The sequence below is a fragment of the Microcaecilia unicolor genome, chromosome 7, assembly GCF_901765095.1.
Source record: "Microcaecilia unicolor chromosome 7, aMicUni1.1, whole genome shotgun sequence".
NCBI lineage: Eukaryota > Metazoa > Chordata > Amphibia > Gymnophiona > Siphonopidae > Microcaecilia > Microcaecilia unicolor.
In genome coordinates, this window is record NC_044037.1 from 101,535,879 (window position 1) to 101,680,057 (window position 144,179).

Here is a 144,179-nt window from a genome sequence, read left to right on the forward strand (position 1 = left end):
CTCTGTCTCTTTCTTGTCACCCTGACAACCAGCATCTCTTCTGTATCTCACTGTTTCTATTTCTCTCCCTGCTATGCAGCAGCTGTCTCTCCCCAAAGTAATCCAGCATCTTCTCTCTGTCTCTTCCCCTGCCATCGTGCATCTCCTCTCTGCCTCTCTCCCTCTTTCATCCAGCATCTCCTCTCTCTCTCCCCCAGCCATCCAGCACCTCCTGTCTCTTTTACCCTCTCCCCTGCCAATCAGTATCTCATCTCTCTCCCCCTAAACTTTCTTTATCTTTCCCTTTGCCACACAGCATCTTCTGTTCCTCCTTCCAGCCTTCCCTCCCATTGCCATCTCTGCTGAGCCCACTGCAGCAAAAAAAAACCCCAAACAAACCAGCAAAGATGCACGGGAACACTGCTCAGTGCATTCTACTGATAGCTCTACTGTTCTTGCCCCCCTAAACAAGGAATTTACATTACAGGGGGCAGAACTAGCAGAGCTAGCTACAGCACCTGAAAGCAGTGGTCCTGAGCATCTTTACGTTTTTTTTTTCGCCATTACTGACCTGGGAATGTAGCGGGATCACTTGGTAGCCAATGAGTAAGACAGCAGGCAGGGAAGGTAAAGGTTAGTGAAACTGTGGAGCCAGGGGAGGTGGCAAGCAAGGGCAGGAGCAACAGAAGATTGGCTGCATTAAGGAACAGAGTGCTGGTACCTCTCTGACGCTCCCTCATTGGTGCACTTCAATAGTTGGGACCCTTTATGGACCTCTGTCATCTCCCCTTCTCAGTGCAGGTCAAGACACAACCACTGAAATGCCCCCCCCCCCCCTCTCTGTTAATACACATTTGGAAAAGGAATCTCTTCCCACTTTTCCTTCCTGCTTTCTGTGTCTTTCCACAGTGCTTCTCAACCCAGATCCTTAATTCCCACCTCTCAGACTGACTCTTTTTGCTCCTGAGAACCTGTCAGCCACTGGAGGCATGTAGGAGTGCTCAGATTTTTTCCCTCCAGAGATCAGGATCAGTGCACTAACACTGAGGCTCTGATCAGCGAAGGGGCTCAAAGAGTGTGAGAGTGAGAGAATCTTCAAATGAGTGTGACACACTCCTAATGAGTGTGACTTGGTATCTCCGAGTATGCCTGCTAAGGGTGAAAGTTGATTCACCATTAAGCTTTGAAGGTCAGGAATTTTATTCCCTAGAATATGAGCTTAAAAAGTTTGTATCCCAGCAGTGCTATGGTTGTGCAATACAAAGCTTGAATAGATTCCAGCATATGATCCGCAAAAGGTTTTAGGCTGATGTCCAGGGAACCTCCCTTGCCACTTTTTCTCAGTGCTAAACAAACATATTCATGATCAGTCATAAAGCAATGTTCCCTGTAAATGCTTTTCACTTCTCTTCTGCTTTCCTACTCTTTCCAGTGCCTTATCTGCTCATGCAGCTTCTATTACACAAGTTTATTTGCAGAGTTGACAATTCCAGGGAACTTCCTGCTTGACTGAAGAAAGAGAAGCCACCTCTAGTCTTTCCTGCTTGCTTTCGACTAGAAGCCGTTACTCACGCAGACCTGCTTCCCAAGAGATTCAGACATCCCATCACTGACTGTGGTAAGTTGGTTTCCAGGGACTTTCTCCCACCTGTTCAACAGTTGAATGCTTCTCTGCTATCTTGACTTTGGCAATGTCTGGGGAAGATTAGGATCCTGACAGTCTGCTGGACTGAGATACACTGATATGGTTTTTCATATGTAGGTGTCAATACAAGAATAGCAAAGAGTGCTGCAAGGTAGAAATTATGTATACTACAAGCTATGTGTTTTTGAACGTGAGTGCACAAAAACAGCAGAGTAGAGAAAGCCAAGAATAAGCTGCTTTGACAAAACTGAATGTATGGTTCTCCAGATTGGAACACAGGTGTCTGGAATTGAGTTGCATATTGATTCATACTTTTATCTCCCCCCCTTTCTCCACCTTGAAGTCCTGATTCCATACCCTCTTCCCCTCCAGTTTGTTGAAGCAGTTTATGTGCCATATCCTGTCAGTCCCTTAAAGGTGTAGGGGTTAGAGATCACAGCCGTGTCATGATCTCTTACCAGTCTAAGGGTCCTAATATCCAGTAAATGCCTGTCAAAATACATATGCTTTTAACTGTCAAGGTCCTGAGCATCTTACTGTTTTTAGGCCATCACTGACCCGGGAATGTAGCGGGACCAGCAGAGGTGGCAGCCAGTGAGTGAGCGAGCAGGTGGGGAAGGTCAAAGTTAGGGATTGGGAGGCTTACCCTCTTCAAGCCTTTTATATGAGGCACTTATGTGGACAGGGCTTGATTTGCAGAGAAAAGGGAAGTGGAACTGTGGAGCCAGGGGAGGTGGAAGGCAAGAGCAGGAGCTACAGAAAATGGGCTGCATTAAGGAACAGAGTGTCGGTTCTATTCCCTGTATCAGTCCTCCCCCCCCCCCCCCACACCCCCTCCCCTGCAGGCTACTTGGAAGGGAAGGGCTGGGATACCTCACTTCTGCTGTTCTGATTCTGGAGTCTGAAAAGAAGTGGCAGAACTGGATTCCAGACCATTCCCCTGAAATTAAATTCTCATCTTAGAAGATCATCAATGGGAAGGCAAAGCAGTTGACCAAACTCTGATTGCTCCTACTGTTAGATGTGCTCTGGATCTCTTCAGCTGGTGGGGAAGAAGGATCACTGTCAGCCATGATACTCCTCCTATGGGTATCTCCTGGTGCTCTGTGGGTAGGCTAGGGGCATTGAAGATATCTGAGCCAAAAGTGGAGAGGCATTAAGATTTTGTCATTTTTGTTTGTTTTTCTTCGATAAAGCACCCACTCCTGATTGGCAGGGGCAGTGCAGCATGAGTTCATCTAAGGGGTGATGGTGACTTGCTTCCTAGACCACTGGTTCTCAAACTGTGGATTGTGACTCTCATTTGGGATCATGACTTTAGTAGCAAGAACCCCCCCCCCCCCCCTTCCCCAGACAGTGGCATTCATCAGTCCAAGCAGGTTGACAGGGTGCTATAATTGGTTCAATGGAAGGTGGGGCTGTAGCAGAACTGTCAGCTGAGGCAACAAGTTGGCATGGGGGTTCAAGACTGATTTCAACTGGGAAATTAGATTACAGAACAAAGCAGTTTGGTAAGACAAAAGGGAACATTTCACTTCATGTACCAGGTTGGGCTTCCCAGTGACTTGCATTTATTTGAGGTAACACAATGGTTAATGGAGCAAATATTTAAAAAAAGAGACAAACAGATTTTTTTACAGTCAATTTCCTTAATCTTTTAAATAGATAAGAACTACAGTCTATAATTTCCTCTTACGCTAAGCCATGTTTATATTTCAATAAGTTTTATTGGTTTTATATAACAAAATTACAAAGTGTAAATAGCCAGTGGTGACAACTTAACAAGTTATATCATGTACTCAGCTAGGCAAGAAACAGTGATGAAAGTAACTCGAGAATAGCAAATAAGATACAACAAAGGAAAATGGAGTTACTAATATTATCCACAGCAAGCTTGATAATGTTCGAAAAGATAAATCTATATAAATAAAATCCCCCCTCAAATGTTCTGAAGCTCACTCCGTGGCAGTGAAGTACTGAACTCCTGTACTCTGTGTAGGCTAGGCTATGTGGACCACTCACCCTCACTCATAGACCCGCCCTCAGCCACGCCCCATCTGCACATAAAAAGCAACCTCAACGTTCTAAACTTTGTGGCTTCAGGGTTCGTAAGTTCGAAGCTCTGTAACCGCTTTTACAAACCATCTAACTCTGCCCCGCCCTCACGTCAAAACGTTATGACGTCGGGGGCGGGTCATAATGACCACAACTACACTAAGCTAGGAAGCCCATTGCTTGATCTGTCTTTTCACTCCCCAACGCAGCCGTCATTCCCATACACTGTAAACGAAGCACGCGTCACCCCCCCCCAAAATCCAAACCCCCCTCTCTCACAGATGCCCGTGCACATCACCCCCCTCCAAAAACGCCAAACCACTCCCATGCCTCCACCCGCCCAACGCCCCTCTGCTCCCCAACATATGCTCCGCCCATCCCTAGTACATGCACGTCGGCCCCCCCTCCAAAATCGCCAACCCCCCTCTACTACCCTCCCCTCCTCTTACTGGAGTCCCAGCCGCAGAACTGAAGGGCAACGTACTTCGGAGATTCTGCTGCCTTCTGTTCTGTTCGCTATGAGCTCTGTGCCCTGATTGGCTGGTCCCGCCCTCATTTCCTGTTTCTGCAAGGGCAGGATCAGCCAATCAGGGCACACAGCTCATAGCGAACAGAACGGATTAAGGAACCAGAATCTCCGAAGTACCTTGCCCTTCACTTCTGCGGCTGGGACTCCGGTAAGAGGAGGGGAGGGTAGTAGAGGGGGGTTGCCGATTTTGGAGGGGGGAGCCAATGTGCCCGTACCGGGGATGGGCGGGGCCTATGTCGGGGGGGGGGGGAGCGGAGGACCTTGCTAGCGCCCGTTTCATTTGTGCCAGAAACCGGCCTTCATTACTAGTGTATACATAAGAGTATAGCTATAGCACCCAACATCATAATACTGTTAGTGTTGAGAAACATAAGTTTGTATTGGAGACCATACTTTCTTAAAAGAAACAGTAGACCCACAGCTTTCGGCAGCTGCATGTTCATATTTGACACTTAGACACACTGTATTCCACCATCTGTCATATGTGTGAAGTCTTTCCAGCTATGGCAAATCATCTTGACTGCTATGTGTAATAATATGCGGAGTAATTTAGCTTCATATGACTTCATAGAAGACCTCAAACCAGACTCTCCAGTTATAATGATAGTGTATGATAAGGTGTCCTTAATATCCAGAATATTGGAGATAGATTTCCAAATTTGAGACCAATATTCTTCCAGCAATGGGCAGAAGTACAGAAGGTGGTCCAAAAGTGCCTATAGAGGAGTTACACGACCAGCAACGATTTGATGAACTTTTGTCAATTTTAGATAGTTTATTCAGTATCCATAAGGCTCTATGAAGCACAAAAAAAGACAATTGGGTATATGCTGCTGATTTAGAGGACTTGTATAGTGAAGACCAAGCTTTTTCCCATTGATCAGAAGTTAATGAAGTATTCTCCGAGGACAAGCAGGCTGCTTGTTCTCACTGATGGGTGACGTCCACGGCAGCCCCTCCAATCGGAAACTTCACTAGCAAAGGCTTTTGCTAGTCCTCGCGCGCCCATGCGCACCGCGCATACGCGGCCATCTTCCCACCCGAACCGGCTCGTGTTCGTCAGTCTTCTTTTGTCCGCGCTCCGTACAGTCGTGTTTGCGCCATTCGCGCCCCTTAAGTTGACCCTCGCGCGTCTTTTGACTTTTCGATTTAAAAAAAAAAAAAAGGGGATTTCGGAGAAGGGCCTTTCGGTCTTTTTCCCCTTCCCGTATTTCCAGTTTTTGGCCCCGTGAAGTTTTCTTTCGTTTTCGGGGTAGGCCCTTTTGAGGCCTCGGGTCAAGTTTTTTTTCTCCCTCTCTTTTTGGTGCCTTACCGCAATTACGAGTTTTGATTTCACCGGCGTGATTTTTCCGCCCATGTCATCGAAGTCTCCCAGCGGCTTCAAGAAGTGTACCCAGTGCGCCCGGGTAATCTCGCTCACTGATAGGCACGTGTCGTGTCTTCAGTGTCTGGAGGCTGGGCACCGCCCGCAGGCCTGTAGTCTTTGCGCCCTTTTACAGAAAAGGACTCAGGTAGCGAGATTGGCCCAGTGGAACGTTTTGTTCTCGGGCTCTTCGTCGGCATCGGCACCGGGAGTATCGAGTGCGTCGACGTCGACTGCGTCAAGACCTCCGTCCTCGGCCGCGACTGTATCGGTTGCATCGAGACATCGACCTTCTGCATCGTCGGGGCCGAGACATCGGAAGGCTGCGTCGGCGTCGGTGGTACCGGGACCTCCACTAGTGCTGATGTCGTCGGACGGTGGTGCTTCGACTGGAGTGCAGGTGAGGGCTGTCCATTCCCCTGCTGGTGGCGGTGAGCCTTCGGGTGGGTCTCCCCCTACCCTGAGGGCTCCTGCGGTACAGCCCCCCCGAGACCGACCTTCTTCGGCCTCGGCCCCGAGGAAGCGACGGTTGGAATCTACGTCCTCCTCATCGGTACCGGGAAGCTCCGGTGACGTGCTTCGTTTGAAAAAGTCAAAGAAGCATCGACACCGGTCTCCTTCCCGCGTCGGTACCGACAGCTCTGGGTCGCCGAGGGAGTCGGCACCCAGTAGGCATCGGCACCGGGAGGACCGCTCACCCTCTGTTCAGGAGGTGTCGATGCGCTCCACCTTGGACAGCCCGGAACAGCCTCCACGCCCGGAACAGACTCTGACTTCGACACCTGCATCGGCTTCCATGTCTTTCTCCACAGTCGCCCTGCACGAGAGTCTCCGGGCCGTTCTCCCAGAGATCCTGGGAGCGCTGTTGCGCCCTTCCGCTCCGGTACCGGGGGTGCTTGCGCCACCGGTACCGTCGAGTGAGGCGCAGGCTGGCCCCTTGCCCGGGGTGAGGTCTCCGACATCGGTGCCGCTTGCGGTACCGACTGCGGTCGCCTCCCAGGAAGGCTCCCCGACAACGTCGGCGGAGGGAGCTTCGCCGGTGCGGGCGAGGGAGTCTACCTCTTGACGCTCACACCGTGGCCGTGGTTCCACGGAGTCGAGCCGGGCACGGCTTCAGACACAGGTTCATGAACTTGTGTCTGATACCGATGGTGAGGCCTCATGGGAGGAGGAGGAGGACATCAAGTATTTCTCTGATGAGGAGTCTGATGGCCTTCCTTCTGATCCCACTCCCTCCCCTGAAAGGCAGCTTTCTCCTCCCGAGAGTCTGTCTTTTGCGGCCTTTGTCCGGGAGATGTCTACGGCCATCCCCTTCCTGGTGGTTGTGGAGGACGAGCCCAGGGCTGAAATGTTTGAGCTCCTGGACTATCCTTCTCCACCTAAGGAAGCATCCACAGTACCCATGCATCATGTCCTAAAAAAGACATTGCTGGCGAACTGGACCAAGCCTTTAAGTAATCCCCACATTCCCAAGAAGATCGAGTCCCAGTACCGGATCCATGGGGACCCAGAGCTGATGCGCACTCAGTTGCCTCACGACTCTGGAGTTGTGGATTTGGCCCTAAAGAAGGCTAAGAGTTCTAGGGAGCATGCTTCGGCGCCCCCGAGCAAGGACTCTAGAACCTTAGACTCCTTTGGGAGGAAGGCCTACCATTCTTCTATGCTCGTGGCCAAAATCCAGTCTTACCAGCTCTACACGAGCATACACATGCGGAATAATGTGCGGCAGTTGGCGGGCTTGGTGGACAAGCTCCCTCCTGAGCAAGCCAAGCCATTTCAGGAGGTGGTCAGGCAGCTGAAGGCATGCAGAAAATTCCTGGCCAGAGGGGTGTATGACACCTTTGATGTTGCGTCCAGGGCCGCTGCTCAAGGTGTGGTGATGTGCAGACTCTCATGGCTGCGTGCCTCCGACCTGGAGAATAGGATCCAGCAGCGGATTGCGGACTCGCCTTGCCGTGCGGACAATATTTTTTGAGAGAAGGTCGAACAGGTGGTAGAGCAGCTCTACCAGCGGGATACCGCTTTCGACAAGTTCTCCCGCCGGCAGCCTTCAGCTTCTACCTCCACAGGTAGACGTTTTTATGGGGGAAGGAAGACTGTTCCCTACTCTTCTGGTAAGCGTAGGTACAATCCTCCTTCTCGACAGCCTGCGGCCCAGGCTAAGCCCCAGCGCGCTCGCTCTCGTCAGCAGCGTGCGCCTCAGCAAGGCCCCTCGGCTCCCCAGCAAAAGCAAGGGACGAGCTTTTGACTGGCTCCAGCAGAGCATAGCCGACATCAATGTGTCAGTGCCGGGCGATCTGCCGGTCGGGGGGAGGTTGAAAGTTTTTCACCAAAGGTGGCCTCTCATAACCTCCGACCAGTGGGTTCTCCAAATAGTCCGGCAAGGATACACCCTCAATTTGGTTTCCAAACCTCCAAATTGCCCACCGGGAGCTCAATCCTACAGCTTCCAGCACAAGCAGGTACTTGCAGAGGAACTCTCCACCCTTCTCAGCGCCAATGCGGTCGAGCCCATGCCATCCGGGCAAGAAGGGCTGGGATTCTATTCCAGGTACTTCCTTGTGGAAAAGAAAACAGGGGGGATGCGTCCCATCCTAGACCTAAGGGCCCTGAACAAATATCTGGTCAAAGAAAAGTTCAGGATGCTTTCCCTGGGCACCCTTCTTCCCATGATTCAGGAAAACGACTGGCTATGCTCTCTGGACTTGAAGGACGCCTACACGCACATCCCGATACTGCCAGCTCACAGACAGTATCTGCGATTTCAGTTGGGCACACGTCACTTCCAGTACTGTGTGCTACCCTTTGGGCTCGCCTCTGCGCCCAGAGTGTTCACGAAGTGCTTGGCTGTAGTAGCAGCGGCGCTTCGCAGGCTAGGAGTGCACGTGTTCCCCTATCTCGATGATTGGCTGGTGAAGAACACATCCGAGGCAGGAGCTCTACAGTCCATGCAGATGACTATTCGCCTCCTGGAGCTACTGGGGTTTGTGATAAATTATCCCAAGTCCCATCTTCTCCCAGTGCAGAGACTCGAATTCATAGGAGCTCTGCTGGATTCTCGGACGGCTCGTGCCTATCTCCCAGAGGCGAGAGCCAACAACTTGTTGTCCCTCGTCTCGCGGGTGCGAGCGTCCCAGCAGATCACAGCTCAGCAGATGTTGAGATTGTTGGGCCACATGGCCTCCACAGTTCATGTGACTCCCATGGCCCGCCTTCACATGCGATCTGCTCAATGGACCCTAGCTTCCCAGTGGTTTCAAGCTGCTGGGGATCTAGAAGACGTGATCCACCTGTCCACGAGTTTTCTCAAATCCCTGTATTGGTGGACGATTTGGTCCAATTTGACCCTGGGACGTCCTTTCCAAATTCCTCAGCCACAAAAGGTGCTGACTACGGATGCGTCTCTCCTGGGGTGGGGAGCTCATGTCGATGGGCTTCACACCCAAGGAAGCTGGTCCCTCCAGGAACGCGATCTGCAGATCAATCTCCTGGAGTTACGAGCAGTCTGGAATGCTCTGAAGGCTTTCAGAGATCGGTTATCCCACCAAATTATCCAAATTCAGACAGACAACCAGGTTGCCATGTATTACATCAACAAGCAGGGGGGCACCAGATCTCGCCCCCTGTGTCAGGAAGCCATCAGCATGTGGCTTTGGGCTCGCCGTCAGGGCATGGTGCTCCAAGCCACATACCTGGCAGGCGTAAACAACAGTCTGGCCGACAGACTGAGCAGGATTATGCAACCTCACGAGTGGTCGCTCAACTCCCGAGTAGTGCGACAGATCTTCCAGGTGTGGGGCACCCCCTTGGTAGATCTCTTTGCTTCTCGAGCCAACCACAAGGTCCCTCAGTTCTGTTCCAGGCTTCAGGCCCACGGCAGACTGGCACCGGATGCCTTCCTCCTGGACTGGGGGGAAGGTCTGCTGTATGCTTATCCTCCCATACCTCTGGTGGGGAAGACTTTGTTGAAACTCAAGCAAGACCGAGGCACCATGATTCTGATTGCTCCGTTTTGGCCGCGTCAGATCTGGTTCCCTCTTCTTCTGGAGTTGTCCTCCGAAGAACCGTGGAGATTGGAGTGTTTTCCGACCCTCATCACACAGGACGAAGGGGCACTTCTGCATCCCAACCTCCAGTCTCTGGTTCTCACGGCCTGGATGTTGAGAGCGTAGACTTTGACTCTTTGGGTCTGTCAGAGGGTGTCTCCCGCATCTTGCTTGCTTCCAGAAAAGATTCCACTAAGAGGAGTTACTTCCTTTTATGGAGGAGGTTTGCCATCTGGTGTGACAGCAAGGCTCTAGATCCTCGCTCTTGTCCTACACAGACCCTGCTTGAATACCTTCTGCACTTGTCTGAGTCTGGTCTCAAGACCAACTCTGTAAGGGTTCACCTTAGTGCAATCAGTGCATACCATTACCGTGTGGAAGGTAAACCAATCTCAGGGCAGCCTTTAGTTGTTCGCTTCATGAGAGGTTTGCTTTTGTCAAAGCCCCCCGTCAAACCTCCTACAGTGTCATGGAATCTCAATGTCGTTCTCACCCAGCTGATGAAACCTCCTTTTGAGCCACTGAACTCCTGCCATCTGAAGTACTTGACCTGGAAGGTCATTTTCTTGGTGGCAGTTACTTCAGCTCGTAGAGTCAGTGAGCTGCAGGCCCTGGTAGCCCAGGCCCCTTACACTAAATTTCATCATAACAGAATAGTCCTCCGCACTCACCCTAACTTCTTGCCAAAGGTTGTGTCGGAGTTCCATCTGAACCAGTCAATTGTCTTGCCAACATTCTTTCCCCGTCCTCATTCCTGCCCTGCTGAACGTCAGCTGCACACATTGGACTGCAAGAGAGCATTGGCCTTCTATCTGGAGCGGACACAGCCCAACAGACAGTCCGCCCAATTGTTTGTTTCTTTTGATCCCAATAGGAGGGGAGTGGCCGTGGGGAAACGCACCATATCCAATTGGCTAGCAGATTGCATTTCCTTCACTTATGCCCAGGCTGGGCTGGCTCTTGAGGGTCATGTCAATGCTCATAATGTTAGAGCCATGGCAGCGTCGGTAGCCCACTTGAAGTCAGCCACTATTGAAGAGCAAAGCTGCAACGTGGTCATCTGTCCACACATTCACATCTCATTACTGCCTGCAGCAGGATACCCAACGCGACAGTCGGTTCGGGCAGTCAGTACTTCAGAATCTGTTCGGGGTTTAGAATCCAACTCCACCCCCCTAGGCCCATGTTTATTCTGTTCCAGGCTACACTCTCTGTTAGTTGGATAAATTGTTAGGTCAATCTCAGTTATGTCCTCGCCGTTGCGAGGCCCAATTGACCATGTTTGTTGTTTTGAGTGAGCCTGGGGGCTAGGGATACCCCATCAGTGAGAACAAGCAGCCTGCTTGTCCTCGGAGAAATCGAATGCTACATACCTGTAGAAGGTATTCTCCGAGGACAGCAGGCTGATTGTTCTCACAAACCCGCCCGCCTCCCCTTTGGAGCTGTGTCTTCCCTTGTTTGTCTTGCTACATATGGGACTGACGAACACGAGCCGGTTCGGGCGGGAAGACGGCCGCGCATGCACGGTGCGCATGAGCGAGCGAGGACTAGCAAAGGCCTTTGCTAGTAAAGTTTCTGATTGGAGGGGCTGCCGTGGTCGTCACCCATCAGTGAGAACAATCAGCCTGCTGTCCTCGGAGAATACCTTCTACAGGTATGTAGCATTCGCTTTAAGTTCCTTATTCCATATGCTTTCTAAAGCGGACGGTGCAGGAAAAGACCAGTCTTGTAGCAGCTTATACCAGTTAGAAGCTATTTTCTTTCCATTGGAGAATAGATCCCAGCAACTTGGTGTAGCGTTTGTTAACTTGTCAAGATCAGTGCTAGCAGATATGCAATGTTTTAATTGCAGCCGTTGAAAGTAGCATTGGTGGTTCCGTTTATATGTTAATTGTAATGTTGTAAACGGAATCCACTTACTTCGATCAAGAAGTTGGTGTATGTACCAGACGCCTGCCTCTATCCATTTAGGCCATGAGACACATTTGTCGTTAATCTTGAAGTTTGGATTGTTCCATATGTGCGAGTTAATAGTTGAATAAAAGGATACTGAACGCAAGAATTCAGAGATTTGAAGGCTGTTTGGGAAGCAGATTTAGGCACATATGACCAAGCTAATAAATGCAAAGGCACTGATTTGTATTTCTCTGACTCCCATTGTAACCATAGTGGTTTATTGGCGGTTACAGTGGAAGTTATCTATTTAGAGCTCTGTCTCAGCATAAAAGCCAGGTGGTAATCCAAGAAACTGGGGAAATTAACCCCTCCATGTTGTTTGGAGCATTTGAGTTTCTTTAAGGCAATGCACGGAGGTTTATTTGCCAATAGAAATTTGACCAATAATTGTTCCATACAGTATTGGGAGCATACTGAGAATATAATTCACTTTGGGTGTAATCATCATTTTAATGGTGTCCAACCTCCTCCACCATGATAATTTAAGTGGAGATCATTTGTTAGTCAGTTCAGTAATACACTTCAACAGATACTCAGAATTTTGTTTAACAGACTCTGACAAAATGGTACCAAATAACACACCTAGGTATTTCAGACCTGTAGGAGCCCATTTAAAGGGGGATTGAGTGAAGTCATATTGGAGGCTGGCTGTATTTAAAGGAAACATTTCTGTTTTGGTTGGGTTTAGCTTGTAACCAGAGGCTTTAGAGTAGCTATTAATTACCTCCAGAATGTGTGGGATGGATGAGGGTGTTGTGTTCAATAAGATATCATCAGCATATGCTGATAGTTTAGCCGAAATATTACCTAATTCTACACCTTTAATCTGATCTGAGCGCAGTATTAATAATAGGGGTTCGAGTGCTATATTAAATAAAAGTGGTGAAAGAGGACAGCCTTGTCTAGTTCCTCTTGTTGGGGAAAACGAGGGTGAGAAAAGGCCATTTATAAATATTTTAGTGGATGGGTGGGAGAATAGGACTTGGATCATCCTAATGACAGCAGGTGCAAAACCAAACCACTTGAGTACTTGAAACATATAAGGCCATTCCACACGATCGAAGGCCTTTTCCGCGTCTAGCCCAATAGCTACAAGCAGAGTAGTTAAGATCTGTGCTTGTAGAATTACATTTGAAAACAGTCTAGTATTGTCATAGGAATATCTGCCATGCATAAAGCCCGTTTGGTTGATGTTTATAATTTTGGGCAAAACCACTTGTAGTCTCTCTGCAATTATCTTGGCATATATCTTAGCATCCAAATTAATGAGTGGCAATGGTCGATAGTTCTGTATATATTGGGGGTCTTTGCCAGACTTCGGCAGAACTATAATTGTTGCCTCAGTGAAACTCCCCCTAACCTCACCAGATATAATTAAGTGATTAAAGAATGAACTTAATAGGGGAGCAAGTGTTGCCGGAAAGGCTAAATAAAACCCCAATGAAAGACCATCTGGACCAGGGGCCTTTTTTAGCCATAGACTTTATGGCAGATAGTACATCCTGCTCAGTTATGGGAGCCATCAATGCTAAATTATCATTATCATCAAGAGTATGATGTTCAAGGTCTTTAAGAAAAGCCAGAGTTTTAGCATCTAGGCTAGATTCCGACTTGTAGAGAGACGCATAAAAGTGCTGAAAAGCCTTTAATATATTTTGTTGATCTGTAGTTATTGCATTGTCTTCTCCTCTGATAACACAATATAACTTAAGGTTAATACTCAAAAATTGGTTGTATTCATTTAAGCATCCTAAAACACAACAACCGCTTTAAATACATAATCCATATATCTTTATTTAATTCTTTTATACAAATATGCAATAAAATTATTTCTTAACTCACTGTTGTATGCTGTAATAATTCACTTACACACTCATTTGCTCACATTCATACTCCCCATACAATACAATATAAACTCAATACAATATAACAGGACTTGTTTCTGAATTACTTCCCTTACTAATCTGTATAATCATCAACATATGTATCATCACGATGCCACTTTATTGGTCCTCAATCAATTATGTTCTCAGTTCTATTTTCAATCATCACATAGTTCATAATCTCTGGTGTGAATTCCAGATCAGAAACCTCTTCAACTGCTCCACATATGATTCACAGTTCCTTAATGGTGCCAATATGTTTTCTACAGCACCCGTTATAGTACTCGTTCCAATGTTCAAATTTCAGATCAAATCAACTGTTAGATTGTACTAGATGAATCCCCTCTCAAGGCATTATTATCAAGGCAATCGAACCACCACACTGGGACCCGACATGATCATGTTTCGCTATACATCAGCGTCTTCAAGGGTCTTGTGCTCTAAACAAAACAACAATGTGTTTATATTCTCTTAAAATCCTACCCCATACATCCACAAACTCCCAAATTCATTGACAATATTATTAAACAATAACTGTTAAACAAATACTTGCCAGCTTTCCAAGGTGATCAGGTATTCGACTACCAGCGATGCGCCGGTGAAAACATCCAACAGGACGCTCACTCATGCGCATGGCTGACATCGAGACCTCAGTGTTTCAATACCGCTCTAAATATTCAGCCAATCTACTTCCTTATTTAACCCATCTGGCATCACCGTGTTCCAATTGAATATTAAACGCTGTTCCTTTCTTAATAACATTAAAGGAACATTCCCACCCCTGTGAGACTTAATCTGATCCAATACTACAAAGCGCAAATCTTGCACTTCATGCTGCAGCTCTAGCCAATGGGACACCAGGGGAGCTTCCAGACGGGCGGTACGAAGATTACTCAAATGTTGAGCCATTCTAATCTTAACCTTCCGTGTGGTCAAACCAATATATCAAAAACCACATGGACATACCACCCATAAACACAGTTCATGATATTGCAATCGGTTCTACCCTGCAAACGGTAGGATTTAGCTGAATGAAGAATATTAATTTCATTAACCTCCATACTAAATTGACAGTACACACAATGTTTACATCTGCGATGGCCACATTCCAATTCCTGATCCACAGCTTTTTTACCCAATGTAAAATGTTCTCCTAAGTTTCTGCCACGAGAGAACACAAAACGCAGCATATTTCTAACTGCGGCATGAATACCCAATAAAGGCCAGTGACGGCGTATAATATGAATGATGTCATTAGAGGATCGAATATAAGACAACACGCATGTCAAAGGTGCTTCATTTCTTTCCAAACTTTTTTGCTGTTTCCATTCAGTATGGTAATTAAATGCTCTTTTCACTGCTCTTTTCAATATTCTGTGAGGATAACCCCTCTTTTGAAACCTCAAAATCATTTTATCTGCTTGAAGGCAGAATTCTGTTCTTGAACTACACAATCTCCGAACATGGAGCAGCTGACCGGCTGGAATACTATTTTTCAAAACTGTAGGATGGTGACTACAATAATGTAGTACAGTATTACAGTCAGTGTCCTTACGATACACCCTAGTAGTGAATTTATCTTGCTCCCAAGTAATAGTCATATCTAAGAAATTCACTTCATGAAAGCCAATATGGTGTACAAATTTAATATGTTCACTAACCCCATTTAAATATTCCAAAAATTTCATTAAATCCATTTGGGTTCCTTGCTATATCAGCAGAATATCATCTATGAAACGTAACCACTTAACTACTTTCTCAAAATAAGGAGATGTATACACAAAATCTTTTTCCAATTGATCCATAAAAAGACACGCCACCATAGGCACCCTTTATTTGATGAAAAAAAGTATCTTGAAATTTAAAATAATTATGGAAAATCACCAGCCTAGCCATATTGATTAACAGTTGAATTTTAGACGCAGGTAGGGGCAGAGTTTCCAGCAATCGCTCTATCATCAATAGCGCTTCAGTTTGCGGAATATTAGTGCACAGCGCTGTGACATCCACTGCTTTCTTGTTTGTGCCTGAACAGCACCCGTAGCTGCCTTGTGATTGCTGCAGCTTAGCCTCAGCTGCAGATGGGCTTTATTAATCACCTAGAAACTGCTGTGTTTGCCTTTGCATAGTCTAAGGTCCCTGGTATGTGGGTGTGCTCTGTGCACTTCTGCCTAGTCCAGTTCTAGTCTGAGTTTCTTGCTTGTATCTAGTTAGCGTGTGTGTAGCTTAATTCTAGTTAGTCTGTGTGTAGCTAGTTTTGGTTCTATTGTTTTTTTCCTAGTCTTGCCTCTGGTCTGTATTCCTGTCTTGGGTTTCTGTCTTAGTAGCTGCTTGGCAGCTTTCAGTATTGCTCTGCTCTCTGCCTGTATTTCTCAGCTACTGGAGCTCCAGCCATAGCCCTGCTCCCTGCCTGTATTTCTAGCTACTGGAGCTTCAGCCATAGTCCTGTTCTCTGTCTGTATTTCTAGCTACTGGAGCTCCAGCCATAGCCCTGCTTCCTGCCTGTATTTCTAAGCTACTGGAGTTTCAGCCATAGTCCTGTTCTCTGCTTATATTTCTCAGCTACTGGAGCTCCAGCCATAGCCCTGCACCCCTGTCTTGATTCCAACCCTGTCTGCTTTCTACCTAGTGTGGTATTTGTTTGAGGGTCCCAGTCTAGTATTCTGCCTAGCCTCCCTTGGGTATTCTAGACCCGTGTGTTTCCTGTTGGTATCCAGTTCCTGCCCTGTCCTGAAAGTCCTGCTGGCTGCCTGCACCCAGGGGCTCAACTCCTGGAGAACGGCGGTCAAGCGCAGGTGAAGTCTAGCTGTTTCTGCTCTGTCTGTTCCAGCTTGTTTGCCTCTGCTGCAACTCCAGTCTGGGGTTCCAGTCCTATTTTGCCTTGTCTCTGGTTTGGAGGTGATTTTGCCTGCTGCTGACGCTCCACGGCAGTGGTCTAAGGGCTCACAAAACAAGTGCTTCCGGGAGAAACCTGACAGGTGCACATGTGTAAGACTTGTCTTATTCACCGGCACTCTATGCTGAGAGGTTGCCACATGCATGTGCCAGTAGGTCAATTGACATCTGATGCTCATGCCTATTTCAGAGCTGAGGTCTGCGCATTAGTCCGGGAGCAAAGAGGATTAATAGTAACATAGTAAGTGACGGCAAATAAAGGCCTGAATGGTCCATCCAGTCTGCCCAATAGTCACACTCATTATCAATTCATGATTAAATCAATGAGTGTGATATTATATACTTGATTATGGCCTTTCTTTGGTGTTTTTGGGACATAGACCATAGAAGTCTATCCGGCCCTATCCTTATGCTCCAACTGCTGGAGTCGCTGTTGAAGCCCATTCCAGTCTATTTGTCTTCTCATTTGTGGGACACAGACCATAAAAGTCTGTCCAGCACTTTCCTCATGTTTCAGCCACTAAAGTTGCTGTCTAAGCCCTTTCCAGCCCATCCTAAACCAGATTGCCATATACGAGACACAGACAATACAAGTCAGCCTTGTATCGGCCCTAGTTCATCACAGCCAGAGTCGCCATCTAAGCGTCACTCGACACATCCACACACAAGCAGCCAATTAAGTTTAGGTTTTTTATAACTTCCATTTTCTAATTAGAGATCCTCTATGTTCATCCCATGCCTTTTTGAATTCCGTCTTCATTTGTGTCTCTAGCACCTCCTTAATAGAAGACTTTCCGCATTTGTGCTGTTAAAGCAAGGAGGAGGAGGAGAAGGAGACAGCACTCAAAGAACTTGGTACTCAGTAGATGAGAGGCTGGTGCAGGTGCAGCATACACTTCCATGGGAACCCTGCAGGAATTGTTTCCATCCCCACGGGAATCCCGCAGGAACTGATTCAATCCCCGCGGGAACCCCATAGAACTGCTTCCATCCCCATCCATCCCCCCCATCCTGTCTCTAGACCTGGGTAATAAGTGAGTCCTGGGCCGCCCCACCTCTAAGAACATAAGCTTAGCCATACTGGGTCATATTTCCTCCTGTTCATTTTAATGTCTTTCCCTCCACCTCCGCTCTTGGGTCCCATATCTCTCCTCCCTCCCCAGATGCAATAGCTTTCTCCCAATCCCCCCAGATGCAACACCTCTCCCTCTCATTCTTTATCCCTCCCCTTGATGCACCATCTCTACCCCCCTCTGCAGCTCCATCATCTCTTCCCCTCCCTCCTTTCCTTCCCCTGATCCAACATTTCTCCCCCCCTCCCAATGCCAATATCTCCCTCTCTCTCTTCTCTGTTCCTGGATCTGGCTCTCTCCCATCGTGTGTACCTCAAAAGTTTCTTTCTTCATACAGTGCCCTGGCTGTCTGCCACTAACTGGAACCTTCTTTCTGCCACAGCCCATGCATGAGGAACAGGAAGTTATATCAGAAATGGGCGGGCCATGGCAGAGAGAAGGTACCGGTCAGTATCAAACAGCAGGGGCCCTACACAGAGAAAAAGACTTTTGAGGTTAAAGGAGGGAGGGGGAGATAGGGGGAGTGCTAGACATGGGGACAGAGGGGAGAGAGATGTCAGACATGTGGGGAGGAGGTACTGGGCCCTCAGGTACTGCCTGAATGGTCAGTCCACCTCTGTTTTGTGCGCAAGTTTACAGCCTCAACTCCACAATAAAGAAAGCTAGCAAAAATGTTGTGTGCTCAGTTGCTAGGCATGTGTTCGCATGCACATGCACACATCTTAAAGGGAACACTGTGCCACATATAAACCTATCTACAGACTATGCAGTATGTAAGACATACGTGTAGTTACAGAGTAACTATGCTAATATTCTAAACATTCACATACATAACTGGCATGTAAGGGATACTGCCCACTCTATGGAATTATCCCCCAAGTGTTTGATCATTCTAATTTCAAAGGTTTTCCATTCCTGTGTGCTCCTGAAGGATCCTTTAAGCACCTTTATTGGTAGGGTCATTGACGGAGTGATCTTGCTTTGCGAAATGTTCACCTGCTGAACTGTCATCCTTTTGTTTTTTCTGTAATAGTTGATGTGTGTCCTTGATTTTTCATTATTGAAGTGTAAATATTCAGGAACAGTAGGTATTTTTCTGTCCATAGTGGCCTTATAATTTAAGTTCATACCTGAAGCAATGGAATGTTAAGAGATTTGCCCAAGACACAAGGAGCTACAGTGGGATTTAAACTGTCTCTCCTGATTCTCAGTCTACTGCTCTAACCATTAAGCTATTCCTTTTCGATTGTTGCTACTAGAAGTGGTACATGAGTCAGGAAGCAATTTTTTTTTTTGGAGGGGGGGGGCAGATGATTTTATTTAAAGAATTCTGTTAGAACTTTAAAGTGTTTATTCTTGTCCTGTGGCTCAGAGTAAATGTATTGGTATCTTGTACTACTACTACTATTTGACATTTCTAAAGCGCTACTAGGGTTACGCAGCGCTGTACAATTTAACATAGAAGGACAGTCCCTGCTCAAAGAGCTTACAATCTAATGGACAAATGTACAAACAGTCGTTGGGGTCGTCAGATTGGGGCAGTCTAGATTTCCTGAAAGGTATAAAGGTTAGGTGCCGAAAGCAACATTGAAGAGGTGGGCTTTGAGTAAGGATTTGAAGATGGGTAGGGAGGGGGATTGGCGTAAGGGCTTGTAGCTTAACTGTATGTAATGAATTCTTCTATGTACAGGCATTGGAACAGGGGGAGTCACAGGTGCTATGACACCCCTAAAATCTTCCTTTCCTGCCTCTCTTGCCAAGAGGCATTTATTCCGTACTTTGCTCCCCAGGGAAAACAACTTTATCATCTACATAAAAGGCATTGCACGGCTCGCCAGTGGGAGGCTGGAGGCCTTAAGTATTTGCATATGTTCAAGGCCTCCCAGCTTCCATCCCCTCCTAAACAGAAAGTTCAGAGGAGGTGGGAACTGGCCAGCCTTGAGCATACGCAATGCCTCCTATCATCTTGTCCCCATCTTTATATCTGCACTTGGTACCTCAGCTAGATAGGAAAGCATTAATATCATATCTTAATAGGTGGGATACAAATGCAACAAATTAAATAAATAAATAAATATCTACTAAACTAAACTGCATATTTTTAAAACATACCCCTAGATTCTATATGTGGAGGATATGTGGAACTTTGAACGTAGTTGCATCTGTCAGTAGGTTTCCTGTATACTGAAGTCTATAAGTGACCATTGCAAACAGAGACCTCTTTCTTTGGCTCTTGGATTGGTGTCTAAAAAGTTGACACTTTTCATGGACTAGCCTATATTGAGTTACAGGATGGGATGCCTTGAAGACGTTGTAGAAATGTTTATGGTTCTCTTCTTCTTCAGTCCAAATTATAAAGTTTTCATCTGTATACCGATAATATCTGAAAGTTTTGCTGTAGTAACTATTAGGAATGTTTTCTCCAATTATGGCATAAAAAGGTATGGCCATTCTAATGCCCATAGTGGCATACATATTTTGGAGTTTACAATGCAAACTTCTCTTTCTGCTGCTTAATCTTCTCCCTGTGCGCTTCAGTATTCAGTCATTCCCTTATTCACTGTTGATCAAACAAGAGGTTATCAGAGTGCTGAGTCCTAACAAAAAACACTGAATGAATTTCTACAGATAGGATTATATTTCTTTATGTGCATCACTTTGCATTGGCCCAAATTAAATTTCATCGACTATTTAGATGCCCAGTTTTTCAGTCTGGAAAGATCCTTCTGCAATTCCTCACAGTTTGCTCATGTTTTAATAACTTTGAATAATTTTGTGCCATATGAATATTGCTCCTGTTCCAGATTCCTTATGTAAATGTTGATGATAGGCATTAAATATCCAGTTTCAGTTCTGGCCGCAGCAACTTACTTGGCTAAGTAAATATTCAGTGCTAGCTGGTTAAGGGGTCCTTTTACAAAGGCATGCTGAAAAATGGCTTGCGATAGTGTAGGCACAGGTTTTGGGCACGCACCAATCCATTTTTCAGCACGCCTGTGAAAAAGGCCTTTTTAAATTGTTGCTGAAAATGGACATGCGGCAAAATCAAAATTGCCCCGCATCCATTTTGGGTCTGAGACTTTACCACCAGCCATTGACCTAGCGGTAAAGAATCTGGGCAGTAATGACCTACACACATCAAATGCCACTTGGCACATGCCCGTTACGCGTGTCCAAAAATAAAAACTATTTTTCAGACAAGCGTATCAGACACACACCAAAAATTAAATTACTGCAAGAGCCACACGGTAGTCAGGTGGTAAGTCCATTTTGTCGCACATTGGGTGCGCGTTGGGCACGTGTGGACACTTACGTGGCTTAGTAAAAGGGCCACTAAGTTAATGACGATTAATGATAGGCCTGTAATTTAAGTGGCCTATCTTAATCACTCAACTTAGTCAGTTTAGCGCTGAATATTCACACTTAGACAACTAAGCTATGCGACATAACTGTTCGGGGCTAGCCACTAAGTGCTAATATTCAGCTAAGATAACTGGCTATCTCACACTGAATATTAGAGCTTAGCCAGCTGAATATCGAGCCCTTAGCCTTTACTTTTAATTATTGGTCTCATGGTCTGTGTCATGTCTTCTACTCCATCATTTTAATTCAGTAGTCACATGGCCTGCATAAATACTTGTAATTTCATTAGCTTATCTCTTAGTTCTCTTCATCCTAGTTTCCTCCATGTTGATCCTGCCAGACTCTTTCCTTGCTTTTATCATAGATCTGTGACCACTCACCCTTGGTGCAGAGATGGCTGAGGAGAATTACAATGAAATCCTGAAGTCTGCCCCAGAAGGTGTCTTCAAGCGTTTCCCCCTAACAATGGTACATGGGATTCCACTCATGGAACCTATTGCTGAGAACTGGCAGCAAATAGAGGAATTCCAAGCCCGGACAGATGATTTGCTCATAGCCACTTACCCCAAAGCAGGTGGGAACCTCCAGAGACTGGGGAAAATTTCTGAGTAGAAAGTCAAGGGGACATTTAAAAGTCACACAGACTGGCACATTCATACATCACCCTTATTTTTTAAGTGATATCAACCTACACACATTTTTGTTTAATGTCTTTAGGCACCACATGGATGCAAGAGATCGTGGACCTCATTAATAATGAAGGGGATATAGAAATGGCTCGCCGGGCCCCCACCCACGTTCGGATACCATTCTTGGAAATTTGCAGTCCAAAACCCTTGCCATCAGGTGGCTTACCTTGTGTTATTTGTTCCAAGGCATTTATCATTATCCTATGGTACAATATTACTGAATCATAGACCTCTCATTGCTCTCTTCAGGTGTGGATATCCTTGAGAAGACCCCATCTCCTCGCACTATTAAAACACACCTCCCATTTCAGTTGGTGCCCAAGTCTTTCTGGAAGCTGAACTGTAAGGTAAACCTCTTCCCTCCTCTACCTCTCCTCTCCTCTGGACTTTCATCCTCTAAGTCCCCCTCCCTCACATGAGCTTAATCTATTTATTATTTAATTCTGTTTATTAAATCACCTCTATCCAAGGTCCTGAAGTGATTTACAATTATAAAAGCATAAAATAAAAAACAAAACACTATAAAATCCCGTAACCCATAAAATGTACCCAACACTAGTAGTACCCTCCCCGCCCCCCACACACACACAACTCACCCTAATTTCTACCCCAATTCCACAAAAATTTAGAAGTGGCGAGTACTGAAAATACAAACTTTATCCTAGAACATCCCGCACAACTCAGCTTTGTGTCCTTGCTGCTGCAGCTCTTGTGTTTGACTGGCAAAATCACTTCATTCTTTTTACACTGCATAGTCATGATCCTAGATTACCCTCCTCAGCCTGGGGGTAATTCTGTAATGAGTTTTCTCATATGTAAAAATGATGCCAAGAAGATGTGTGCTTTTACATTATCTGAGCAGGCATATTCAGGGTTGGAGCTGTGATTTACACACATAGAGTCAGATTCTATAAATGACACTCAAATTTGTGCATGGAAAAAATTGGCTCTAAACTCTATTCTATAAAAGTCACACACTCTTTATAGAAAAGCGCTTAGCGCTGATTCCCGCACCCTAACTTTGTGTAGCATACTTACACCTGCCAAAACCTGAGCTAAATGCTGACACCCAGCTTTCTGTAACAATGTGCGCAACTTTTTGGAATGCCCCTGATATGTCTGTGCCCCTCCCATAGCCATAACCCCTTTGGAGATATATGCTATAGGATGTAGGCACTCAGCGTTATAGAATAGCATGCAGCCAGGTGCATACACAAATGCTAATGGGTGCCAATTTACCCTAGCAATTGGTTGTTAGCTCTCAATTGTTGACGGTTCTGAGCTCATAATTCAATTAATTTGTGTGCGCATCTGGGAGCATTCTCAAATTTGGGTAAGCAAATCTGAATGCCACATATAGAATCTAGGGGTAAGTTTTAAAAATATGCAGTCAGTCCAAAAGAGGTGCTGTGAGAACAGTTCCAGAGATGGAGAGATCTTCATTGGTAAGAATTTGCTGAGAAATTGTTTTTAAACTTGGGGAAAGGTAGACTTAGAATTAAATGGTTAACCTCAGTGACCTTATTTTTCAGTTACTCTGCTCACTTAGCAAAGGAGTTTAAGGAATAGTTTTTCTTAGCATATAAACAGCCCTGCTTACAAAGACACACTAGTGTTTTTAGTGTGTGCTAAAAATTAGCATGCGCTAACCGTGTAGATGCCCATAGGAATATTATGGGCATCTACATGGTTAGCATATGCTAATTTTTAGCATGCACTAAAAACACTAGCGCACCTTTGGAAACAGAGCCCAAAGTCTTTGTTACAGTTCCATAGACTAGCACTTAAGGGGCTTTTTTTTTACAGTTACTATAGTATCAGCATAAAGCAGAGCTAATAGACACAGGAAGCCTCAGTTTAGACTTTTAAATTTAGTCATTTTAAATATATCTCTATCAATACAAACAGAAAGGAAGGTAGGCTCATACTTGTGAATATCTAGTCATAATTCTTTCCTAGAGAAAGAAACCTTTACAGAGTATCGTTGCAAGAGTTTTTCTTGTAGGCACCAAGATAATCACTGTGTTCAGTTATCTGTCAATCAAACCCCAATGACTGATTAAAGAAAATAGTTCAGAGGGCCCTAATTGCAGTGTGAATCACAAAGCAAGCACACACACATAAATAGGGTAGAGCAGGGCTGAGTTCTACTCAATCCAGAAGAGGTGCTGTGTGAACAATTCCAGAGAAGGCGATATTTTCATTGGTAAGAATTTGCTGGGAAATTGTTTTTAAACTTGGGGAAAGGTAAACTTAGAATTAAATAGGTAACCTCAGGAACTTTATTTTTTAGTTACTCTGCTCACTTAGCAAAGGAGTTTAAGGAATAGTTTTTCTTAGCATATAAAGTCTCTGCTACTGTTCCATAGGCTAGCATTTAAGGAGACTTTTTTTACATTAACTACAGTATCAGTATAAAACACAGCTAATAGGCACAGGAAGCCTTAGTTTAGAGTTTAATTCCCACTCACCCACCCCCTGGCCTGACCTCTGATTTATTAGCTCTTGAACCAATTAGGAAGCTACAAATTTAATTAGGGCATCTCTATCAGATCCACAGAGGGGGACCTACTAATTACATTAAAACAATAATAATAATAATAAACACTAAATATCAGCATAACATATAACTAGAAATCTTAGGGGACTTTAGTTTATATATTCCCACTCCATTAGCAACTTAATTAAGAAATCACCAATAATAAAATGCAGGTAGCATTCCAGCAGGGAGATGGGGGGGGGGGGGGGGGGGGGGGCTATCCAGTCCTTTGCACTGAGTGTCACATGTTTGATTATCTCCCAGTTGGTGAGAAGTTGTATGTGTGTACTTGGTGCAAAGAGCTCCTAGCACTCAGGGAACAGGTCCAATCTCTGGAGGCTAGAATAGCAGACCTGTAGGAGCTGAGGCAGAGAGATTTATAGAGGAGGCCTACAGGGTCATAGTAGAGAACTCCCATCTCTAATCTGGAAACTTCTGTGCTGTCACAAAGAAGAAAGGTCTCCTGAAGAGAGAGCACCACTGTGGAGAGGCAGGAAGTGATCCTGTAGCCAGGACCTGCCCTCCAGGAGATGCAATATCCTCTCGCACCGAGGATGTGTCTCCAGGGGCTTCTGCCCAGAAAGGAAGGGTTAGGACTGCCATTGTAGTTGGATATTGGATCATTAGGCATGTAGATAGCTGGGTGCTTGGTGGACATGAGGATTGCTTGGTCACTTGCCTGCCTGGTACGAAGGTGGAAGACCTCACGCAGCACCTAGATAAGATTTGGGCAGTGCTAGGGAGGAGCCTGCTGTCTTGGTTCACATGGGTACCAATGACATAGGAAACTGTGGGAAGGAGGTTCTGGAAGCCAATTTGAGGGTTTTAGACAGAAGACTCAAATTCAGAACCTTCAAGATAGAATTTTTAGAAGTGTTCCCTTATCCACTTAAAGGGCCTAACAAGAAGAGCTCCAGAGTCTTAGTGTGTGACTGAGGTAATGGTTCAGAGAAGAGAGTTTTAGATTTGTTAGGAGCTGGACAACATTCTGGGGAAGGGGGAGCCTATTCTGAAATGATGGGCTTCACCTTAACCAGGGTGGAACCAGGTTGTTGGCAACAGCATTTAAAAAAGAGATAGAGCAGTTTTTAAAATAGAAACTGGGGGGGGGGGGGGGGGGGGGGGGGGTAGGTCGACAGTCGCTCAAAAGCACAATGTTCAGAACAAGGTATCTTTCAAAGATATCACTATAACAGGGAAGATAGAGCAGCAGTGGGATTTGAGCTGGCCACCTCTGGATTGCAAGACCAGTGCTCTAACCACTAGGCCACTCTGTCACTCCTCTACGCCACTCCACTCCCTTGAAATTTGGCCATCCCTGTGGTGGGGGGGGGGGGGGGGGGGACAGTATGCAGGTCCCTGGGGGGGGAGGTATGTGTGCGTCAGCAGAGGCATACCGAAGGCATGGATGTCCTTCTTTCAAACATTTTGGATGTCCTCAAGTGCCCCCCACAGGGATGGCCAAATTTCAAGGGAGTGGAATAGAGGAGAGGAGTGGAGTGGAGTAGAGTGGAGTGACAGAGTGGCCTAGTGGTTAGAGCCCTGGTCCTACAATCTAGAGGTGGCTGGTTCAAATCCCACTGCTGCTACTTGTGGTCCAAAATCCAAATAAATAAATAAAGAGGGTATCAGAGGCATAGCAAAGGCATGGATGTCCTTCTCACAGAAACATCCACATTTCCTTCATGCATGCCTGTTCCTTTCCAGATCAGGAAGGGCTTTTTCCATTCAGTTAGTGGGACCAGTGCACTACAAATGCTGGCTCCTCCCACAACCAAATGGCTTGGATTTGGTCATTTCTGAGATGGGCATCCTCACTTTCCATTATCACCAAAAACTGGGGACAACCATCTCTAAGGTCGACCTAAATTTCATGATTTAGGCATCCCTGACCGTGTTATTGAAATGAAAGATGGACGTCCATCTTGTTTCAATAATACAGGCTGCCCTGCACCTTTACAGGGCCGTCCTTAGAGATGGGCGCCCCCGTTCGATTATCCCCCTCCATGTATCTTTAAATACAAAGCAGACTGATTTTCAAGATTGCAAATTATCACTGTCAACTGCTGAGCAAGTTGTAAATAGGTACAACAAACATAGTTTGCAATGGCTATATGCAAATGCCAGAAGACTAAGAAATAAGATGGGAGAGTTAGAATATGTTGCACTAAATGTAAACAGGTATCTCTGAAACCTGGTAGAAGGAGGATAACCAGTGGAATACTGTCATATCAGGGTACAAATTAGATAGGGTGGATTCAATCGGTGGAGGGGTAGCATTATGTGTTAAGGAGGGCCTTGAATCAAATAGACTAAAAATTCTGCAGGATGCAAAACTCATCTTGGAATCTGTCCCAGGCCATTTATATTTCATGTATTAAAAGAGGAGGAAGGAAGGCCAAACAACTGCCGGCATGGTTAAAAAGTGAGGTGAAGGACAGGGCTGGTCTTAGCAAGTGTGGGGCCCTGTGCAGACCAATTTGGTGGGGCCCCATCCTAGCCCCACCCCATCCTAACCCCGCCCTGCCCTAGCCCCGCCTCTGCCCCATTGATAAGATTATTCAATTTTTAGAAAAATTTTTATTTATGAAATTTCAAATAAAGACAAATGAAACTAAACTTGTACAGAAAAACTGATTGAAATAATAAGCACAATGCTATCATGAAACCTCCCCTCCTCAGAAATTATTCAGTTCAAGTCCACTACAATTAGTAGGTCCAATTCTCATAACCCTGGGGAGGGGGGGGGGTGGGTCAGAGATGCGGACACACAATGTCTCCACTGCAAAACACTATACACAAATTTGTGCAAAAACGCACTCATAACCTTACCAAACTATAACCCTTTATCCACATGGCTGTTAGTGAAGCAAGACTTCCCCTTAAAGTTTTTGCTATGAGTTTTTGCCTCTACAGCACGCTGCATTTTATATGTTATGTTATGTTGTAAGGGATTTATAGCCCGCCAACTCCCTCATCTGAAATTCAAGGCAGGATTCAACTAAAAAGATACTGATACAATCTTCAGGAATAACAATAGCAAAATTAACACCCAAGGGACAAAAACTATAACATCATTAACTACAATGAGAGAACAAATGAGTCTTCAAAGCCTTAAGAAAAGTGAAATAACCACTCAAAAGATGAACCCCAACAGAAGGAGTGAGAAAAAATTGCTTTGAATCTAATATACTTAACAGATGGAAAGACCAAAGCAAGAGAATTACATGTCCAAGACTTTGAACTGGTGTTTAAAACCTTGAATTTATATGATAGATCCACAGAACAAGCACCATATACGGATTTAAGTATCAAACTTAATAATTTAAAAGAAAACCTTGCCTGAACCTACAGCTTGTGTAACTCAGACAGCAAGGTAGAGTCATGATCAAACCTAGTCCTACAAAAAAAATTAGTCGAGCTGCAGAGTTCTGAATCAGCGGGATACCTGCAGCCACCCTCCCTCTGAATTTGAAGTTACCTCGTCATCGACGTCGGAGCGGCCGGCAGGTAGTAGCAGCAGCGTGAAAAGCATGCGAGCTGCTGGGCGGCACTTTGGGAGCCTTCCTTTCCCTTCCCTCGTTCAGCTCTGGTCCCAGGGACCAGCTCTGGGCGGTCGAAGCGGGGCGACTTCAGGTGCGCCGCGCGGGGCCCCCCTGAGCGCGAGGCCCTATGCGGTCGCCTCGGTCACCTCGCCCTAAGACTGGCCCTGGTGAAGGAAGTTATTACAGCTAAAGAAAATCCTTCAGCAAACGGAAGAAGGATCTGACTGAAAAATAATAGAAAACAGCATAAGGAAAGGCAGGTCAAATGAAAGAGAGACTTTGAAAAGAAGATTGTGTTGGAGGCAAAAACGCATAGTAAAACTTTTTTAGGTATATTAGAAGCAAGAAACCTGCAAAAGAATTGGTTGGACCACTAGATGACAGAGGGGTAAAAGGGGCACTCAGGGAACGCAAGGCCACAGTGGAGAGTTTAAATGAATTCTTTGCTTCTGTGTTCACCGACGAAGATTTGGGAAAGATACCAATGCCAGAAATGGTATTCACTGCTGACGAGTCAGAGAAATTGAATCAAACCTCTGTAAACCTAGAAGATGTAACGGGGCAGTTTGCGCTTCAAACTTCATTGGCTGCCTGTACAGGAGCGCATTGCCTTTAAGCTCTGCTCCTTAACCCATAAAATCATCTATGGGGTTGCTCCGGATTACATGCGCCCCTTGATCGACCTCCCGCCCAGGAATGCCAATCCCTCTGCCCAATCCTATCTCCAACTGCACTTTCCGAACTGTAAGGGAGTCAAGTACAAGAAGATTTTTGCCTCGTTCTTCCGCTACTGTAGTCCTAAACACTGGAATGCTCTCCCGCAACACCTTAAAACTCAAGCGGATCACACCCTCTTCAAGAAGTTGTTGAAGACCTACTTCTTTGCCAGGACTTACTCCCCACTTGTCACTGCTGATTGATACACCCTCCTGACCCTTGCCCTATTTAGTTTCAAACTGTTAGATCCTGTTGCCCTGTCTCCTCCTTCTATACTTCTCTAAGTTGCCTACTTTGTAATTTTACTTAACTTTCTGTAAGCCACGTTGTGCCTGCATGAGTGGGAAAATGTGGGATATAAGCGTACAATAAATAAATAAATCACCTGGACTGAATTGTATATATCCCAGAGCACTGGTGGAATTGAAAAATGAACTTGCAGAACTATTGTTAGTATATTGTAATTTATCTTTAAAATCAAGCATGGTATCAGAAGATTGGAGGGTGGAGGGTGGCCAATGTAACCCCTCTTTTTAAAAAGTATTCTAGAGGTGATCAGGGGAAATTATAGACCGGTGAGCATGTTGTCAGTGCTGGGCAATATGGTAGAGACTATTATAAAGAACAAAATTACAGAGCATATACATAAGCATGGATTAATGAGACAAAGCCAACAAGGATTTAGTGAAGGGAAATCTTGCCTCACCAATCTACTACATTTCTTTGAAGGGGTGAACAAACATGTGGATAAAGGTGAGCTGTATTGTGTATCTGGATTTTCAAAAGGCACTTGACAAAGTACCTAATGAAAGACTCCTGAAGAAATTAAAGAGTCATGGGATAGGAGGTAATGTCCTATTGTGGATTAAAAAACTGGTTAAAAGATAGAAAACAGGAAGTAGGGTTAAATGGCCAATATTCTCAATAGAGGGGGTAGATAGTGAGGTTCTGCAGGGGTCTGTGCTGGGACCGCTGCTTTTTAACATATTTATAGATGATCTAAAGATGGGAATAACTAGTGAAGTAATTAACTTTGCTGATGATACAAAGATATTCAAAGTTGTTAAATCACAAGAAGATTGTGAAATGGCAAATGGAGAGTGACAGTAAGTGGGCAGTGTTGGGGTGCTATCCAGGGAATTGAGCCTGCCTCCATGAGGTTCTCAGGCTATTGTCCAAACCATTAGGCCAAGCCTCCACTTATAAATTAAGGTGGCAGGAAATGGCTCCTGCACTACAGTGGTCAGCAATATTATCAGGCATCTGTGTCAACATTACAGCACCTGACAAAGGGAAAAAGTATACAGGAGCTGCTATCAGGCTTCCCAGTGTGAGTGGGTATTCATCACTGCAGTCTCCCCTCCCAATTCCCTCTCCCAGTCCATGGCTATAGGGCAGCTACAAGTGGAGTGTTTCCTCACACTGGGCACTGGACCTTAGCTACTCTTACCTGCTTCTGGGGACACCCCAATCACTCGGTGTTCATGAGATGCAAAAGGAGATCTGCAGGCACTGGCTCTGGTGCATGCCCAGAGCTCTCGTGATGGTTCTATGTACACATTCTGAGCCTCTGAGTCCTCAGGGTGCCTCAGGATCAGGTTGTGGAATCAATGTAGCCAGGGGAAGTGCCCCACTCCCAGCTGGACAACAGCCAGTGCACAGGCATTGTTCCTCTGTTAAGGGGGGGGGGGGGGGGAACAGTTTCAGTGACAATGGACAATGCTACAAGCCCTTTCTGTTAATAAATGTACCTACATCAATAAACAAGCAGATCAACAATATTTTAATAAATACTATTTATTAAAACAGTAACCCGACATGGCCATTTTTCACCCTCAGGCTGCGTCAGGGGTAATCTACTATAATAAAACTCACCCTCAACGTTCTGAAGACACTGATGTCACTGCAGCCACTCAGACACCGGTTCATAAGTTCATGGTGGTGAAGCCACAACACTCACCATGTCTCCATGCCCCGCCCTCGCATCAGACGTGATGACGTCGAGGGCGGAACAATTACAAAACAACGAAAATGAACTACTCCTCCCCTTCCAACGAAACGCAGCAGACTGCCTAACAAACAAAAGCGGCTGAGGACATGCCCAACCGAAGCCATCTCTCTCTGCCCATGTCTCCTAGCCCCGCCCTCACGTCAAACGTTATGACGTCAAGGGCGGAGACATGGCCAGAGATAGATGGCTTCAACCGATGAACCCCACAATGACCACCGACTAAAAACGTGCCAGCTACCCTCCAACCACCCCTCCACAAATGGCCCCGCCACAATTGCGGTCGTCGTTCTACAAAGTGGTGAGTTACAGGGGAGTTGGAGAGGAGAGGGAGGACGGCCTCGAACTCGGAGGGGACGAAAGGAGGGCGTGGGACTCAGAGGACAGAGAGGGAGACAGCAACGGAGGGAGGGGGAACCCTTGCTAGCGCCCGTTTCATTTCAGGCATACTAGTAACTAATAAAAGCAAACAATTCAATTAAAATCATATAAAAAAACAAAATCACAAAGCATAATTATAAATAAAACAATTTAATAAAACACATAGTAGAACACCAATACAATGGCAAACAATAAGTGAGATGATAGTGGTTTAGAAATTGCCCAACACATTAAAAGCTGCCTTCCACATGCTTATATACTTGGCTAATGCCAGACAATGTGTAGGTCATTCCAATTGCCTTTAATCATAGCATATAAGAACAGCAAAGCAGTGAAAAAGCAGACAGATGACCTTAAGATGAATATGTATTTACCTAATACAGAATCACACAATTAAACAGCATAGCACAAAAACAAAGGATAAAACAATCATAACTGCTGACTTGATGTAAAGTAAAAAGACAGCCATATATAGAAATGTAACATAGCACTGTTCCAAAGTGGACACATACCTATAGGGGATTAAGATAGCACATTCCCCATATTGTTCAATATGATCCAACTAGCCTACAGAGAAAAGGAATAGGGGTTCTTTACAACAACACTGAAAGTGTCTAAAAAACAGATACTGTGCATCTTAGTTCATTAGCTAAGTGATCTTGTAGGTTTTCTGCATTTTACTGCATTGGCGTCTGCCTCTGTGGTGCATTGTAAGCCACATTGAGCCTGACACTGTTGGGAAACTGTGGGGTATGGAGAAGTGGCCTAGTGGTTAGGGTGGTGAACTTTGGTCCTGAGGAACTGAGTTCAATTTCCACTTCAGGCACAAGCAGCTCCTTGTGACTCTGGGCAAGTCACTTAACCCTCCATTGCCCCATGTAAGCCACATTGAGCCTGCCATGAGTGGGAAAGTGTGGGGTACAAATGAAATTAAAATAATAATAAAACCTCCCACAGCTGGTTGGCTCTTGGTGAGGAAAGGTCCTCCTCCTCTTTGTCCTGTTCTGCCTGTTGCTCCTATGTACGCTCTGGTAAGGGCTGTCTTCTTTGCTGGGCACAGTTGTGCAACATACAGCATGCCATGAAAATTTTGACAACCTTCTCAGGGGTGTAGAGGAGCTCCCACCCCCAAACGCTCGAAGCATCAAACATGATTCTTTAGATGGCCAAAGGTCCTTTCTTTGATGGCATGGATGTTCTTATGGGCTCTATTATAACGCTCTTCTACCTCATTTTGGGGGTGTACAATGAGGGTCATGAGACAGGTTCACTGGAGGTAGCTTCTGTTATGTGGGAGAGCAAAGATCACAGACATGGATGTGTTTGTAGCAAGGTCTGATCCACTTTGGGAGGGTGGGGGGAAAGGTGGGCACCAGGGAGGAAATCCCAGTGCTGCTTACCTAGGAGCCAACCACAAGTGATTCCCCCTTGGTCAAAGCATTGATAACTGTAGAATTTATGCATCGTGGCAGGATCCTGGGTACCGAGCACACACATCACTATCGCCCCCTGGGCATCACACATGACTGCAAGTTCATGGAGTGATAGGATTTCCTATTCCTTCGGTGTCCTCCTGTACCCAGGGTGGGGGGGGGGGGGGGGGGGGGGGTTGAGGGCCACATGTGTGCAGCCAATGGCCCATAGGACCAATGGGAAGCTATATATGGAGTAAAAGTGGGTCATGTTGCTCTGGCAGGCCTGGATAGTGCTGGGGAAGGAGATGTAGTGTGACGTGTGGGTGAGGAAGGCATCAAGGAACTGGGACAGACAGAGATGGCAGGCTGGATAGGGCCTGCAGTAACTGTGAGCACCTACTGAAATGTACCAGTGGCAAGAAAGGTGAGGGAGGCTGTAACCTTAAGGTGCATTGGCACAGGATTATTCCTGCATGTCATGGCCTGGAGCTGGTGCCCTAGCTGCTGACAGAGGTGCTGAATGGCAACCCTATCAAAGCAGTACCTGGTAAAGCACCCCTGGCCACTGAGGTCCAGAAACTGGGTCCGGGGTTTAAACACTCTCTGAAAGGGGTGCCTCCTCCTATCTTTCCCCTCCAGACTCTCAGCCACATCCAGCAAAGCCTCAAGTGCAAGAGCATTCAGCAGATCCATGCTTCTTCTGCAGGTGTCCCACAACCACAGGTGCAACCTCCTAATTCCTCTAACACCACTGTGCACACCTCCACCCACTGCAGAACTCAGCACTACCTAGTGAAACACTGACCCAGCAACAGTACAAAGCACTCACTCACCCTGCACCAGGACACAGCAACACTCACCCAGCACCAGTACACAGTACTCATTCACCCAACAATGGTGTACAGCACATTGACAAAGTGGGAATTGACAAATATAGAGGCACTGCACAGATGCACAAGGAGAGAAAGAGGAGGAGCAGGTGAAGGGGTAGGGAGGGAGGTATGGGTGTTTGGGCGAGGGATAGCGCCAGTGGCATAGCTAGGTAGGGCACAAGGGGAGCGGTTGCCCCCCCCCAAATGAAATTTAGGGGAAACAGCACCTATGTAGTAGAAGGCCACGAACCTGCCTCTCTTCCCTTCCGCCGCTGCTGCTTCAGTGCAATGGTAACAGCAGCAAAACAAAGTAGAGCTATTGTTGCGGAGCCGCACTATGTAGACTCGCAGCTGCCAGTTCCATTCCCTGCCCCGGAACAGGAAATGATGTTGGAGGGGCAGGGACAAGCAGCCACGAATCTGCACAGTGTGGTCCCGCGATTGCATAGTTTTTTTTTTTTTTTTTTTGCTAACTCTCCCCTCTTTTACAGCATCTTCTCTTTCCTCCCTACTGTACAGCACCCTCTTTTTCTATTTCCACTCCTCTGCCCAGTATATTCTCTCTTGTTTTCTTTCACCCCCCCCCCCCCCAGCATCTCTTCCAAACACTCTACTCCATCCAGCTGGATGTAAGGGGGTAGGTCTCTAAAGGGGTTGAGTGAGAGCAATTGCTGACTTGGAAAAGGGAGGGAATATTGGAGGATGCTAGACATTAGGTGAGTAGGAAGATGGGGAGATGCTGGACAAGGGGGAATTTAAAAAAACAGAGGGGGGGTACTGGACATTGCACAGGGATGAGGACCGAGAATGGGTATGCTGCACATGGGAAGAGTAGGGATATAGCGGAGATGCTGACATGGAAAGGAGAGAAGGACATGGAGGAATGCTGCATACAAGGGGGGAGTAGGGTGTCAGGGAGAGATGCTGGATGGAGGAGATAGCAAGGGATGGGTGTGGGTGGGGACTAGCAGGTGTGGTGAGGGTTTAGGAGGTGAGAAACAGGAGAGACAAGGCAGGAAGTGTGGGAGGACAAAGTTTTCAGATGGGCAGGCAAAAACAACAAACAGACCACTCTGCAACTGTCACTCTCCATTAAACCCCGATCAACTCCACCTCCACTCTCCAACTCGGCAAAAGCACAACTGGGTCCAAAAACAGGTTGTGGCTTCACTTGTTCACATTTATAGCAGGTTAAAATTGGGACATTTTCATTTTCAACCCAGGACATCGCCTTGCTATCCGTTTTTGCTAGAAAGCTTCCATCCTGTAACACCACCCGTAACAAGCCCCTTCCCCAAACGTCATTTTCTGTGCAGTTCTCTTGCATGGAAGATTCCTGAGCGTGCCTATCTGGCTCTTTTTAGATGCCTATATGCTTTGACAATGAGTGGCATGGCCACCTACTGTCTTTATAAAATAGGCTGGAAATAAGCACCTACTTAGCCTCCACACAGAGGCAACCTGTTATAAATGGCATTTCCTACCATGGCCTTCTTCCACAGATGTGGCTTTCTTTTAATCCTTTTCCTCCTCTTTTAGACAATTTATGTGGCCAGAAATGCTAAGGATTGTGTGGTCTCATTTTACCACTTTGACAAGATGAACGTGACACAGCCAGAGCCAGGGTCCTGGCATGAATACCTGCAGAAATTTATGGAAGAGAAACGTAAGTTGGGGCTGTCTTTGCTGGGGTGGTTATGTTTGTTTATTATGAGAATTAGATATACCATCTCATCTGGCAGGCAGGTCAAAGTGGTTTACGAAAATTACTGTCAAAGAAAGAGAAAGGAATGCCAATTTTGTAAAAATAGGACAGGAACAGTCAACCATAGTAACAAGAAAGATATAGGGGAGGTTATATAAAGAGGGCTTCATCAGCAGAGCAGCATATGATTAGGGGTGCATCAGAGCATATGCCTAAATATTGACCCAAAATGAGCCTTCAAAGAAGCTTTAAATTTAGAAAAAGACTGTTCTGCACATAGCAGAGGAGGCAAATCATTCCACAACCATGGTGCAAGAAGGAAAAACACAGAATGTCTGGTAGATTCAAGGTGTGCACATCGTGGTGAGGGTAAAACCAAGTGGGGGCATCCAGGGAGAGCAGAGACCAAATAACAGTATAAGGGATAGTATGTGAAGATGGGTAGAAGGGGGTTCCCAAATAGTAGGCCTTATGGGTTACACAAAGAATGTTGAATTTAATCTGGGCATGAACAGGCAATTAGTTGCAGATAGAACACAAAGGAGAGGCGTGATCAAAACGTCTTGCACAACTCAAGAGTTCTGCAGTATTCTGCAAGATTTGCAAGCCTTTAAGATGACAACTGCCCCAATCTTCAAATCTATCCCATACCACTGCCCCATCACCCTGGATACTGCCCCACCACCCTGCAACTGCTCCACCCCAGCATACATAGAATTACAATAACCAATGTGTGATATTAGAAAGGTATGAAACAAAGTGTGGAGGGCAGAGGAATATAGGACACCACAGTCAGAGAGAGCAGATCCAACGCAATGCAGAATACTCAGCTTTCACAGCATTTGTGACTTCTAAGTTCAAAAACAGGGTCAAAAGTGATATCCAAACAACAGAAAGAGTCCACAGTGGGGACTGGTAAATTGAAGAGGCTGGGGAAGCCTGCCTGTAACCCAGTATGCTGTAGTTTCCCCAGGGTTCAGCACCAGCCTGTAATCAGATAGACAATTTGCAACAAGCTGCAAACAGTACTGAATTGGTATCAGGTTAGGTTATAAAGGAGTGATGGAGTAAAATATAAAGAGTGGTGGGGAAGAACTTTGTCAGCAAGGAGAAAAGCTTTAAAACCAGAATCCTGAATAAGCATAGCCAGGGGATTCAGGAAGATGTTAGATAACAGAGAGGACAAGATGGAGCCTTGAAGACCCCACGGATAAAAAGCAAAATGTAGAAGTTGATGAAGGATTCATTACTGAAAAAGATTGAATGGTTTTCATCTTTTCTACAGAATCAAACGCTACACTTGCCAAGCCAATCTCAGCAGTGGTGAGAGGGGACAATGTTTAACAGAAGCTATATATTCAGTGTAGCTGGTGAATGATAACTGCTTTATCTATATAAGAAGATACTAGGTTTGCGCCAGGCTGAGGTCATGGCTGAATAATTATCCATTTCGCAGTGATATTCAACTGCTAACCCTCAACTATCCGCCCACATTAGCTCTATCACTTCACAACTGTCCCACCCTACAAACTACCCCACCACAATTGCAAGACTACCACTCTGTAACCTTCCCAACCTCCCAACCTACCCCAACAATAGCACACATCATTCCACAAACTACCTCACTCCAAATTCTCTTCTTCAACTGCCTCACCCCAAAATACCACATCCTCCCAAAATACCCTCACCACTGTCCCCCATAAACTGCCTAAACCCCTAAAAACTACTCCCAGAAACTGTCCTATCACCTTGAAAACTTCCCCACCCCCCAAAAGTACCAAGCCACAACTGTCCCACCACACTGCAAACTACCCCCAGCCCCAAAAGTACACCCACAACCATCTCCCTCTCTCCGTAAACCTCCCAGGACTGCACCATCACCCTGAAAACTTCCAAGCCCCCAAAACTACCAAGCCACAACTGCCCCACCATACTGCAAACTACTCTAGCCCCAAAAATACTCACAACAACCATCTGCTTCTCTCCCATAAAGTGCCCCAACTCTAAAACCTACTTCCACAGCTGCTCCACCACCCCACAAGTTTGCCCCAACCCAAAAAGCTACTACCTCTGCAATTGTCCCACCATTCTTCAAACTGCTTTAACCCTAAAAAAGTATTGATCCCCCAACTGCCCCAAACCCCACAAACTGTTTTCCAGCCCCAAACACTTTCCCCGCAACTGCCCCAACCCCAAAAAATCTCCTACCACTCCCCCACCACCCTGTAAAAATGCTCCACCCCCAAAAATTAACCCCTCCATCACAATAGCCCTTACCCCCTATAAATTGCCCCACTCCTAGCCTACCTTCCTGACAAATGCCCTACTCCCAAAACCTAGCACCTGGAAAGTACCCCAAACTGTCCCCACCCCAAAATCTTTCAAATGTATCACAGCCCCACGGATTGCTCCATCTGTGAAAACATCCATGAATTACCCCTACTACTGCCAAAATTGTCCCTCTCCAAAAAGAACACCCCCTAGAACTGCCCACTGTCCTGTAATGTTCCAAACCCACAAAAACTACAAACTGCCCAACACACATACACATGCAGAAAGGGTTGGAAAGAACTCTTTAAGCCCATGATCATTTTGCTTTCCTCCTTGTTTTGAATACTGTCCTGTGTGACAAAGGAGTAATTTTATAGAAGGGCCAAAGCTATACCTATTTCATTCACCATCAGGGCACAGGTGTAGCTATGTGCTTGTACTCTATGGCCAGATTCAGTAAATTCAAGTGCTGTTCTATAAAGAACACTCCAGGCTGAGCGCTGTTTATACAATAATGCTTAGCGCAGATTCCCATGCCCAAAGGGCTTACATCAACTGAAACCTGATGCAAATCCTGGCACCACAAGTTGGGCGCACAACCCCCCAAATTTAGGAAGACTGCTTATAAGTTTCTGGAATGCCCCTGACTCACCCAGGCCCCTCCCTTGGCCATGCTATCTTTTGGGTCGCGTATGAGAAGATTTAGGCGCAGTTCTTTACAGACTTGCGCAACTCCAAATTAGTTCCAACTAACATCAATAATTGATTGTTTCTAATGCCTATTCACAAACTGCATGTAAGTATGCAAGCTCTAGTTGGAATTTACGCTTGCATGTGCCTATTCACTCACATGATTTGCTAATAGCCATTTCCCATATGTAAAACATGCTTTGCATGTGGAAAATGCTTTAAAAAGTTACCCCCTTAAAACATCCATTTGAACTGTATGTTGCATAAAACAGGGCTAAGCCACATTGTCAGTTGTGGGGTGGTAATTTTGGGGATTTGGGCAATTTGCACAATGCTGGGTCAGTTGTAGGGGAGTAGTTTTGGGGACTGGGGAAAGTTACAGGAGGTAGGTTTATGGGTGGGGCAGTTTCTTGGGTATAGCTTTTGGGGTGGTAGGGGCAGATACGAGTATTAGTTTTTGCAAATGAGGTAGCTTGTGGAGTGGTGAGTCAATTATGGGGTAGTTTTTGTGTTGCTGCAGTTGCGGGTTGGTAGTTTTTGGGTTTGGGATAGTTTGTGCAGTGTTGTGGCAGTTGCAAGGGGTAGCTCTTGGAATTAGGACAGTTGGGGATGGTATTTTTTGAGGCTTTGTCAGTTTGCGGGGTGGTGAGGCAGTCTGGAGGTAGTTTCATTGTATGGAATATTCTATGCTACAGAACCTGGAACTCCTTCCCCATAGAAATGCATCAGGCCTTTTTTTTTTAGGGGGGGGGGGGGGGGACTTATTTCTCTGGAACCCACAGCTCAGTGTGGCCATATTCCAACCAGGGCCAGACCAAGGGTATCTAACAAACTAGGGGAACCTTCAGTCATGTGCTCTTTCCCCACCAAGAGGTGGATTAAGGCCCTCCCCTGCCATGTCCCAACATTTTCCCTTCACTTCCCTACTCTCCCCTCCAAAATGTATAGCATCTTCTTCCCTTCCTTCCCTCCCCAAGGTGTCCAGCATCTTTCTCCCCCTCCCCCTGAAGAACATTTCCTATTCCTTCCTCCTTCCTCAGGTGTATAGCATCTCCTGTTCCTCATTCCCCCTCCCCCAGGGTGGTCAACATCTCCTGTTCCCTCCTCTTCACACTCCAGATATTCAATGGCTTCCCTTCCCTAACTTTTCTAAGATAGCATTGGCAAGGCAATTAGGCCCCAAGGTACAAAAGTCCCCACACAAAACTCATTGCTTTAAGATCATCAGTAAAAGGGAAAGGGACTGGTACTTGATATACCACCTTTCTGTGTTTTTTTTTGCACCTACATTCAAAGTGGTTTACATATTATATACAGGTACTGATTTGTACCTGGGGCAATGGAGGGTTAAGTGACTTGTCCAGAGTCACAAGAAGCTGCAGTGGGAATCAAACCCAGTTCCCCAGAATCAAAGTCTGCTGCCCTAACCACTAGCTACTCCTCCACCAATAGTAAGTGGTTCCGAAAGACAATTGCATGCAATGAGCTGCATGGACCTTCAGTGAGTAGCACAGTAGGGAAAATGCCAGCTCGTGCATAGGACAACCAATTAGTAAATGTGGCTGCTATATGCATGTCCAGAACAGTATGTGCTATGGACGTACCTCCACAGAGTTTCACTACACATGGCTTTCATACACGCATACTAGCTTATATGTGCGTGTATGAAAGCTACATATAGCTTTTTTTCAAGGCAGGAGGCTGTGCATCACTCGGGATGCACATTTGAAAAGCCAACATGGATTTAGTGAAGGGAAATCTTGCCTCACCAATCTATTACATTTCTTTGAAGGGGTGAACAAACATGTGGATAAAGGCGAGCCGGTCAATTTGTGTATCTGGATTTTCAGAAGGCGTTTAAACAAAGTACCTCATGAAAGACTCCAGAGGAAATTAGAAAGTCATGGGGATAGGAGGTAGTGCCCTATTGTGGATTAAAAACTGATTAAAAGATAGAAAACAGAGAGTAGGGTTAAATGGTCAGTATTCTCAATGGAGAAGGGTAGATAGTGGGGTTCCTCAGGGGTCTGTGCCAGGACCGCTGATTTTTAACATATTATAAATGATTTAGAGATGGGAGTAACTAGTGAGGTATTACATTTGCTGAGGACACAAAGTTATTCAAAAGTTGTTAAAATCGCGAGAGGATTGTTGAAAAAATTACAGAGGACCTTACCAGACTGGGAGACTGGGCATCTAAATGGCAGATGACGTTAATGTGAGCAAGTGCAAAGTGATGCAATTGGGAAAGAGGAACCTGAAGTAAGCTACATAATGCAAAGTTCCCGTAGATGTCACCGACCAAGAAGGGGATCTCTGCGTCATTGTTGATGATACGTTCAAATGCTCTGCTCAGTGTGCTGAGGTGGCTAAGAAAGCAAATAGAATGTTAGGTATTACTAGGAAAGTAATGGAAAACAAAAGTGAGGACATTGTAATGCCTTTGTATCGGTCCATGGTGTGAACGCACCTCAAATATTGTGTTCAATTCTGATAACCGCATCTCAAAAAAGATATAGTGGAATTAGAAAAAGGACAGAGAAGGGCGATGAAAATGATAAAGGGGATGGGATGACTTCCCTATGAGGAAAGGCTCAAGCATCTAGGGCTCTTCAGCTTGGAGAAGAGACGGCTGAGGGGAGATATGATAGAGGTCTATAAAATAATGAGTGGAGTGGAAAGGGTAGACGTGAACCATTTGTTTACTCTTTCCAAAAATACTAGGACTAGGGGGCATGTGATGAAGCTACAAAGTAGTAAATTTAATATGAATCAGAGAAAAGGTTTCTTCACTCAACTTGTAATTAAACTCTGGAATTCGTTGCCAGAGAATGTGGTAAAGGCAGTTAGCTTAGTGGGGTTTAAAAGGGGACTGGACGGCTTCCTAAAGAAAAAGTCCATAGACCATTATTAAATTGATATGGCAAAATCCACTGCTTATTTCTGGGATAAGCATCATAAAATGTATTGAGCTTTTCTGGGATCTTGCCAGATATTTGTGACCTGGAAACAGGATTCTGGGCTTGATGGACCCTTGGTCTGTCCCAGTGTGGAAATACTTGTGTACTTATGTAATTAGCTCATTTTAATAACTGCATATGATTCCCACTGGCTGCTACCGTGAGTGGTAAAGAGCCCGCAGAACCCCTTTGTGCATTTCTCGCTGAAGTCTGTGCTCACTAGACTGGCTAGAACTGGTCAAAAACGCACCTTGCTGGCCCGATGTTTTGTGCATCTGGGACTTACTGTGTGTAAAAAAGTCTCACTTCTGCCATCATAAGGTCTTGAGTATCCACTTATTCTCAAGGTTTGATGGGTCCCATCCCTTCTGAAATAGGAAATTTGGAGAGGGTGGGCCCTAACAGGCCTTGAATATGAACTGAAGCACAAGACCCTGTGCTGGCAGTGATGAATGTTTTGTAGAATTGTTGACTACTCCCTCACCCCCTTCCCCCAAAGTGTGCCATCCTAGGTGGCCACCCAGACTGCCTAGTAGTCAGGCCAGCCCTGATTCCAACTTAACATAGTAACATAGTAGATGACGGCAGAAAAAGACCTGCACGGTCCACCCAGTCTGCCCAACAAGATAAACTCATTTTTTGTGTATACCTTACCTTGATTTGTACCTGTCTTTTTCAGGGCACAGACCGTATAAGTCTGCCCAGCACTATCCCCACCTCCCAACCACCCGCCCCGCCTCCCACCACCGGCTCTGGCACAGACCGTATAAGTCTACCCAGCACTATCCCCGCCTCCCAACCACCAGCCCTGCCTCCCACCGCTGGCTAAGCTTCTGGGGATCCCTTCCTTCTGATTCCAACTTGATATTCTTTTCACCAGTTCTTCTTCTACACCAAGTTTCATCCATTCCATCATATTGTCCGAGTTATTTTGCTCCCAGACAGACATTTTTCAACTCCTTTTCTATAATTATTTCTAGCTTTTGTTGGATTGGAAGGTATCCAAATTTGTCCAGTATTTTCATCTGAAAATTCACCTAAATTAGAAATTTAAAATTTATAGGGCTGATATTCAGCCAGCAGCACCCAGTGTTTGCTGAACACTAATGTGTTATACTTGGAACTCTATGACAGGCCATGTCCGGGCTCTGGCACTGAAGTTCCAGGTTTGCACAACTGGTGAAACCATAGATGTTTAAGTGCGGTATTCAGCATTTAACCATTGCGGGGACAAACCTCTATGCCAGCCTCAAATGCCATACTCAGGTCCATCGCAGCAGTATACAGGTCCCTGGAGCATTGTAGTGGGTGCAGTGTACTTCAGGCAGGCGGAACTGGGGGGGGGGGGGGGGTTGGGGGGGCTCAGGTAAGGGAGCTATGCACCTGGGAGCAATTTGTGAAGTCCACTGCAGTGCCCCCTAGGGTGCCTGGTTGGTGTCCTGGCATGTGAGGGGGACCAATGCACTACAAAATGCTGGCTCCTCCCACAACCAAAGGGCTTGGATTTGGACGTTTTTGAGATGGACATCTTTGGTTTCCATTATCGCCGAAAACCCGAGTCCACCCATCTCTAAGGTCAACCTAAATGTTGAGATTTGGAGGGGCATAATCGACCAGAAACGCCTATCTCCATGGCGTTAATCTCCGAGAAACGGGTCCGTGAAGGGGCGGAGTGGAACCGTATTTTTTAAAACAAATAGACGCCCATGCTTTATTCGCCAAGGTGTGAGCTGGGCGTTTTTGCTTTCACCGATAATGGAAAATGAAATCGCCCAGCTCAAAAAACGAATAAATGCAAGGCATTGTTCGTGGGAGGGGCCAGGATTCATAGTGCACTGGTCCCCCTCACATGCCAGGGACACCAACCGGCACCCTAGGTGGCACTTTTACAAAACAAAAAAAAGGTAAAGAGCTCCCAGGTGCATAGCACCCTTCCCTTGGGTGTTGAGCCCGCCCAAATCCCCCTCAAAACCCACTGCCCACAAGTCTACACCAGTACTATAGCCCTAAGCGGTGAAGGGGGGCACCTACATGTGGGTACAGGGGGTTTGGGGGGGGTTGGACGACTAGTAGCATTAAGCAGCACAATTGTAACAGGTAGGGGGGGGATGGGCCTGGGTCCCCTGCCTGACGTCCACTGCACCCCCTAACAACTGTTCCAGGGACCTGCATACTGCTGCTTGGGAGGAGGGTATGACATTTGAGGGTGAAAGTAAAAAGTTGTGAAACATCATTTGTTGTGGGGAGGGGGTTAGTGACCACTGGGGGAGTCAGGGGAGGTCATCCCCGACTCCCTCTGGGGGTCATCTGGTCATTTAGGGCACTTTTTTGGGGCCTTATTCGTCAAAAAAACAGGGTCCAGGAAAAGTGCCCTAAATTCTAGCTACAAACGCATCCATTATCGGCGAAGGGCGCCCATCTCTGTTCGGGTGATAACCACGCCCCAGTTCCGCCTTCACCACGCCTCCGACACTCCCCCGTCAACTTTGTCCGCATCCGCGACGGGAGTGCAGTTGAAAGCGTCCAAGTTCGGCTTTCGATTATGCCGCATTATTTGTTTTGTGAGAAGAACGCCCATCTCCCGATTTAGGTCGGAACTTTGGGCGTTATTCTCGTTCGATTATAAGCAGGTTGGGCGTTCCCTGACTGTATTATCGAAACGAAAGATGGATGCCCATTTGTTTCAATAATACGGTTTCCCCCACCCCTTCGTGGCGCCGTCCTAGAGATGGGCGCTACTGTTCGATTATGCCCCTCCATATGACACTGAGAGGCAGTTTCAATATGATGCCTAAGTCCAACTTTGGACGGTTTGCTAAAAACGTCCAAGTCCAAAAAATTCAGGTGGGAATATAGCTTTTTTCAAAACAGAAAAACGTCTGTCTTTTTTTTTTTTTTTTTTTCGAAAATGGCTATTTGCTAAATGTGCTCGGTGCATTTATCTTTTTGGTCCATTTTGAAAAAGAAAAAGTCCAATTGAAAAACACACAAAATCAAGCCATTAGGATGTAGGAGCCAAAAGTCTTAGTAACTGGCCGCACAGACATCCCGGGAGAGCAAGGGGGTACCCTTGGGGCAATTGCAGTGGACTGCAAATAAATATTCCCAGGTTCACATCTCACCGTTGCTCCCTAATTTGTCTGCTGTTCCTCCCCAACCCCCCTAAAACCCACTACCACCCCCAACTGTACACCACTACAATAGCCCTTATGGGTGAAGCGGGGCACCTATATGTGGGTACAGTGGGGTTCTGGTGAGTTTGGGAGCGCTCACAGTTTCTAACCACAAGTGTAACAGGTAGGAGGAGATATGGGCTTGGGTCCACCTGTCTACAGTGCACTGTAACCCACCACTAGACTACTCCAGGGGCCTGTATGCTGCTTTAATGAACCTGAGTATGAAACATCTGGAGGCTGGCATAGAGACTGGTATATGTTTTAATACACATTTTTTTGGGTGGGGGAGGGGGTTTACTGACCATTGGGGGAGTATGGGAGGTCATCCTAATTCCCTCCAGTGGTCATCTGATCATTTAGGGTATGTTTTGTGGCTTATTCATTAATAAAACAGGTTCTAGACCAAAACGTCCAACTTATAGCCCTGGATGTTTTGTTTTGTTCCATTATGGCAAAAGAAAACCCCATCCAAGTGCTAGAAATGCCCGATCCCGCCCTTAATATGCCCCCTTGTGATTTGAAAGCACTCTGACAGACTTCGTAGAAAATGTCTAAAAACGTCGAAATGCAGATTTATGCCACTTTTTGCATGTTTTCTCTTTGAAAGTGACCCATTATATCTTAAAGGACTAGATTAATGATATGGGAGTAAAGTATAGACAATTCATGGATATATAATCCAGACCTGGAATAATTCAACTCACTCCCTCTAATCATAGTTACATCATATGGAAATAGATTCAATTGCAGTAAAAATGGGCCATTAGCAATGGATAGTAATTCAGCTGCATAAGTATCAGAATCCGCTTCTGATTTGCTCAGTCAAGTGACAAGCACACCTTACAAAGAACAAACCAGAGTGAGACTATGGAATACCTGTAGCTTAATGTCATTGGAAAGATGATAAGCACATGTCCCACTGAGCACATTATCACAATTCTGAAGAAGGGCCCTCTTACCTTTTCCCCACTCACTCCTGCCACTTCCCCCCATTCTATCTCTTTGCCTTTATAAATTATTTTAGGGTTTAGCTTACACCCTGTTTCCGTAGTAGTTAAAGGCATGTTATATTCACACTAGGAGGCTCATTTTCAAAGCACATAGACTTACAAATTTATATGGGCTATTATGGGGCACATTTTTGAAAGAGAAAAACATCCAAAAAATGTCCTGAGGCATCATTTGGATGGATTTCTTTTCAAAACATCCAAATTGGTATTTTCTAAACTTGTTTTGTAGTCGTCTATCTATGGCAATTTTGTCTGCAGTTGGCCCAAATCACAAGGGGAGATGTTGGGGTGTTTTTGAAGGCGGGATTGAGGCGTGCCTACACTTGGACATTTTACAGTGATAATGGAACAAAACTAAAACATCTAGGATGAAAACTTCAATGTTTTGGTCTAGATCTGTTTTTACAACAAATAAGACACAAAAAGGTGTCCTAAATGACCAAATTACCACTGGAAGGAGTCAGAGATGACCCCCTCCCTTACTCCCCTAGTGGTCACTGACCCCCCCCCCCCCACCCCCCAAAAATTGTGAATAAAAATAATACTCACCAATCTGTATGACAGCCTTCAGATGTTATAGCCAGGTCTATTAGAGCAGTATGCAGGTCCATGAAGTAGTGTAGTGGGTGGGTGCAGTAAACTGTAGACAGGTGGACCCAGGCCAATACTTCCTCCTATCTGTTACCAGGAGTGGACTGAGGGTGGTCTGGGCCCCCCATCCGGTCACTGCCCAACACCCCCTACCGCCACACTGCTGCCTTCTACCACCGCAGGCCGCTGCCCCAGTCCTAAATGAAGGGCCCTGGTGGTCTATTGGTCTCTGCGGGGGGAGGATGGGGATCATGTTCTTTCCCGCCCACTGCGCTGCCGCTATTACCCTACCTGCAGGCACTGCTGTGTTTTCAAAATGGCGGCTGAGACTTCCCTGGTAGTCTCGCTGGTCTTGACAGTCTCACAAGACTTACGCAGGGAGTCTCATCAGCCATTTTTTAAATACTGTGGTGCCGGGCAGGGGAATCGCGGCAGCACACAGACAGAAAATAACATGTTCCCCCCACAGAGGCCACTAGATCACCAGTGGCGTCCTTTAAGGTAGGACCTGGGAGTGGCTGTAGTGTGTGGCGGGGCATCTGGGCAGAGCCTCTGGGCCCCCTAGAGCCTCTGGACCCTCAGGCACTGCCAGTTGCCTGAATAGTCAGTCCACTCTTGCCCCCCCCACCAAACTCACTTTTTCCTACATATAGATGCCCCCTTCACCCATAAGGGTTATGTAGTAGTATACAGTTGAGGGTATTGGGTTTTGGGGGGGTCTTAGCAGACAAGCTAAGGGAGCAACAGTGAGAGGTGCCCCTGGGAGCATTTATATGAAGTCCACAGCAGTGCCCCATAGGGTACCCTATTGCTCTCCTAGGATGTTTGGGGGGGCCAGTCTGCTAAAAATGCTGGCCCTTCCTACTCCCGATGGCTTGATTTTTCTATGTTTTGCACTTGTACTTTTTTTTTTTAATAACTGAAAAGAAAAATGCACAGAGCCACAAAACCTTGTTAGAAATGGTATTCGTGGAGAAAAAAAGATAGATGTTTGTATATTTGGCCATTCAGATTTGGGACATTTAGTGCAAAATGTTCAACTTCTGACGTAGACATCATATCAGAAATGTTCCTTCACATAACTTTGTAACTTCTATGTGCTTTGAAAATGAGCACCCCACGTGTTTTCCTGTCCTCGAGGTCTTAAATCTAATTTTGTATCTGAGGCAATGGGGTCTAAGTGACTTGCTCAAGATCACAAAGTAACAGTAGTAGGATTTGAAGTAGGCTCCCCTGGTTGTCAGCCTACTGCACTAATCACTAGGCTACTCCTCCTCTCCACAGAACATTTTGCACAGAAGAGTATTTAAGGGAATATAATAACTCCCCCCCCCCCCAGCTCCACCTCCATTATACAGACTTGCAGCCACTGATTATTACCTGAATCTTTCCTAGTTCCCCTTACTGAGCAACTTGAATAAGTGGGGAAGTTATCAACATGAGAAGACAGATTATTTTACCACAAGTTGTGCTCATATTAGCACAGGATCCCATTTTCTGCAATGAGACCCTATGCTAAATAGCACAAATTTAGCCCATATTGATATTCATATGACTCTTCATTCCAGCAATGTCCCAAGGTAAAAATGATTAATCTTTGGGTGTGGCCTGTATGTTTGTGTGAAGAGCTGGATGCTACAGGGTAACTGCACACATGGAGAGTATTTTCATAACAGAGCATCTGAGAAGGCTTTTCTCCAAGTTCCTTTTTCCCTTCACCCCAGCCCAGCATTTATCCCCTGCCTCTTTCCTCTCCTCACCCCACTTCAGTGTTCTTCCCTGCATGTCGTTATGTCGGCGGCGAAGTGAAGGCGGGACATGGGCAGGCATGGGCGTGGCTACCAGATGGCCGGCTTTTGTGGATATGGAAAAAAAGTGGCGTTAAATCAGTATTTCTCCGGGTTTACTTGGTCCTTTAATTTCATGACCAAGCCTCAAAAAGGTGGCCCCATTGACCAGATGACCACTGGAGGGAATGGAGGATGACCTCCCCATACTCCCCCAGTGGTCACCAACCCCCTCCCACAGTAAAAAAAATAAAAATAAAACACTTTTTTCCAGCCTCTATGCCAGCCTCAAATGTCATACCCAGCTCCCTGACAGCAGTATGCAGTCCCTGGAGCAGTTTTTAATGGGTGCAGTGCACTTCAGGCAGGCAGACCCAGGTCCACCCCCCCCCTACCTGTTACACTTGTGGTGCTAAGTGTGAGCCCTCCAACCGCTCCCCCCCAAACCCACTGTACCCACATGTAGGTGCCCCCCTTCACCCATAAGGGCTATGGTAATGGTGTAGAGTTGTGGGGAGTGGGTTTGGGAGGCTCAGCACCCAAGGTAAGGGAAGCTATGCACCGGGAGCTATTTGTGTATTTTTTAAACATTTTTAGAAGTTGCCCCCTAGGGTGCCCGGTTGGTGTCCTGGCATGTCAGGGGGACCAGTGCACAACAAAGGCTGGCTCCTCCCATGACCAAATGCCTTGGATTTTGCTGGGTTTGAGATGGCCGCATTTTTTTTCCATTATCGCTGAAAAACAAAACCAGCGATCTCAAACCTGGCGAACTCTGGCATTTGGCCAGGCTAAACCGTATTATCAAAAACAAGATGGCCGGCCATCTTTTCAAAAATACGGTTCCGGCCAGCTGTTGCGCCGCCACCAAAATAGATTGCTGGCGACCTATTTCGCCGGCAACGTTCAATTATGCCCCTTTTTGGTGTTTACAATTTCTATTACAGGTACTTTGCACTGTCCCTAATGAACTCACATCGAAGTTATATTTTGTATATTTCATTCAAGGGCTACAACATGTTTACATCTGCTTCTCTTAGCTCCATTCATACCTGTTTTGTATCCTTCCAAGTCAGCTGGGCTCCTGGTACGATCATGTACGTGGCTACTGGGATGAGAAGGACAAGCACAGGATCCTGTACATGTTCTATGAAGATATAAAGGAGGTGAGATAATGGAGCCCTGAAATACTGGGAGGCGAAGGGGTCCTTTACTAAGGTGCACTGAAAAATGGCCTGCGGTAGTGTAGATGCGTGTTTTGGGCGCACGCAGATCATTTTTCAGCACACTTGCAAAAAATGCCTTTGAAAATTTTTGCCGAAATGGATGTGTGGCAAAATGAAAATTTCCACAGCGTCCATTTTGGGTCGGAGACCTTACCACCAGCCATTGACCTAGCATTAAAGTCTCACACGGTAACCAGGGCTGCAGGGACCTACACACATCAAATGCCACTTGGCGCATGCCCAAGATGCTCATCTGAAAGGTAAAATTATGTATCATACTGATAATTTTCTTTCCATAATCATAGCTGATCAATCCATAGACTGGTGGGTTGTGTCCATCTACCAGCAGGTGTGAGATAGAGAGCAAACTTTGCCTCCCTATATGTGGTCATGTGCTGCCGAAACTCCTCAGTATGTCGATATCAAAGCCATCCGCAGGAACTCAGCACTTAGAGAATTACACCCACGAAGGGACACTCTGCCCAGCTCACCACCGCCGAAACCGGGGGGAGGGGACTTAACCCAGCTCATCCCCACACAAGTGGGGAGGGGAATCCGTCCAGCTCATCCCCGCGGAGCGGGGGAGGGACACCACACCCGCCGATGCGGGGGATCGGGCTTATCCTGCAACCGCGGGAGGAGCTGACTGACCCTAACACCGCCGAAGCGGGAGGGGTACAAGCTGCCCTACAACCGCACGAAGCGGGAGGGAGTGCCGGCAGAATTTAAATCTCAATCCAGCCCCGTAAAACGGAGGGGAGAGGAATGCAGCAGCTCAACTGTAACCAAACTCGTCTCAACTCTTGAGAATCCAAGTGAAAGAAGAACTTGAACACGAAGTCCTCCTGAAGTAACTGAAGGCTAAACTGAACCTAAAATTCAACCAGAATATAAACAGTACAGATATCTGGGAGGGGCTATGGATTGATCAGCTATGATTAATGGAAAGAAAATTATCAGGTATGATACATAATTTTACCTTCATATCATCAAGCTGATTCAATCCATAGACTGGTGGGATGTACCGAAGCAGTACTCACCCAGGGCGGGACATAGAAATCCCTGACCGCAACACTGAAGCTCTAAAACCGGGCCTCCGCCTGAGCAGCCACAGTCAAGCGGTAATGCCTGGCAAAGGTATGGGCCGAAGCCCAAGTTGCCGCCTTGCAAATCTCTTCCAAGGAGACGGACCCTAAGCCGCTGCAATGGCTTCCTTGCCCATCTTGCCACTGTAGGCTTAGAAGCCTGCAGACCCTTACGAGGACCTGTAACAGGACAAACAGATGATCCGATATCCGGAAATCATTGGTCACTTCCAAGTATCTGATGATGACTCGTCTCACATCCAGAAATTGAGAGCAGAGTATTCCTCTGGGTAGACCTCCTACGAAAGGAAGGGAGACAGAGCTGCTGAATCACATGGAAGCGAAAAACATCTTGGCAGGAAGGAAGGCACTGTGCGAATAGTCACTCCTGCCTCAGTGAACTGCAGAAAAAGCTCTCGACATGAGAGCGCCTGGAGCTCGGAAACTCTCTGGCTGAAGTGATAGCCACCAAAAAGACTGCTTTCAACGTCAGGTCTTTCAGAGATGCCCTCGACAAGGGTTCAAAAGGCGGCTTCTGCAATGCTCTTAGCACCAGGTTGAGATTCCACGCAGGCACCACTGAGTGCAGAGGAGGCGCAGGTGATTAACTCCCTTGAGAAAGCGCACCACATCTAGCTGCGAAGCCAGGGAAGCACCCTTCAGGCGGCCCCTGAAGCAAGCCAGAGCCGCTACCTGAACTTTCAGGGAACTGAGCGACAGGCCTTTGTCCAGACCTTCTTGCAGGAACGCCAACACTGAAGAAATTGGAGCAGTGAAGGGAGAAAGTGAGCCTGCTTCACACCACGCTGCAAAGATACGCCAAAACCCTGGCGTAAGCAGTAGAAGTAGAGCGCTTCCTCGCTCTCAGCATATGGGCGATGACCTTGTCTGAGAAGCCCTTCTTTCTCAGACGCTGCCGCTCAATAGCCAGGCCGTAAGACCAAAGGGGGAGGGATCCTCCATCACCACGTGACCCTGATGTAACGGGCCCTGCTCCACTGGCAGCCGCAGAGGATCGCCGACTGAGAGCCTGATCAAGTCCGCATACCAGGGACGTCTGGGCCAATCCGGACCCACCAGGATTACCCTGCCGGGATGCTTTGCCACCCGGTCTAGCACCCTGCCCAACATGGGCCAGGGCGGGAACACATAGAGAAGCTCTTGTGTGGGCCACTGTTGGAGGAGAGCATCTACTCCCAGGGATCGAGGGTCCCGTCCTCTGCTGAAAAAGCGCGGCACTTGGCAATTGGCCGATGACGCCATCAGATCTAGGCTCGGCTGGCCCCAGCGCTTCGTGATGTCCAAGAACGCCTGAGCAGATAGCTGCCACTCTCCGGGCTCCAAGGTATGGCGACTGAGAAAGTCCGCCTTGACATTCATGACTCCGGCAATGTGGGCCGCTGACAGCTGTTCCAGGTTCGCTTCCGCCCACTGGCATAGATTCATGGCCTCCTTGGCTAGAGGGGCGCTCTTGGTACCTCCCTGGCAGTTGACATAGGCCACAGCCGTGGCATTGTCCGACAGGACCCGTACAGGCTTCAACACCAGTACCGGGATGAACTCCAACAACACCAACCGAATGGCTCTGAGTTCCAGGAGGTTGATAGACCACTTGCCTCTGCAGGAGACCAGAGCCCCTGCGCTGTCCTTCCCAAGCAGTGGGCTCCCCAGCCCATCAAAGAGGCGTCTGTCGTGACGACAATCCACTCCGGGGTCACCAGAGGCATTCCTGCAGACAACTTGTCTGTCTGCGTCCACCAGCTCAGCGCCTTGCGCACTGCTGGGTCCAATGGAAGGCGCACAGCATAATCCTCCGACATCGGAGTCCAGCGCAGCAGCAGAGATTGTTGTAGTGGTCTCATATGAGCCCTGGCCCAGGGCACTACTTCCATCGTGGCCGTCATAGAGCCCAACAGCTGCACGTAGTCCCAAGCCCGAATAGGGGTGGCTACTAGGAACTAGTCCACCTGAGCCTGAAGCTTGACAATCCGATTGTCTGGCAGGAACACTCTGCCCACTTGGGTGTCGAATCGAACTCCCAGATACTCCAGGGACTGAGTCGGGCGCAGCTGGCTTTACTCCCAGTTGATGATCCACCCCAGGGAGCTCAAAAGAGCAACCACCCGGTTCACAGCTTTGCCGCACTCTGCATAAGAGGGGGCTTGGATCAACCAGTCGTCCAGATAAGGATGGACTTGAACTCCTTCCTTCCTCAGGAAGGCCGCGATGACCACCATTACTTTGGAGAAGGTCCGCGGAGCAGTAGCCAACCCGAATGGGAGGGCTCTGAACTGGAAGTGTCGGCCCAGTACTGCAAAACGCAGAAAGCGTTGATGAGGAGGCCAGATGGGAATATGCAAGTACGCTTCCTTGATGTCCAAGGATGCCAGGAACTCTCCTGCCTTCACTGCCGCTATAACAGAGCGGAGGGTCTCCATGCGAAAGTACCGAACTTTCAAGGCCCAATTGACCCCTTTGAGGTCGAGGATAGGCCGTACAGAACCTCCTTTCTTTGGTATCACAAAGAAAAAGGAGTAACATCCCTTGCCAAGCTGATTTTCTGGCACCGGAACGACCGCCCCCAGGCGGATCAGATTGTTCAAGGTCTGCTGCACTACCACAGCTTGACCGGAGACTTGCAGGGAGAGAGTACAAACCCGTCTTTTAAGGGTCGGCAGAACTCTAGCTTGTAGCCGTCTCTGATGACTTCCAGCACCCAAGCGTCTGAAGTTATTGTGGTCCACTCGCCCATAAACGAGGACAGCCGTCCTCCAATCTGTACTGGGGCGTGGACCAAGGCCCCGTCATTGGGTACGAGACCCTGGGGGAGGACTGGAGGGGACACCTCCGGGACGGCGGTCTCTGCGAAAGGAATGCTGCTTGGGGGAGAAGTTCCTCTTGAAGGAAGAGGGGGCAGAGGAGCCCGACCTGCCCGGGCGGTACCGACGGGCTTCCTGAAACCGTCCTCTGGAGGTACCAGGGCGAGTACTAGCCCGAGCCCTGACCTCTGGTAACTTCTTGCCCTTAGACGTGCCGAGATCGGTCACGATTTTGTCCAGCTCGACCCCAAAGAGCAGCTTGCCTTTAAAAGGCAATCTAGCCAGGCGGGATTTAGAGGCGTGGTCAGCAGACCAATGTTTCAGCCAAAGCCACCGCCGCGCAGAGATTGTCTGAGCCATGCCTTTCGCTGAGGCCCTCAAGACATCATACAGCAAGTCTGCCAAATAGGCTAAGCCCGATTCCAGGGCCGGCCAATCAGCCCTCAAGGAAAGATCCGAGGAGAAAGCCCGCTGCACCATAGTCAGGCACGCCCTGGCCACATAGGAGCCGCAAATTGAGGCCTGCAAACTTAAAGCAGCTGCCTCAAAGGACGACCTTAAGGCCGCTTCCAATCTTCTGTCTTGGGCGTCCTTTAGGGCCGTGCCACCTTCCACCGGCAACGCCGTTTTCTTAGTCACCGCAGTGATTAAAGAATCCACGGTAGGCCACAGAGAGGCCTCACGTTCACTTTCAGCCAAAGGATAGAGGCGGGACATAGCCCTAGCCACTTTAAGGCTCGCTTCCGGGACATCCCATTGAGCCGCAATTAAGGTGTGCATGGCATCATGCACGTGGAAGGTTCTAGGCGGGCGCTTCGTCCCCAGCATAATGGCAGAGCCAACAGGGGCTGAGGGAGAGACGTCCTCCGGAGAGGAAATCTTCAAAGTGTCCATGGCCTGCACCAACAGGTTGGACAAATCCTCTGAGCTAAAAAGCCGCGCTGCAGAGGGGTCATCCGCTCCATCCGAGCGGGGATCCGTCTCCTCCAAGGAATCCGCAAAGGACCGTTGGGAGACCTCAGATACGCTGCCCTCATCTACATCGGAGGAGACAAAGTCCTCCAAGGCCTGGGAATCAACCTGAAGGCGTTTACCTCTGGGAACCTCAACCTCTTTACCAGACGAGGGAGCAGGGGCAGCGTTTTGCATAAGGAAGGCCTGATGCAGCAGCAAAACAAACTCGGGGGAGAAACCCCCCAGACTGTGTACTTCCGCAGCCTGGGCAACCGCCCTAGACGCACCCTCAACCGGCGCTCGCAAGAGCGGGGGAGAGACATGCTGCGCATCCAAAATGGCGTCCGGCGCGACACTCCGCGAAGGAGCCGCGTGGGAAGAACGGCGCTTAACTTTAGCCGCTTTTGTGCCATCGCCCAAATTAAGGGCGTTCATGGCATTAATGTCTCCAACCTCAAGGGCGGCCCAAGAAGAAGCCGTCCGAGCCGCGTGGCCGGCCAAGATGGCGGAGGCGAGGAGCGGGGGATGGGCGTTTATGGCGGGAAAAACCGCCACGCCGGAGGAAGGACCGGGACATTCATCGGTCACGAAAGTGTCACCCAACAAGGGCGAATCAGGCTTTAAGACCCCCGCATCTCCTCTAGAAGCGCTCAAGCGATCCGGGGAGCGACTCTTTGCGCCCTCGCCCTCCGACGCCATATGCCACGAGGAGAAGAATCGGGGAACCCCCTGCCCGCTATAAAAAGGTAAAAATTACCTGCTTGCCGCTCCGAGCTGTAACGACCTGGTGTCCCAGTGAGTAGCTGCAATAAACGTTTAAATAAACGTCGAAATAAACGCCTTTAAGGACGTTCAAAATTTTTTTTTTTTTTTTTTTTTTAACGGAGCCAGCGGGAGGGGGGAGAAAAGGAGGGACCTGGCACCACCAGGTTTGCACTTGCTCAAAAGAGCCCTCAACCCCAGGCACTCAACAAAACCTAAGAATTAGGCTTGGAGGCCTAGCCAGAGCTGCTGCTGTGTGTGACCACCACCTGCTGAGATAGAGAACATACTGAGGAGTTTCCGGCAGCACATGACCACATATAGGGAGGCAAAAGTTTGCTCTCTATCTCCACCTGCTGGTAGATGGACACAACCCACCAGTCTATGGATTGATCAGCTTGATGATATGGAAATAAAAATTATTATTCAGATGCACGCCAAAAATGTCTGAAAACTGGCATTTAGATGTCCATATTACATGGACAAAATAAAAGTAGAAGGGACTTCTTTTGAAAAAACACAAAGCAAACAACAACAACAACAACAAGAAAAAAGAGAGAGTAACCACAGAAGTTCCAACTCTGGGACATTTATTAACAAATCAACACTATACAAGACTTACCCTAAATATGACTCAACTCTGTCCTGCGTTTCAGTGCAGAAAGCTCCTCCTTTCATGAATCCTACCCATGAATTAAAAGTAGTAACTTTCTTTTGATTGAAATTTTCCCTTTTATCCTCAGAATCCTTTTGTGCTTTTGCCTCCCCTTCTCTAGTTAACTTAAGATTGTTTCTAAACTGCTTAGATATTTATTTTATTTGCGGTATATTAAATAAATGCGAGCTGTGAACTGTGAATAGGCTATATCTTGTTCTAAAATACATGTGAGCTGGATGTCCATTTTTTGATGTTCTGATTTGGACGTCCATATTCTGAGTTAAACATCCTTTCTAAACTGCTGATCCACATTTCCAAATACTTGTGGGCCTGAAAGCCTATTTTCAAAGGAAAACTCCCCATGGAGTTTCTTACATAGTAACATGGTCATGTGGTAGCGAGTGCTTGTTCTGGAATTTTCTGGCCTTTTCTTTTGGGTCTGCTTGTTTCTGTTTGTGTTTCTGTGTGTTTCCACTGATAGTTGCAAGACAGGAATTTCTGGCTGACCACAAACTGACAAGACCATTGCCATGACATCCCAACTAACTGTCTTGTTACAAACAAACTGACAAGACCCCCCCCCCCCTGTTGTCATGACATCCCAACTGTTTGCTACTGAGCAGAGGTGTGGCAAGGACACTAAGGCCCTATCATAGGACTCCTATGTACTTGCAGGATTGCTAATTAGGTGATATATGAGGTGGTCCTTTGTGATGGGAAGGGTATATAAGTAACTGCTCATTTAAAGAGGCTCTGAAATAGTCCAGATGACAAGAGAATTTCATATCCTTGCCACAGCCTATTTTCAGGGGGGTGTCCTTCCTCCCCCCTTGTAAGAACTAATTCTTTACAGCTAAGAATCTTTCTTTCATTCATTCTTTCTTTTCGTTCTATGACCTTTGTATGACAGTGAGGAATAAAACTTTCCTTCCTATTGTTAGATTCTGTTCTGTAAAACTACTAATGCCAAGTGCCAATAGTATTTCTTGTGCTGTTGCTGGTGAGTAATAAAGATACCTTTCTTTCTGACTTTTCCTTTATTTCTAAGCACTGGCGTAGCGAGGGCAGCTGACACCCGGGGTGGGTCGTCGCTGTGCACCCCCCCGGGTGCAGCACGGCGCACCCCCTTGGCGTGCGCACCCCCCCCCCGAGTGCATTATTACCACTGGCGCTCCATCCCGCCGAGTGCACGTCGTCGCTGGGAGCTGCGTCGGCTCCGTTGGTTCGCTGCTCTCTCTGCCCCGGAACAGGAAGTAACCTGTTCCGGGGCAGAGAAAGCAGGTAACCAGCAGCGCCGACACCCCCCAGCGGCGTGCACCCGGGGCGGACCACCCCACCGCCCCCCTTCCTACGCCACTGTTTCTAAGAATAGCATAATAAAAACGAAGCCAGTACATGCTAAAGGGAATCTTTACCTCAGAAATTTGTAGGTGCAAAGTACGTAGGAAAAACAACACAAAACCTGTTGTATCACTGCCTTGCTATGTCCCTTTTACCAGTAAGAAAAGGCATGCACATTGTACACAGCATGTGAATTTTTTCCACAGATAGGGGTGATATAATTTTCAACGTTTTTTTGTGGGTAAATATTGGTTCATCCTTTAAAAATTGCCACTTCAGTTCTGACATTAAATCTAACCTTCCACCAAAAAAAACAAAACAAAACCCTACCACAGGCCTATTTTCCCTTGCTCAGGTATGCTCTGTACTTTCATAGTATTGCTTATCTTCTTCCCTGTGCAGGACCCTGCTCGTGAGATCCGGAAGGTGATGCACTTCCTGGAGAAGGACCAGAGTGAGAAGGTCCTGCAAAAGATAGTCCATCATACATTATTCCAGGTTATGAAGGAGAATCCAATGGCGAACTACAGCTCTTTTCCCACTTCTATCCTCGATCATTCCATCTCTCCCTTTATGAGAAAAGGTATTAGGAGGGGCTCCATACTATACTAATCTTTTCCCTCAGCAAGACCTGATACTTGAGAACCAGAAGGTTATGTTGTTCTTAGAGAGAGACCTGGGAATGAAAGTTCTAGAAAAGATCACCTGTCACATTTCCTTCTACTCAAAGCCAGAAAAAGGGGGATGCTAATAACTAATCTCAAGAATAATATATCAATTCAGTGGTGTAGTGGAATTTATATTGCAACAGATATGGCTCAAACACAAAAATGACACAATAAATCCATTTATAATTTCAGGAAAAGGTCATCAGAAATCATCAGTTTCAAAGAAGAGGCAAACAGACATTATCTAAATCATTTTCATGGATCTTAAGAACCTTGTGAATCACAGTAGTGAAAGCCTTCAAAATGGCTACCCCTGATCCTTTAGATTCTGTTATAGATGTTTTTTTAGCATTTGGTCCTGTGAGATTTTTTCAAGTTTAACGTGACAGGACCTACCTTTCATAATCTTTCACGGAGAAAACAAATAATCCTAAATGAATTATATACTAACACTTCTATAGTTATTAAGGCAGCAGATAAAGGTGGATGTATAGTGGTAATGGATAGTACTGTACATATTATGTAAGAGAAGTTGAAAGGCAACTTGCTGATTCATCTTTTTATGTACAGTTTGACCACAATCCTTTTACTACAAAAGCATTTTTTTGCAGGTGTGCTAAAAAATAATTTTGCATGCCCAAAACACGCGTCTACACTACCGTAGGCCATTTTTCAGCGCACCTTAATAAAAGAACCCCTAAAAATGACAAGTGACAAACTATATGAATTGTTAAATAATTAAGTTTAACAGTTCACTGCAGATGGGTATAAAACAGATAAATGACTTCATAATAAAAACTTACTACATGATAAAAATATATTAATTGAAACCAGGTGACTGAAACAAATTGACTGAGGTAAAAAAATTAAAATTAGATATCACAGGACATGAAAAATTATTTAAAACCAGGTAATTTGGACAAATTAAGGGTTCCTTTTACAAAAGCGCGCTAGCATTTTTAGCACACACTAAAAATAAGCACATGCTAAATATTAGTGATGCCCATATAGTTCTATGGGCGTCTCTAGCATTTAGCATTCACTAAAACCACTAGCGCGCCTTTGTAAAAGGACCCCTAACTGAGATAGATTGACTGAGGTAAAAAGATTAAATTAAATTTGATAACATAGGACATAAACAACACAATATACACTGTAATCCAACTGTAATTGGCCAAAACTATTTATTGCAAATATGATAAATAAGCATACCCATGAGAACAGAAAGGCTGACTGATGGAGGCATAGCTTCACAGAATGTTAAAAACAGTTGAGTACAACTTGTCATACATGCACAGTAGTATAAAATATATATTTTTTAAATGGAACAAAATAAATTAGCCAGTAATACTAATCGGAGCGCAATACCTGAAGTGTATCTGTCACAAACTCAAGGAATTTGAGCCACCGCCTGGCCGTCTGGGCCACCGCCAGACACTGGCTATTGGCTAGTGAATTACTCAGGCTGGGCACGGGACTAGGCAAGAACCAGTAACAAAGCTTGACTCTGGCAGGAACCAGGAACAAAGCTTGGCAGGAACAGGGTACACAGGATCAAGGCTTCAGGAACAAGACTTCAGGAGCAAGACACACAGGAACAAGACTAGCTTGTTGTGAAGGCAATGCATGAAAGTCCCAAGGTTCATTATAAAGTCCCTCACTAATGATGTCACAAGCTCTGGTGCCCTGGAATGAGGCTTGGAATGCACTGCAGAGCACAGAAGGGGCCACCAGAAAGAGGTTAAGATACTGGGACATCAGAATGAGACTTGGATAATCTCTGGAATGAGTCTTGGGAAACAGGCAACAGTGGCATCAATGCAGAAAGAAGGCAGTCTGGAGAAGCCGCAGAGCCTGACCACCAGAAGGAAAGGTGAGTCTGGGCGTGGAGCATGGCCGCAGCTGTGACAGTATCATGCACATTGGTTATGACTCAATAACAAAAGAAAAAAAACATCACAACCCTAAAAAGGTGAGAAACGAATATTGTAACTTCAACTGAAAAAAACAAATCTTAGCCCTTAAATTGTTTTCTATAAATGAACCTAAACAATAATGGTGTATAGCACAGAAATATCCTCCGTTTATAGATCTAAAAACATGCTACCTTCACCAAAAAGAATCAAAAACAAAAACAGCTGATAAAGTTTCTACGGTGATAGCGCTTAACAGACTTCCAGTTTAGTGATGTTTAGCGACAACAGTGCATTTGAGTTTTGACTTCCCTCCTTTTGATGTTTGTTACCTACCAAGAAACATTGTAGGGAATATTTAGTATGTGCTCTCCATTTTTCTCCAGTTGCACGTGATGTTCGGTCTACTGTTTTATGACAATGTGTTTCAAAAAGGCATACCCTGTTGACCCAACTTAAATGCCTCGATCTCACAACACAATGAAACTAAGACTCAAATTGATCACAACTCAGCCCTTCCTCCTTATTCCCTCATGTGTTTATCCTACACAAACTTTATATTGTCACTCTGTATCTGCTATACCGGGACTGGCGATCGCCACCATGGTTATTATATAAGCCACATTGAGCCTGCAAATAGGTGGGAAAATGTGGGATACAAATGCAATAAATAAATAAATAAATAAATAAATAAGAAACACCAATGTTGACATTAGGATGGAGCAAAAAAAAACCTCAGAAATATATTGGTGAGACCCTATTTTCAGGAACGATCATCTGCCCCTGAAGGGAGTGCTGTTCAGATTGGCCAGTATCCCTCTGGCACTTATAGTGTATATGCCCTCAGTCTTGCAGTGGTTTCTGCACAGTATTTCAGGTTCAATCTATCAATCTACATTTTTTCTCTACATGTCAACCAAGATTGTTGTGTATGATATTTGATGTCTCTGCCCCTATTGTATATAGGGAAAACATTATGATCATTAGAAAAACATTTTTAATTCAGCATAGAAGTTGTTTATCATGTCAAGATTGGGGTGCTCTGATGCTGTCTGTGTGCAGAAAGGATGCACTTGCAGATTTGTGCTTTTGTGTCCTAGAATTGATGTTTCCATCCAGCTGCAATGCAGATCTACATGCAATATTATTATATAAGGAACATCACTGGTTTTATCATATGAACTTGGTACTTCCAAATGGCTTAAATAAGGAGACAGAATCTTATAGATCCATTACTGTCCACTCCTCTCTTCCTCTCAGCCTTTGGCTTCCAGAGTTGCCATCCAATGTATGTGTCCCTTCTTCCCTACTGGGGCAAACCTTATAGACTTTTTTTCAGGAACAGTCTCTTTTCTCATTATCCAAAATGATAAAGTCCTTGCACCCAACTTTCTGCCCTCTTGATAAGTTTCCATCAACTTGGTTAGCAATCCCTTAGTTAAACCTATTATCTTGGATCCTCAAAGTGATAAACAATAGTATCTCCTCTGGGATAGTGCCTGTATCCTGGAAATCTGTAACAGTACGTCCCCTCTTAAAGAAACCATCTTTGGATCCGCATGTTCCCATGCATTACCATCCTGTATCCAATCTGTATTTTCTCTCCAAAGTTTTGGAAAATATTGTGGTTGCTCAACTTTCTACCTTTAAGTAGTAAAACCCTTGCCCTCCACCCCAGACAATGTGGATTTAAGCCACACTATAGTACTGAGATAGTTTTAATGGCTGTCTTAAATGAGATTTATTCCCACCTTGGCAAACACAAAGCTGTACTTTCAATATTCCTTGATCTCTCAGCTGCTTTCGATCTGGTTGATCATAATCTTCTACTGGCATACTTATCCTCTTTAGGCATTGGTGGTACTGTCCTGGCATGGATTACTTCTTTTCTTTCTAATTGTTCTTATAGGGTTATTACCTCTTCTTCTATGGCCTTTCCATGCTCTCTAACTTGTGGTGTGCCACAAGGATCGGTCCTGTCACCTCTCCATTTTAACCTATTTCTGAGTCCCCTCGCTTTACTGATCCAAACAACTGGGGTGTCTTTTCATTTCTATGCTGATGATATTCTTCTGCTATATCCCACTAATCCACTTAACCCGACTCTCGGTCTCTCCAAGATTGTCTAACTCTTGTTTCAAATTGGATAACACCCACAAATAGGTTTTAAACAAAAAAAAAAAACTGTTGCTTGTTGGTTCACTGGTGGTCTTTCCACACCTACCATTCCTTTGAATCTCTTTGGGACTCGTATTTGCCCAGTGGAGTCATTTTGCTATTTGGGCCTTATCCTTGATTCAGGTCTTACTTTTTCTGCCCAAATTTCTAGTCTGTGCAAAACTAGTTTCTACATACTCCGCCAATTGCGTTCAATTCGCAGATGTTTCAATCAAAACACATTTCACTCTCTTTTCTGTAACACTGTCTATTTAGGATGCTCTTGTTCAAATCTGAAGAAGCTTCAATCGATACAAAACATAGCTATTAAACTCATCTGTCACACACAAAAGTTTGATCATGTTTCTCTCCTGTTTTGAAAGTTCCATTGTCTTCCAATAGAAAAGCGCATTTCATTCAAACTTCTCTCACTTGTTTTTAAGGCTCATAGAGTAGTTGATCTTCCTGACTATCTCTCTGCTCTCACAATCCCCTATTCCCCAGCAAGCCTTCTCTGCTTGATAAACAACTATCGTCTTGTCCTTCCTCATCCTAAAGCTCAATTAGAATCCACCAACCATCATGCTGCTTTTTTTTTTTTTGCAGTTCCTGCCCAATGAAACTCCTTTCCATTGTTGGTAAGTTCTGAACTTTCCTTTAAGAACTTTAAAAAAGCTTTAAAAACCTGGGTTTTTGAACAGTCTTTCAATTGGGTTCTCATATTGCACTGTTGAATCCTCCCCTTTCCCCAGTGCTTGGTCTGAGTACTGTCTCTCTCCCCTTTTCTCCCTTTTTCTTGTATTTACCCTTCACCTTTGATAGATTGTGCTACTGCTGAGAGATATTGAGGGGCATAATCAAACGCGAACGCCTATGTTTAAGAACGTCCATCTCTGAGAACGGGTCTGTGAAGGGGCGGGCCGAACTGTATTTTTGAAAAAAATGGACGTCCATCTTTTTTTTTGAAAATACATTGGATTAGGGCGTTTTTTGAGCTGGGCGTTTTTGTTTTTTAGCGATAATCGAAACCGAAGCGGCCCAGCTCAAAAACGACTAAATCCAAGGCATTTGGTCGTGGGAGGGGCCAGCATTTGTAGTGCACTGGTCCCCCTGAGATGCCTCTATGCCAGCCTCAAATATCATACCTAGCTCCATGACAGCAGTATGCAGGTCGGGACCCATGCAGAGAGGAAAAATCGGAAGAAAAAAAAACAAGCAAGCAAGTGCAGTCAGGGACGTCCGATAGTAAAAGGGGGAGTCGACCCAGCAACCTTCTGATTACAAGCTCAGTGCTCTAGCCACTGCACCACCTTATTCAGTTGCTTAGACATCCTTCCCTTTCCATTAAGTCCCTCCAAGTTTCTGTCAGCCAATCACAGCTCGTTTAGCTGACATCGGTGTCAGCTAAACAGCTGTGATTGGCTGACAGAAACTTGGAGGGACTTAATGGAAAGGGAAGGACTTCTAAGCTGCAGTGGCTAGAGCACTGAGCTTATAATCAGAAGGTTGCTGGTTCAAATCCCCCTTTTACTATCATGGTAATTTAGATGTCCCTGACTGCACTTGCTTTTTTTTTTTTTTCTTCCAATTTTTTCTCTCTGCATGGGTCCCGCACAGCACCAACTAACCTAAAATTACTTCGGGGCCCTGCATACTGCTGTCATAGAGCTGGGGATGACATTTGAGGCTGGCTTACAAGTTGGAAAAAAAAGTGTTTAACGTTCGGTTTTTTTTGGTGGGAGGGGGTTAGTGACCACTGGGGGAGTCAGGGGAGGTCATCCCCTGTTCCCTCCGGTGGTCATCTTGTCATTTAGGGCACTTTTTTGGGACCTGTTCGTGAAAAAAACGGGCCCAACAAAAGTGACCTAAATTCTCTCTAAAAACACCTTTCTTTTTTCCATTATCGGCCGAGCACGCACATCTCTGCTGAGCCGATAACCACGCCTCAGTCCCGCCTTCACCATGCCTCCGACACGCCCCCATCAACTTTATACGTTCCCGCAATGGAGTGCAGTTGGAAACGCCCAAAATCGGCTTTCGGTTATACCGATTTGGGCACCCGCGTGAGAAAGACGTCCATGTCCCGATTTAGGTCAGAATATAGGCGTTTTTCTCTTTCGATTATAAGCAGGATTGTCTGCCCTATCAAATATTGTAGTTCTTTTCTGATTTTTTCTGTTTTTAACCTGTAAACTTCCCAGATCTGTAAGTTAGCTTAGGTGGTATAGTAAGTGCAAATAAACTATAAACCATTAAAGTGATTGTGGTTATTTTTTTAGGTAATGACATATTTTTTAAATAGCTCATCAATATATCAAAGTCTACAGTGGGCATCTGAGGATATTTTTATGACAGCATTGTTTCAGATAAGTGAATATGTTGAAATTGGTTGTTTTCAATAATACTTGATAATGACTTTAAGAAAAAGTTTTGTTATATGCATTATAATTTTTTTTACATTGTTTGTACATCATTTAAAATTTTAAAAATGGTGGTGTGCACATATAAGAGCAAATGAGTGAAAAACTGAATATGTTGAGTTGAAGTGTTGAGCTGTTTTTGAAAATTGTTTAGAAAGGGTCTGTTTGTCTCTTCTGTGAAATCAATAATTTCTGATGCCCCTTTAGTGAAATTATAAATGGATTTATTTTCCCGTTTTGTGTTTGAGCCACATCTGTTGCAATATAAATTCCATTACACTATTGAATGTACACATTTCTTTCAAGACCATGAAGAAGATACCTTAAGCCAACCATAACAGCATTCCAGTTGATATTCTGATCCCCCACCATTGCTCCTTTATGCAGAAAGGTGAATATAGGTTCCCCCAAATCTAAACCATCCATGGTGTGTTCCTCAAATTCCAAATTTTCAATATGATGAAGGGACAAGGCTTTCAAATTCAATGTCTGTAAGAGTTCCAGCCTCCATTTTCTTAACATGAAGGAATTAAACTTCAGTCTCTAGACATTTGATAAAAAACATTTGAAATAAAGAAGCATGCAAGCCCTCGCTCGATGAGAGTGAAGGATCCCTCAAATGTAGTAGGCAATATAATGGTAGGAGAACTTTCCCCAACTTCAAGCTCTTAGGAGATAGGAAAGGGCCTCAAACCTCCTAGCCCTTGAAGTGAGAGATATGGAAGAGGTTCCCCAAACTCAGAATCTTTGAAGTGAGGGGGGAGGACTCTTAAATCTAAGTGTTCATGTGATGTAGTTGAATGGAATCCCCCTTCTCCTCTGGAGACATAGTTCCCATGCAGAATGCTAGCTGAAACATCACAAGAATGGATTGTGCCTAGCATCTCTTTCTCTCTCACCAGGAGAAGTCGGGAACTGGAAGCACCACTTCACAGTGGCACAGAATGAAGTTTTTGATGCACATTATCAACACAGAATGATGGGAACGACATTGGCATTCCGGACACAGATTTAACCTGATGCTCTAAATGAAAGAGATGAGAAGGCCACCTATAGGAAGCTAAAACTAGACACAGCTTTAAAAGGGGACGAGGACCACAGTTTCCCTTCACCTTTCTCTGTGAAATGTCACCTACAGTCTTGAAAATCCATCCAACAGCTAGAGTCCATTTGTATAAAATATTCACTCTTCATTTGCAACCTAATTTTAAAATAGGTTGTGTAACTTGTGTGGCAGGAATATGTATAAGTTAAACCAATTTTAAAAGGGAAAATAAACACATATTTTCCCATTTTAAATATCCTGATGGTAAATAAAGAGGTAACTTCTGCCTGCTCTGAGGCATGTGCAAACTTGCCATCTTACTTTATGAATCTAAGAGGCCAATATTCAAAAACACGTCTGCAGTCAGTAGCCCAACTATTGAATACAATATTACAAGCCAACTCAATAAATGATCACATATGTATAAATATATATGAAGAGTAATACTCTCAGACTAATCTCTCACCCATATGGGGCCCTTACATTTGGAATCATGGGGTGAGCAATTTGTTATCTTTCATTGGGTAATACTCTTTTGGCACATCATATTTCTCCAATGTGCTTATGCATGTTTATCAAACATGCATGGGATAAACATAAAGGAATCCTGTTCAGAAGGAATGGGTCCTCAGAAGCTTAGCCAAGATTGGGTGGTGGAGCCAGTGGTGGGAGGCAGGGCTGGTGGTTGGGAGGCGGGGCTAGTGCTGGGCAGACTTCTACGGTCTGTGCCCTGAAAATGACAGACACAAATCAAGGTAAGGTATGCACAAAAAGTAGCACATATGAGTTTATCTTGTTGGGCAGACTGGATGGACCATGCAGATCTTTTTCTGCCGTCATCTACTATGTTACTCTGTTACTATGTAAAAGTGCCAAATAGCTATATTCCGATGTCAGCTGTGAGGTGAAGTCTTTTTCCTACAAGTTTAAATTGGGTAATGAGAAAGAGAGGCTCACTTGCTTATTTAAGAGTTAAACTTTAGTTTGTTAGCAAGTACCATTGATATTTTGAATTTATACTTCTGATAAGAAGACTTTTATCTATGCAATTTGTCTACAATGCATCCAAATCACAAGGGGGCATGTTGGGGGCATATCAGGGGCGGGCTTAGAGTATTACTAGCATTTGGAATAATATCAAAACATCTGAGGCTAAAACTTTAATGTTTTGGTCTAGACCTGCTTTCAGAATGAATAAGGCACAAAAGGTGCCCTACATGATCAGATGACCACTGAAGGGAATTAGGAGTGACCCCCAATACACCCCCATTGATCACTGACCCCCCCCTCCCATCCCCCAAATATGTGAATAAAAGTATGACTTACCAGCATCTATGACAGCCTCAGATGTTATAGCCAGGTCTATTAGAGCAGCATGCAGGTCCCTGGAGTAGTGTAGTGGTTGGTGCAGTGTACTATGGAGTGGGTGACTCAGGTCCCTATCTCCCACTACCTGTCACACTTGTGGTGGAAACTGTGACCCCTCCCAAAGTAGCCAAAACCCTACTGTACCCATAAGGGCTATTGTAGTGGTGTACATTGGGGGGCGGTGGGTTTTGGGTGGGGTTGGAGGGCTCAGGGGACAAGATGAGGGAGCAAAGGTGAGATGTGTACCTGGGAGCATTTTTATGAAATTCACAGCACTGCCCCCTAGGGTGTCCCGTTGCTCTCCTGGGGTGTCTGGTGGACCAGTCTACTGAAAATGCGGTCCCCTCCCATATGCCACTGACTTGATTTTCTACGTTTTGCACTTATTCATATTTTTTTCCAAAAATGAACCACAAAAAAAGACATGCAAAGCACAAACCCTTTTTCAAAACAGTATTTTCAAATAAAAGATAGATGTTTTGCTTTTTTCAAAAATGGACTTATTTCTTGTTCGGATTTTGGGCATTTTAAGCAAAACGTTCAAATTCAGACTTAGACGTCATATCAAAAATGTTCATATTAGTGCACATTACCTGAAAAAAGTTAATGTAGCACTTACTAGGTGCTCCTGCCTTAACTCTGCATTATCCAGTTAGAGTGTGATAATGCAAACACACTAGCTGAATAATGCTTCATAAGAACAGCCATACTGGGTCAGACCAGTGATCCATCCAGCCCAGTATCCTGCTTCCAGCAGTGGCCAATCCAGGTCACAAGCACCTGGTAAGATCCCAAAAAAACATTTTGGTAGCATTCTACACTTGTGACTCTTTTTTGACTGGGAAATAACTAATGTGCTTAAACTGTAACTCACCTTGAACTCAGATTTTGAAAAACTGCAATTTACGGAGAACTTCTTTAAAATTTGTCTTTATGTTTGTAGATTTTAAAGTGTAAAACATAGCACGTTTCCTGCTGTGATAGCACAATAACACTTCTGAAGTTGAATGCAGCTGCTTTCTGTAATGATTAGAGATACTAGGATAAAAGACCAAGCTGTGGTTCAGTTCTATCATATGATAATTCACAAGTCTGTATTAAGAAGTTGTGCTAGATCCAAAGCACATCCTTTTTTTTTTTATGTAAGGAAAGGGACGTGGCCAGGGGTCTTTAAACGTATCATTCTTGGAAACTAGATTTAATCAAGATAGCATGGAGAAGCAGTGAAAACTAAGAGGGTCTTTTACTAATTCCCCATCCATGACACACACCTCCCAAAAAGTTCCAAAAAAAATAAAAGGTTGACGCTCTAGATCAATTTTTTGTCAAAAAAGCTAGTTCTCTTCAATCATCATTTCCAGCAAACACAGACAATATTGGCTCTGTCCAGCAGTCATCATCTCGTAGGGGTCCTTTTACTAAGGCATGCTAACAATTAGCATGCGCTAAATGATAAGATGCCCATTATATTCCTAAGGGCGTCTTATCATTTAGTGTGTGCTAAATCTGTTAGCATGCCTTAGTAAAATGACCCCTTAGTTACCAGTGGTCTTCTTTTACTTTACTATACAGTGAGGATATCTCTAAATACCTCTCAGGAGCAAGCATCACTTCTTGTGCCTTAGATCATATTCCATTGTCTGGGATAAAACTACTGGAACTTGGACTTCTGCCGTTGATCCACCAGATTGTCACTCATTGCTTAACTGATGGAGTTGTCCCTGAATTTAAAAAATGCAATAATTCAGCCAAGCCTAAAAAAAATCTTCTGTCCCTGCTTACTATCGGCCAATTTCTAACCTTCCGTTTCTAGAAAAAATTATTGAAAACATTGTCTTCCAGCAGTTGCAATCTCACTTAGAATCAGTAATAGCCTTGCATCCTCATCAGTCTGGTTTCAGAATTGGCTACAGAACAGACACTGCCCTAGTTACAAGTCTGAGTGAGGTTCATAGTAAACTGGACAATGGTTATACTGCTATGGCAGATTCACTTGATTTATCTGTTGCCTTCAATGTGATTAATCACAAACTTCTTTTAAAGTGACTTGTATCTATTGGCATATCAAGTACAGTTTTCAATTGGGTTTCCTCTTTCCTCCAAAATTACACATTTAGAGTAGCCCTGAATAATAATTTATCAGATGTTTATCACCTTTCCTGTGGGGTTCTGCAAGGGTCTAAATTATATCAATCCTTTTCAATCTCTTTCTTAGTCCCTTGGCAGCTTTAATTCAAACACTCAGACTGAGCATGTACTTTCATGCCGATGACATTCTTATTTTCCACTATGAGGATGATTCTATATTTGGCGCCTAAAAAATTGGTGTGGAAATCAGTGCCGACTAAGCTTATACATAAGTACATAAGTATTGCCATACTGGGAAAGATCAAAGGTCCATCACGCCCAGCATCCTGTTTCCAACTGTGGCCAATCCAGGTCACAGATACCCGGCAAGATCCCAAAAATGTACAAAAGATTTTATACTGCTTATCCCAGAAAGAGTGGATTTCCCCCATGTCCATTTAATAACGGTCTATGGACTTTTTCTTTAGGAAGCCGTCCAACCTTTTTTAAACTCCGCTAAGCTAACCACCTTTACCACATTCTCTGGTAACGAATTCCAGAGTTTAATTACACGTTGAGTGAAGAAAACTTTTCTCCAATTTGTTTTAAATGTACTACATTGTAGCTTCATCGCATGCCCCCTAGTCCTAGTATTTTTGGAAAGCGTGAACAGACGCATCACATCTACCCATTCAACTCCACTCATTATTTTATAGACCTCTATCATATCTCCCCTCAGCCACCTATAAGCGGCACCTAGATTTAGGTGCAGTATATAGAATATGCTTAGTTGATATTTCAGTGCCTAAAACTATGTGCATCCATTTACACCAATGAAAATGTGATATAAATCCCAGCACGTAGATTTACGCACACTGGGCCATTATCTATAACTATGCGTGTAAATTTCAGAACACCCACAAAATGCCCATATCCCTGCCCATAATCATGTCCCTTTTTGCCTGCGTGTGTTAGAAGTTTGGCGTACTTCATTACAGAATACACTTAGCGAGTTGTGTTCATAAATTCTAATTATTGCCAATTAGTGCTCATTATTGCTTGATAAGTGCAGTTATCAGTGCTCATTAGTTTCTTAAGCTTGTTAAGTTACGTGCATTGTTATAGAATTTGCTTGGATTTTGGCGCAGATCTCTAGGCACGCTATATAGAAGCTGGGGGTATATCCTTAATAATCTCCCAGATTTAAGTCCCTTATAGTTATATCTGGACAGGGATGCCAGTTGGCTGAATGAACATCACTTAGTATTAAAGCCACAGAAAACAGTTGTGTGCTGGATCACTGGACATGCTTCTGTTCCAGATGTCAAACCAGTACTCTTTGATAAGCCTATCCAGCCAGTTGAGAACTTTAAACATCTTGGAGTAACCTTGGACTCTAAAATTAACTTTCTCAACACAGGTTTCATCAGTACTCATCAGGCTTTATGGTTCTATGGATATTAAGATCAGTTCGTAGTTACTTAGGTCATGTTAGTTTGCATATCCTATTTCACGCTCTCATGAGTTCTCCACTCGACTATTGTGAAGTGGTATAAGCAGGTATCTCTAAATCTGAGCTAAGGAGACTTCAAACACTACAGAATACAACAGCTAGAATGCTTTGTCGTGCCTCTTCACCTCACTGCTTAAGAAGCTACAGTGGTCGCCAGTAGAATACAGAATTTGATTTAAGATTCTTTCATTGACATATAAAGCCCTCCACACTGGAACCCCAAGCTATCTACTCTCCCTGATGAGCCCATATATTCCAGTGTACCAGCTTTGATCATTAAATGACCATCACCTTGTTCTTCCCAGTCCCTCATGTGCTTATTGGGAGTCAACTAGAAAAAGCGCTATTTTCTGGCCACCTCTCTTTGAAATGCCCTGCCCCCTCCTCTCCAATCAGAACCATCTTGTAAAAATGTTAAGGTAGATCTGAACTAAGCCTTCAATGCTCTCTAGAGTTCCCGGTAACTGACAGCAAATGGTATCTGTCTTAGGAACAACATACAGAAAGTGGGCTCCTTTTACAAAGCTGCACTAGCGATTCTGGCACAGCAAATATGATTTGCAGTGCAGGAATGCGTCTTTGTAAAAGGAGCCCAATATTACTTGGTTATTTGAATGTATTCTTGGTATGTTTGAGTTTCTTTCCTTTTATAGTGGAGTTCTTTTTTTATTTTATTGTATCGCCTTGATTTGCTTTGCAAATATGAATAATATAAATAACATAAATTAGCCTTTTTTCACGTATTAAGCATGTGTTAGTGCTTAATGTAGTTTAGTAAAAAGGCCCTTAGTTTTCAAAGGAAGTTCTGAGAAAACAGAAAGCTTATCTTGATAATTGAATATTACTTTGCTGGGAGAGTTGGAGGGGGCATAATCGAATGGTGCCGGCCATCTATATGGCCGGCGCCGTAAAGGAGCAGCGCCAACCATATTATCGAAAAAGATGGCCAGCCATCTTTTCTTTCAATAATACAGTTGGCGCCAGCTAAATCTCAACATTTAGGTCAAATGTTGAGATCGCCGGGTTTAGGGATCACCGGGTTTAGAGATGGCCGGCTTCGGTTTTCGGCCATAATGGAAACCGGGGCCCGGCCATCTCAAACCCGGCGAAATTGCAAGCCTTTTGGTCATGGGAGAGCCAGCATGTGTAGTGCACTGGCCCCCCTAACATGCCAGGACACCAACCCGGGGCACCCTAGGGGGCCTGCAATGGACTTAAAAATTGCTCCCAGGTGCGTACCTCCCTTAGCTGTCATAGCCCTAAGGGGTGAAGGGGGCACATACATATGGGTACAGTGGGTTTTGGGGGGGTTCTGTAGGGATCACATTTACCATCACAAGTGTAAACAGGTAGGGGGGGGATGGGCCTGGGTTCACCTGCCTGAAGTGCACTGCACTCACTAAATACTGCTCCAGGGACCCTACATACTGCTATACGGAGCTGGGTATGACATTAGAGGCTGGCAAACTAATGGGGTTTTTTGTGTTTTTTGGGGGGTTGGAGGAGTTAGTGACCAATTGGGGAGTAAGGGGAGGTGATCCCCAAATCCCTACAGTGGTCATCTGGTCAATTGGGGCAATTTTTGAAACTTGGTCCTAAAAATAAATGGGACCAAGTGAAGCCAGCAAAATGCTTGTCACAGCAGCCATCTTTTTTCCATTATCGGGCGAAGCCGGCCATCTCGTAACCACGCCCCATCCCACCCCTCCCCGCCTTCTGTACCCTGCCGAAATGCTGTAAAAAGATTACTGACCTCTTTGCAGAAGATGTTGGCCTCTATGATGAAAAAAAGGATGCTTTCTCAGGGAGGAGAGAGAGGGACAGAGATATGAGGAAAGCTTGATCAAGCCTAAGATGGAGAATTCAGCTCTGAGGGGGAAGGGTGCAGAAAATAACCCTAAGATTAGGGGCTGAGGAAATGACCACTAGAACAGTGAGCAGCAAGTTTCCCCCCTTCCCATGCATGTTCAATTCAATTGTACATGGGGGATGCTGGTTGAACTGAGCATGCATGCGAGGGGGAGGGGGGACAGTGCCGGTGTCGGCAGCTGTAAATGTGCTAATGACTGCTGTGAGGATGAGGACTACCTGGGGAGGGCTCTAGAGTGATTCTTCAACTGGCAGGGCATGGAGATCCCCGTCAGCCAAGGTATTGCATTTTTACTGCTTCAGGGGCAGGGGTGTGAATAGCAGATAAATGCATGGGTCATGCCCACCCAGTTCACCCCCAAGCCCACTCAAAAATTGAGGTCTGGCTACAATCCTGCAATAGGGTAAGAACATATATTTGGGGGTGATGAAGCAGGTACATGGGCAGGCTCCTTAGTGACAATAGTACATAGGTTCTATGACGTGGTGAGTTATGAAAACAGAAATTACAAATCCAACCAGGAATGTTCATACTAGCTGAATTATGTCATAGAAATATAAATATAATAGATGTGAAGATGCACGCACAGGTGTGGGAGCAGAAACACTATAAAGGAAAATGCTAAATTGGAACTCAACAAAAAATTGACACCATTATCTAGGCCTGACTGAGCCAATGGATTCATGGCACACTACAGGTGGAAATTGGACTTAACTACTCTGAGATCATCCTTTGTTCTCTCTCACCTACCACAGTTTCAATTAGTTGAACTGTGCAGCCATTATCTGTCCCTTCCATGCTCTTCCCTGCACTTTCAATACTTTACCTTTGTATAGGTATTGCCATACTGGGACAGACCGAAGGTCCATGAAGCCCAGCATCCTGTTTAGAACAGTGGCCAATCCAGGTCACAAGTACCTGGTAAGATCTCAAAACAGGTAAATACATTTTATGCTGCTTATTCTAGAAATGTGGAGGGGCATAATCGAACGAAAACGTCTATCTCCATGGGCGTTTATCTCCGAGAACGGGTCCGTGAAGGGGCGGACCGAACTGTATTTTCGAAAAAAATAGACATCCATGTTTTATTCGACAATTTGTGAGCTGGGCGTTTTTGTTTTTCAGTGATAATGGAAAATGAAAGCACCCAGCTCAAAAATGAATAAATCCAAGGCATTTGTTCGTGGGAGGGGCCAGGATTCGTAGTGCACTGGTCCCCTCACATGCCAGGACACCAACCGGGCACCCTAGGGGGCACTTTTACAAAAAGAAAAAAAAAAGTTAAAGAGCTCCCAGATGCATAGCACCTTTCCCTTGTGTGATGGAGCCCCCAAATCCCCCTCAAAACCCACTGCTCCACAAGTCTACACCATTACTATAGCCCTAAGGGGGTGAAGGGGGGCACCTACATGTGGGTAAAGTGGGTTTGGGGGGGGTTGGACGACTAAGCATTAAGCAGCACCAATTGTAACGGTAGGGGGGGATGGGCCTGGGTCCACCTTGCCTGAAGTCCACTGCACCCCCTGCTCCAGGTACCTGCATACTGCTGCCAGGGAGGTGTGTATGACATTTGAGGGTGAAAATAAAAAGTTGTGAAACATCATTTTTTGTGGTGGGAGGGGGTTAGGACCACTGGGGGAGTCAGGGGAGGTCATCCCCAATTCCCTCTGGTGGTAATCTGGTCATTTTAGGGCACTTTTGGGCCTTATTCGTGAAAAAACAGGATCCAGGAAAAGTGCCCTAAATTCTAGCTACAAACGCATACTTTTTTTCCATTATGGCAAAAGGCGCCCATCTTGTTTGGGTGATACCATGCCCCAGTCCCACGTTCACCATGCCTCCGACATGCCCTCGTCAACTTTGTACGCTTCCGCGATGGAGTGCAGTTGAAAACGTCCAAGTTCGGCTTTCGATTATACTGCTTATTCGTTTTTGTGAGATAAACGTCCATCTCCGATTTAGGTCGGAAACTTGGGCGTTTTTCTCATTCGATTATAAGCAGGATAGTCTACTAGTAATGGCGCTGTTCCACTGTATCTCGGTAACATACCTCACACTTATCATGCGAACACAAAAAGTCATGCAGTTAGTAAAAGGTATATTTTAAAGTAGGGAAGTCTCATAAGTTGCTAAGGTTACCATTTCTGTAATACCCATGTTTTGCGACAGTTGTAATCATCGACATACACTACCACCCTCCTTAATTAACTTTTTATTTATATTTTTACTTTTTATCTTAGTTTTGACTTTTTTTTATATAAAAAGATTACCTTAGTATGATTATACTAATACTGCATACTCAAGGGAGCTTTGTTCATGAACGGTTTGTCAATTTGACAAGTAACGCTGTAAATGTATAAATAGCTCAACTTAGCTTTAAATGTGCTGTGCGGGGACTTTCCCCGACAGGTGCCTGTTTTCGCACAAACATGGGCGTAGACTTGGGGGGGGGGGGGCGAGGGGGGGCAATGCCCCCCCAAACGCAGGGCCGGCAACAGGCAGCTCTCCCTTCACCCCACCCTCTCCCCGTTCCTTCTCCTCCACCCTGGCCCCCCCTGTGAGCCGGCTCTCCTCCCTCCCTCCGTAATCCGTCCCTCACCGACTGATCTTCGAATCCTTTGCCTGCCCGCTAGGCGGCTAGCGCTCTCTCCCCTGCTGGTTCGCGCTTTAAAAATGGCCGCCGAGACTTTTCAGAGGCGGCCTCGCGAGAAGTCTCGGCCGGCCATTTTGAAGCGTGAACCGGCAGTGGAGAGTCAGCGCTAGCGGGGCCGGGCAGGTGAAAAATTCGAAGATCGTTGGTGGAGGGACGGATCCGGAGGGAGGAGGAAATGGCTCGCTGGGGGGGGGGGAAGGAACGGGTGAGAGGGCGGAATGAAGGGAGGGGAGAGGAGGGTCACTGCTGGACTGAGTGGATGGAGGGGAGGGGGAAAGGAGGGCCACTGGGCATGGGGGCAGGGGAGAGGAGGGTCACTACTGGACTGAGTGGATGGAGGGCAGGGGAAAGGAGGGCCACTGGGTATGGGGGGCAGGGGAGAGGAGGGGTCACTACTGGACTGAGTGATGGAGGGTAGGGGAAAAGAGGGCCACTAAGAGGGCCACTGGGGTATGGGGGCAGGGGAGAGGAGGGTCACTGCTGGACTGGGTGGATGGAGGGCAGGGGAAAGGAGGGGCCACTGGGTATGGGGGCCAGGGGATGAGGAGGGTCACTGCTGGACTGAGTGGATGGAGGCAGGGGAAAGGAGGGCCACTGGCATGGGGTGCAGGGTGAGGGAGGGTCACTACTGGACTGAGTGGATGGAGGGCAGGGGAAAGGAGGGCCACTGGGTATGGGGACAGGGAAGAGGAGGGTCACTGTTGGACTGGGTGGATGGAGGCAGGGGAGAGAAAAGAAATGCTGGACATGGATGGAGGGGAGGAAAGAGTGAGGAAGGAGATGAGATGAGGGAAAAGGAAGAGAGGAGAAAAACTGCACATGGATGAAGAAATAGGCAGAAGCTGAGGACCAGAAATGAAGAAGAAAGGAAGAAAGAAAGAAATAAATGAAAGGAAGCCCTGGAAATGGAGTTAAGAGGACAGATAGCAGCAGGAATCGGATACTGGGCCAGCATGATCAGAAAACAAAGTCACCAGACAACAAAGGTAGAAAAAATCATTTTATTTCATTATAGTGTTTGCAATATGTTCACTTTGAGAATCAGTGCTCAACATTAAAGTTTATATTTACTTATTTATACCCCCCCACCCCCCAGGCTCTCTCCCCGGCTATAGCCAGCTCTGCAATTTGGTGGGGGGGAGCAGAGGGGGACTGGGGGGAGAGCCTGTGTTAAACATTGCCAGCCACACCACTGCCTGTCGCCAAACCGCTCCTCTCTGATTCAGTGGCTATTCCATGGCAAACCAACACTGGTTATTCCAAAAAAGCCAGCTCTTGCTCCCTTCCTTCCTCCATATTAGCATAATTTGCATATACATATATGCAAATGAATATGCTAATATGCCCCGCCCCTTCCTTTGCCCCCCCCCAAATGAAACAGTCAAACTACGCCTATGCGCACAAATCAGCTTCTCAAGGGTTGTTGCTGCACAAATCAGCAGAGATCTCTGCTGATTTTGTGCGGCAACAACCCCTTGAGAAAGCCGATTTTGGGCGCCTCCAACTGCAGTCTGTCGTGGGAACGAACAAAGTTGACGGGGCGTGTCGGAGGCATGGTGACGGCGGGGACTGGGGCATGTTTATCAGCCAAGGAGAGATGGGTGCCCTGGGCCGATAATGGAAAAAAGAAGGGCGGCACAAGCGAGAATTTGGGCCACTTTTTGGACCCTTTTTTTTTCACGAACAAGTCCCCCAAAAGTGCCCCAACTGCCCAGATGACCACCGGAGGGAATCGGGTATGACCTCCCCTGACTCCCCCAGTGGTCACTAACCCCCTCCCACCAAAAAAAAGAACTTTAAAACCTTTTTTTGCCCGCCTGTATGCCAGGCTGAAATGTCATACCCCGCTCCATGACTGCAGTATGCAGGTCCCTGGAGCAGTTGTTACTGGGTGCATTGGACTTCAGGCAGGTGGACCCAGGCCCCTCCCCCCCCCCCCCCCACCGTTACACTTGTGGTGGTAAATGTGAGCCCTCCAAACCCACCCGAAACCCACTGTACCCACATGTAGTGTGCCCCCCTTCACCCCTAGGGCTATGGTAGTGGTGTACAGTTGTGGGAGTGGGTTTTGGGGGGGGGGTTGGGGGGCTCAGCACCCAAGAGCTATGCACATGGAAGCATTTGTGAAGTTCACTGCAGTGCCCCTAGTGTGCCCGGTTGGTGTCCTGGCATGTGAGGAGGACCAGTGCACTACAAATCCTGGCCCCTCCCATGACCAATGCCTTGGAGTTGTTCATTTTTGAGCTGGGCGGCTTCGGTTTCCATTATCACTGAAAAACCGATACCGCCCATCTCAAATCCGCCCAAATCTGATGCATTTGCCCGGCATCAACCGTATTATCGAAACAAAAGATGGACGCCCATCTTTTTCGAAAATACGGTCTGTCTCGCCCCTTCGCGGACCCGTCCTCGGAGATAGTCGCCCATGGAGATGGGTGTTTGCGTTCGATTATGCCCCTCTATACAAACTACTGAATAAACTAGTAGACACCAAGTCAGTTACCACATCAGACACAGACATTGCACCAGCAGACAAACTTGCCAAATACTTCAAAGAAAAAATTTTCAACCTACGCAACACCATGCCTCAGGAGAACACCAACCTTGATACCTTCCTCGATGAACTAGCCCCACACTCAGGAGAATACCCAACAGACCGAATCTGGTCAAGCTTCAACCAGATCACGGATGACGTGGAGGGGCATAATCGAATGGGGCCGGCCATCTCTAAGGGCGGCCATCTCCAAGGACAGCGCCGCAAAGGGGCGGGGCCAACCATATTTTCGAAATGAGATGGGCGGCCATCTTTCGTTTCAATAATATAGTCGGGGCCGGCCAAATCCCTTAGAGATCGCTGGCGTTAGAGATCGCCGGCATTGGTTTTCTCCGATAATGGAAACTAATGCCGACCATCTCAAACCCGGCCAAATCCAAGCCATTGGGTAGTGGAGGAGCCATCATTCGTAGTGCACTGGTCCCACTAACTGAATGGAAAAAGCCCTTCCCTTACTAATCTGGAAAGGGAACGGGCATGCATGAAGGAAATTGCATGCAAATGAGCTGCTTGCTGTTATCTCATTTGCACACGATTTCCTTCCTAAGGAGGTGTGCAACTGCCCAGATGACCACCGGAGGAATTGGGGAGAACCTATCCTGACTTCCCAGTGGTGATTAACCCCCTCCCACCCCACAAGAAAAACAACTTTTCTTTTTTAGAGTATGTCCTTTGCTATGCCTCTGTCCCTGCAACAGCAGTTTAAGATGTCCTTCCCTGCACCGGCAGTTGAGAATGTCCAAAATGCCTCCAACACCCTCTTCATTTATTTTATTTGGATTGTGGATCATAAGTAGAAGCAGTGGGATTTGGAACCAGCCACCTCTGGGATTGCCAGACCAGTGTGCTAACCACTAGGCCAGTCTGCTACTTCTCCACTTCACTTCCTTGAAATTTGGATGTCCCTGTAGGGGGGCAGTTCAGGATGTCCAAAATGTTTGAAAGAAGGACGTCCATGCTTCGTTATGCCTCTGCTGACACACACATATCCCCCCGCCCAGGGACCCTACATACTGCCCCCCCCCCCCCCCCACAGTGATGACCAAATTTCAAGGAAGTGGAATGGGAGGAGTGACAGACTGGCCTAGTGGTTAGAGCACTGGTCATACAGTTAAAAAAAAACAAACAAACAGGAAGTAACCTGTTCTGGGGCAGAGGGAGCATGGAACGAGCGGCGCCGACAGGCGCATGGCACCCCCCCCAGCGGCGTGCACCCGGGGCGGACCGCACCCACCCCACCCCCAGGAACGCCACTGGTAAGAGGGGAACTACCTCCGAGACCTGCTGTAGAGGAGTTTGCATGATTACAACTAAACAGAAAAGAAAACACTGGAACAGAAGTGTATACAAAAGAGGGCATTGAAATAAAATGGCAGCCAGTAAAATTAAAACTGAAAAGATTAGGGTAAACTTAGCAAACTGGTTGTCCTGAAGTAAAACTGTAGAATTCTTAGCAAGCCTACAAAACTGGTCTGTGACTGGGTGTGGTTTTATTTATTTTTTTTTTTTTTTTGTGATGAGGCAAAAATAGTGCCAGGCCAGGCAGGCTTAACTGCTTCAGGCTAAGAACAGGCAATTGAAGTCTTATCAGTAGGCGGATCTCAAAGCTTTGACAAAGAAGAGACAGAAAGCTACCTATAAAGGGAAGGGTGCTAGCAATGCATTCATCCTAGACAAAAAAAAGATAATTCATCCATACTATCAGAAATATTCCCTCTAAGCAGGGAAAGAAAAAAATGTGTTTAAAAGAAAGGAGGAAGATAAAAAAAAACCTCAGCGTACAACTAAATGAAATATATTCCTTGTTACAGTGCTGTTAGAGCCATAAAGGATGTAAAGAAAGCCTTCTGTGGCCACAGAGGAGGAATTCTCTTTAGCAATCCCGTGAAGCATAATTAAATTGAGCCAATACGTCTCTGCCTAGTAAATTTACGGGCACAGTAGGGCAGACAATAAGAAAACTTATTACTTCTGATCCAGAGAAATGAATTAGAACAAACCCATTTTGGTAACCATACTCATGGAATTTCGAGACATTTTAAGATGGTGCTCTAAATCAGCTAGTGTTTTCTCCATACGTTCAAGACCCTCCGTAAAAGTATCAGTAGGGCCATGCAATGAGGAAGGTTTTAATGAATCTCCTACTGGACCTGCTTTTGTCTGGTACTGGGGTGAGATCGACGATTCCTTTAATTTGGACTGTGGCAGGGGTAGAGGCACGAAATATAGTATGGGATGGGATGGGATCCCTGAACCCTATAAGTTCATGTGGGGAACTATCATCATTTAAAATATCAGTATCAGGCATTTTAAGGTCGGTTTTTAATCCAGCTAATACATACGCCGAGGTTTCTGGTTGAGAATATTCTTAGGGGTTAAGCATCGAGAATCATGAATTTGGGGAACCTCTGGGTCTGCAGCATTAGCTGAGAGTGGCGTAATATCAACCGTGCCTTTAATTTGGACAGTAGTGGGACAGGGTAAAAAATCTGCAGAAGGTTGTAAGTCTTGATTTAAATCAGAATTTTTCAATTCCTGTGGCAAATCAGGATATAATTTTTTATAAACCTATAGCCGTGCCACAAGGTAATAATTTAGCAGCTTCTGTGGTTTCTAAACCTGTGGGTTGCACCGTAAGGTGGGGGATCCACAGGGGCTGTAGGAGGAAGATGAGGAAATTTAATAGAGTCAGGCAGGGATTTTAACTGTGTATCTCCAACTAAAATCCATTTATTTATAGCTTTCATATGCTTAGTGCGAGAAGAACCCTTTTTGTAAGTCTCTTATATTTAATTAGTGTGCGCAAAATATTTGGGTCAAAAGATCCTTGAGGGGGCCAACAAAGATTAATCTGTTTCTTATTCCAATTTATGCCAATTATTACAAAGTTTAGTAAGATTCTTTTTTCTAAGGGAAAGTACTTAACAACTACCTCCAAAAGTGTAAGCATTCTTATATATACAATTGGCCTTATATATTAAAAGAAAATTAATACTTACCACTGTGTATGAAAACCTGCACTGGCGATGTCCAGAGATCCTGTGACCTGAATCTGGCAACAATCACCGAATAGAAGATATGCTTATCCCAGAAATCCCGCAGCTGAATTCGGATAAACTTCTTTCAAAACTAAACATGTGTCAGAAATCCTGCAGCTTGAATTCAGACACAATCTTCTGCTTGTGGAGTCCCTTTGTCCAGCGTCCCGGGCAAACTGGACTCCGCCTTTTCACAGTCAGAGGGCGCCAAATGTTTTAATTAAAATAAGGCTGCTTGTATCACCTCCCAAATTAGTACTTACTAACCCACCACAATTTAGGGAAATGAAAGACTAAGAAAGCCGCATCGTATGCGAGAAGCAATTCTTTATTCTTACCAAGAGAAAGTACATTACAAATGCTAGTTTCTCATGGGGAGCGCAGGGGACCCAAACATGTGGTCTCCCCAACGTAATGCTCTGATACAGCTATTTATATACCTTTTGTGTTAAGCAAGGCCTTAGCACTTATCTTCCTGAGAAATCATTCCTGTCTTCTATTCACACCATCTATCCTACATCACTAAATCTCACATGCTTGCTGTTCATCCATAATTGCACCTTTCCAGGCCCGTTTGCACATAACAATGTCTTATCAGATCATAAGTTCCGGGCCTCATGATTTATATCCTTTGCCCTTTTTGACTCCGCTCTAGGGTGGACAAACTAAGTTTATAGTGTTTACTTACGTGCTAGCGGACCATGAGCTCTGATTCAGTAAAAAGGTCAACTAAGGGACACTTCAGTACTTAGGCCTATCAGCCTATATGTTTCTTTTAAGCCTTTGCTTAATCATGGTTCATAGTTCATAGTTCATAACTAGCACTATAGAAATAATAAGTAGCAGTAATAGTAGTAGTATCCATAATATCAATACTACAAGCTGCGTGTGTATGTGGTTTTTTAATGCACAAGAACAGCAGAGTAGAGAAAGCCAAGAATAAACTGCTTTGGCAAAGCTGAATCTATAGTTCTCCAGACTGGAACACAGGTGTCTGGAATTGAGTTGCATAATCATACTTTTTTATTCCCCCTTTCCCCACCTTGAAGTCTTGATTCCATACCATCTTCCCCTCTAGTTTGGCAAAAGCATTTAATGTGCCATATACTGTCAGTCCCTTAAAGGTGTAAGAGCCAAAATCATCAGATCAAAGCCAAGATGATCTCTTACCATTCTAAGGGTCTTAATAATATCCTGTAAATGCTTGTCAAAATAAATATGCTTTTAACTACTCCAATGTCAAGGTCCTGAGCATCTTTACTGTTTTTTGCCATCATTGACCCAGGAATGTAGCGGACCAGTGGAGGTGGAAGCCAGTGAGTGAGTGAGCAGGTGGGGAAGGTCAAAGTTAGGGATCGGGAGGCTTACCCTCTTCAAGCCTCTTATATGAGGCACTTATGTGGACAGGGCTTGATTTGCAGAGACAAGGGATGTGGAACTGTGGAACCAGAGGAGGTGGCAGGCAAGAGCAGGAGCAACAGAAGATGGGCTGCATTAAGGAACAGAGTGTCGGTTCTCTTCCCTATATCAGTCCCTCTACCCCTTCCCTGTAGGCTACTTGGAAGGGAAAGTCTGGGGTTCCTCACTTCTGCTGATCTTGCTCTGGAGTCTGAAAAGTAGTGGCAGAACTGGATTCCAGACCATTCCCCTGAAATTAAGTCCTCATTGTGGAAGATCATCAATGAGAAGGCAAAGCAATTGGACAAACTCTGATTGCTCCTACTGTTAGTTGTGCTCTGGATCTCTTCAGGTGGTGGGGCAGAAGGATCACTGCCAGCCATGATACTCCTCCTACTGACATCTCCTAGTGCTCTGTGGTTGGGCCAAGGGGCACTGAAGATACCTGAGCCAAAAGTGGATGGGCCTTAAGATTTTACACTTTTATTTTCTTGTATAAAGCACTCCCTCCTGATTGGCAAGAGCAGTGCAAAATGAGTTCTAAGAGGTGATGAAAATTGTGACTTGCACTCTAGATCAGTGGTTCCCAAATTGTGGATTGTGACCCCAAATGGGGTTGCAAAACTCTCATTTGGAATCATGACCACAGCAGCAAGAAAATGGCACCATCAGTCCGAGTAGGCTGATAGGGTGCTATAATTTGGCCTGAGTGGGCTAAATGGGAGGCAGGGCTGCAGCAGAAGTGTTCGCTGAGAGGCTACAAGTTGGCATGCACGGAAGAAAAAGGTTAGGCTGGGTTGCAAGACTGATTTGAGCTGGGAAATTGGATCACAGTCCAAAACAGTTTGGTAAGCACTGCTCTAGACAGAAGGAAACATTTCACCTCATGTACCAGGTTAAGCTCCCCAATGACTTGCATTTATTTAAGGTACCCCAATGGTTAATGGAGCAAATATTTACAGAAGAGGCAAACACATTTTTTTACAATTAATAGTCTTTTAAATAGGTAAGAAATACAGTCTAGATTTTCCTCTTACGCTAAGCCATGTTTTGTTTTCATTGAAGGAAATCCCTTCTCCTTAGAAAAACAGGTAAAGTATTAATCTGATACTGGTGAGATTAGTTTCCCTGGGGTCAACAATATTTGCCTTCAACAAAAGTTTCCATCTGTATTCCATCAATATTGTTAAATCTGTCAGGTGTATAATTTTCAGACCACGATTACAACACATAGGGGCTGTCGCTTTTTCTCCACAAAGGCCTAATTAAGAACTTCAGGGATCCCAGAGTACAAGTGATCATGCTGTTGGATCTTTTAAAAGTAGATAATCAACCTGTCCGTATTAGACAAACCGAATTTGCCATAATAATCAAGGAAAGAGTATACACCGATTGATTGTTTCTTTGATTATTACACCATGAAAAGCACTTGCATAACTTTATGCCTGTTTTTGAGTGGCTACTTTTCCCAAGGAAAAATGACACACATCAAGGGTAATTTCATAAAGACATTTTCATGCACAGATGTCATGGTATATAAAATGCTTTTTATAAAATTACCCTGCACACACAGTGCAAGCAATGACAAGAGCACATATGATTCTGCACAACTTTGGTGTAAAAATATTGTAGAGTTGAACTTGAGGTGTGGGTGGAGTTTTACAAGCTTATTTTTTAAAATATGCATGATTGCATGTATTGTATGTGCATACATTTACATCTGCAACAGGAAGTTGCTTCAGAAAGGGCAGGACGTGGCTGAAGGAAGGCCTCCGGGATTGGTTGAAGCAGCTGCTATTGCTGACACTGCCTAGAAAGTGGAAAGAAAGAGAGAATAGCATTACAGCTTATGCTAGCCCTGGAGAGAGCTAATGCATGAGTTTTGGACCACTTAAGTGTAGGAGTGGAGGAGTATCCTAGTGGTTAACGCAGTGGACTTTGATCATGGGAGCTGAGTTCAATTCCTACTGCCGGGCTTTGTGACTCTGGGCAAATCACTTAACCCTCCATGTGCCCCTGGTACAAAATAAGTACCTGAATATATGTAACTGCTTTGAATGTAGTTGCAAAAACCTCAGAAAGGCAGTATATCAAGTCCCATTTCCTTGCCCTTCCCTTCCCCTTAAGTGTGTGAGTTGGATAAGGTGCCCAAATGTGTGTGTCACACACTGAATGTGTTTGATTTGGTATGTCTGCTTTTCTCCATTCTTTCCAGTTTCTGCAGCCACTGCCCTGCCCTTTCCTATCCCTGAAATGGTCAAAGTTTAGGCTTATCATCTCACGTGACTTGTATTATACAAGTTTATTGATTTTAAATGCAAACTATTCAAGTGCACTTCCTGCTTGGGCTGAGGAATGAGCAAGGCCCTTCCCGTACTTTCTGCTTACTGTTGAGCACCAGCAGTAACTAACACAGACTCTATCCCTGTGACAGATAGGCTGAGGACATCCTAAGACCAATTCTGGTAAGTGAATTTAGGGGACTGCATCATTGATACCAAAGTTGCACAGTATTACATGTGTATCTGATACCACTCACAGAATACAAAATCTATAACACATAAAGGCTCCCTTGGTTGCTCTTTACCTCCAAGCATGTACACCACTGATAGTATTTATGTATGTGTCTGCATCCATTGCTATACTTCAATGTCTCTGTAAAACCAGCTGCATATTCATTACAATTCTTTGAAAAAATAAATAGGAGGAATATTTCTAGTAATCAGTATATAGATGGGTCACTTAAATCTAGGTAAGCCTGCCTTTCACCACAGCTTATTCTACGCCAAGCATGTAGTGTTTCTGTACATACATAAATAGTATTTATTTATTGTTGCATTTGTATCCCACATTTTCCCACCTAATTGCAGGCTCAATGTGGCTTACATAATACCAGAGAGGCATTTGCAGACTCCGATATGAACAAATACAAAGTTTGTTATGGTAGGATAAAGTTCATGTGGCACAGCCACATTAGGGAGTCGTTCAACAGTAGAGTTGTGTATGTCCGCCAAGTAATTTGGTTTTTGTGTGTTGCCGGGATCTGTCATTTAAGTTGGATCAGTAGGGTATGCCTTTTTAAATAGGTTAGTTTTTAGTGATTTCTGGAAGTTTAGGTGGTTGTACGTCGTTTTCAAGGCTTTAGATAAAGCGTTCCACAGTTGTGTGCATATGTAGGAATAACTGGATGCGTAAGTTGATTTGTATTTAACTTCAAGAGTGAAACTTCTCATGCTTGTACTAGCATCCATACATGACAAGCTCCCTGGGATGCTTGCTTTCTACCTCAGTATCAACCCACAAAGACACTTCCCTTATGTGTCCAGTATTTACAGACCACACATAATTAATAACTATCATTTTCTGCTATCGAGAAGGGAAAAAACTCAGATACATACAGGTATAAATTTTACATAACCTGTTCTCATCAACCACTGGCTTAAAATCCTTCCCCATTTTTATTCATACAAAAATTTTTTTTTAAATCAATTCTAGTTACTTAGCTTTTAGCAGGTATCTAGGTCTCTCCAACGTTGGCCACTGTCTCGAGTGCCAAACTGCTGCATCAGGGAGTAACAGACCTTCTTTCAATAGTGTTCTCTAGTACTGAGCAGTATTCTGTAAGGGGCTCTTTTACTAAGTTGTGGTAAAAGGTTGGCCTGCGCTAGTGTGGGCATGTGAGGGGCCATTTTTTACCACAGGGGTAAAAAGGCCTTTTTTAAATGGGGCCGTAATGGCTGTGAGCTAATATTAAAAGTAACACGTGGCTATTTACTGCCTGAGGCCTTACTACCATCTATTTATTTATTTATTTTTATTGCATTTGTATTTGCAGGCTCAATGTGGCTTACATAGTTTTGTTAACATTGTCATTGCAAGGTGACATATACATATACCATCTATTTACTAGGCGGTAAGGGCTCATGTGGTAATCAGTCAGTGCGTGGCAATGGGCCCATGCTGCTGATTACCCCTGGGAACACCCCTGTGGTAGAAAATTATTTTCTACCATGGGAAACAGCACATGCAAATTTTGCAATTATCACTGCCACCGCGCTACCCCAGCGGTAGTGCTGATTTTGCATGTGCTAACCACGTGGTAGCCCTACCGCGGCTTACTAAAAGGCCCCCTAAGTTATATGTGTAAGTGGGAGCCCCACTCATGTAATCACCAAAATCATGACAGAAATAGGATTGAAATAAACCACCAAAATCTTAATAATGGGGGGAAAAGACTATAAACAGCACCTAAAAAACTGACGCCAAAACAAACCATGCCGAATGTTAGGCCCAGTTTATTGAATAGCGCTTAAGCCCAGGGATCATGCCTATATTTAGGTACGGAGCCTCCTTATTCTATAATTATGCACGTAACTAAAAGTCACATCCCCGATCTGCCCATGGCCCTCCCATTTCCACGCCCCCTATTCTGACTAACATGTAAAACTTAGGTGCAAGATTGACATGCATACATGTTAATTGAATCTAATTAGTGCCAATAACTGCTTGTTAAAAAGCCAATAATTGGCACTAATTATCTCATTATCAATTAAAATGTGCTTGCAATTTTAGAGCTTTTTCTAGAATTAGGGGACTATGTACAGTTATTTATTTATTTATTTTAGTGCATTTCTATCCCACATTTTCCCACAAGTGCAGGCACAATGTGGCGTACAGTAGTTCAAGAAAAATTACAATTACAGTTGAAAGGAATATGGTTTTGTGTTGTCAGGGAAAATAATGAGTAAATAAATTGTGGGCATATCTCGTGTCCCACCCATGCACTGCCCCCCTTGCAAATACATGCTATCTAGGATAAGTGGGTATTTGCATAATCGTTCTTAGACACCCTGCTAGCTCTTACGCAGAGGGTACATTTCTTCATGTAAGTGCTAGTATTCTAGACATTTATGTAGACAAGTGGCACAAAAGTGCAGCACCCAAATTATAAGCTACACATTTCCTCTTAAGTCTCCCCCCCCCCGCCCACCCCATCCCCACCCTGCCCCACTCCTAACAGCATTGAATCCTACTTCTGCTGGTGGGGTTGCCCAAGCCCCACCAGCTGAAGAAGTCCACTGCCCGAGGTCCAAGTTCCATGCTACTTGCACAGCAAGAAATCAGTGCTATGCTTCAGCCACCAACACTTGCATTCCCATGCATGCTCTCCTTCTCTCCCCCCCCCCCCCCTTCCATCCAGCGTTTGCCCTCCTTCTCTCTCCATTTTCATCCAACGGCTGCCCTCCTTATCTCTCCCCTTCCATCCAGTGTCTGCCCTCCTTCCCTTCCATCCCTCACTCTCTCACCAGTTTCACCTGCCTCTGCCCTCTCTTTCCCTTCCACCCAGCCTCTGCCCTCCCCTCGCCCTCCCCTTCCATCCAGCCTAAGCCCCCACTCTTTCTCCTCCCAAATCCAGTATCTGCCTTCTCTGTCCCCACTGCCCCCACACACACCCATCACTGCCGATGCCAATGCTGCTTCTGTAGATGAGCAGCAGCAGCAGCGGCAAAACAAGCTGCAGCTATGCGGGACTGGACTCTCCATACATGCAACTGCTGGCCGTGCCCTGGAACAGGAAGTGATGCTTGAGGGGGCAAGATTGTCTACCACGTATATGAAGAGTCCAGCTCCACATGACTGTACCTTGTTTTGCCGCAGCTACTGCTCATCTAGAGAAGCAGCAGCAACAGGGATGGGTGTGCTTGGAGGGACTTAGACATCATATCGAAAATGCCTCTCTTTGTGTAACATTGGAAGAGTAACTGGTCTGAGAGGTGAGACCGCAATGGGGTTCACAACTTTCAAACCTGTGCCAATTCTGGCCCAGATGCTTCAAAGGTTTCCATTAAATACCGCATGAGTCTATATCTGTGGTTGAAACAGCGATCGATGCTCAAGGGAAATCACATGCAAATGAGATGTGTGGAAATTCTGCAAGCGGCTCAGTAGGGAAAGCACCTGGCATGTGCATAGAACAGTCTCATGGTAATCGTTGATGTTATATGCATGCCCAGGGAAAAAAGGCAACAACCACATCATATTTGTGCATCCTCTGATGTGACGTCACATTTTCGTTCCACAACAACTTTTTAACACTACTGTTACGTGTGGAACACACACATATAATAAATGCACATGGCACATTTAACACACATGTGCAATATTATTAATGCTGTGTGCTCCTCTATTCACACTTGAAAATAAAAGATTTATAAAAATGCAAGCAGACTGCTCCACCGAGAACATAGGTTTCCTTACTAGATTCTAGCCTAATACTAATACTATATTAATAAATATATCTCTAAGGTAGAAATTTTTCCACACTAGTACACATACTGGGTGTAATTTTATAACTGTCATTTCTCTGCACATATGTGTATAATGCTCCTTTATAAATTACCTCCCCCCCCCCCCCCCCCCCCAATGTAGAAGTATTTGTAGTAGCAAGATCGGGGCAGAGTTCAGGCAGAGTATGGGTGGAGTTGCAATTTATACACATACCCCCAGATTCTACATATGACAGTTACATTTGTGTGCAAAATTTGGGGCACACTCCCTAGATGTGTGTGCAAATTAATTGGCTAATGATCCAATTAACATCAATAATTGGGTGCTAACAACCAATTTTGAAGTTAATTGGCACTCATCTACCTGTGCTATTCTATAAGGCATAATGCACAACTCTAATAGAATGAAACTGAGAAGAGGTGTGGCTATGGGAGGGGCATAGGCATATAAGGGGCATTCTGAAAAGTTACACGTGTTGTTACAGAGTACTACCTCAGTGCGCCTAACTTGGGCACCAACATTTATACTAGATTTCAGCAGGTGTAAGTCTGGCGCCCAAAGTTAGGTGTGAGAATCAGCACTAATGAGTGTGATTCTATAAAGGGCATGAGTGCTGTTTATATAATCCCCCCATACCTTTTAATATATACACTAGTAAAAAAGGCCCGTTTCGGTATGAAATGAAACGGGCGCTAGCAAGGTTATCCCTCTCTCCCTCCCTCGCTCTCTCCCTCCAAGTCCCACGGCCCCCTTTCTTCCCTTCCGATTTCCAGGCCCTCCCTCCCTCTCTCTCTCTCCTTCCCTCTGTCCCTCCCCCGAGTTCCAGTCCCCCCTCCTCTCTGTCTCACAGACACGTCCTTGCGATGCCTCCACCCACGACCTTCCCCTCCCCGACACTGGCCCCGCCCATCCCCCTATGTGCAAGTCGCCCCTCCTCCAAAATCACCAACCCCCCCTCTGCTACCCTCCCCCCCTCTTACCGGGGTCTCGGCGGCAGCGCCTCGCAAGTCTGCTGCCTTCCCTTCTCTTCGCTCTCAGCTCTGACTCTGGTCCCACCCTCATTTCCTGTTTCCGCAAGGGCGGGACCAGAGTCAGAGCTGACAGCAAAGAGAAGGGAAGGCAGCAGACTCGTGAGGCTCTTCACTGCTGCCGCCGGGACCCCGGTAAGAGGGGGGGAGGGGAGGGTATCAGAGGGGGGTTGGCGATTTTGGAAGGGGGGGGCGACGTGCACTTAGGGACGTCTCTGCCTGCTCCCGCTGTTCTTCAACACGCATCTCTCACTGGGATCGTAACCCCCTGCTGACGTCAGGCAAGCAGGGTTCTACTGCTGGCCAGTGGCGTCAGCAGGTGGTTACGATCCCAGGTAGACACTTTAGAACGTTCTCATAGCAAATTATTATATTAGATGATCATGTTTGTATGAATATACAAGTACATCTGCTCTCAAGCTAGAGGAAATGTACATGAGTTTCTTTTACCCATGATTTCTGCAGGATCTGTGCCAGTATTTTATAAAGACATATTGGTGCCGTGGATCTGTATAAAATAGGCTACATGTAGGCTTCCTCCCCCCCCCCCCCCCCCCCCCCCCCTCAATCCAGGCCACCAGTTATTGCTAGAGTTCCAAGAACTACCTTGGGAGTTGTATAAATATCATACTCCACTGTACCTTAGGATAACATTTGGAGGTTAATACAACTTCAAAACAACATTAGGGAAAGCAATGAAAGTCAAAAAAGGTGACTGATATGGAAAGAGAGCAGTGGCAATTTTTAAGGAGAAGGGAGTAGGGAGCTTAGGGAACGGAAGGTAAGGAACAGGTTCCACCTTACACATTCAGTAGGGTATTTGATTTTGCCCATTTTGAGAAGTACCTGATCCCCTGTTTCATTTCACTTATTAGATAAGAACAATTGCCTCAAAATAAGGGTGATGAATTTGATATACTGCTTTTCTGTGGTACAACCAAAGCCGTATGCATATTATATACAGGTACTTTCTTTCTCCCTAGTGGACTCACAATCTAAGTTTTGTACCTGGGGTGATAGAGAGTTAAGTGTCTTGCCCAGGATCTCAAAGATCTGCCTCAAAATAAGGGTGATGAATTTGATATACTGCTTTTCTGTGGTACAACCAAAGCCGTATGCATATTATATACAGGTACTTTCTTTCTCCCTAGTGGACTCACAATCTAAGTTTTGTACCTGGGGTGATAGAGAGTTAAGTGTCTTGCCCAGGATCTCAAAGATCTGCGGTGGAACCAGAACTCATTTCTGCTGTGTTGCAGCCCACTGTATTAACCAGTAGGCTACTCTTCCACTCCCCACACTAAATTAGTTCATTTTATTACTTTATTTTGTGTCTATTAGATTGTAAGCTCTTTGAGCAGGGACTGTCTTTCTTCTATGTTTGTGCAGCGCTGCGTATGCCTTGTAGCGCTATAGAAATGCTAAATAGTAGTAGTAGTATCCCCCAAATTCCATATAGTGCGACTTGAGATGTGAATGCAAATCTGAGCATATTCTGATTTGTGCGCACAACTTAATTGGTTAACAAGCTAATCAGTGCCAATAATTGGATGTTATCAAGCAATCATTGGCACTAATTGGCACTAATTACAATTTATACACATTACTCGCTAAGTGTATTCTATAAAGTAGCCCGTGTAAATTCTACCATGTCGATCTCAAAAGGGAGAATGGCCATGGGTGGAGCATGGGCAGGTCATGGGTGTTCCTAAACTTTACGGACAGTGTTATAGTATAACCTGTTCCACACCTAAAGTTAGGCATGGGCATTTACAACAGGTTTTCATTGGTGTAAATGACTGTGCCTAAATTGTAGTCACATGGATAGCGCTATGCCTATTCTGTAAACTGTGCCTAAATTTAGACACAATGTGTAGAATATACATAGTCATGTTTTCCATCTACGCCAATTTTTTGGGCACCAAATATAAAATCTGAGCCTATGTGACTACATACTGCCAGATTCTATATATCGCTCCTAGTGTTTCGCACCAAAATCCAAACATATTCTATAATAACGTGCATAACTTAATTGGCTTAATAAGCCATATCTAGCGCTCACCCTCAATCCAATTCTCTGGTCATCCAGTCAAAGAATTCAATCACAATTTACCTTTGGTAATACCATGTTGCCTCAGATCTTGTAACTCAATCCTTTCCTTCAGCAACACTTCCATTACTTTTTCAATAACCAAAGTGAGGCTTACCGGTCTGTAGTTTCCCACTTCTTCTCTGTCGTCACTTTTGTGAAGAGGGACTACATCCGTTCTTCTCCAATCCCACGGAACCTCTCCCATCTCCAAGGATTTATTAAACAAATCTTTAAGAGGACCCACCAGAATCTCTGTAAGCTCCCTCAATATCCTGGGATGGATCCCATCCGGTCCTATGGCTTTGTCCACTTTCAATCTTTCAAGTTGTTCATAAACACTTTCGTCTGTGAATGGTGTGATATCTATTCTTATATGTGCCTTTACCAGCTGATCGTGGTCCTTCTCCAGGATTTTCTTCCGTGAACACAGAAGAAAAGTATTTGTTTACCATGCTCACTTTTTCATCGCTCTCCATAAAGCTGTCCACAGCATCTTTCAACCTCATAGTTTCATTTCCAGCCTTCCTTCTTTCACTAATATACCTTAAAAAAAAAAATTGTCTCCCTTCCTTGCATTTCTAGCCATTTGCTCTTCTGCCTCTGCTTTCGCTAGATGTATCTCTCTCTTGGCTTCTTTCAGTTTCTCCCAGTATACTTTTCTGTGTGGATTTGTCAGGCGCCATATGTAGAATCTGACCCATAAAAAGCTAATAATGCAAAAGTACTTTTAGGATGGTCTCATTAAAAGAGAGCTCATTACTAAAGCAGTTTTTGTTCACTATACTATCTTGGGCAGTTAGCTATGATCTCAGACTCACAAAAAAGACCGAAGATTTTGGATCAGCTCCTTGTGACTCTGGGCAAGTCACTTAACCCTCCATTGCCCCATGTAAGCCGCATTGAGCCTGCCATGAGTGGGAAAGCGCGGGGTACAAATGTAACAAAAAAAAAATCATACATGTTTGGGTCACAATATTTATTTATTTATTTATTTGTGACATTTCTATCCCACATTATCCCAAACAAGTCTGAATTCAATGTGGCTTACAATAAACAGTATAGGATACATAACAAAGAATAATGCATAAGAAAGTAATATCTTGTAAGAATCCAATTTTACAATACAATATTATAAACATACCGGGATAGCTATGGATGTTTAACATTTATAAAATCTATTATGAATGAGAAATTGTACATGAAGTAAGAGAAAGTTAATGGTAAATAGAGTAATGCCGACTGGTTCTGGATTTAGAAGGGTACATAGTGTTGAGACTGTTGATTATTTAAAGAGAAATATGGATAATAAAACATTTTTTGGCTTGTCTCTGTAGATTTAGATCTGTTGATTCACACACTAAAAGATTTAGGAATAACAGGACAGGTTCTTCAATGGTTTATTTCATATTTGAAGGGGAGATCTATGATTGTTCGGAGTGGTTCTCAGGTTTCAGCCTCAGCTGCAGTTGACTGTGGTGTGCCTCAAGGATTGGTATTGTCCGCATTACTGTTTAACTTATTGGCATCATTGGGTTAAGTTTTCTGGGATCTGGATATTTGTTATCACTTTTATGCAGATAATGTCCAATTTTTTTCGCAACAGTTTCATGGGGGGATGTTTTGAATGACCAACTGAACATGTACATGAGAAAAGTAAAACAATGGATGGTTGCTGTGAAGAGTCCAGCAGAACGGGCAAGAAAACCTTTAGGCAAGGGCCTCGGAAGGGCAAACAGTATCCTAAGAACTCAAGGGACTACAAATCCCAGCTTCCCCGAGGAAGGTTGCACGCTTCTGTCTGACAGGGTAGGCCTTTCCATTAGAGAGTTGCACGGGGACAGAAATCTTACCCATCCCCGCCCGTCCCTGCTAGAATCTCATCCATCCCCACCTGTCCCCACTGGAATCTTACCCATCCCCGCAAAAATTTAATCCATCCCATCCCGTCCCCACAAGAATTTAACCCATCCCCACCCATCCCCGCAAGAATTTAATGTTACATAAAAGAAAATTCTGGTCAGCTCCCTCAGTCTGTCTCTGGATTTGAGCCACATCACTGTAGACAAGGAAGGAATGGAAGCTGAAACTTAGAACACTCTGGTGTGCACATGTAAGATTTGTCTCTGATTTCTGGCACTGTGTGCTGAGAGGTCAACACATGCACGCGCCAGTAGGTCAGGTGACATCCGATGCTCTTGCCTGTGTCAGAGCTGAGGTCTGTGCCTCAGCCTGGGAGCAAAGAGGATTAATTGTACATAGTAAGTGACAGCAAATAAAGACCTGAACGGTCCATCCAGTCTGCCCAATAGTCACACTCATTATCAATTCATGATTAAATCAATGAGTGTGATATTATATACTTTCTTTCGTGTTTCTGGAACATAGACCATAGAAGTCTATCTGGCCCTATACTTATGTTCTAGCTGCTGGAGTTCTCGCTGAAGCCCACTCCAGTCTATTCATCTTCTCATTTGTGGGATACAGACCGTAAAAATCTGTCCAGCACTGTCCTTATGTTCCAGCCACTGAAGTTGCTGTCTAAGCCCTTTCTAGCCCATCCTAAACCAGACTGCCATATATTAGACACAGACCATACAAGTCTGCCTGGTATCAGCCCTAGTTAATCACAGCCAGAGTCGCCATCTAAGCGTCACTTCACACATCCACACACATGCAGCCATTTAAGGTTAGGATTTTTATAACTTCCATTTTCTAATTAGAGATCCTCTGTGTTCATCCCACGCCTTTTTGAATTCCATCATCATTTGTGTCTCTACCACCTCCTTATTGGAAGACTTTCCACATTTGTGCTGTTAAAGCAAGGAGGAAGAGGAGGAGGAAGAGGAGGAGGAGGAGGAGACAGATGAGAGGCTGATGCAGTGCAGCTTACACTTCCACAGAACCCCGCAGAACTGCTTCCATCCCTGCGGGAACCCCGCAGGACCTGCTTCTGTCCCTGCGGGAATCCCACAGGTTCTGCGGGATTCCCGTGAACCCCGTTCCCGTGCAGCTGTCTACTTTCCATTCCAATGAGAACCAAGAGGACTACAACTCCCAGCTGCCCCGGGATAGAACACCTGACCCCGCTAAGGAGGGCAGTATGCGCTACCATTCCCAAGCTCCTAGAGAGGGGGGAGTCATGACCTGCTCAGGGGGCCAGGTCCGTAGGATTTGAAGCAGCTGGGGGAGATACAAGGGGAGGAACCAATGGAATGGCAGCCTTTAGAGGGAGTTCCTGAGGTCTCCCAGGAGAAGCTGCTGAGCCGGAGCCTATGGATGTTTCAGCCCTGGCCAAGGTAAAGGGGGATAAGCTGAAAGGATTTATAACAACCTTGCTCTCTAACCTGGTACAGATGTGGAAGTAGATTCTCAGAAAAGAGCCCTTGAGTTTGAAGTGTTTAAACCGGCTCAGGGCTCACTGCAAAGACTGAAATTTGTTTCAGGAAGGGTAAGGGAAGCTGGATAAAGTGCTCAAGACTGACCCAAGTGGGTGGATACCAGGTGTTTGTTGCTGGTATGGTAAAGGGAGGGGGTCCCTTCAATCTCTAAACATACAAAGAGGTGAAGGAACAAAGGGCTTGAGCCGAAAACAGAAACTGTCATATATAAATGAGCTTTATTCCAGCATGAACTTTATTCTAGTAGATAAATGAACTTTGTTCCAGTATGAACTTTATTTCAGTATGTGAATGAACTTTGGGTCAATATAGGAGCACACTTTGTCCTTGTGAAGGAATTCTCTGCAAAAGACTGCATTAACCATTGGGGAGGGAGCGTAAGCACAAGATATACAGGTTCAAGAACAGATAAGGCAAGAAGGCTATACCGAACACCTTCTGCTGGGAGGTCCCCTAGGTAGGGACCTATATGAATTTAAAAGAAAAGTGCTCGGGGCCCTGAAAAGACTGATCCTGGAAGTAAGTGTCAGAGTTTTGTGTTGTTCATGGACATGATTTCAAGATATTAAAGAAAGATCACACAGAAAATGCGGAGTAGAGTCATTTCTCAGGATTATCATGGGCTGACTGACACCCCGGCTACACCCGCGGAGGGAGATGTTGTGATATTGCACATAGACCTTCTTTGAATGTGGCAAAAAACAGAAGTTATTTTGTCTTTTGAATAATGTGAATATTATCTTGTAAACCACTTAGTTATAGGTAGTATGAAATTTAAAAAAAAAAAAATAAATAAATTGATTGATTGATTGATTGAAAAATGGCTAGAATTTTTTTTAGAACTTTTTATGCAGAACTGCCAGTCCTGGATTCCTGAAAAAACCCTTCTTGATACACAATAGACCCCAGGGCCGCTGAGAGACAGAGCCAGGTCCAGGGCAAGGTCACCGCCCCCGCTCCCTTAACTTCCTGCATCTGCTTCTCCCTCGATCTGTCACTGCTCCTGCTCCGAGAAATTATAGATCGGTGAGTCTTACGTTGGTGCCGGGCAAAATGATAGAGACTATTATAAAGAACAAAATTACAGAGCATATTCAAAAGCATGGATTAATGAGACAAAGCCAACAAGGATTTAGTGAAGGGAAATTGTGCCTTACCAATCTATTATATTTCTTTGAAGGGGTGAACAAACATGTGGATAAAGGTGAGCCGGTTGATAGTGTGTATCTGGATTTTCAGAAGTCGTTTGACAAAGTACCTCATGAAAGACTCCAGAGGAAATTGGAGAGTCATGGGATAGGAGATAGTGTTCTATTGTGGATTAAAAACTGGTTAAAAGATAGAAAACAGAGAGTAGGGTTAAATGGTCAGTATTCTCAATGGAGAAGGGTAGTTAGTGGGGTTCCCCAGGGGTCTGTGCTGGGACTGCTGCTTTTTAACATATTTATAAATGACCTAGAGAAGGGAGTAATTAGTGAGGTAATTAAATTTGCTGAGGACACAAAGTTATTCAAAGTAGTTAAATCACGGGAGGATTGTGAAAAATTACAAAAGGACCTTACGAGACTGGGAGACTGGGCATATAAATGGCAGATGATGTTTAATGTGAGCAAGTGCAAAGTGATGCATGTGGGAAAGAGGAACCCGAATTATAGCTATATCATGCAGGGTTTCACGTTAGGAGTCACCGACTAAGAAAGGGATCTAGGTGTCGTCGATGATACATTGAAACCTTCTGCTCAGTGTGCTGCAATACTCGCACCAACCCCAGAGCTTTCCCTCTGACGCGACTTTCTGTTTCCACATAAGCAGGACCACGTCAGAGGGAAAGCTTTGGGGCTGGCGTGAACATTGCCTATGAGTCGCTGTTATATGATTTGGTTTTGCCAGCCATGTTGCTATTCTTATTTGGATTATAATTGCCACTATTGAGGGTGTTCACAGCACATTAGCCTCAGCACTTTGCCGATCAGATTTTGTGACTCCTGAAGCAGGTGACTCCTGCCAAAACAAAGTTCTGTGTCGACTCATTGAATCTATTGTATTTGTGTGCTGCAATTTATATCCTCTGGTGGATATATTTTTGTGTATTGTTCTTATTTATATTTTTATTTTAAAAAATTTTACATAGTCTCTGGTGCTTCTTTTTGGATATCCTTGGTCCACCCCTTATTTTTGTGGATTTGTTCAATACCTTCATAGGGGTTTTACCTTCTCCTTTTTTAATTTTCTAGATTTCCACCAGATCCATTTGGGGAGCACATGTTTGGCTTCCTGCAAGGGTAATTGTACAAGGGAGGCCACTCACATTATAAAACAGCTCTAACCAGGTCTGGGATAAGATGATCTTAAAACACCATTGCTGTCCCACACAATTTGTTGTTATTGACAGATCATATATTCTTGACTAATATGCCAGATTTGGCTGCAGGTCTTCATTTTGAATACCTTGAAAGCAGAAGTTAATGGGGAGTGGAGTTCAGGCAACTGTGACTTGTTCTTTGCAATATTCTACCAATAAGTAGATGAAGACAATGATCCAGTGCATAAATACCGCCTTGACAAATTACATAATATGGAATATTGTATAGCATTGGTTATACTTAATGATGTTCTAAACAGTGGCATGGCCAAGGGTGGGCCCGGGTGGGCCCAGGCCCATCCACTTTGGGTTCAGGCCCACCCAATAGCAGTACATCTCTAATGTGGCTGGCAGGGATTCCCAAGCCCCACCAGCTGAAAACTCCCAACAGTCCCTCCTGCATACCTTTTAAATAGCAGATCTTTGCCTGCTACAAGCAGCGACTGATACATACTGTTTGCACCGGCCCTGCAGCCTTCCCTCTGATGTATTCCTGCTTATGCACAAACAGGAAGTTGCATTAGAGGGAAGGCTGTGGGGCCAACATGAGCACTGTGTATTAGTTGCTGCTCGTTGCCAGTGAAAATCTGCTATTTAAAAGCTATGCGGGGGAGGGGGATGTTTGATAGACCATATGGCATGCAGGCAAGAGAGAGAGAGAGACCAAATTACTTGTGGGACAAGGCGGAGTTCTTCTGCCCACCCATCTTGGGCCCAAGCCCAACCAAAATTGGGTGTCTGGCTACATCCCCGGTTCTAAATGATCTAATAGAATCTTCAAAGAAGTTCCTTGACAACTCTGTGGAAGCATTTCAGTTTGCAAAAAAAAAAAAACAGGAAGCTAAGGACAGAAAAAAATAGCCCCTCAGGTTCCCTCCATAGGGGTATCTCTTCCTACTGCTATTACTAGGCAGAAGGATCAGCCCTGGTTCTAGAAACTGAAGACTTGTACAAGTCAAAAATTCACACCCCAGACACTGGTAGAGGCAATAGAGATAACTGCCAAGCAAAATCTCTAAGCCCACTACATGTGTCTAGTGTGCCAACAGTCTATGGCCATTCCTTCGATGGGCTCTGCATTCTGCAAGGTACCAAATCACAGAATTTAGTTCAGGGGTCTCATTTGCAGCAGACTAATACTGATCTTTACTGCTACTGCTGTAGCTTTAGCCTGTGTCAAGAAAGTGCACATGGTGGACTGGCAGATAAAGATGGGGGAGCAAGTGGGAGCTGGCAGGGTGCAGCTCATGCAGCCACTAATGCTTGACAACATGTCTTGCTCTTTCACCTGCTCCATCTCGACTGACCCTCTGTCTCTGGTGCTTCTTTTCCTCTACTTGAATCATCAACTTATCCCTCTAGTACATCAGTGTGTTACACTGGAGGATGACTGTCCTTTCAGCTGTGGGTCACACAGGGTGGTTAGCTTGTAAGCATGCTCTTTGGTGAGGGGTTTCAACCTATTTTCCACATTTAGCTTCAAAGAGTCCCTCAGCACCTAAGTTCCTCCATGACATCCTTTAAGGGCTTCAGGGCCTCTATGATCTGAGTCATGCTTAGAACATAAGAACATTAAGAGTAGACACACTGGGTCAGACCAATTGTCCATCTAGCCCAGTATCCTGTTTCCAACAATGGCCAATCCAGGTCACAAGGACCTGGCAGAAACCTAAATAGTAGTAATACTCCAAGCTATCAATCCCAGGGCAAGCAGTGGCTTCTCCATGTCTATCCCAATAGTAGACTATGGACTTTTCCTCCAGGAACTTGTTCAAATCTTTTTTAAACCCAGATACACTAACTGCTGTTACCACATCCTCTGGTAACGAGTTTCAGAGCTTAACTAATCAATGAGTGAAAACATATTTCCTCCTAGACTGTTGGCACACTAGACACATAGGGGTATCACTAGTAAAATACACATGAGTACCTTCTGCCTTGGCCAGCTGTGCTTGTAGTTAGACATGGAGCTGGTTATACAGGCTGAGGATCACCCTCTTACTAAAAGCTGTCCTAGAATGTACTTGGTAGTTAGGGGTTAACTACTACTACTACTACTTAACATTTCTATAGCGCTGCTAGGGTTACACAGCGCTGTACAATTTAACATAAAAGGACAGGCCCTGCTCAAAGAGCTTACAATCTAAAGGACAAGTGAGTAGATGATACGATGGGGGCAGTCAGTTTGGGGCAGTCCAGATATCCTGAAGGTAAGAGTTAGGTGCCGAAGGCAGCATTGAAGAGGTGGGTTTTAAGCAGATACTTGAAGATGGGCAGGGAGAGGACTTGACGTAGGGGCTCAGGAAGGTTGTTCCAGGCATAGGGTGAGGCGAGGCAGAATGGGCGGAGCCTGGAGTTGGCAGTGGTGGAGAAGGGTACTGAGAGGAGGGATTTGTCCTGTGAACGGAGGTTTCGGGTGGGAACATAAGGGGAGATGAGGGTAGAGAGGTAGTGAGGGGCAGCAGATTGAGTACATTTGTAGGTAAGAAGGAGGAGCTTGAACTGAATGCGGTAACGGATTGGAAGCCAGTGAAGTGACCTGAGAAGAGGGGTGATATGAGTATATCGGTTCTGGCGGAATATAAGACGTGCAGCAGAGTTCTGAACAGATTGAAGGGGGGATAGATGGCTAAGTGGGAGTCTGGTGAGGAGTAAGTTGCAGTAGTCAAGTCGGGAGGTAATGAAAGCGTGGACGAGAGTTCGGGTGGTGTGTTCCGAGAGGAAAGGGCGAATTTTGCTGATGTTGAAGAGGAAGAAGCGACAGGTCTTGGCTATCTGCTGGATGTGTGCCGAGAAGGAGAGGGAGGAGTCGAAGATGACTCCGAGGTTGCGGGCAGATGAGACGGGGAGGATGAGGGTGTTATCCACTGAGATAGAAAGTGGAGGAAGAGGAGGAGAAGTGGGTTTTGGTGGAAAGACGATGAGCTCAGTCTTGGACATGTTCAGTTTCAGGTGGCGGTTGGACATCCATGTAGCAATGTCAGTTAAGCAGGCCGATACCTTTGCCTGGGTCTCCGCAGTGATGTCTGGTGTGGAGAGATACAGCTGGGTGTCGTCTGCATAGAGATGGTACTGGAAGCCATGAGATGAGATGAGGGAACCCAGGGAAGAGGTGTAGATTGAGAAGAGAAGGGGTCCAAGGACAGATCCCTGGGGAACACCAACAGATAGCGGGATGGGGGTGGAGGAGGATCCATGGGAGTGAACTCTGAAGGTGCGGTGGGAGAGATAGGAGGAGAACCAGGAGAGGACAGAGCCCTGGAACCCGAATGAGGACAGTGTGGCAAGGAGTAGATCATGATTGACAGTGTCAAAAGCGGCGGATAGATCGAGGAGGATGAGGATGGAGTAGTGGCCTCTGGATTTGGCAAGGAACAGGTCATTACAGACTTTAGAGAGTGCTGTTTCTGTCGAGTGTAGAGGGCGAAAACCGGATTGAAGTGGATCAAGGATGGCATGCGAGGAGAGAAAATCAAGGCAGTGGCTGTGAACGGCACGCTCAAGTATTTTGGAGAGGAAGGGTAGGAGGGAAATGGGGCGGTAGTTGGAGGGACAGGTAGGGTCAAGTGATGGTTTTTTGAGGAGAGGTGTGACTACGGCGTGCTTGAAGGTGTCAGGGACAGTTGCAGTGGAGAGAGAGAGGTTGAGGATATGACAGATGGACGGGGTGACAGTATGAGAGATGGTGTTAAGTAAGTTGCTGGGGATGGGATCAGAGGAACAGGTGGTACTTTTCGAGCAGGAAAGAAGGCGAGCGGTTTCCTCCTCGGTGATGTCTGGAAAGGAGGAGAAAGAGGCCTGGCTTGGTTGGTCGAGGGTTAAAGGGTGAAAAGGAGGAGATGGTTTGGTAGTGAACTCAAGGTTGATCTTTTGCACCTTGTCGCGGAAGTAATCGGCCAGTGATTGAGGGGAGAGTGAGGGGGGGGGGGGTAGGAGCGGAGGGCACTTTGAGGAGGGAGTTTAGGGTGGCGAAGAGACGACGGGGGTTGGAGCTGAGAGAATTGGTCAGTTGGGTTTAATAGTCCTGTTTGGCAAGGAATAGGGAAGAGTGGAGGGAGGATAGCATGAATTTGTAGTGAAGGAAATCTGAATGGGTGCGAGATTTCCTCCAGAGGCGTTCAGCAGTCGGGTGCAGGAACGAAGGTAGCGGATGCAAGGGGTCAGCCAAGGCTGGGGATTAGTACGCTTTGTGGGACGGGAGGTAGATGGAGCGAGGGTGTCCAGAGCAGAGGAGAGAGTGGTATTGTATGCGGAGACAGCCTTGTCGACAGACTCGGAGGACAAGATGGAGGGGAGGAGATTGGAGATACAAGAGGATAAGATGGGAGGGTCAATAGCCTGGAGATTCCTAGAGGTAGTGGTTAGAGTTGGACGGGGCTGAGGTGGGGTGTGAAGAAGTGAAGAAGGTGATCAGGTGATGATCCGAGATAGGAAAAGCTGAAGTGTGGAAATTGGAGGGGGAGCCGGAGGAGGAGAGAACGAGGTCAAGACAGTGGCCGTCTCGGTGAGTCGAGGCGGTGGAGCATAGCTGGAGGTTGAAGGAGGATGTTAGAGTGAGGAATTGAGACGCGTGAGGGTCGGATTGGTCATCAACGTGTATGTTAAAGTCTCCGAGAATGAGTGACGGAGATGAGGGTTCAAGAAACACGGAAAGCCAGGCATCGAAATCGGTGAGGAAGGAAGAGAGGGATTTATTAGGGGTGCGGTAAATGACTGCCACTCTGAGTGGCAATGGGTAGAATAGCCGGATGGAGTGTGCTTCAAAGGATGAGAAGCAGTGAGACTGCGGTAGGAGGAGGGGTTGGAAACTACAGGAGGGCGAAAGTAGTAGCCCGACGCCTCCACCGCGGCCAACTGGGCGGGGAGTGTGGGAGAAGAGATAGCCTTCATGGCAAAGGGCCGCGACTGAGGCAGAGTCGTCCGGGGAGAACCAGGTTTCAGTTAGGGTGAGCAGTTGAAGGGAACGAGAGATGAAGAGATCGTGGATGAAGGGCAGTTTGTTGCAGACTGAGTGGGCATTCCAGAGGGCACAAGAGAAGGGGAGGGAAGAGGGGGGGAGGAGGGGGATAGAGACGAGATTGGAGACATTACGGAATCGTTTGCATGGATAGGAGGAGGACAGGTGAGGGGGGCCTGGATTAGGATTAATGTCACCAGCGGATAGCAAGAGGAGGAGCAAGAGAGTACGGAGGAGGGTGGGGGAGGATGGACGACGAAGGCGACGAAGACGGGGTGCACTTAGGAGGAATGGTGATGGGTTAATGGCAGGAAGGAGGTGATGAAGGTTAAGAGCTAGGAGGGAGGAGGGAGACAAGAGAGATGGTGAGGTGGTGGGGGAAGGGGGTGAGTAGGGTATTGCCGTGGCGGGCAGGATGGGAGGGGACCTGGGTGGGCAATGAGTTCCAGCGGTAGGCAGCGGTGGGGGGTGGGGGAAAAGATTAGGAAGGGACAGGGCAAGGAAGAGAATGTGGATAGGGGCCATGAGTAGAGATTGAGGTGTAACAGGTGTAAGTGTAGTGACTGAGATGTGGAGCAGATAGAAGGAGCTGAAAACCTGGAGGCTTGGAGTTGATGGACTGGAGAGCAGGTAAGTCAGTGGTTGACAAGCTGGCAGGCTAGTACGTCAATGGCTGAGAAGCTGGCAGGCAGGTTGGTGGGTTAGCAGGGGAGCAGGCAGGCAGGAGCAGGACTTGAGTCAGCAGGACAAGTTGGCAGGCAAGTAAGCCAATGGCTGACAAGCTAGCAGGCAGGTTGGTGGGTTAACAGGGAGGCAGGCAGGCAGGAGCAGGACTGGAGTCAGCTGGAGCAGATGGAATGAAGTAAACTGGAATGGATGGGCTGGAACATGAGCAGGCGACAGGACTGGAGCAGGCTGTTGCAATTTGGAGGTTTGTTTTAATTGGCTAGCAGGCAAGCAGGCAGGAACAAGCTGGAGCAGGCGACAGGACTGGAGCAGGCTGTAGCACTTTGGAGGTTGGTTTGATTGGCTAGCAGGCAAGCAGGCAGGCAGGAGCAAGCTGGTTAAGAGATACAATAGCCTCTTAAACCCATTGGATCAATATTCAGCCACCTTGGTCAGCATTGTTTTTAAATGCCAGCTGCAGTGACTAAATAAAACACAGATATTTAGCCCTGGTGTCCAGATTGCAGCCAAGACTGAATATCCATGAGGTGGGTCAGTGCCATTGCTTTCCATATGGCAGCAAATTAGCCTCCTATCTAGATAGCTAACCAGGTAAGGTTATGAGAGCAATTCTACTGTCCAATTTTTATCAGGGTAATTATCTGGATAGTGACCTAACTATTGCTGCTTTCCAGATAATTATTGGCTCTGCCCATGCACTATCCCAGCACTATCCAGATAGGTCTAAGATAGTGCCACTGAATACCTGTACAGACTATCTGGATAGTGCCACTGAATATATACAGCCAGCACTGGTTTAAGTCATTTATCCAGATAACAGTGGCCATTGTTTGGATAAATAGCTTTGACTATTGACCCACATGTTCTCAACCACCTGCAGGGTCTGGTCATCTAAACCAATCTTTTCCTTGATGTACCTTCAATGCTGCTTGACTGCTTGGAAAGAGCCTACTCTCCCTTCTTCTTCTCTGCTCTACCCTGAATCGATTATTGTAGGGATCAAGTGCACCTCCACCTCTAAATGGTTTCTCTTACGACCTTCAATACTGCTTGCCACTTTACCCAGGCCAGTAAAGCTCAGCATCACTCTGTGTCCTTCACGGTCTTGCTTAGATGGGTATTCGGATTCTTCTCTTATCACCTCACTGGGGGAAGAGGTTGGGGGTCCAGTTTTGGGAAATGGATTTCCTCTTTTATTTAGTTACTAGCCGTATTGGGGTTTTCGGAGGTCGACGCTAGCCCCCCCCCCCCGTGTGGTCACCAACGCTGGCCCCCCCGTGTGGTTGCCACCGTTCCCGTTCCGCCCACCCCCGGAGTCGCTGCCGCCAGCCCTCCACCCGGCCCAGGCCCTCTCTCCGCTACTGAACTTACATCCATTCGCCGGAACGCAGCAGGGCAGATCAGCTGAGCTGCCGTCGGCCTTCCTTCTCTGCCTGTGTCCCACCCTCGTGTGACGTAACATCAGCGAGGGCGGGGCACAGGCAGGGAAGGAAGGCGGACGGCAGCTCAGCTGATATGCGTGCTGCGTTCCGGCGAATGGATGTAAGTTCAGTAGCGGAGAGAGGGCCTGGGCCGGGTGGAGGGCTGGCGGCGGCGACACCGGTTGGGGGGAGCGGTAGCGGCAGCGGCGACCTTGGGCGGGGGGGGAGCGGTAGCGACCTCGGCGGCTTTGCGCAGTTTCCCTCTCTGTCCCGCCCCCGTCATCATGGATTGACGCGGGGGCGGGACAGAGAGGGAAGTCTCTACTGCGCATTTGCGAGTGAGTCGGTCACTCACCGTTTATATGTTTGATCCTGCTGCTTCTGCTTCACAAGCTATAGTATCAGAACCCTCCCCTGAACCTAATTTGAAAGTGTGTTGTTTTGCCACTATTCAAAAGATTGCCCATTAGCTTTCCTCTACTAATGGTCTTCTGACAGCACAGTAATTCTATCTTATGTGAATCCTCAGGCACTTTAAAATGCCTCCACACACCTCTGATATTTTACAGAACTTCCTTGGGATTGCTATTGCTGATACCAGAGCTCAGGGCAGAACAAAAGGTGAAAGGCCAGGGGCATAATTCATACATTCCATTGTTGGCTGTACCTGTGGGATGCTATTGGTCCTGGAAGTATCAATTCTTACCTCATCACTACTTAGCACACCAACAACTAGATTTTCAAGACACTTCTCGGTTACAAAACTTTCAATATCTGATTTTAAAAATCCGTTATATGAGGATTCATTAGATTCTGTATCTGCCAAAACCCATGCCATACACCTCTCAGCAGAGAACATGGTATGCCTTTTACTTTACCCTGTTGGCAATGGCTTTTCCTGTTGCTGGTCTCCTGCTCTCTTCCATCTGCACCCTCCACCCCCCCCATCCTGTACTACCTTTGTCTTCTTTTGCTCTTTTTGAGAAGATGGGAGAAGACAACTGGTATTTCACCAATCTAATTCTCAATTACAAATGAGAATGAAGTGGATAGAGCACCGTTCATGGAAGAGAATGTGTATGAACAACTTGAAAAGCTAAAGGTGGACAAAGCCAGGGGACCAGACGGGATCCACCCCAGGATATTGAGGGAGCTCAGAGAGGTTCTGGCGGGTCCTCTTAAAGATTTGTTTAATATATCCTTGCAGACGGGAGAGGTTCTGAGGGATTGGAGAACGGCGGATGTGGTCCCTCTTCACAAAAGTGGTGTAAGGGAAGAAGCTGGAAACTACAGGCCGGTAAGCCTCACTTCGGTTATTGGAAAAGTAATGGAAGCGATGCTGAAAGAAAGGATAGTGAATTTCCTGGAAGCCAATAAGTTGCAAGATCCGAGACAACATGGTTTTACCAAAGGGAAATCGTGCCAAACGAATCTCATTGAATTCTTTGATTGGGTGACAGGAGAATTGAATCAGGGACGAGCTATAGACATAATCTACTTAGATTTCAGCATTTGACACAGTTCCCCACAGGAGGCTATTAAATAAACTGGATGGGCTGAAGATAGGACCCGAAGTGGTGAACTGGATTAGGAACTGGTTGACGGACAGACGCCAGAGGGTGGTGGTGAATGGAATTCGCTCGGAGGAGGGAAAGGTGAGTAGTGGAGTGCCTCAAGGATCGGTGCTGGGGCCAATTCTGTTCAATATATTTGTGAGTGACATTGCCGAAGGGTTAGAAGGTAAAGTTTGCCTATTTGCGGATGATACTAAGATCTGTAACAGAGTGGACACCCGGGAGGGAGTGGAAAACATGAAAAAGGATCTGAGGAAGCTAGAAGGATGGTCTAAGGTTTGGCAATTAAAATTCAATGCGAAGAAATGCAAAGTGATGCACTTAGGGTGTAGAAATCCATGGGAGACGTATGTGTTAGATGATGAGTGTCTGATAGGTACGGACAGGGAGAGGGATCTTGGGGTGATAGTATCTGTGGATTTGAAGGCGACGAAACAGTGTGACAAGGCGGTGGCCATAGCTAGAAGGTTGTTAGGCTGTATAGAGAGAGGTGTGACCAGCAGAAGAAAGGGGGTGTTGATGCCCCTGTATAAGTCATTGGTGAGGCCCCACCTGGAGTATTGTGTTCAGTTTTGGAGGCCGTATCTTGCTAAGGATGTAAAAAGAATTGAAGCGGTGCAAAGAAAAGCTACGAGAATGGTATGGGATTTGCGTTACAAGACGTATGAGGAGAGACTTGCTGACCTAAACATGTATACTCTGGAGGAAAGGAGAAACAGGGGTGATATGATACAGACATTCAAATATTTGAACCTTTTCCAGAGATGCGAAGGCGGTAGAACGAGAGGACATGAAATGAGATTGAAGGGGGGCAGACTCAAGAAAAATGTCAGGAAGTATTTTTTCATGGAGAGAGTGGTGGATGCTTGGAATTCCCTCCCGCGGGAGGTAGTGGAAATGAAAACAGTAACAGAATTCAAACATGCGTGGGATAAACATAAAGGAATCCTGTTCAGAAGGAATGGATCCTCAGGAGCTTAGCCGAGATTGGGTGGCAGAGCCGGTGGTGGGAGGTGGGGCTAGTGCTGGGCAGACTTATACGGTCTGTGCCAGAGCCGGTGTTGGGATGCGGGACTGGTGGTTGGGAGGCGGGGATAGTGCTGGGCAGACTTATACGGTCTGTGCCAGAGCCAGTGTTGGGAGGCGGGGCTGGTGGTTGGGAGGCGGGGATAGTGCTGGGCATACTTATAAGGTCTGTGCCCTGAAGAGGACAGGTACAACTCAAGGTAGGGTATACACAAAAAGTAGCACATATGAGTTTATCTTGTTGGGCAGACTGGATGGACCGTGCAGGTCTTTTTCTGCCGTCATCTACTATGTTTCTATGTTACTGGAAGCCACAGCTGTTCTCCTCTTAAAGAAATCTCTCCTCGGTTTGAAGATTGAAGACCATCCTTTCTGTTGCTTTGTACTAGTGCTGCTGCTGACCCTAGATCTCTCATTAGTATCAACTGATTTCCCTCCTCTGCTTCTGCAACCATTTCCATGTCCACCTCTCCTGAGCATTATGATTCAATCATCAAACTAGATTCTAAGTTCTATGGAACAACAGAGACTGTCTCTCATGTATATTTCTGTACAGTGCTGTGTATGCCTGGTAGTGCTTTAGAAATGAAAAGTAGCAGCAATGGTAGTAGGTGACTGTCTGCCTGCCTGCCTCTGCCTATATGCCCTGTCTGTTTGGATTCCTTTCTCTATGCATTCTTTCTTGGGTCTGGAGACAGAGCCTGAGAGATTATTGAAAATAGATACAACATTGCCTGTGTGTTTCTGAGCCCTCTCTTTGTTATTTGTCTCCGACTTTGCAGGCTCTTTCAGCTCTGGAGCTAGACAGTCTAAGAGATTTTTTAACAACACACTTTTTGTGGTCTTTCTGTCTCTCCGAGCCCTCTCTTGGTCTTTGGATGATTTCTACTTTAATGTTTACATCTTTTGCATTTATGCAAAGTAAATATGTGAAGCACCAATTTCTAATCAGTGTCCATCTATGAATGGAGAAGAGAGAATGGCTCTCTGCTGCTGCTTTATTACATTTTCCACATTTTCCATCTCAGCTGCTGATGGCATCATCAGCCATGGGATTTGGGAGAAATGTAACCCGGTGGGTTATATTTTTTTTTAAATTTTTACCTGGGGTCCGGGGGAGGCTCTGGGCTCCCAGAGATTGTTGGTGGCCAGTGCTGTGACTCCAGAAGCGGTTTTGCACTTCCTACACGGAGCTGCGTTGTCTGCGGCTTGCTCCAATGCTCTGAGTGTTGGATTTGGGTTTTTTGAGTGAACATTTCTAGTTTTATAAAGGTTTTGACAGATTTATGATAAAAGTCTGTAAATATATTTAAATGTGTGTTTAAACATATAAAAACTACACTGTATGTATAGTTTGATGGCACCAATGATTGTAAGATATTTTGATCTGATTGTATAGAAATTTTATGGGCTTTTGTCTAAAAATATAACTTTTCTATTATTTCCTATGGAAAGTTATTTTCCAAAATGGAGATTGTGAAAAAATGTTAATTAGTGTCCAGGAAAATACCCTGTGTTCTGACACCTTATTGGCCAGCAGAGGTCAGCTGGTGACTCAGAGACCCAGTGTCCCTTGGCAACAGCTTGCCTGGAAGTGGAGGAGGGAGGGACTGAAGACACTGAAGAGGAAAGTTGTGTTTGAGAGAGCTCTGAGTGCATGACAGGATTTCTAGGCAGAAAAGTATGTGAAAGTAAGTTTTTCTGTGAGCTTTGAATTCCTGAATGCAGCTGAAGACAGTTGAAGGTGAAAAGTGTTGGATTTGAGCAGAGAAAGTAAGTTCTAAAACTGATGTTTTTTGTGTGTACTGTTTAAGTATCTGAAAGGGAATTTCTCTGCCATTGTTTAGTGCTGAAACACTGAATGCAGGTGAAGTGTGCTGAAGGTGAAAGGTGTTGGATTTGAACAAGAGAAAGAAAGAACTAAACTGTTTTTTTTTTTTTTGTTTGTGTGCTGTTTAAAAGTTTTACAGTTAAGACTGTGGTGGAGAGACCCTGTGCAATGTTGTGTAAGACAGGTTTATGCAAGTGGATTAATCCCAGTTAAGCCACTAGGAAAACTGGTCTCCAAGCTTAAGGTTGGGCTTGCAGTATGTTCACATGCTGGTGCACTAGAGTGGAAGATTGCATGAGTTTGGAGAGACCAAGTTGCTGAGAGCAGTGTGACTACAAGATCCAATAAAGAGTGCCCTTCCTTAGTTAGGGAACTCAGTACAAGAACAGAAAAACTATTTAAGGTTATACAATTATTGTTTATTTTGTTAGTTAGCAAGCCACAGTTATCCCTGAACCCAGCTAGTGCTGTTCCTGCTGTTAGTCAGGAAGGAAGGTTTTTTTTTGTTGATTTAATTTAAAGGGTGAGGCAGTAGGTTCCTGTACTGAAAGAGAAGATCCTGAGCTCCAAAATACAAGCAAGGGGAAGAACGAAGAAGCTCCAAGAAGGGCCAAAGACACACAATATAAAGGAAATTTATAGATTGAGAGAGAACAAATAAGATACTTTGGTTAATACTTGTCTGTTGGTTTCACTGTTGTTCTACTGCTGCACCTGTTAGAAAAATTTATGTTATTAGTTTATGTATAAATGTATTTTTATGTTACAGAAGAACCTAATGTGTTAAGAACATCACTTTTTCCATACCCCAAATTGGGTTTAAATAAACAACTAGTAACTTGTACTTACCATCTGTCTGGTTACTGGGTCCTAAAATCCTTTTAGTTTTCTTTCCACTCCATGGTCTAGGACTTCGGAGGCGAGGTTAGTTTAATTCAGTGGCGTTCCTAGGGGGGGGGGGGGGCGGTGGGTGCGGTCCGCCCTGGGTGCACGCCGCTGGAGGGTGCCGCGCGCGCCTGTCTTTCGTTCCATGCGCATATAGAACGAATGGGAGACAAAAGGAAAGAAGGGTAGCTGGTAAACCTTATGTTTCTGGTACTCCAAAAGCCTGTATGAAAAGCCCATAGGGATGGGGCCTTGAAAGCAAGTCCCTTACCAAAATAGGAATATGGTGCTGAGTACTGACTTCTACTCATCCATTGACTCCAACTTCAACTTAGGAGGTTGCCCAGGCTATACATGTTCAGGCCAGTTTCAAAAGGATTTAACCAGGCAGGCTGTTGAACATCGACACTAATTGGAGAGGTGGTCTGGGGGCAGAGTCAGGGAGGAGCCAGGAGTTATATGATTGCTGGTAATATTATTTATTTATTTATTTATTGCATTTGTATCCCACATTTTCCCACCTATTTGCAGGCTCAATGTGGCTTACAGAGTTTGGTTATGACATGATTATTCCATGTTATCAGATACAATTAGCATTGTACAAAGATTAGGTAAGGGAAGAGAGAAGGGAGGTATTAGGTAGGATAGAAGGTGGACTTTAATAACTGGGTGGATTAGTGAGGTAGTTTTGTAAGGCTATAGGTTCTCTTTGTAGGCCTTGTTGAAGAGATGTCTTCAGTGATTTGCGGAAGTTAGTTATTTCATCAATAGCTTTTAGGGCTGTAGGTAATGCATTTCACAACTGCGTCCTCATGTAGGAGAAGGTGGTGTCACGGCTGTGGCCGTGACCACCCTCCTACTTACCCTGTTTCTGGGAGTCAGTGGCTGTGCTGGCTTCTGCTTGTCTCTGTGTCTGTCTCTGTCTTAGTTTCTCTCTGGCTCTGTGTGCTGATTGCCCTACTGAATCTCACCTGTGTGGGCTATGCCTCTTCCAAGATGGCTGCCGCCTCTTCGTCTCTGCCAGTATCCAAGATGGCTCCCGCTGTTACTTTCTATGGGATGCCTGCTCTGAGTGTCAAGCCTCTGTTTGGTTGCAAGGTGATTGCTGCACCTGTGGCTCTGGTGTTGGGCTTTATTAGTCATCTGAAGACTACAGTCCTGGCCTTTGCATTGCCATTCCCTCCGCAGTGCTTTAGGTCCCGAGGTTAGTGTGCTGTTAGCACCGTTTGCTTTCCTTGTCTTTTGCTCTGTGGGTCTCCTACCCTTCTGTGGGTTTTCAGCCCTTCTGTGTTTATCGCTTGTGGGTTTCCAGCCCTTCTGTATTTATTTGCTCTGTGGGTCTCCTACCCTTCTGTGGGTTTTCAGCCCTTCTGTGTTTATCGCTTGTGGGTTTCCTGCCCTTCTGTGTTTGCTCTGTGTGAGTTTCTATGTTTGTTTCCAGTGCATGACTAGTTAGCTTAAGCACCGTCTGGCTTGTTGCCTGTGCTTAGCTCTGCTGGTTCTCTGTGTTTGTTCCTAGTGTTAGACTAGCCAGCTTAGGCCCCGTCTGTTTGTTAGCTTGTGTTCAGCTTTACTAGTTCTCCTGAGTTTGCTCTGTGTTTGTTCCTAGTGTATGACTTGGTAGCTTGGGCACTGCTTTGCTTTGTCAGCCTGGGTACAGCTTTCCTGTGTTTTGCTTTATGTATGTTTCGTGTGTATGACTGGTTTGCTTGGGCAGAGCTTTCCTACTAGCTTGTACAGTTGACTAGTCTTCTTGTGTTTAGCCTGCTGGTTTTCTGTGTGGGTGTCTTTTGCTTCTGGAGCTTCTGCCCTTGTTCTATCTGTTGCCAGTATTCCTTGGCACTGAGGCTCCAGCTGTAGTCTTGTTCCTGGTCCTGACCATTGCTTTGAATCTGCCTGCTGCCGGAACCCAGACTTTCTCTGCCTTGCCTTCGCCTAGGTGCCAGGGGGCACCCCTGGACCTTTATTCCTGCTGTTCCTGTAAGTCCTACCGGCTGCCAGAACCTGAGGGCTCAACCCGAGGGGGAAGGCAGTCAAGTGTAGGTGAAGCCTAGGTCCAGGGTGTTCCAGTTCCGCTCCAGTGTGTTCCAGTCCAGCGGGGTTCACTCCTGTATGTTCCTGTCTAGTGGGGCCACTCTAGTGTGTCCAGTCCAGCGGGCCCCACTCCAGTGCGCACCCGTCCGGTGCGTTCCAGTTCTGAGTATTCCTGTGTAGAACTCCAGTCCGGGGTTCCAGGCAAGTCTTGTCTCCTCTCTACCTTGTAGGTGATCTTGCCTGCCACTGCCGCTCCACGGTAGTGGCCCAAGGACTCACGAAACCAGTGCGCCCGGGGAAGAAGCCTGACAGTGAGCCAAGGTCCTCGTGCACGCGACAGAATGCAAAGGCCATGAGTCCGGCAAGATCAGCCGTCCAGGTTGGCTACCTGTCCACAGCTTCGTTCCCTGTGGACAATCCGGGTGCAGTTTCTGATTTTGACTCTGATCTTTATGTCAGCCCAGTTTCTTTTTTGGGTCCTTTTATGACGCTTCGGGAGTACCGAGATAAACTTTTGTCTGATCCAGCCCTGAAGGCTACTCCTGAAGCAGCAGCTGAAAGAAAGCGTCTCTGGTGGCGTCTGGTCCGCCATAGCCCAGTTTCTGACATGAATCCTGCTATCTCGCTCTGTGAGTACCGCCTCAGACTCCTGGAGGAGCCAGCTCTGCGGGATACTCCAGAAGCTGAGGCCGAAAGAAGACGCCGGGGAATTCCTCCGCTCTGGTCTCCTCAGCAGAGCAGCCTGCGGTACCATAGCGGGTTAGTTCCTATTCGGGATTCCAGTCCACCGGCGCTGAGTCCAGTCCAAGGAGAGTTTCAAGTGGAGCCTTCAATTCCGGTTCGAGTGAAGCCGCCAGTTAAGCCTCTGAGTTCGTTCCGAGGGACGGTCCTGACCAGGTCTCTGAGGACGGGCCGAGTGAGGCGTCGGACCAAGCCCCTGACCCCAGTTCAAGTAGCGCGGCCGCTTAAGAGCCTGAGTCCAGTCCAGGGGATGCTTCATACTGAACCTCCAATTCAAGTCCAAGTAACGATGCCACTTAAGGCTCCGAGTCCAGTCCGAGGGAGGCTTTCGATGGAGCCTTGGAGTCCTGTTCGAGTGGTGCTCCAGGTCGAGCCTCCAGTCCTCGTTCAACTGGCACGCCCTCTGAAACCTCTGAGTCCAGTCCGTGGGGTGCTTCTGACGGAGCCTCAGATTCCTATGCAAGTGGCGCTCCAGGGCGAGCCTCCAGTCCTAGTTCAAGTGGCACGCCCTTTGAAGTCTCCGAGTCCAGTCCGAGGGAAGCCTTCGATGGAGCCTCAGATTCCTGTGCAAGTGGCGCTTCGGGTCAAGTCTCCGGTTCTTGTTCAAGTGACCCGTCCAGTTAAGTCACTGAGTCCAGTTCGAGGGGGGCTTCTAACCAAGCCTCCGATGCCAGTCCACAGGGTGGTTCAGGTGGCACCTCCGCTTCCAGTCCAGAGGGCACCTCCTATCAAGCTTCTAAGGCCAGTTCGAGTGGTGCTTCAGACCGAGCCTCAGTTAAAGTCCAGTTCGCGGGGCGCTCCCAGCCAAGCTCCTGAGTCCAGTTTGAGGGGCCCTGCCAGTCAAGCTTCTGATTCCAGTCCGGGTTCCAGTCCCGGTTCAACTCCTGTTCAGAATTCCTGTTCCAGTCAAGACTCTGATTCCAGTCCGGGTCCCAATCCCGGTTCAACTTCTGTTCCAAGTTCCAGTTCCAGCCAGGATGCTGAGTCCGTTCCAAGTTCCACTTCCAGCCAAAGTGCTGACCCTGCTCCGAGCTCCAGTTCCAGCCAAGATGCTGACCCTGCTCAGAGCTCCAGTTCCAGCCAGTCTGCTGAGTCCGTTCCAAGTTCCACTTCCAGCCAAGATGCTGACCCTGCTCCAAGCTTCAGTTCCAGCCAAGATGCTGAGTCCGTTCCTAGTTCCACTTCCAGCCAAGATGCTGAGCCGGCTCTGAGTTCCAGTTCCAGTCAAGCTCCTGACGCACGCCTGGGTTCCAGTCCCAGTTTGCTTCTTGACTCTAGTCCGGGTCCCAGTCCCGGTTTGCTTCCTGAGTTCAGTCTGGGTTCCCTCAGAGAAGGGTTCTTTTTGAACATGGCTCCTCTTGATGCATCCAAGTTCCTGAGTTGGCCCAGCGGTGATTGGAAGGAGCCTCCTGTTGACAAGTTCCGCTCCTGTCCGCCAGTTTTGAACTTCTTTGTGACTTCCAGTCCAGTGATCCATGTCTGGGGGTTGAAACCGATCAGAAGGTTTCACCACAGTTACCCCTGGAAACCTGACCTCCTCAGGGAGACCGAGAGGGGGGTCTTGAGGAGGGGGTACTGTCACGGCTGTGGCCGTGACCACCCTCCTACTTACCCTGTTTCTGGGAGTCAGTGGCTGTGCTGGCTTCTGCTTGTCTCTGTGTCTGTCTCTGTCTTAGTTTCTCTCTGGCTCTGTGTGCTGATTGCCCTACTGAATCTCACCTGTGTGGGCTATGCCTCTTCCAAGATGGCTGCCGCCTCTTCGTCTCTGCCAGTATCCAAGATGGCTCCCGCTGTTACTTTCTATGGGATGCCTGCTCTGAGTGTCAAGCCTCTGTTTGGTTGCAAGGTGATTGCTGCACCTGTGGCTCTGGTGTTGGGCTTTATTAGTCATCTGAAGACTACAGTCCTGGCCTTTGCATTGCCATTCCCTCCGCAGTGCTTTAGGTCCCGAGGTTAGTGTGCTGTTAGCACCGTTTGCTTTCCTTGTCTTTTGCTCTGTGGGTCTCCTACCCTTCTGTGGGTTTTCAGCCCTTCTGTGTTTATCGCTTGTGGGTTTCCAGCCCTTCTGTATTTATTTGCTCTGTGGGTCTCCTACCCTTCTGTGGGTTTTCAGCCCTTCTGTGTTTATCGCTTGTGGGTTTCCTGCCCTTCTGTGTTTGCTCTGTGTGAGTTTCTATGTTTGTTTCCAGTGCATGACTAGTTAGCTTAAGCACCGTCTGGCTTGTTGCCTGTGCTTAGCTCTGCTGGTTCTCTGTGTTTGTTCCTAGTGTTAGACTAGCCAGCTTAGGCCCCGTCTGTTTGTTAGCTTGTGTTCAGCTTTACTAGTTCTCCTGAGTTTGCTCTGTGTTTGTTCCTAGTGTATGACTTGGTAGCTTGGGCACTGCTTTGCTTTGTCAGCCTGGGTACAGCTTTCCTGTGTTTTGCTTTATGTATGTTTCGTGTGTATGACTGGTTTGCTTGGGCAGAGCTTTCCTACTAGCTTGTACAGCTGACTAGTCTTCTTGTGTTTAGCCTGCTGGTTTTCTGTGTGGGTGTCTTTTGCTTCTGGAGCTTCTGCCCTTGTTCTATCTGTTGCCAGTATTCCTTGGCACTGAGGCCCAGCTGTAGTCTTGTTCCTGGTCCTGACCATTGCTTTGAATCTGCCTGCTGCCGGAACCCAGACTTTCTCTGCCTTGCCTTCGCCTAGGTGCCAGGGGGCACCCCTGGACCTTTATTCCTGCTGTTCCTGTAAGTCCTACCGGCTGCCAGAACCTGAGGGCTCAACCCGAGGGGGAAGGCAGTCAAGTGTAGGTGAAGCCTAGGTCCAGGGTGTTCCAGTTCCGCGGGTTCCGCTCCAGTGTGTTCCAGTCCAGCGGGGTTCACTCCTGTATGTTCCTGTCTAGTGGGGCCACTCTAGTGTGTCCAGTCCAGCGGGCCCCACTCCAGTGCGCACCCGTCCGGTGCGTTCCAGTTCTGAGTATTCCTGTGTAGAACTCCAGTCCGGGGTTCCAGTCCAGTCTTGTCTCCTCTCTACCTTGTAGGTGATCTTGCCTGCCACTGCCGCTCCACGGTAGTGGCCCAAGGACTCACGAAACCAGTGCGCCCGGGGAAGAAGCCTGACAGTGAGCCAAGGTCCTCGTGCACGCGACAGGTGGTGGCGTGTATCAGCTTGTATTTTAGTCTTTTACAGCTGGGGAAGTGCAGATTGAGAAATTTGCGGGATGATCTTATGGCGTTTCTGGGAAGCAAGTCCACAAGGTTTAGCATGTAGATTGGGGCATCTGCGTGAATGATTTTGTGTACAATCATGCAAATCTTGAACGTAACGCGTTCCTTGAGTGGGAGCCAGTGAAGTTTCTCTCTTAGGGGTTTTGCACTTTCATATTTAATTTTTCCAAATATGAGTCTGACGGCGGTATTCTGGGCTGTTTGGAGTTTTTTGATAGTCTGTTCTTTGCAGCCAGCGTATAGTGCGTTACAGTAGTCCAGATGGCTTATTACCATTGACTGTACCAGGGTACGGAAGATATATCTCGGGAAGAAAGGTTTTACTCTTTTGAGTTTCCACATGGAGTGGAACATCTTTTTCGTTGTGTTCTTCACATGAGTATCGAGTGTGAGGTTTCGGTCAATGGTAACTCCGAAAATTTTTAGATTTTGTGCGAAGGGGAGAGAACAGTATGGTGTGGTTATGGTGGAATAGTTGTTTTGTTGTGTTGTGAGGTGAGGTGAGCACAAGACATTGTGTTTTCTCTGTGTTGAGTTTCAGCTGGAATGCATCTGCCCAGGAGTGCATGATTTGGAGGCTTTGGTTGATCTCATTGGTGATTTCGTTTAGATCATGTTTGAATGGGATGTAAATCGTGACATCGTCTGCATATGTGTAGGGATTAAGGTTTTGATTGGCTAGAAGTTTGGCTAAAGGTATCATCATTAGGTTGAAGAGAGTTGGTGATGGGGGAATCCTTGGGGAACTCCACATTCAGGTATCCATGGGGGTGATATGTCCGCATTCGTTGTTACTTGGTATGATCTTGTAGTCAGGAATCCACATATGTGCCCACATATCTAAGTGACCTAATAAGATCACACAAATAGCTGTCCTAACCTTGGTCACGTGGTGATGCAGGTGCTGGCAGTGAATAGCAACCTGCATCGGCATAACATCTAAGTAGTGGCCTGCTTCTCTCACTGTACTCCCTCTTGACACCCCCCAGCAAGATCTGACCCCTTACCCAGAATGATACTAGGGGGTCTCGCGAGACTACCACTAGAGGACATGACCACAATTTTTCAGCCAGAGCTTCCAGGGGCAGAAGCAAGTGGGGTTTGTTCCTGCCTGGACTACCCTGGGGGGGGGGGGGGGGGGGGGGGGCTGCTGGGATGTGAGATGGTGGGGTCAGGAGGGGATTGGATCATGTGGAGGGGGTTATCTTGTTGGGGAAGGATGGGAGGGGCATCAGAATCAGGGGAGGGGGGAATGACAGATCTTTTTATGTGGGTCCCAGTTGATATTCAGTTGGGACCCACATAAGCATCTTATGGAGGCCCTGGCTGAATTTTGGCCAGGATCCGCATTAGTGCTAGCAGCTAGCACATGGCCAGGCATTGAATACCTGGGTCTAATTTAGCTAGCGATTGGTCAGTACTTAAAAAACCACTAACCACCGCTGGCTGAATATTGACCAGGTTATGTTTTTTTGGTGACTCCGTAGTATTAATAGCTTGACTTAATAGTTCCATTGCTGTAGATCTAGGTTTTTCAAAGTTTGTGTTATGACCCCTTGTCTTTGCTTTGACTTGAGGTTCTCATAGCTTATGTTATGGTTTCTGGCATAATGCTTTGATTAGGGGTCACATGGCCTGCATACGTATTTGTAGTCCCAGTGGTTTGCTTTCATAGTTATTTGTTCATGTTAGCCTACAAATCCTTTCCCTCAGTCTCATTACAGATCTTGACTATTCACCACAGGTGCCAAAGATGACAGAGAAGGCTGAAATCCCTGAAAGTCTCATCAAGCGTTTCCCTCTAAGAATGGTGCATGGGATCCCACTGATGGAACCCATTGCCCAGAATTGGAAGCATGTAGAAGAGTTTCAAGCTCGACCAGATGACTTGCTCATTGCCACTTACCCCAAAGCAGGTGGGAACCTCCAGAGAATGGGAAATTTGTCTAAATAGCAGAAGAAGGGGACTTTGAACCATTCACACACACTGGTACACTACACTTGCACACCAGCCTATTTTTTTCTGCGTATATTTTTAGCATGCTTTTATTTAAAAAATTTGCTTGTGTAATTGTTTCATTGTTTCATTATCTATTTTTCTAAACATCTCCTGAACCTTTCAAGCTTCTGCAACCAACAGGTCAATATTCAAACTCTGTGGTTGATATTTGGCTGCGGCATTTGAAGATATTCCCGGATATTCAGTGATGGCTGCTATTCAGATGGCAGTGCTGAATATCCGGATAGAATGGGCAGCAGCATCCTTATCTGAGTAGTGTTAGCATTCAGACCATTACCCAGATAACCATCTGGATAAAACTAGAACAACAAAATAGTTATTTGGGTAACAGTCTAAATAATACTGCTTCTCAGATACATTTTGCTTTCACCCACTCCCCACCCCATACTGCACTAGCACTGTAACGATTTTCAGTGGCACTATCCAGATATAATGCCACTGAAAATCAAGGGATGGCCCCAGTCAATGGCACTTATCCCAGTAGCAGATGCCGCTATCCAGATTAGTACATTTGAATATTGGGCTGCAAATTGTCAGTATATAAATCTTATATACAAGGGTAGAAAACAAAATAACAGTTTCTTTGTTAATTTACGGATCTAGCCCAAAATTGAAATCAATAAAGTAGATATTTGAAACTCGCTAAACCAGTAAGATGATTGGATCAATTTACTTGGCTATCTTTAGCCAAAGATCCACACCTGGATAAAAAGGGTGACTGAATATCTGGCCTAATCTATCCAGTCAAAATGTGAATAGCAAGATTAAATGTGGCTGTGTTTCCTGGCTAAGCCTAGTGCTAAGTTCTCTACAAAACAAACAAACAAAATACAACAAGAGGTCAATCTCCAGGCCCACCCAATGGCTAGTGAGGATCTCTAAACTTCGCCAGCAGAGGTCTTCCTCCACCTTGGGCAGTCAGTGCTCTTCCAAACGGCAGCTGGCAGTACTTACCTCGAGCACCAACACTGGCCCCTCTGCCTATGCGTGGCCTACTGCTGGCAGTCTCAGCTCGAGACAAGTGCTGCTGGCTGCTGTTTGGAAGAGGAGGAGGAAGTCGTCTTCTGGCGAGGTTTGGGGATCTCCGCCATCAGGTACTTCATATGTTGGGTTTACGAGCAAAGGACGGAAAGCCAAAAGCGCAGCAGACCAGGGTCGGAGGGGGGGGGGGGAAGACAAATTCTGTGCCCACCCACCCTGGTGCAGGTCTTTCTGCTCACTCCTGGCAGGTACCCATGCAATCGTCCTCCTCCCCCCCATCCAAAGTCATCCTGAATCTGTTCCATCCCAGCACAAATAACAAACATTCTGGACATCCCCCTGCCCCATAGCTCAATTCATTACCTTCCTAGTACTTGAGGAAGACTCAAAGGAGGAAGGGCTGATCCCCATCTGATATCCACCCTTCCCATGCTATCTCCTATTACCACCTCCAGAACTTCATAAATTCTCTCAGGGAACTGCAGGACTCACTCATTTTCTGCTGGCAGGGCTTAACTCATTTCTTTGACAGTCAGTTTTCCTACCTGTTCCTTCTGGATGAGTTTGGTTTTCAATGTGGGCAGGGTGGGGAGGATCTTTTAGTTGCTTTGGTTCCTTGTGCCTGATTAGATTAATTTGGCATTTTTTTAACTTTAATTTTCTTATTAACAGTTTTTCAGTGAAAGGTACAAATTGCTATTAGAGTAAAAGAAACACACAAGTCCAACCACAGCTCCAAGGTGAAACAGGCACAAGAATATCATATTCCCAACCTGTTCCAAATATGAATAGCTGTTACTGACACCCTCCACCCCCCGGCCTACAACAAAAATACCTGAATATACTATCAACTACCTATAAATGACTCAAAATTTAGCAATTAAAATTATCACTGGGGCTAGACCTTTGACAGAGTTACAGCACTCTTGGAAGAGGTACCTCGGTTACCTTGTTCGTACCGCATGAAATACAAGGTTATGGTTTTGACTCATAAGGCTTTTTATCTAAGACAACTACAGTATTTGGCCAACCTGCTGATTCCTTATGGCTCAGTGCAATCATCAAGATCCCAGACACAGAATCCATTGGTTACTCGACCACTTCCACAAACTAGATTGGACTTCACATGTGGATCAACCTTCTTTTATTTAGTCTCTGCATTATGGAATATCCTTCCTAAATGCTTCCAGCTAGAACCCTATCTAGACTATTTTAAGAAGGGTTTAAAAAACTATTTTTTTCACATTCACTTTTATGGGCTTTTGGTACCTAGGGTTTGACTAATGGCAGAAATTGAGATACAAACTCTGTATTAAATATGAATTGATGAGAACCCTTTTGGTCTTTGTGTATCAGATTGTACGGATACAACATGTACACTGGTTGAATCTGAATTTTAGGTGTTATTGACCTAGAGGGGCATTTTTGAAAAGACGCCTAAATCTGATTTTGGATATTTTGTGGAAAATGTCCCAAAATCCAGTAGTGAACATTGCCATTTTCAAATGACAAAAACGTCCAACTTTTTGCTTCAAAAATTTCCATTTGCTAGATGTTTTTGTGCTCAGTGCATCTATTTTTCAGCACCATTTTTGAAAAAGAAAAAAAAAAGGCATGCCTAGGTATTTCATTAGGACCAGATGTACAGTAATTTATGACATGTTGTACAATCATAGCTTTTTTTATTAGAAAGAAAAGTTCTCATGTACACAGTACTGCAATTTTTTTTCTTATGTGTTTAACCTCCTTAGGTACCACCTGGATGCAAGAAATTGTTGATCTTGTCAACAATGGAGGAGATATAGAAAATGCAAAGCGGGCCCCTTTCCATATCCGGGTACCATTCTTGGAACTTGCCTTTCCTGATTCAGGTGGGTCCCTAGGTCTCAATTCTTCTCAGGCATACCATTTACAAGATGGTTTAGTATCACTGAATTTTTGACTTACCTTTTTACTCCTCAGGTGTTGAGATCCTGAATAAGACCCCATCTCCTCGCATTATTAAAACTCACCTCCCATTTCAATTAGTGCCCAAGTCTTTCTGGACGCTGAATTGTAAGGTAAACTTCCTCTTTCTTCTACTGTTTCCTGTCAGGCTTTCATGAGTGCTCCTTCTTGGAATCATGCCTCCTCACATTTGATTAGAAGCATTGAATCTAGAGGAGAGTGGCTTTAGCCTAGAACCTCCCACAATAGAGGCTGACTGAATTTCAGCTTTGGTGCCAAAACAGACCTGAAATCCAAATTCGGTCTTGTTTCTGTTTCGGCTGAAAATGAAAATGTGCTTCCGGCTGAAACCGAAACTGTGCAGTGTACTTGAAATTGGGTCAGCCCCTGCTTCCTCCCTCCCCCTTGAACAGGAGAAGCTCCCTTCTGGACCCCCACCACCACCTGTAGTCCTCTTTCACAAGCCTGGTGGTCCAGTGGTGCAGTCAGAGCAGCAGTGACCACAACTCACTCCTGCCCATGCCAGCTCCATTGTCAAAATGGTTGCTCTAATTTCAAGCAGCAGTCTTACAACCATTTTGAGATTGGAACCGACATAGGTAGGAACAATTGCCTATTCATGTCAGCTACAATCTCAAAATGGCTGCTGCAACTTCTGGCAGCATCTCACAAGACTGCCACTTGAAACTGCAGCAGTCATTTTGACAACAGTCAGCAGGGGCATGAGCAAGTAGGGATTGCTTGCAAGGTGAGCTCGGGAGGGGGAGGCCTGTGGGGGTTGGTGAGGGTCTGGGAGAGGAGCTTCTTTTGTTTGGGGGACCCCTTTGAAGGGAGTTGCTCCTGTTTTGGGAGGTGGAGGTGGGAGTGGGCGTAGCGCTGATTAGGGGTGGCCGGTTTCAGCCAAAACCCAGCACTGAAATTTGATTGCACGTTCGGCTTCAGCTGAAACTGGAAAAAATGGTTTCAGTCATCCTTTATCGTGCAAGCCTTAATTTTGTTTCTTTCGTACTTGATATACATGTCCTTTCTTTTTTCCATCTTCCCAAAGAAAAAGTACTAAAGCATCAAATTTCCAGGTGACAAACAATATATAAACAAACGATATAACCTAAACACCACAATATGAGAAAGAAGCTGAACTACAGCAATTAGATAAAAAGAAGAAATTACATAAAATAAACCACATTTAAATGTGCCATATTAATAACCCTCTACCACTGACACATAGGCTTGCCACCCCTTTGCCACCTGAAATTTAGCCATCGGATTGGGTCTAATGTAGCCATATCCCTTCCTGATTCGATGGCTTGCTATTACTCCCCTGCTTTAGTAGTCACTCCTTCCACTCACCAGCTCTTGGCCCATACGTTAAATTCCAGCACTGGGAGGACCTGAGGCCAACCAGCAGCAAAAAGACAGCTAGAGAGCAACAAGTGCAACAAAGTGCTGCAAGTACAGCAACAATTGCCTTTAGCTTCTACTCTCCACTCATTTGTAGGGCTCTTCCTCTGCTGCTCCCTGAAAAGTGCCACCTGAGGCCTCCACCTTAGTTGGCCTTAATTAGTCAGGCTGCTCCTGTATATTAGTGCTCTAGAACCCAATGTAATATTTATAGTGTTGTTTTTCATGGGTAGCATTGCTGCTGTTTGAGTCCTGGGGGCTAGGGTTGTTGTGGTGTAGTAAGCTTTTTATATAGGTTCTGAGTATCTTTTTGCAGGGTTTTATGTTGTTTTACAAAGTGTCTGGCCCTATTTGAAGGCAGGCTGAGGGGCAAAGGCATTCAGGACTAGTGGTCTCCACATCCTGTAGAGTCACCACACAAACAAAAACCTGACTGCTTTAATCAGTGATAATCACAATTTGAATATTTTGTGTGTGGTGACTTGCAGTGGCGTACCAAGGGCGGGGCGGTGGGGGTGGTCCGCCCTGGGTGCACGCTGCTGGAGGGTGCAGAGAGCAGCCGCACACCTGTCGGCTTCGCTGGCTTCGTGCTCCCTCTGCCCCAGAACAGGTTACTTCCTGTTCCGAGGCGGAGGGAGCCAGTGGAGCCGACAGGCACGCAGCTGTTCTCTGCACCCTCCAGCAGCCAAGAATGCACCCGGAGGGGGGGCTTGATGCGCCAGGGAGGGGGGTGTCATTGCGCCGGGGGGGGTGTCATGCTGCACCCTGGGGGGACGGACGCTGCTGCACCCGGGGGGGGGGGGATGCGCAGCGGCGATACGCCCCAGGTGGCAGCCGACCTAGGATCACCACTGCTAACTTGTAAGGGGATAGCTCCATTGTTGAGGAATGTGTGCTATAGAACTGAAGGTTTAGGGTTTATATTGAGATTCTGACCAATCCTGTAGAGAATCCAGACTCCACTCCCACATAGACAAATTTGTTGAATGATGTAATCAATTATAATGGTGGTTTTACTGGGCAACTGAAACTACAGAGTGGGGGGAATTTATACATAGAAGGACCTAGTGATGGTGAGCATGATGTACTGAAATGCATAGGAGCCAACTTTTCAAACTTATTGGGGGTGCTAAGCCCAATTGAAATAACCCCTCCCTGGACATATACAAGGAATTTTCTCAATATTGGGGGTGCTCAAGCACCCACAGCACCCACAGAGTTGGCTCCTATGCTGAAATGTCACTGTGGCTTGTCACCCCAAATTCTACTGTCTAGAGATACAACTGCATTGACAGCTGCTTGAGCTTCTAATGAACTCCCCTTTTGAACTCCTGCTAGTGATCAGTACATGGCTGTTAAGAAAGTCCCTTAAATGGCTGGATACAATCTCACCCTTTAAAACATTTCCTAAGAAAGTTTAAAAAAGAAATCCATCCTCAAAGCCTGAGTTCTGGGATAGGCTTGAGGAATTTTTGTCTAATTTGTACTTTAGCAGATATATTTGGAAAAATATAAATCTTATGCCCATGAAATAATTGGGACCTAGCAACAATAAAAGTCTCAACACTCTATCCCTATCAGAGGCTAGCACAAATGTAACCGGTGGTTCTTTTGTTAGCCTTATCAATACAGGTCTCTAAATATGAAGTCAAGTTGAGGGACTCATGCTCAGTGCCTCTTCTCCCCCCATCCAGCCTCCTCATAGAGCCCGGAACATAAAAGATTTTGAAGATTGCCAGAATGGAGAAGGGTTCCTAATTCCAAAGGTCACAAAATGTATTTAACATTTCAACAGGAGAAATTAATGCATAATAAGGAAAATTTAGTATTTAGCTGATAGCCTTTACCAACTCCTTGAGTTAGTTTTCCAATAGTATATTCCCTTTTAACTAAGGCCAAATTCATAATTGTTCAGGTGATTGGGGAGATCAATGCTAAGATCCAAAATCCAACGCAAACACTTTAAATTTACTCAGTCTCCCCTGAGAAAGAATAAAGATGAGATAAACAGTTGGATAACGTGGTTTCCATCCTGATGGAAGCATGGGTGATGAAGAGAGAACAAGACTAAGAGAGGCCCCTATCATCAATCTAGTCCATGTATCAGGGAGACCAGGAAATAAGCCCTCTTGAGCTTTAGTTGCTTTAGCTCCAGGTAAAACATGAGATTTTATTGCACCTTGAATCTTAGAATCCTTTGATTCAATCAGTAGTTTCTAATTTCTTCTTCCTTTGCCTCCTAATGGGAAAAAAAGAAAGTCACTTACCAAAGTCTCTAGTCATGTTCCACTAGAACTCTGCTGGTACTCTGAAAGGACTCCAAAGGGGCATTCCTCATTGGTCATACCCCTTCAGTCATGCACCCATGGCTATGTGACAGCATCAGTATACCATAGGTAGCTGTAAAACCTATAGCAGCAGGTGTGATCCCAGTGATGTTACTTTCGGTGTTACCAATAATCTTCCTTACTGCTGGAAGCCAGGAAAATTAAAAGTACTTCTCTCTCCACAGTGTCCTCTGTGTTCTTCCCAGGCTGACTGATCAGTTTTCTTTATGCTTTTGTTATTCCATTGAGGAGATCTTTCCACTTTTTTTCACTTAAGTGGTCATGGTTCTAGAGTCCATGCTCAGCATCTCCTACCATAGCCTTGATTGACAAATGTTGTCTTCTTTTAACACTTCTTTTCTTCTATCAGACAATTTATGTGGCCAGGAATGCAAAGGACAATGCGGTCTCATTCTACTTCTTTAATAAGATGAATGGAGTACAGCCAGAGCCAGGGCCGTGGGATGAATATCTGCAGACATTTATGGAGGAGAAACGTAAATTGGGACTATCTCTGGTGGAGTAAAAGGGTCTGGGCTGATATCCTTCTCATAATTTCATTCCCTCAATTATAGCCTTTGCTCATTGCCAGAGCAGCCAGCAGAAAACCTCTCTCTGAGAGAAGTACTGTATATACAAATTGGTTGTGGAGGAGTCCTGCTTGACATCTGTAATTTCTTACATCTCTAGATTCTAGAGACAAGGCCAGCTTTTGGAGTGTTGCCGATAAGGCACCATGCATGAGGGGCCACCATATGGGCAAGGGAAAGAGGAGGATGGGTGTGGCAATGGTACTTGGTCGAAGAGTGAGGGAAAGGAGATGTGGTATAGAAGGAGAGAGAGAGAGAGAAGATTTTGGGCTGGAGTGAAGAAGGGACACTGCCAGAACTGCTGCCACCAAAAGGGAGGAGATGCCAGTTTCAATTTTGGCACCTATTAATCTAGAGCCCACCCTCTCTGGATACAGTAAACCAAGAAATACTAAAATTTTGTGTTTGATTATCTTAATGAAACATTTACAATTTTACATTGCCAGATAAAAAGTTTAACTATATCATAATGGGCCATCTTTTGCTAGGTAAGAATTTCTCTTGGCTCATTCTTATTTTCTGTTTTGGGGCCTGTTAAACTGGTACGCAATCAGATGGCAACTCTTAAAGGCATTTACCTTGTTGAATAATATCTACCCTTGTAGACTGCCCTGGTTGAAAAGTATTCCCATTAGAGTCGCTAAGAGCATTCACAAGTTTTCACAGTGTGCATCTATCTATTTATTTATTCATTTATTTATTCAAAATCTTTTTAATCCACTCGAGTCTACTATTCTTGGTGGATTACAAAATAAACATACATAAAATTAGCATTAAAAACATCAACAAAATAACTAAAAACAAAACAGGCTATAAATAATACCTTATAAAATAGGCATTCTGTGAAATTTTAATGCAATACTTCAAGTAGGAGCAAAACAATCATGAAAGGCTTGCTGGAATCTCATAATCTTTAAAGACTTCTTAAAAGTATCAAGTTTCCTCACTGACCTCAAGGAGGGTAGCAATGCAGTCCAGAGTTTTGGCCCAGTAATAGCAAAAATAGAGGACCTGAATTCCTCCAAACGAACTGCATGGAAGGATAGAATATTTAATAAATTAGCTGAGGAGGATCGTAAGGACCTAGCTGGTTGATACAAATGCAAATGTGTAGAGACTGGAACTGGAACATTATCAGTCAATGCTTTAAATAACAATAAAACTTTATACTGAATTCAACTGTTAACCAATTTAAGAAATATAGGAGAAATGTGATCATATTTTGATAAACCAAAAAGAACTTCTGCGATAGACTTTTGTGCTATTAGTAAAGATTTGAGGGATTTCTTTGATTCCCCAATTTGTAGACTATTACAGTAATCAAAATGGGGAGTTATCAGGCTCTGGATCACTGTTCTAAAATTAGACATATTTAGATAATCTCTTAAACATCAGATCATTTTCAATTTTGCAAAAATCAGCCCAATCATTTTTTTAACCTGAAATTTCATAATCAGTGCTCAATCAAGAATTACTCCTAGAGAGCAAAGTTTATCCATAATCAGAGTATCAATTACATTATTTTAGCTGGGTTAAAAAGAGCCATTCACAGAGGTGTGCTTAGATCTGAAGAAGAAAACAATGTACATATACATACTTGATTTTCAAATGTATCTGCACTATGCTACTCCTGACCACAGAAACAATAAGTGCAAATTGTGCATGCCATTTCAGCTTGCCTACTTGCAGCAAATTTTCAAAGAGAAACTATGGGTGTGTACAAAAGCACTTTGCACAAATATGCATTGCAATATTGTAGGCTATGGAAAATCATTTCCTTAACAATTACATTATTTTACATCATTCACGGAGATGCCCCAGCCTACATGTTAGACCTGGTAGACTTGCCTCCCAGGAACGCTAAAAGATCATCCTGCACATTCCTTAATCTTCACTTCCCCAGCTGTAGAGGTCTAAAATACAGACTAACGCATGCATCAAGTTTTTCTTACCTGAGCACGCAGTTATGGAATGCATTGCCGCTTAACCTAAAAATTATTTACGAACTAACTAACTTTTGTAAATCTCTGAAGACCTACCTCTTCAACAAGGCATACCACAATAATTGTAAATGTAACACATCTCCACTTTACCTATATTCGGAACTGTTTTCTTCTTATATCTGTTTGCTTAATTTTATTATGTCATCCATGTTATCTATGTAACACCAATTGTTATCTTCTAACCTGGAATGGTGAATGCCATAACGGTGCTTTATAAGCCACGTTGAGCCTGCAAAAAGGTGGGAAAATGTGGGATACAAATGCAATAAATAAATAAATAAATTACATTTAAAATTTTACTCTTTAATTATAGAAACTACACCTGCCCCAGTATTTACCACAAAGGGCAGGTCTTAACAATTGTGGGGCCCTGGTCTGCTCACAGTTTGGTGGGGCCCCCCAGCTCCTTGCCTAGCCTGCCCCTGGCTAGCCCTGCCTCCTTCCGACAAGATGTTTTTTTTTAAATTTATGTGTACAGGGAGGCCCAAGCCTAGAGGACTCTGCCCTCTCTCCTTCTCGAGCCTCAGGGTGCGGTACCATGCTGTGCCATGCCCTCCCCAACCCACCCCATCCCACCGAGCCTCAGGGTGCCTTTCCCAAACCTACCTTACCCCATTAGTGCCCAATGTTCCCATAATAAGTGCCCATATGGGAACATTGGGTACTAATGAGTTAATGTGCCCTGGTGCTCTAGTGGTGTTTTCAGGGCAGGTAAAAACCCCATTCTTTCCTGCCCACTGCTGCTTTCTTCAAAATGGCTGCCAAGACTTCAAGCAGCGGCCTCATGAAACTTCCATGGAAGTCTCACAAGGCTGCCACTTGAAGTCTCGAAAGCCATTTTGAAGAATGTTGCAGCGTTAGTAGCAGTGGCAATGGGCAGGAAAGAGTGGAGTTCTTTCCTGTCCTGAAGAAGCCACTAGACCACCAGTGTGCTTTGCATTAAGATAGGTTCGGGGAGAGACATGAGGCCTCTGGGAACACGAGGCCCTGTGAGGCCGCCTCTATTGCCCCTGCCTAAGACCGACTCCACAGTTTGCAGTACAGCTCTGCACATTCTGTACCAATTCAAGCCAGTGTGGTGGAAACTTGGGTGTCTAGGAGGATGGCAGAAACCTTGTTGCTCCAAGGCAGGGAATGTGATTCAGTACAGACTATCTGAGAGGCTAAGGATATGGTGGAAACTCTATTGTCTAGTAAGCTGGCAAAAAAAGAGGAGATCACACTGAGAAAGTAGTGGAGATATCTAGGAGGGAGAGAGAGGCTGCTAATATAAGACAAGCTAAGAGGCTGAGGTTCTACCACAGGCCTTACTTTAATGCTCCCCAGTCCTTCAGAGTAAAGATGAGAGGCACAGCACATTCTTAGACAGTGTCATATTTAACATCTACTTCTGTCACCTGTTTCTAGTGTAGACATGCAATTCACAATTACTTTGTATCTTTTCAGTCAGCTGGGGCTCTTGGTATGATCATGTACGCAGGTATTGGGATGAGAAGGACAAACACAGGATCCTGTACTTGTTCTATGAAGACATAAAGAAGGTGAGATAATGCACACATACCACATTCAACACTGAAACTGTCTGCTATCTCTGACTCCACAAACTATAACAGCCCATTATACACTTGTGGAATCCCCTCCCCAAATTTCCAGAAAGTGTACTGTACATTCATTATCTTTCCTGTGCAGAACCCTGCTCGTGAGATCCGAAAGGTGATGAAATTCCTGGAGAAGGACCTGGGGGAGGAAGTCCTGGAGAAGATTGTCCATTATACCTCCTTCCAGGTCATGAAGGAAAACCCAATGGTCAATGGTTCCACTGTTTCCTCTTTAATCTTTAATCAATCCATCTCTCCCTTCATGAGAAAAGGTATTAGGATAGAGTTCACGTGATTCACTGTACTTCCTCAATAGGGCATGAAACATGGAGCAAGAAGGGTTTTTAGAGACAGAGTGGGGTAAGGAGGTCCTAAAAAAGAGAACATCATCCTTCTTTCAAGGCCAGGAAGGAGAACTCAATGACCAACTACAGCAGCCTAAGGAGCTGGGCGAGAATGAGATCGTAAGGACAAGAGAAGAGAAGATGTACAGTTTCCGCCTCTGATTTGAGGAAAGAAAATTGTTTATAGGCAGTGTGAGAAGGGGTAGTTAAAGAAAAGGAAAGAAGGAGGGGGGTTTGGTAGAGCAGTGCTTCTTAACCATCTCCTGAGGGCACATCTAGCCAGTTGAGTTTAAGGATTACCACGCTGAATGTGCAAGAAAAACATTGCTACATACTGATGATCCACTGTATGAAAATCTTTGTGCACCACTCTTTTCATAGGAAAGGACCTAGCCCTTGATGTAAGCGATAGGGCATAATAAGGCTGGATTTTCTCTCTCTCTCTCTCTCTCTAGGAGAAGTTGGGGACTGGAAACACTACTTCACAGTGGCACAGAATGAAGTTTTTGATGCAGATTACCAGCACAAAATGGTAGGGACAACGCTGACATTCCGGACACAGATTTCACCAGATGCCACAGATGAGAAGGATGAAAAGGTCACCCAACGGAGGCAGTGACCACATAAATCTGCAAACAAATAGGACAAGTGCTATAATCTTCCTCCACCCTTCTATCTTCTATGGAAAAATTACTTACTATACAACACTGACAACCCCCAGAATTTTCTCCACTGCCCTGCATTCAGAGTGGGCAAGGTCCCTGTGTATAATATTCTTCCTTCATGTGCTTACTAGGTGTTCTGTGACTCCCATATCTCAGTACTTAACGGGCAGCACCTAATGCAAGAATCATTTATAAACTGGAACATCACAAAAACACAGGAGTTACATTCACTGCAAATATATGAGATTCCTATTCATACTACAAATCAGGAACACTTCTGAGGAAGGGAACGACAGACTCTAGGAGAAGTGTCCCTTCTCTGACAGATGATCTCTTCTGTTCTATGCTGTAAGTTGGGCCTGTAACAGGTGACTTGACTGTTTAGCCAAAAGATCTTACTGCTGGCCACATAACAGAAAACAAGACCAACCCTATGCAATCAGGAGTATTCTGTCGTCCCTGCTTGTAACTGTGTATGCAACTATACAGAGCGCTACGCCTTAATTCGGTTTAGTATACAGAAGCAAATTAATTTCTCGGAGGCCCTTTTACTAAAGCTTAGCACACACAAATGGACATTAGTGTATGCTAAATCTTTGTGTCCTATTTTATATCTATGGAACACATGGCATTTAACACACACTAATGTTCACTATCACATGCTAAGCTTTAGTAAAAGGGCTCCTTAATTTCCAACACTAACAAACAAGTAACAGGAAAATGTGAGTAAAGATCCTCAGGTCCCACACTCTTAACAGAATCCTTAACCTTTTATCGCCCATTTTCTAAGCCGTGCTAGCAGCTGCCATGCGCTAATGCCCATTCATTTTGAATGGGCTGTGTCAGCATTGCCATGCGGCTTAGTAAACGGGGGGGGGGGGGGGGGGGGTATTTTAAGTAGGAAGGCCACTTGTCTTTCTATACAAGTGGGCCTGTTCCTTTCTTTTTGTGGATTTTAGGGAGTGGAGCCATCTCAGTTTGTCTCGGGATAGAACTCTTTGGCAACAATTTTGAAATCAAGGACTTCTAATGGCGTGCAAGCTGTGTTGTATTTTTGTGGAAAAGAAAATATATGAGTGCATCCTTTGGGGGGGGGGGGGGGAGGACTGGCTGTTGCCCTTAAGGCACAAGGAATCATCCATAATAATGACAAATAATTCCACATTGATTCTGAGAAAAATAATAGAGGCAAGGGAGGCTGAAAGGACACTTGGAATTGCCTTGTGATCTCTATTGTACATTTTTGGTCAGCTGTTTTTTGGAAGAGATTTTGTTACTCTGTCATTTTAAATTTTGCTTAAGTAAACTTTTCTTTATTGATTGGAACAACAAAATCTATGTGCAGAGCATTTTTGAGTGTGTGCCTGAGACTTTTTTGCTCCCCCATTCTGAAGGTCAACCGGGACTGTGGTGAGTTTGTTAGACCTCTGTAGGGCTCAAAAGTCTGCCCCCTTTTCTAAGGGAAGAGCCTAAAAAAGGGGGTACATGTAATGTTCATTTACAAAATCACTATGAATCAACTAACATTATGCAGCAATCAGCTAATTACGAATACAAATAATGGGTCTTGAGCTTTAACATAACAAATAATAAAAGAAGCAACATAAAATCAGAGATCGTGTTTATTTCAGTATGATTTAGTACAGTAGAGCCCTGGATTATTTGTATCGGAATCACTGTTCAGCCAAATACAAATAATGTATTCAGGGCCAAATTGAATCAAATACAAATATTCAGTATAGCCCTAGTTACTTTCATTTGATACCAACACCTGCAATGCCCTAAAGAGAACAGTGTAACACCTTTCTGGTTCTCATTACATAAGTTTTCCCATATATTGTCATTATTTTCCATTGGATTGGAATCAGCATATCTGAACGAGATCCATTTGTTTCTGTTTCCCTCTTCTCTAAGATCAGGACTCAATTGCATTTATATTTGATCATTTTACTATTGTTATGCTGTTGTAAGTTTTATGTTGAACTGTACCAGCTATACACCGCCTTGGGTGAATCGCTTCATAAAGGCAGTTCATAAATCCCAATAAATAAATGAGGTACATTGACTGATGCAGACTATACAATGTGGTAATACTAAGACTGAGTTACTTTGTTACATAAATCCTAAATAAATAAGCACTCATATAAACAGCTTTGTTAAGAGTATTTCCAAGCACTCTCCTGTCAATATTTAGTCAGCATTTCTTTTTTTTTTTTTTTAATAAGATTTATCAATTTCTTACAAGCATATTACTTGTTACAGAAAAACAGCATAATACAAACGCTAAAGAAATAGGTAATAAGAAAAATTATAAATGCTTCCTTAGACCTCAAATTGAGGGGGGGTGTTACAGTTTAGTGGAGTTTTATACAGGCATATTAACATAAATAATTAAATATTAAATGTGGTTTATGTGTATAATTCGTCACAATATCATTTAACTAGTTCTAGATTAAGCTGTTTCATGTCCAAAAAGGATTTTAGCTGTTCTGAGTCATAGAATACATACTTTATCCCACTAAACCTGACCAGGCATTTGCAAGGATAAACTAACAAAAAAGAACCACCCAATTTAAGAACATCCTGTTTCAATGCCAAAAATAATTTTCTACGTTCCTGCGTCACTTTAGTAACATCTGGAAATATCCATACTTTTGTTCCATAAAAAGGAACCTTTGAGAATTTAAAGTATAGTTTCAATATTGCATTGAGATCTTGTTCAAATACCAACGAAACCAAAAGAGTGGCTCTTTGCGGAACTATTTCGATGGATTGTTCTAGAATTTCAGACAGATTGTTAAAGTCTATAACATCCAAACCTTCTTTCTTTTCTTCTTTTCCACTTAATCTTGTTGGAAGATAGTAAATCTTATTTATAGGAGGAATAAGTTCTTGAGGCATAAGTTCTTGAGGCATTTTCAAATTTTCTTGCAGGTATTTTTTAAAAAACTCAATAGGTGTTTTATCAGGAATTTTAGGAAAATTCAATACTCGAAGGTTCAATCTTTTATTAACGTTCTCAATCTGTTCAATTTTTCTATGCATTGTCAGATTATCTTTTATCACCGTCACTTTAAATTCTTGCAATTGATCCATATCTTTTTTTAAATCTTTCAATTGTGTGGTCAGGTCTTCTTTAACCGTTCCTAAGTTTTTTACCATGTCCTCAATTCTCAAAGATAAAGTATTTACCTTGTCTGAGGCATTTTGAAGTGTGGAATCCATCTTGCTCAGCTTCAGCCAGATCCTCTCTAGATTAACCTCCGGGGTTGTTTCGGGTCCTTTAAACCCAAGGACCTCTCTCTCCTGGCTACTTTTCTGTGGCATGGGTCCTCCGTCTGCTGGCTCCTTATTCCCCTTATTGGGTTCTCGGATACCTGCACCCCTCACCACTTCTGTAGCCGGGCACGGAGGGCCTGTAGAGTCGGGGGCGGGGATAAAGATGTCTCCAAGCCCATCAGGGGCTCCGCTCCACCGGATGCCCCTGCAGCAGTCAACCCCGTCCCTTCATTCTGCGACGGGCGGGTCAGGAAGCGCTCCATGCTACCCTGGAGTGGAGAAGAGGAAGCTGCGGGCGACGGTGGAAGCCTCACGGCTCCTTTTCGTTTTGTGTGCGGCATCGGGAAAGAAGAAAAAAATGCTTCACTCTCGAGCAGCGGGGAGCGATCTCACCAAACACGCTCACACTTCCGCCATCTTGGTAATGCCCCCTCAGTCAGCATTTCTTTAAACACTTCTGCTGCTTAATTTAGACCCAGATATTCAGTACAGGACCCTATTTGGGCACCAGCACTGAATATATGGGTCTTTGGAGGTTCCTGGAATCTGTCTGCTGTAATGGGCAGGACATCTCTTGGCACAGTTTAGCTCCTTTCTACCGTGTTTCTCTCCAGTAGCCACATTCCATCAAAGCAGAGCTTCTAATTCAGCCTCTTTTCAACAATAATACAGTGCTTTATTATGGCTTCCAATAGTAAACATAGTCAGCGTAGGTAGACAGTTTACCCATGCAGTACTCCAGCTAGGGGTTTACAACACTATCCACACAGTCTCCTTCATTAGGGCTTCCTTCTTCTCAGGGAACCATATGCATCACTGGGTCTGTCTCAGCTGGGGTTTGGGGCCTCTGCTTACCCCAACAGGGTCTTTGCCGCTCCCCCTCCCCCTCTTTCTCTCACTCTGATTTCTCTTCGCCCCAGTTAACAGTTTCCTTAGCACCTTTATGAGGGTCAAATGTTTCTCTCCAAACTTGTTAAAGTTAAAAGCAAACAAAAGAAAAATACAGCCCTGACTTTTAGTTCCTACCCATAAGGCCTAGGGCAGTCACCTCCCTTGCAGTGTTCCATGACATTGGCCTGCCCGTTACAGCCTTGGGCAAACAAACACTACAAAGTCTTACAAGTGTTGGGCAAGAGAGTAATCAAATAAAACAATCAAGAACTTATCTCCATGGCCAGTGGTCATCCACTGTAACTTTAGGGCTCTTGCCTCCAATCTTTTGCTTCTAGACCTCCTCTGTCCATATCTCTTGGCCTTTCTTCAGTGTTTGGGTTTGGAGCCTCTCTCTCTGGGCTGGGGCTCTTCTTCTACCTCTGCTTGTCCCTGCCCTTGTGTTCCCTCTCTAACTCCAGGAGATCTCCAATCCCTCCCTAGTGACCACTCCCTCCTTTAATTGGCTTCTCCCTTTAGGTGTCTTCCCTGTATCCTAGGAGACTTTGATAACTTCCTGACAGAAAAAACTTTCCTGTTTGTCATGGGAAACTAAAACCCTTTCCAATCATTGGAATGTCACTCCAGGTTTTCTTCCCCTCCTGAGCTCTCAATCTTTTCTGAAGCACCCTTATGCTACTTGGGGGAGGGAGGGGGGAGAAGGATGGGCACAGCAGAACCATTCCTAAAGTAACATACTGCATACAGCCGATTTTCAGTGCTGTGCCTGACTAGCTAACTGGGAATAGTTAGGGGACCACTTTATATGCAGTCCTATGTGCCCAGTTATCTAATGTGTGGCATTGGCACTGCATATCACCGGTAACTGCATAACTCCTGGCTCTGCCTCCATACCACCCTGGTACCAGTTAAATCATTTGTATGTAAATACCTCTATATTTAGGGGTTGGGTTAAATAGTGTTGTGGGGGTTGGGAGCATATATTCAACAGCATACCTGTTCTGACTGCCACAGCAGTCTCTACCTAGTACCAGGGTGGTCCAGGGGCGGAGTCAGAGCAGATGCAGAAGTTATCTGACCATTGCCGATTATCAGTGACAGGGCCCAGATAACTGCCTGGGCAGTACTATCACAGAAATAGCAGTCCTCACTTGCCCAGATAGTTATCTGGGAATTGGTACTGAATATAGGCTGGACCTGAATAAATTCCTACAACATGAAAGTTCAGATCTTCAGTGCCGGTACCTGAATTAGACCCAGTATTGAATATTGGAGACCAGTTCAGCCTGTGGTGGCCACTGCCAGCGCTTTAAAAAATGCAGACCTCTGCAGCTTGAACATTGACCAGTTACTGTTTTATCATATTTCAAACGATAGGCCCTTGTCTGTATAAACTAACCCTGTTTGAAGGAATTTGTTTGTATACATAAACAGTGCAGAGTGCAAGGAGATGCCCTTGTTAGAATATTTGAAATCCAGCAGTTTCCCCCTGCTCCTTTATACTTTCTGCTCAATCAGAAGCAGAACTGGGATCTGAAGCAAGAACCTTTATTCATAAATACCTACCATTTTATACCCCCCTTGCCCCCCAACATGCCTGGTCTGGTGATTTAAAGCGATAGTCCTGGGCCAGTAGGACCCATATATCAAGGCTCCTTCTGGAATGCTGCAATAATATGCCTTCAATCCATCCACCATCACCATGACCATGACTCCCTCCCTCCTCCTGTGGATTGTACTTCTGTAGCATTTTCCCAATCCCAGCCAACCCGGAAAGCAAAAGACCTGACTTGAGAATTGAAACATAGTAGATGATGGCAGATAAAGACCTGTACAGTCCATCCAGTCTGCTCAACAAGATAAACTCATAGCATAAGGTATGATATAATCCTACCTATGCATACTTGATCTTGGTTTGTCCTTGCCATTTTCAGCCCCACTCCAGCCCATCCAAATCTGTCCAGCCACAATCAGGTGCGATAACTATAGGGAAATAGCTATAGGACCTGCCCTGACATGACCTGAGCACCAGGGAGAGTTCTCCTCCCAGGGAAGCACTAGGTAGTGGTATGGAAGAGGCCACTAGAGGGCGCTCAAGCATTACAGGGGCCCATACTGTCCTGTAAAAACCACAGGAGGGAGCACTACCTCGGTGATAACCCCACCATATCTAGGGAGAGGGAGGTGGAAGGGTGGATGTTATTCTTTTCCAAGTGAGAAGGGGAGGGCCTGTAGCAGTAGGAAGGAACTAAGTCCCTTTAAGAGGACCACCCCTGGAGAAGGATCTGGACTTCTCCAGAACCTGTGGGAAGAGCCCAGGAAGGGTGGGGCTAGTAATGAGCCAGTCTTTAAACAAAAAGCACTTCCCCTGAGAGACAGGAGAGGAACCCCACAGCTGAAGGGAAAGGATGCTGAGTGAGTGGTGAACCAACTCCTAAGAAATGGACTAAGGTGGGCTGAAAACCCTGAGGATCACACCCCAAAGAAAAGGTCCATAAAGAATGAACAGATAAGATATTTACCTGAATAACAGAAGAAAGTTAAAAAAAATGTAACAATGTGAAGTGAACACTGTGCCAGATTGAAGTTACTAACAGCCGGGGATGGCGGACAGGACTGTCAAGTTAAAATGGAGTTAACAGCTTTGTCCGAGGGGAGGTGGCTGTTCTAACCTGAGAAGGAACAAGATGGCCGCCGGTTAGCAGACGCGGGAGCCGTTGGCTGCTGAAGCCATCGCTGCAACCGACCGTTGCCTGGCTGAGATCTGGCCAGCTCTTCTCAGCCAGTACCCCGTGAGAGCCGCCGCGGAGCCCTATCTTTGGGTTGATTCCTGTTTGCTTTCTGCCGTTCGCAACACCGAGAGGGGCTGATATCGGGTGGCCTGCAGCGCAACAGGATGACTCATCTGTGGGACCCGGTGCGGGGTTCAACTGCTGCGCTCAGCGGCGGTCGCGGAGTCCTGATCCTCTTAGCGGGAGTGCAGCACGGAGTGGGGGTCTACACAACAGACTGTGCGACCCCAGAACCGATGTCTAGCCTAATCTGCCCTGCTTCCTCTCGACGTTCCTGCGGCCAACCGTCGACTAACAGCACAAAGGCTCATCCCAGTGTGGACTCCCGGTACTACTGGCGCCCCAGCTGTCGGGGGCTGCCTGTCTTCTGATTGCCTCTGCTCCCCGATCTGGTTTGAGCTCTGTACCGGAACGGATTAACAGCTGTTGAGCTCTGCCCTACCCCCGCCTTCGCTGTTCTGCCTGCTGGAGTACCTGGTGACCGGTTCCTAGCCTTGATGGAACAATCTTATCTTCTGTGACTCAGCGAGTCAAGATCTGATTTTGCCCTCTTTCCTCTTTCTCCTTCCTCTCTTTCCTCTCTCTGTTCTTTTCCCTCCCTGCTGCTCATCTGCTTAATTTTTGTATTTTTTTCTCCCTTCCCTTTTGCCATCAACTGTCATTGTAATTCTCTTAGTTCATTGTAAGCCGCTTTGGGGCTGCGTTCCATGGCAAAAGGCGGGGTATAAATGATCTAAATAAATAAATAAATAAAATAAATTCCTGGGTCCAGTGGCATTCCTAAGATGGCTGCCACCCAGGCCGTATCACCACTGCGCACCCCCCTCTCCCCGGCCGCATCACCTCCCCCCAGGTACATTGCTCATACCTTCTGGGGGTGCAGTCATGTGGCTGTTGGCTCCGCCGGTTCCCTGACCTGGAATAGGAAGTAACATCAGAGGGAGCCGGGAACCGGCGGAGCTGACACCTGCGTGGCTGCTTTCTGCACCTCCTTGCAGCGTGCACCCGGGGTGCACCGCCCTGCCCTTGGTACACCACTGCCCAGGCCCCCCATAAAGAGGGCTCAGTTGAAGAGTGTTTTGAGGAACTGTTTGGTGACAGAAGAATTCCCTGACAGCATGATTGATAAATGGAAATTGTTTTTGCATAAGAAGTGACTAATTTGCATAACTGATGAAGCCTGCTAGTCCAGTATGGTATTCCCTAGAAATGGTGCCCAGGTGGGGCACACCTAAACCATACAAGAACTACAACCTGTCCCCAAAGTGGCATACATAAAGAAGGGGATCTAGAATGGGATGGCTGATAACTGAGGAGCAGTCACACTGAACGAAAAGAGGACCCCTATCCCTAAGACTGAAGATAGGAACAACTCAAATGATTGTTTCTGGGATCTCTTTTAGAAATGACGTTTTCAGGATGTTTCTGTAAATGTCTTGAGGCCCCAAATTGAAAGATATCTCCTCAGAAGTTTGTTTTAAGGACTGTCCTGGTGACATGCTGGGGAAGGGGGAGTTTCTAGTCTACAATGCCCCCTGTCAAAGAGAAAGCAGAATGAGTGCAGCACCTCCTTTTGGAGTGATGGATGTCACACAGGGCACAGACTGCTGAAGTTTGCCCAGCATTAACCTTATTCTCCAACTCAGTGGTTCCCAAACCTGGTCCTGGAGGCACCCCAGCCAGTCAGGTTTTCAGTATATCCACAATGAATATTCATGAGACAGATTTGCATGCAGTGAAGGCAGTGCATGCACATCTCTCTCATGAATATTCATTGTGGGTATCTTGAAAACCTGACTGGCTGGGGTGCCTCCAGGACCAGGCTTGGGAACCACTGTGCTAACCTCTAGCACAGATGGATTTCCTATGAGCCCCACAACACTGTCCAAGCTTAATGGAGAGAGGATTAAATAGAAAGAGCAGCCAGCACATATTTATTCCCCAAATATTACCTGGTTTCTCAGCCTGTGCAGAGGTGTTCTGGTTTCCCAGACCATGGATGCTCTTATTGGGAAGAAGCCTGTGCACCATGCGCGCCACAGGGATGAGGTTCACAGGGTCCGTATCTGGCGGGTTGTTTCCAGCCTTGTGCTTCACATGCCTCTTTAGCTGCTCCCAGTTCCTTTTGCAGTCCTCCACTCCTCGATTTGCATGGTGGACTGCATTTAGCTTCTGGCATATTGTCACCCATTCTCTTTGCTTGGTATAAGCACAGAGTTTTTATCCTTTTGGAGCAAATACATTGTCATGGCGTGCCACTATCTCCTTCACCAGAAGCTCAACCTCAGCATTGCTGAAGTTGCCCTTCCTTGTAGACAGATTTTATTTGGATGCCATTGCAAGTGTGGGATGTGGAGGTTTGAAAATCCCAAGATGCACGTTTTTATAGGGCACTTTAGACATTTCAATTACAGGCACTTAGACATTTTGGAGATAGATGGATTTTGTTTGACACTTCTCTCCCTGCTGCATGTCTCTGTGCAGGCCTGTGACTTGCAGCAGGAGCTGTTCTAGGGTGACTGTCAGGGGGAATTCACTGGCAGGCATGGAAGCTGGTTTTTTTTTTGGGGGGGGGGGGCTCAGCTGCTGTTACCTCCTGTCTATCTGCCTAGGGGAGGGCTCTTTATTGGCCCCTTCTTCCCCCTCCAGTGGGTCCTCTTCCTCAAAGCTTGGTCTGCTGCTGGGTGTGGCCCTGTTGTGGGGTGAAGGACACCTCCCACTACCCAGGGTCCAACAGTACTTCCTCCCAGGCCATCTCAGCAGCAGGCTGGTCAGGGCCGGGATGATTCGGGACAGGCTGGGCTGGTCAGGGGCAAGCTGGGTGGCAGCTGAAAGGTGACCCTATATGTTTAAAGGTTTGCAGTTGAGATCAACACATCCTACATGGCTTGCATAGTGGTACAGCTGGCTATCAGTAAACAGGGACAGCTGGGGGCTGTTGGTTGTTAGCTGGGGTGTATCTATGAACTGTAGCACCAATGAGATAACATAGCAGGAAACTACAGAGCCACTGCTGTGATAGCAGTTTGTCTCCTGAGAGGGTTGTCTCCATATGGACATGCAAGATGGGTCCTGGTCCTTCTCGAGGTCCCTGGGTGAGCAGGCTTGGAGGTAGTATGCATCCAGGGCCGGTCTTAGGCCGAGGCGGCCGCATAGGGCTCCGCGCTTAGGGGGGCCCCGCGCGGCGCGCCTCAGTCAGCCTTGACCTAGTTCCGCCCGCCCGGGGATCGCCGCCGTGACGTCAGAAGAAGGCGGGTCACTGAGCGAAGAGAAGCGCTTTTACTGGGAGCGCTTTCACTGACGCTGCCGGACTGGAGGTAAATTTAAAAGCAAAAAAAGGAAAGGGATCAATCGTGGGGGAGAGAAGAGGGCGGGCAGGGGAAAGAGGCAGGACATGGATGGGATGGCAGGGCTCAGGGAGAGAGGGGAATTGCTGGATATGGGTGAATGGAGGGGGGCAGGGGAGAGAGGAACAGATGGGAGGGCAGGGCCCAGGGAGAGGAGAAATTGCTGGAAATGGAGGGGAAGGGAGAGGGGAGAATTACTGGATGTGGATGGAGGAGGGAAGGGCAGAGAGGGCCAAGGATGGACTTGGATGGGCTGGCAGGGCCCATGGAGAGGAGAAATTGCTGGAAATGGAGGGGAAGGGAGAGGGGAGAATTACTGGATGTGGATGGAGGAGGGAAGGGCAGAGAGGGCCAAGGATGGACTTGGATGGGATGGCAGGGCCCAGAGAGAGAAGAAATTGCTGGAAATGGAGGGGAGGGGAGAGAGGAGAATTGCTGGATGTGGATGGAGGAGGAGGGAAGGGCAGAGAGGGCCAAGGATGGACTTGGATGGGATGGCAGGGCCCAGAGAGAGGAGAAATTGCTGGAAATGGAGGGGAGGGGAGAGAGGAGAATTGCTGGATGTGAATGGAGGAGGGAAGGGCAGAGAGAGCCAAGGATGGACTTGGATGGGATGGCAGGGCCCAGGGAGAGGAGAAATTGCTGGAAATGGAGGGGAGGGGGAGAGGAGAATTGCTGGATGTGAATGGAGGAGGGAAGGGCAGAGAGAGCCAAGGATGGACTTGGATGGGATGGCAGGGCCCAGGGAGAGGAGAAATTGCTGGAAATGGAGTGGAGGGGAGAGAGGAGAAATGCTGAATGTGGATGGAGGGGAAATTGTTGAATTTAAGGGCTGGATCGGAACACTTTGAAGGCAGATGCTGAAACTGGAGAAAGGATAGGGACGGGGGCTACAGATGGTAGACAGAACACATAAGGACACAGGAGGATGGTGGACATGGTGAGAGAAAAAATATCAAACGGAAAGAAGACACTGCATAAAACAGAAGACACTGGGACCAAAGCGAATAGAAAAACTAAATGATCAGAAACAAAGGTAGAAAAAAAGTATTTTATTCAGAATTTATTAATTGGAATATGTCAGCTTTTAGAAATGTGCATCTGTGATATTTTGCACGTAAGTTTCAATTTTTCTAGTATTGCTGCATGCTGAGTCTGACTTCTTGAGGTAACTTTCCATTCAGTATTTTGCCTTCATATTTGTTGTGTCATATGTTTTTCATGTGTGATCAAGGTACAGTTTCCTGCTAGCGTGTAGTATTTGCAGCCCTTTTTTTTTTTCCTCAAGGTAGTGTATTGGTGTTTTAGAGCCTGGTGTAATTACAGTTCTGCCTTTCCATGCATAAGGTTGTAGCTCGTCCTGTCCTTGGAATTAGTGCTGTTATGGTTTGGTAAGGTTCTGACTGTGTTTTTGCACAAGTTTGTGTATAGTGTTTTGCAGTGGAGAGATTGTGTGTCCGCACCTCTGACCCCCCGTGGTTATGAGAATTGGAACTACTAATTGTGGACTTGAACTGAATAATTTCTTGGGAGGGGGGGTTTCATGATAGCATTGTGCTTATTATTTCAAACAGTTTTTCTGTACAAGTTTAGCTTCATTTGTCTTTATTTGAAATTTCATAAATAAAAAATTTTCTAAAAATTGAATAATCTTATCAATGGGCGGGGGCGGGGCTAGGATAGGGGCGGGGCTAGGATGGGGCCCCACCAAATTGGTCTGCATAGGGCCCCGCACTTGCTAAGACCGGCCCTGTATGCATCTGTGCTATTGCAGGGATAGGGCCATTGTTACAGCTTTTGTCAGGGATCTGGATGTGTGTGTGTCTGTGTGTCCCCATGCCAATGCGGCCTACAGCTGGCTGGGAAGTGGCAGGAGACCCTGTTTGATCCTCCCATCCTTCTGGCCCTCCTCTGCTGGGACCTCCATGAGAAAGGCACTTTACATACTGCAAGGTGGGAAACATAGGGGTGTGGGCATCTCTCTGTGGTGTCATCATGCTACCTAGTTTGGGGCCCTCACTGATGCCCATGACTCATGGGCATGCTCTTAGGGGACCGGGGGGGGGGAGGGAGAGTATGCATAGGTGGTAGTTTCCCTAAAGAGGGGTTTGTGTCCCACTATCATGTAGAGGTTTCATGATCCCCCAACTTTGGCCTTGAGGAATGTTTCACAGGACAGCATACATAACTTTGGACCTCACAATGGTTTATACAATCTGTGTGGGCTCTGGTGGCAACTTGTGCTTTCACAGCCTTCTGTGGCCAGTGTACTGTCCTCCTTGCACACTTCTTTTTTAGGTACTTCTCTGGCATAGGGGTTAGGGATGTGGACCCTCAAAGCACCACAGGTGGATTTGATTCCCACTTTGGGACTTTATGGTTACTGTTTTATTTATGCTGCCATAGCTACTATAATGTGCTAGGTTGCTATAGGTGACATGCTGGCCACTTTTCTATTGGTCACAGGAGGGTGATGTCCATTATCCCTTCCCTTCCTCTTCCCTCCTTTCTTTTCATGTCATCTCATAGCTTTGAGGTTGGATGCCACATATTCAGTGGTGTGCTGGTAAATTTTTAACAACAGGCTCTCTGCCCGGTCCACCTCGGCGCCCCCCCCCCCCCCCCGTCCACCACTGCGCCCCCCCCCATCCACCTCTGCACCCCCCCAAAATTGCAGAGCTGGCTATAGCCAGTGGGTGGGGGGGGGGGGCAATGCATTACTCTCTCCAGGAAAAAAAAATTAAATGATCCCAGGTTCCAATCTAATTCATGTTTAATGTGGGATAAAATGCCATAAATAAGTAAATAAATATAAACTTTTAATGTTGAGCATCTGGTTCTCAAAGGGAACATATTCCAAACACTATAATGAAAATAAAATGATTTTTTCTACCTTTGTTGTCTGGTGACTGTTTTTCTGATCATGCTGCCCCAGTATCCGATTCTGCTGCTATCTGTCCTCTTAACTCCGTTTTTAGGGCTTCCTTTCCATTTATTTCTTTCCTTTCCTCCTTTCTTCTTCATTTCTGGTCCTCAGCTTCTGCCTATTTTCTTCATCCATGTGCAGTTTTTCTCCTCTCTTCCTTTTCCCTTATCTTATCTCCTTCCTTACTCTTCCCTCCCCTCCATCCATGTCCAGCATTTATTCTCTCTCCCCGCCTCTCCCCCTCCATCCACCCATGCCCAGCAGTGACCCTCCTCTCCCCTGCCCTCCATCCACCCATGCCCAGCAGTGACCCTCCTCTCCCCTGCCCTGCATGCACCCATGGCCAGCGACCCTTCTCTCCCCTGCCCTCCATCCACCCATGTCCAGCAGTGACCCTCCTCTCCCCTGTCCTCCATCCACCCATGCCCAGCAGCTCCCTTCTCTCCCCTGCCACCCCCTCCCGACTTGTTTCACAAATTCTCCTGCTCCCTCCCTCCCTCCCGATCTGGTCCCTCACCGACCCTACCTTGGCCATCAAATTCTTCGGGGCAGGCAGTGTTGCCTGCCCGCTGCCATCGCTGACTTTCCTCCGCCGCCTGATCGCGCTTCAAAATGGCCGCCGAGACTTACAGAAGTCTCGTGAGGCCGCCTCTGGAAGTCTCGGCGGCCATTTTTAAAGCGCAAACAGGCGGCGGAGGAAAGTCAGTGATAGCAGTGGGCAGGCAACACTGCCTGCCCCAAAGAATTCGATAGTCAAGGTAGGATCTGTGAGGGACCGGATCCGGAGGGCAGAGGGAGGGAGAGCCGGCTCGCCCTTTCCAACAACCGGCTCGCAAGTCCGACCAAAATTTAACTACCGGATCTTGCAAGCCGGAGCGAGCCAGCTCCAGCACACCACTGCACATATTCTAGTGGATTGAGGACTAAAGTACAAGTCCATCTATGCAATAGGTTTTTCTTTCCTTGCATCCAAGTGGTGGAATTCCCTACCACTAGCAATAAGAAGAACTACAAACTACCTGCTATTTCAAAAAGATCTTAAATCACATCTTTTCAACAAATTTCTTATAGATAAAAGTTAACTCTCCCAGCACTAGCATCAACAAACAAAGAGACGCACATATTATGGTAGAGACTGCAAAGACAAAGGCTAATGTTAATCAAACATATAAATGGCAAGAGGCGTACTCACTCGCAAATGCGCAGTAGAGACCCTCTCTGTCCCGCCCTGCGTCAATACGTGATGATGGGGCGTGACAGAGAGGGAACCTGCGTACCTGCGAGGGAGGGAACCGCCGTCGCCACCGCTCCCCCCCCCCAGGGTTGCCGCTACCGCTCCCCCCACCCACCCTCCACCCGGGCCGGGTACCTGGCTTCACTATTCAAACCGCCGGAACGCAGCACACAGCTAATCTGAGCTGCCGTTGGCCTTCCTTACCTGCCTGTGTCCCGCCCTCGCCGACGTTACGTCACACGAGGGCGGAACACACGCAGAGAAAAAGGAAGGCCGACGGCAGCTCAGATGAGCTGTGTGCTGCGTTCCGGCGGTTTGAATAGTGAAGCCAGGTACCCGGCCCGGGTGGAGGGGACTCCGGGGGGGAGGGGCGGTGGCGGCGGCGACCTATCCGGGGGGGGGCTATCAAACCCCCCCTTCCTTTACTAGCCCGTTTTTACGGGCTCAACTGCTAGTCTTTTATAATATATACCTGATGAAACTTTCAGTAGCACCATGTGCTACATAATATGTTCAAAATGTGCTCAGTTGCTATCTTTACAAAATTAGAGCGTATCCAATGTTCAATACTTAAGTGTTCAAGTTATTTGGCCCTGTTGATCATATACTAGGTAAAATGTGTATTGTTTATTGTAGCTCTTGACCCACTACAATCTGGTTTTCGCCCTCTCCACTTAACCGAAACTCCGCTCACTAAAGTCTCCAATGACCTATTACTGGCTAAATCCAGAGGTCTCTATTTCATCCTCATTCTTCTTGATCTTTCCGCCGCTTTTGACACTGTTGATCACAGCATACTCCTCAATACCCTGTCCTCACTTGGATTCCAGGGCTCTGTCCTTTCCTGGTTCTCTTCCTACCTCTCCCTCCGCACCTTCGGTGTTCACTCTGGTGGATCCTCTTCTACTTCTTTTTTTTTATTATTTTATTTATTTATCATTTTACTTAATTACATTCACATTTATCATGTAAATGTAAGGAAATACAGAAATTAATATAAAAAGGAAAACATTTTCTCTCAACAATATATATTTACATAATTGTCCACAATTGGAAGATCCAAGATCAGGAAAACAATCTTAAAGAAAATAAGAAAAACTCAAAATGGTTAATCTTACACTTCACATTTTCTGAGGGAGGAAGGTTAATCGGTTATTGCAGCTGGTACAGTGGTAACTGAAGGAAGTTGCTGCAGAGGATTCTTCATCTGTTTCCATAAACTCTTATAATTTCTTAGGTTCAAACAAATAAGTAATAAGGAAATAAAACACTTACAAGGGAATCGTGCTAGGAAGGTCCCACCTAGGGCAATGATTCCTGGCTTAAAAGCCAAGACCTCACACCTCCCAGTCTGCGATTCCCTTGATGTGTCAGGAAATATATGCATCTTTGAACCCAAAAAACTATCAACCATGTATTGGAAATACAATTTCAAAAACATTGTTCCTATCTAAATCAAAGACGAAAGTCACTAATAATAACTCTATCTATAACTTTTGAATTTTCCAAAATGTCAGTTAAACTTACATCTCTTTTCTCTGATAAAGAAGATTTTAAAGGAAATATAATTTTAGTCACCAAAAGGTAGCTATCAGAAGGTATTAGCAAAGTATCAGAGAAATATTTCTTCAAGAATTCAGTAGCTGATATATAG

The 144,179-nt window shown here is 45.7% G+C and overlaps 2 protein-coding genes across 6 annotated transcripts; both read left to right on the forward strand.

Annotated features, from left to right (window-relative positions):
• Positions 1-1,330: 1,330 nt before the first annotated feature.
• LOC115474637 (sulfotransferase 1C1-like) lies at positions 1,331-64,771 on the forward strand. The gene is made up of 9 exons (XM_030210218.1): positions 1,331-1,597; positions 21,152-21,361; positions 21,505-21,633; positions 21,726-21,823; positions 34,493-34,619; positions 39,902-39,906; positions 48,217-48,306; positions 56,388-56,568; positions 64,046-64,771. Exons 2-9 carry the CDS (start codon positions 21,181-21,183, stop codon positions 64,156-64,158), a joined length of 924 nt encoding a protein of 307 aa, XP_030066078.1. The 5' UTR covers positions 1,331-1,597; positions 21,152-21,180; the 3' UTR covers positions 64,159-64,771.
• A 29,092-nt stretch (positions 64,772-93,863) lies between these two features.
• Positions 93,864-128,669, forward strand: LOC115474630 (sulfotransferase family cytosolic 1B member 1-like). 5 transcript variants are annotated; one of them, XM_030210196.1, is made up of 8 exons: positions 93,864-93,974; positions 115,925-116,096; positions 118,933-119,052; positions 119,144-119,241; positions 123,227-123,353; positions 126,896-126,990; positions 127,139-127,319; positions 127,847-128,669. In XM_030210196.1, the coding sequence occupies exons 2-8, from the start codon at positions 115,934-115,936 to the stop codon at positions 128,008-128,010; spliced, it is 948 nt and encodes a 315-aa protein (XP_030066056.1). In that variant the 5' UTR covers positions 93,864-93,974; positions 115,925-115,933; the 3' UTR covers positions 128,011-128,669. The 5 variants fall into 5 exon arrangements, with proteins under 5 accessions (XP_030066056.1, XP_030066057.1, XP_030066055.1 ...); XM_030210197.1 differs by lacking the exon at positions 93,864-93,974 and adding an exon at positions 94,443-94,481; XM_030210195.1 differs by lacking the exon at positions 93,864-93,974 and adding an exon at positions 107,093-107,173.
• The last annotated feature ends 15,510 nt before the right edge of the window (positions 128,670-144,179 follow it).

Coding starts and splice junctions, on each gene's coding strand:
- LOC115474637 (XM_030210218.1), top strand. CDS start 21,181: ATGGCTGAGGAGAATTACAATGAAATCCTGAAGTCTGCCCCAGAAGGT. Junction 21,634..21,725: donor TCCAAAACCCTTGCCATCAG/GTGGCTTACCTT, acceptor TGCTCTCTTCAG/GTGTGGATATCCTTGAGAAG. Junction 56,569..64,045: donor CTCTCCCTTTATGAGAAAAG/GTATTAGGAGGG, acceptor CTCTCTCACCAG/GAGAAGTCGGGAACTGGAAG.
- LOC115474630 (XM_030210196.1), top strand. CDS start 115,934: ATGACAGAGAAGGCTGAAATCCCTGAAAGTCTCATCAAGCGTTTCCCT. Junction 119,242..123,226: donor TCTGGACGCTGAATTGTAAG/GTAAACTTCCTC, acceptor TTCTTCTATCAG/ACAATTTATGTGGCCAGGAA. Junction 127,320..127,846: donor CTCTCCCTTCATGAGAAAAG/GTATTAGGATAG, acceptor CTCTCTCTCTAG/GAGAAGTTGGGGACTGGAAA.